At 42.9% G+C, this 144179-nt stretch overlaps 4 protein-coding genes and 6 non-coding genes across 21 annotated transcripts in view; 5 read left to right on the forward strand and 5 right to left on the reverse strand.

The window, feature by feature from the left end:
- Positions 1–37953: 37953 nt before the first annotated feature.
- Positions 37954–43016, reverse strand: LOC112260399 (G-protein coupled receptor 55). Its single transcript, XM_024435471.2, has 3 exons — positions 42671–43016; positions 41085–41817; positions 37954–39636 (listed from the first exon to the last, which is right to left on the reverse strand). Exons 1-3 carry the CDS (start codon positions 42682–42684, stop codon positions 39427–39429), a joined length of 957 nt encoding a protein of 318 aa, XP_024291239.1. The 5' UTR covers positions 42685–43016; the 3' UTR covers positions 37954–39426.
- Positions 43017–44991: 1975 nt separating this feature from the next.
- On the reverse strand, positions 44992–55253 carry snorc (secondary ossification center associated regulator of chondrocyte maturation). The gene is made up of 4 exons (XM_024435479.2): positions 55236–55253; positions 54814–54961; positions 46584–46754; positions 44992–46235 (listed from the first exon to the last, which is right to left on the reverse strand). Exons 1-4 carry the CDS (start codon positions 55236–55238, stop codon positions 46126–46128), a joined length of 432 nt encoding a protein of 143 aa, XP_024291247.2. The 5' UTR covers positions 55239–55253; the 3' UTR covers positions 44992–46125.
- A 409-nt stretch (positions 55254–55662) lies between these two features.
- gigyf2 (GRB10 interacting GYF protein 2) lies at positions 55663–93284 on the reverse strand. Of its 12 annotated transcripts, none has more exons than XM_024435462.2 (28): positions 93048–93284; positions 90224–90275; positions 89865–90018; positions 89540–89635; positions 89229–89340; positions 88697–88805; positions 88218–88288; positions 88057–88089; positions 86045–86239; positions 85481–85710; positions 82825–82972; positions 82458–82709; positions 81993–82231; positions 76138–76282; positions 75670–75836; positions 75092–75333; positions 74578–74711; positions 74307–74407; positions 73777–73938; positions 73376–73531; positions 68696–69013; positions 68286–68417; positions 67770–68015; positions 65587–65804; positions 59988–60127; positions 59601–59803; positions 56818–56968; positions 55663–56615 (listed from the first exon to the last, which is right to left on the reverse strand). In XM_024435462.2, exons 2-28 carry the CDS (start codon positions 90259–90261, stop codon positions 56548–56550), a joined length of 4260 nt encoding a protein of 1419 aa, XP_024291230.1. In that variant the 5' UTR covers positions 90262–90275; positions 93048–93284; the 3' UTR covers positions 55663–56547. The 12 variants fall into 12 exon arrangements, with proteins under 12 accessions (XP_024291230.1, XP_024291231.1, XP_024291222.1 ...); XM_024435463.2 differs by lacking the exon at positions 93048–93284 and adding an exon at positions 92854–93005 and having other exon boundaries at positions 75107–75333; positions 88218–88258; XM_024435454.2 differs by lacking the exon at positions 93048–93284 and adding an exon at positions 92854–93005 and having other exon boundaries at positions 75107–75333.
- A 7414-nt stretch (positions 93285–100698) lies between these two features.
- On the forward strand, positions 100699–100770 carry trnap-agg. Its single transcript has one exon. It is a non-coding gene; the product is annotated as a tRNA-Pro (tRNA).
- A 5594-nt stretch (positions 100771–106364) lies between these two features.
- Positions 106365–106436, reverse strand: trnaw-cca. The gene has a single exon. It is a non-coding gene; the product is annotated as a tRNA-Trp (tRNA).
- A 394-nt stretch (positions 106437–106830) lies between these two features.
- trnai-aau lies at positions 106831–106904 on the forward strand. Its single transcript has one exon. It is a non-coding gene; the product is annotated as a tRNA-Ile (tRNA).
- A 639-nt stretch (positions 106905–107543) lies between these two features.
- On the reverse strand, positions 107544–107616 carry trnav-aac. The gene has a single exon. It is a non-coding gene; the product is annotated as a tRNA-Val (tRNA).
- A 7299-nt stretch (positions 107617–114915) lies between these two features.
- Positions 114916–114988, forward strand: trnam-cau. Its single transcript has one exon. It is a non-coding gene; the product is annotated as a tRNA-Met (tRNA).
- A 439-nt stretch (positions 114989–115427) lies between these two features.
- trnag-ucc lies at positions 115428–115499 on the forward strand. Its single transcript has one exon. It is a non-coding gene; the product is annotated as a tRNA-Gly (tRNA).
- Positions 115500–119290: 3791 nt separating this feature from the next.
- The window catches only part of LOC112259590 (glypican-5-like), a 222053-nt gene continuing 197164 nt past the window's right edge, over positions 119291–144179 (forward strand). The window contains exon 1 of the mRNA XM_042328696.1: positions 119291–119804. Within this exon, the coding sequence (XP_042184630.1) occupies positions 119636–119804 (169 nt within the window). The 5' untranslated portion in view covers positions 119291–119635. The remainder of the gene's footprint in view (positions 119805–144179) is intronic.

The raw sequence follows: 144179 nt of genomic DNA on the forward strand, positions 1-144179 counted from the left end.
CTTGCTTAAACAAATGTGGTTTCTATTGACAATTGAGATGTACAAACTATAGCATTAGGGGACGACGAGCGGATAAGAGGCAATCTGTAATTTCGATCAAGACATCAATGAGTCAATATAACTATTTGTTCAGCACTTTTGAAATATACAGCGACAGGATTCAGAACATGGGTCGTTCTGATAGTATTCTCCCTGCACACTAAGTCAGAACCAGAGGATACATAAAGGGGGCATATAAGTAGATAATGAAAGCTCTTACAGTATTACATTATTATATTTCTCTAAAACAAGTTATATGCTACATGTGTACCACCAAATCAGAACAGTAGGCTAAATTACAAGGGGAAAAGGGACCAGTGTGTGGCAGAAGTCATGCTGGATTGACAACATGGCCAAATTTTGAATGGTTATAGCAAGACACAGAGAGACAGTGTCTGTTTTTCTCTGAAACAAGCTTGCCAGAAGGGTGTAAGTGTAAGTGTTATACTACTGTCACATCCTGACCTTAGTTCCTTTTTTACGTCTCTATTTTAGGTTGGTCAGGGCGTGAGCTGGGGTGGGCATTCTATGTTTTGTTCTATGTTTGTATTTCTATGTGTTTGGCCTGGTATGGTTCCCAATCAGAGGCAGATATCAATCGTTGTCTCTGATTGAGAACCATACTTAGGCAGCCTGGTTTCCCACTCTTGTTTGTGGGTGGTTATTTCCCGTTTCAGTGTTTTTCGGGACTGTTTCGGGTTTTCTTTATTCACTTGTTCGTTTGTTTCCTGTGTTCAGTGTAATAAATATGACCAACACTTACCACGCTGCATATTGGTCCGATATTTCCTACTCCTCCTCAGAAGAGGAAGACGACAACCTGAACCCCCTTCTCTGATCACCAAAATACAAGGTAAGCAGACACCTGTTATATCGAAGTCTGTAATTTAGAAGAAGTGGGTGTTCAGTGTTTCGCTGGTATGTAAAAGCACCACCTCCCTCTTTGTAATTATAAAAACAAAGGAACCTAAAATGTGCATGTATAAGTCAATGAATGTGTGGTAATTGCTGTATGTCAATGTGTGTTATCTTTTATATGTATTAAGGACAGGTGATAACAGAATGACACCTGGAAGATAGAAATAATATGTTGTCTGTCCTTATGTGTTTGGTGTGAGTGAAATGCGCAGTGGGTGAGGAGATAAACAAATCGAGAATTGGTTATTTGGTCTGAGGACTGAGAGCCGTTATAAATGGATTTTTGATAAAGAGGAGGATGAGGAACAGTATATAGATAAAGGCATTATTGGAATTATTGGAATAGTATAAGAAATTGATTTTTGGAAGTGAAGACGGCAGGATGGAGTTCTGTCATTGTATCAGAAAAGGCGGGTTTGATAAAGAAAATACCTATAATACATACAATACCCAAATATGAGTTTTTTTATTTTGTTGAGGTAATTCAACGAAAATGACCTGAAAACTGGTTTATTTTTACATTTTGTAGAGGAAATTCTGTGAGAATTACCCAGTGTTGAGTTGTTTATGAATAGTGCGTTGTAAGTTTTATTTGTTTGTTTTGTTTGTGGATTAAAGATTTTTTTATTAGGTAATGGCCCAATGGCGGAATAAAAAGTTAGGAGTAGGACAGAAGTTATTTGGTTGAACATATTTGTTACACTTTCCTACCATAGGCCAGTATAGGAGATGTACAACCTTTAATATACCAGTAAAATTATTACAAGGAAGTTGTGTTCTGTAGAGATTTTCACAGAAAATGACTTTGTGATGCTATCACCAGGGGACACTAGTGAATAACATATTACTGTTACTCTTCACCCTTAAGATATAATATTAGGAATTGAAGTCTATCATGGGGTTGTCTCTGTGAGGCCCGTATGTGAAATATATTTGAATTTAGTAGAACCATTTACTATAGCCTGGAATAAGTGAGAGTAGAATTAGGATTACAGTATCACCTACTGTTGTTTAACACACGCTGAAAGGGGATAGAGAAGAATTTATATGCACATATGCATACATATTACACCCACTTTAGGATAACCCTAATGAAATGGGAAAACACATTACATGCAGAATATCTAAATAAAAAGCTGGAGCACCATGGCACAGTGTTGGAGGAAATTATAGTTGAAATGATTAATTATGTATACATTTAAATTAGAACCATTAATTTTAATACTATTATGTTGTGGTATGAAATGTATGGGTTTTTGGTTAAACTAGGACTGAAAATGTAGGTAAAACGAATGAATTGTCTGTACCTTGCGGGTTTAAGGGAGAAGGAGGGTATATCTCTTTATTCAGATAAGAATGTTCTTTGATGTTCCATTAGTGGAGAAGAGTATATATTTTAGACAGATTGGAATGTTTGCTTTATGAGGGGAGTAGAAGACAATCTCCAGACCTGAAGACACTGCGCTATTGTGTGGATCGGAGAAAGTGTGAGAACTGATGACGTCATTTTTATCTTCTCTTTAAAATGTAATGTTCTTTGTATTTTGGGCCAGTACTCATTAAGAATAAATGCTGAACTTGTTTTTAAGACTGGTCTCTCGCTATTTCATGCAAATGATAATCCTACAAATTATTATGAAATAGATACAGTGTGAATTTGGTTTTGGCTACAAAACATATAGGAATTTAGAATTCCTCTAACACACAGTCAAACCAGAATGAGGAGATAGGAGCAATGTAGCCTGTAAAAGACTATGTTGGATAAAAGACTATGTTGGATATAGTCAAGGAGATAATTCAGACAAGAAAAATTGACAAAAAGAAGGGCATAAAGAAGAATCCCCTTGTATCAGAAACTGTGATAGGAATGATGATGCTGGAAGGGCAGATCTTCATGAACAAGGCTACCGTGACCAAACTAAACCTGGAGAGAGCAATATAATGCGGGAGGAATGGAATTAGTCAGGACAGAGGCGGAACAGGAGTACTCCCCACTGCCCTGCGGCTGTATGAAAATCAACCCAGAGGACCCCCGGGCGACTATATACAGGTCTACCCTCTCATACCACTGACAGAAGAAAATGGAGAAGCGACCACAATTATCCTCAAGGGGACTCTGATGAAGGAGGTGGACGACACAACAGCAGCAACAAGCGACGTGAGAGAACAATAGAATCGGATGGGAAAAGGAAGCACAGTTCCAAGAGGGAGGAATATTCCAAGTATGGTCCACCCAAACTCACTCCACAAGAAAGGAACAGACTGAAAGACCCTAGACATATGGCCGCCTGAAGAAAAGAAGAAGAAAAACCCCCACAAACTACTAAAGAAGCAAAAGAAAAGTACAATGTGCCACCATCCAAGAGTGACCTATTCAGAGAGAAAGAAAGGGAGGGCTAGACACTGCACTGAAGAAGGCCCAGCTTGCACAGATCGAGAAAGGAAGTGGTGGTTTTACTCACAATATGATGGCTGCTCAAAGTTGTTTCTACAGGCTCACCACAACCACAGCCTGCAGCTTCCCCACAGCTACATCAGTCACACCCATGAACCTGGTGCTTGCAGGGTATGTGATTTTCACCACTCAACCTTATGGGGATCCACAAACATGGACTGGAGGAAGAGGTGGACCCAGCCAGAGACCTGCATGACTGGAACAGCACTCAATGCTGGACCTGTGGGCAGTTGGGGCACGCGAGTTCGCAGTGTGAAAGAGCGGCAGAGGAAACTTTGGGTCTGGCTGTCACGACTTCCGCCGAAGTTGGCTCCCCTGCCTGTTCGGGTGGTGCTCGGCGGTCGTCGTCACCGTCCTACTAGCCGCTACCGATCCCTTTTTTCGTTTGTCTGTTGGTTTTGTCTTATTAGTTTCACCTGTGTGTATTTTGGTTTAATTAGCTTCCCTATATGTAGTAGTTTGACCCGCCCTTGTTTTGTGCGGGATTGTCTTTTGTTACGTGTGTACATATTAGGTCGTGGTGTATTTTGTTTTCTATACTGGACACGCTGTGGTTTTGGGTTGTCTGGTATAGTGTCCTGCGCCCTGTATTTTATTGGGCTTATCAGTTTGGTGTGCAATAGTAAAGCACTTTACTCCGTTACTCTCTCTCTCTGCGTCTGATTCCTGCACACACACCTAGTCCCGCATGACACTGGCAGAGGAAGAGGAAACTCCACAGAGCTGGAAATGCTCACCCGGGGCCACCTATGCCCTATGGACAAGGAGGACAAGTTAATGACAAAGGACAGCCATGGCCAATGGGAAATCAGAAAACCAACAGTTCTCATTTCCCCCAGAATCAACAATGAAGGAACAATAACAGGGACATCGGGAACAGCCCAGGAATGTGTACTGGACGAAGACTTGTTTGATGAACCTCTGCTTGACTCTGACATGGTGCTGTTCGTTGACGGTTCTGCTTATATAGATCAAAGCACAGGGAAGAAACATGTAGGATTTGCTGTAGTAGATGTGGAAGGTGATATTGAGGTTATACAGCCCCTACCAGAACATTTATCAGCGCAGCAGGCAGAATTATTAGTTCTGAAAACAGATTGTGAATTAGGGGCAAGAAAAGCACTTACTGTCTACTCAGACTCAGCATATGCTAGTGGGGTTTGGAGAGCAAGAGGGTTTACTAATAGGTCTGGCTTATGGCTACATCTTTTGTCTGGCATGCCCTTTTTACCATCAACCATGATCTTTAATATGTGCCGATTGGCTCATGGAGTGAGCCATTCGTCAAAGGGGGAATTTAGGAGAAGATTTAGGAGGACCAGAAGATTTAGGAGGAGAAGATTTCAGCCCAATGGTTTTGCCAAAATTTGAATCAGCAAATGAGAACTCTATTGTTGCGCGACATGTTTGTTATATAACACAGACAAGGGAAATCCACTCCAACCAGGGAAGTTCCCCACTCCAAAAGGACCTTGTCCACTTTGCTATGGATTTCATAAACATGGTAGAGCGAAAAGAAAGAAAGAGATACTGCCTGGTGATAATTGACAGGTTCACCAGGTGGGTGGAAGCACTTCCCACCACCAACTGCGATGCGCGAACAGTTGCAAAATTGCTAGTCAGGGAAATTATACTCAGGTTCGGAGTGCCTGAGGTTTTGTCTGCAGACAATGGGACACATCTCATAGAAGATGTGGTTTCCCAAGTGGCCAAAATGATGGGTGTTGACCAGAAGTTTGTGTCCATCTATCACCCGTGGAGTAACGGGATTACAGAGAGGGTTAATTAAATTATCAAAGGGGGGCTTGCAAAAGCCTGCCATTCCACAAAAATGAGTTGGGTGGAATGCTTGCCCCTTGTCCTCATGAAAATGCTCAGCAGCCTTAACAAAGGTATTGGGTGTACACCTTATGAGATGTTAATAACAAGATGACCAATGAACAACCCAGGGGTGAGACCTATGACTGACTGACAGATAGACATAACAGACAGTGTGACCATCTTGAGTAGATGAAGGAACTAACTTCTGTTGTAAGTTTTCTCCACTCTAACACTAGGAAAGCAGCAGAACTAATCACCAGGTGAGGATTCAGAAGCTCTGATCACCTGCGTATGAGACTGGGTGAAACTACGAGACCATAAGAGAAAATGGAACCAGCCAAGATGGATGGGACCCTTCCAGGTGACCATGGCAACAAAAGAGGCGGAGATCCACCGATGAGAGTGACCAGAGGAGAAACTGGGAAGACTACAGCCAGAGGGCTGAGACCAAAGGCCAGAAGAACCAACAGAGGGTTCAGCCACAGAACCTGAAGAGTCATCAGATGTCGAGGACACCATCATACACACACTCTATGGTTGTGAAACAAGAAAATTGCAACCATGGAAACACACATGCAGGGTATTTATTGCTCTCCAAATCCTACTCGTTCCTTTTGTGGACGGGGATGTGGAGAATAATAAATGGGTGAAAGCAGTGACATGCATAGGATTACAGGAGAAGAGGAACACATCTGGCACACGGGTAATGATTTTCCAGAAACCCACCTCTACAGCCTCTCTGTGGGGAACTGAAGCAGCACCAATTGGTAAGAATGATTTTGGATGTGGATTACTTCCTTTTATGCAAAGGAACAATACAAGGGTTTGACAAAGAAACAGCAATGATACTATTCTGATGTTGGTCACTAGGGGGAAGGAAGCAGCATGGGAAGGTGGATTCTCCGATAAGACAATAGGTAATAGTTCAGATACAGCTAAGGAGTATCTGACGGGTAGTAGATGTTGTGTTGGCAGGATTAAAACCCACAATAACTCCCCCTGCTTGTATCTGCAACTCAGAGAATATGGATGTAGGAAACATCACTAATTGCCTGTGTAGCCCTTACCAGGCCTAAAAATGGAAATCAGTAGTTTTGATGTACTGGATGGGCAACAATTGATAACTAGGGTAAATATTTCAAACATTGGCAAGGGCTTGGGGACAACTCCAGATCATCTCTGGATCTGTGGGGGTAAAGGCTACATTTCCCTTGGGATGGAAAGGATGTTGTTATCTGGGGAAACTGAACTGACAGCAGCAACATTACCTGCCTCTGAGCTGCTGAACAGTTCACTGCAAATTAGTATCAGATTGAATAATAGAGCTAAAAGAGCTGTGGCTCAAAATAATGAGGCTTATGGACATGCTTATGGACGTGCTGTCTCAGGTAGAGATGACAGCCATAATAATCTTTCCAGGTGCAGGAGTTGTTGTAATGGGTAAGTGGATTAACAATTTGACATACTCCATACAGGCCCTTACTAATTTGACCGTACAGGGTTTTACTCAGTTGTCACTAGATGTGCAGAATTTGAAGGCAGTAGTTACCAGACATGAAAATGGCTCTTGATTACATATTGGCAGAAGAGGGTGGTGCCTGCAGGGCCCTTGGAATAGACAATGATGATTACTGTGTCATGCTGCTCCCTGACTCCTCTGATAATATGACCAACATCATTAGTAACCTGGCTAAATTAGGAGGTACTCTGGGTAGAGCTGACAACACCATCTTTAACCAAATTGGAAACTGGTTGAATGGTGCATTTGGAAACGTCATGGGTAAGGTAATGATGTTCCTGTCTGCCATGATTGTTTCGCTCCTGGTGGGATTATTGTGTTTTGCTGACGCTTTCTGTATAATAAAGTGCTTGGCTAAAAAGACTGTTGAACATTTGCGGATCATGGTCCTGCAAACTCAGAATGTTGATTTGAGTCTCTATGTTGTAAATAATTGGAATGACCCTATCTGGAAGATGAATCTGAGGGTGAGGGATATACTTTTGTCTGAGACTCTGGGTGAGTCTCAAAGGGGGGAATGGGGGAGTCTCTAAAGACCCCCACCATCGATTGTGTTGTTATTAATTTGCTTACATGCCATTGTACTTATGCTCACTGTATAGCTGACTATTGAGGCCTCGGTCTGTGTTTAGCTCTCTGCCAAAACCCGCAGCCTCTCGTCTGTGAGAGAAGTTGAGAAAAGGGACTGAGGGTGATAGCGAGAAAGAGAGACAGCGTCGGTTTTTCTCTGAAACAAGGGCAGATTTGCATGCCACTGAGACAGGTTCTCAGAAACCTTGTGTTAAGAATAACTTGGTCTTTGAGCTGCACATACAGGGTTTGACATAGCAGATCACACCGTAAGGTGGGTATATAAGATCCTGTCCTTCTTTTGTTCGGGGCAGAACTCAGGAGAGACATCAGTTGTATGTCTGACTGTGTACAGCTGTATTCTAATGAAAATATCTTAATTTTATATATGCACTTTGAGTATTCCTTATTTAAGGAAATAACGGAGCTCAGAAAAGTTGAACCAACACTTGCTAGCTAAGATTTTGAAAGTATGATGTTGACATGATCAGTCCAATCAAAGCTACTGTAGATACAGTGGGGAGAACAAGTATGTGATAACCTGCGAAATCTGCAGTGTTTCCTACTTACAAAGCATGTGGAGGTCTGTCATTTTTTATCATAGGTACACTTCAACTGTGAGAGACGGAATCTTAAACAAATATCCAGAAAATCACACTATGATTTTTAAGTAATTAGTTTGCATTTTATTGCATGACATAAGTATTTGATACATCAGAAAAGCAGAACTTAATATTTGGTACAGAAACCTTTGTTTGCAATTAGAGATCATATGTTTCCTGTAGTTCTTGACCAGGTTTGCACACACTGCAGCAGGTATGTTGGCCCAGTCCTCCATACAGACCTTCTCCAGATCCTTCAGGTTTTGGGGCTGTCGCTGGGCAATACGGACTTTCAGCTCCCTCCAAAGATTTTCTATTGGGTTCAGGTCTGGAGACTGGCTAGGCCACTCCAGGACCTTGAGGTGCTTCTTACGGAGCCACTCTTTAGTTGCCCTGGCTGTGTGTTTCGGGTTGTTGTCATGCTGGAAGACCCAGCCACAACCCATCTTCAATGCTCTTACTGAGGGAAAGAGGTTGTTGGCACAAGATCTCGCGATACGTGGTCCCATCCATCCTCCCCTCAATACGGTGCAGTCGTCCTGTCCCCTTTGCAGAAAAGAATCCCCAAAGAATGATGTTTCCACCTCCATGCTTCACGGTTGGGATTGTGTTCTTGGGGTTGTGCTCATCCTTCTTCCTCAAAACACAGCGAGTGGAGTTTAGACCAAAAAGCTCTATTTTTGTCTCATCAGACCACATGACCTTCTCCCATTCCTCCTCTGGACCATTCAGATGGTTATTGGCAAACTTCAGACGGGCCTGGACAAGCGCTGGCTTGAGCAGGGGGACCTTGCGTGCGCTGCAGGATTTTAATCCATGACGGCATAGTGTGTTACTAATGGTTTTCTTTGAGAAAACCATTAGAGAAACCATTTGAGAAACCCAGCTCTCTTCAGGTCATTGACCAGGTCCTGCCGTGTAGTTCTGGGCTGATCCCTCATGATAATTGATGCCACACGAGGTGAGATCTTGCATGGAGCCCCAGACCGAGGGTGATTGACCGTCATCTTGAACTTCTTCCATTTCTTCTTCCATTTTCTAATAAATCCGCCAACAGTTGTTGCCTTCTCACCAAGCTACTTGCCTATTGTCCTGTAGCCCATCCCAGCCTTGTGCAGGTCTACAATTTTACCCCTGATGTCCTTACACAGCTCTCTGGTATTGGCCATTGTGGTGAGGTTGGAGTCTGTTTGATTGAGTGTGTGGACAGGTGTCTTTTATACAGGTAACGAGTTCAAACAGGTGCAGTTAATACAAGTAATGAGTGGAGAACAGGAGGGCTTCTTAAAGAAAAACTAACAGGTCTGTGAGAGCTGGAATACTTACTGGTTTGTAGGTGATCAAATACTTATGTCAGGCAATAAAATGCAAATTAATTACTTATGATTACTTTTGATTTTCTGGATTTTTGTTTTAGATTTCGTTTCTCACAGTTGAAGTGTACCTATGATAAAAAAATTACAGACCTCTACATGCTTTGTAAGTAGGAAAACCTGCAAAACGGAAGTGTATCAAATACTTGTTTTCTCCACTGTATAACGTGATTTGATGTCATTTTATCGTGGCCAATTATCTTGAGCCTTCTTGGATTGGTACTTCTAATGTAACTCTATGGCAGCACACAAGGGGATTGAATTTTTGAGCTCTACCCATAGAGTATGCGGTGACGTAGTGTCCCCATGTCTAAGGGCCGACATTGGAGACGAGAAGCAAGTACAGGGAGTAAACATTTAATGGAAAACAAACATCAAACAAAACACAGACAGCATCTGGACAGGGGGAACAAAATTACATGATGACAATAATACTGACACGGGGAGCCAACAAGATCCAGACAGATATATGTAGAGGGGCAATCAACAAACCTGAAGGAGTCCAGGTGAGTCCAATGAGTGCAGATGAGCGTAATGATGGTGACAGGTGTGTGTAATGAAGGACAGCCTGGCGCCCTGGAGCACCAGAGATGGGGGGCGGGAGCAGGCGTGACACCATAAGTGACAGAATACTGAGCCAATCACGGCGCAACGAGAGAACATTACCAACCCATACGCTCCGTATTCTCTAATGGCTGCCCCACCACCACAGAAAGCACTGAGCTAGGCTGAAACACCTGCATTTTGGAGAAAGCAAAAAAAAGAGACAGAGTTTTATTAACTCAATGATTTTAGATTTATTTTTACATTGTTTGCAAACTCATATGTGACACGTATTAGTGTCACAATACAGGCTCCATATTTATTTTTATATACACCACCGGTCAAAAGTTTTAGAAGGGATTTTCTTTATTTTTACTATTTTCTACATTGTACAATAATAGTGAAGACATCAAAACTTTGAAATAACACACATGGAATCATGTAGTCACCTAAAAAGTGTTAAATAAATCTAAATATATTTTATATCTGAGATTCTTCAAATAGCCACCCTTTGCCTTGATGACAGCTTTGCACATTCTTGGCATTCTCTCAACCAGCTTCACCTGGAATGATTTTCCAACAGTCTTGAAGGAGTTCCCACATATGCTGAGCACTTGTTGGCTGCTTTTCCTTCACTCTGCGGTCCGACTCATCCCAAAGCATCTCAGTTTGGTTGAGGTCGGGGGATTGTGGAGGCCAGGTCATCTGATGCAGCACCCCATCACTCTCCTTCCTGGTAAAATAGCCCTTACACAGCCTGGAGGTCCAGCCTGGAGGTCATTGTCCTGTTGAAAAACAAATGATATTCTCACTAAGCCCAAACCAGATGGGATGGCGTATCACTGCAGAATGCTGTGGTAGCCATGCTGGTTAAGTGTGCCAGACAGTGTCACCAGCAAAGCATCCCCACACCATAACACCTCCTTCTCCATGTTTTATGGTGGGAAATTCACATGCGGAGATTATCCGTTCACCCACACCGCATCTCACAAAGACACGGCGGTTGGAACCATAAATCTCAAATTTGGACTCCAGACCAAAGGACAAATTACCACCCGTCTAATGCCCATTGCTCGTGTTTCTTGGACCAAGCAAGTCTCTTCCTCTTATTGGTGTCCTTTAGTAGTAGTTCTTTACAGCAATTCGACAATGAAGGCATGATTCACATAGTCTCTGAACAGTTGATGTTGAGATGTGTCTGTTACTTGAGCTCTGTGAAGCATTTATTTGGGCTGCAATTTCTGAGGCTGGTAACTCTAATGAACTTATCCTCTGGAGCAGAGGTAACTCTCAGGCCTTCCATTCCCGTGGCAGTCCTCATGAGAGCCAGTTTTATCATAGCGCTTGATGGTTTTTGCGATTGCACTTGAAGAAACTTTCAAAGTTTTTTGACATTTTCCATATTGACTGACCTTCATGTCTTAAAGTAATGACTGTTTTCTGGTTTAATAATGTAAGAAATAATACATTAAAAAAACAAAGTACTGCAAAGTTTCCTAAGAGCTAGAAGCAAGGCAGCCCTCTCTGTCGGCGCCATTTTCAGCAGTATAAATCAAATCAAAATCAAATCAAATTTATTTGTCACATACACATGGTTAGCAGATGTTAATGCGAGTGTAGCGAAATGCTTGTGCTTCTAGTTCCGACAATGCAGTAATAACCAACAAGTAATCTAGCTAACAATTCCAAAACTACTGTCTTATACACACAAGTGTAAGGGGATAAAGAATATGTACATAAAGATATATGAATGAGTAATGGTAACAGAGCGGCATAGGCAAGATACAGTAGATTGTATCGAGTACAGTATATACATGAGATGAGTATGTAAACAAAGTGGCATAGTTAAAGTGGCTAGTGATACATGTATTACATAAAGATGCAGTAGATGATATAGAGTACAGTATATACGTATACATATGAGATGAATAATGTAGGGTATGTAAACATTATATTAGGTAGCATTGTTTAATGTGGCTAGTGATATATTTTACATAATTTCCCATCAATTCCCATTATTAAAGTGGCTGGAGGTGAGTCAGTGTGTTGGCAGCAGCCACTCAATGTTAGTGGTGGCTGTTTAACAGTCTGATGGCCTTGAGATAGAAGCTGTTTTTCAGTCTCTCGGTCCCAGCTTTGATGCACCTGTACTGACCTTGCCTTCTGGATGATAGCGGGGTGAACAGGCAGTGGCTCGGGTGGTTGTTGTCCTTGATGATCTTTATGGCCTTCCTGTAACATCGGGTGGTGTAGGTGTCCTGGAGGGCAGGTAGTTTGCCCCCGGTGATGCGTTGTGCAGACCTCACTACCCTCTGGAGAGCCTTACGGTTGTGGGCGGAGCAGTTGCCGTACCAGGCGGTGATACAGCCCGCCAGGATGCTCTCGATTGTGCATCTGTAGAAGTTTGTGAGTGCTTTTGGTGACAAGCCGAATTTCTTCAGCCTCCTGAGGTTGAAGAGGCGCTGCTGCGCCTTCTTCACGATGCTGTCTGTGTGGGTGGACCAATTCAGTTTGTCTGTGATGTGTATGCCGAGGAACTTAAAACTTGCTACCCTCTCCACTACTGTTCCATCGATGTGGATAGGGGGGGTGTTCCCTCTGCTGTTTCCTGAAGTCCACAATCATCTCCTTAGTTTTGTTGACGTTGAGTGTGAGGTTATTTTCCTGACACCACACTCCGAGGGCCCTCACCGCCTCCCTGTAGGCCGTCTCGTCGTTGTTGGTTATCAAGCCTACCACTGTTGTGTCATCCGCAAACTTGATGATTGAGTTGGAGGCGTGCGTGGCCACGCAGTCGTGGGTGAACAGGGAGTACAGGAGAGGGCTCAGAATGCACCCTTGTGGGGCCCCAGTGTTGAGGATCAGCGGGGTGGAGATGTTGTTGCCTACCCTCACCACCTGGGGGTGGCCCGTAACACCACTACCTTGTCACAACACAACTGATTGGCTCAAACAATCACAGAATTCCAAGTGTGTGCAAAGCTGTCATCCAGGCAAAGGGTGGCTACTATGAAGAATCTCAAATATAACATATATTTTGATATGTTTAACACTTTTTGGTTACTGCATGATTTCATATGTGTTATTTCATAGTTTTGATGTCTTCACTATTATTCTACAATGCAGAAAATAGTCAAAATAAATGAAACCCTTGAATGAGTAGGTGTGTCCAAACTTTTGACTGGTACTGTACATTTTATATGATGAAAACAAGCAGAGATTCCCCCAGGGTGAAATTCCCCATTAAAGGATTTTCCTATTGCCCTTATTTTGTGTTTTCCCAACCTGGAATCTTTGAGAATTCTGAAAATGTTCTTAGCAAAGGGAGCATTGGATTTTCCATTTTGGTCGGGTATATCAGGAGATCATCTGCAAATCATTTTAGTTTATATTCATGTTTACCAATATTGATACCTGTTATATTTGGGTCCTGTCTAAATCTTTCTGCAAGCAGTTCAATTGCCAGTGCAAACAGGGGGATGGAGAGGGGGCTTCTCTCTTCTGTTGACATGATGTCTCTTACCAAAGCTAGTGAGTAAAGCCTATGGGGAACCTGTGAGCGTGACAAACCAGCAGCTTCTAAGAGGAAGTCGTAGACCTTGGTTTGAGCATTCAGTATGAATGTGGAAGATTGTGCCAGAGCTGCTATCTCATGTGTACCCTAGCAGCAGCAACCCCCAATCCTCTCATTCTAAAATTATAATTATAATCATAATTTTGTTAAGCATATGATCATTATGACATGGTGATGTTATTTTTCTCGCCTACGAATAGCTGGAGTTAATGCTGCTTATTTCATTACCATATCATCGATGTCTATTTCTTTTATTGGGCAAGTCTCAAAGGGGCCTTACTGCTTTATTGTCTTCTATGTTTTTTATGTTATTTGTAGGTACAGACAGTATTTTCTTAGGGTCTGATTCCGACTTAGGAAATGTACACCTTTCCTATGCACGCCTTTCCCTATGCACTTCTCAGTAGTTTATATCCAGACGTATTCCTGTAGACATCGGGCCCAATTCCGACCAAACTTAAGTGAGCCGTAAATGGAACGTAATTCCCTTTTTTTTGCACTTTACTCTCTATGCTTATTCTGACCTTGAACTTAAAGCCAATTTATGCTTCATACAAAAATGTGGTCGGAGACTCCGTATGTAAGGGTCTGATGCAATTGCAGAGCCTGAGCCTCCGGAGGCACGAAGAGGCCAAATTGAGCTCCGTACCGATTCACTGTCCGCCTCTCAAATTTGGTAAAAATGCAGAGGGCTCCGTGTAGCTCCACACTGACATGATTGGTTGACGGTAGGTAGGGGCGGGAGGTCCCATATAAACACAAAGTCACTTCCTTGACAACTTTCTTCACAACTGATTTGCTCAACAGCTCTCCGTTGCTCCGCAAATCGCAATAGGTATGAATGCCCTGACTTCTGCAGAGGCTGTATCACAATAAACGCTGCATGGCAAATTCAAACAATGGATTGACCATGCAGCACCTTTTAAGCATGAGAATAGAAAGCTATTTACCCACTATTTGTTTGCGGTGGAGGTTGAATAAGGTGTGGTAGTGGTGCGTATGGACACTGGTGCGGAGTGCACTGCATGTCAATTAGTGGGGGTTGTTTGGCACTCAGGCGATTCCCACTGTTTTTGTCGGACCGGCTTGTGGTGGTCAGAACCGACAAGAAGTCAGTTCCGGCGTGCATGAATAGATGGGGAGATGCTCTGTCTCTCTCCCTCCTAACCTCGCTCGGGACAATTAGGAGGCCTGCATCTTGTGACCATAGCGTACCTGTAGGTATGTACGGCAGGACCAAATCGGAAAGATAGGTAGGAGCAAGCCCATGTAATGCTTTGTAGGTTAGCAGTAAAACTTTGAAATCAGCCCTTGCCTTAACAGGAAGCCAGTGTAGGGAGGTTAGCACTGGAGTAATATGATACATTTTGGGGGTTCTAGTCAGGATTCTAGCAGCCATATTTAGCACTAAATGAAATTTATTTAGTACTTTATCCGGGTAGCCGGAAAGTAGAGCATTGCAGTAGTCTAACCTAGAAGTAACAAAAGAGTGGATACATTTTTCTTCATCAATTTTGGACAGAAAACTTGTGATCTTTGCAATGTTACGCAGATGGAAAAAGCTGTCCTTGATACAATCTTGATATGTTCGTCAAAAGAGAGATCAGGGTCCAGAGTAATGCCGAGGTCCTTCACAGTTTTATTTGAGACGACTGTACAACCATCAAGATTAATTGTCAGATTCAACAGAAGATCTCTTTGTTTCTTGGGACCTAGAACAAGCATCTCTGTTTTCTACTTTGTGAAAGTAGAAAGTTTGCAGCCATCCTCTTCCTTTTGTCTGAAACACAGGATTCCAGCGAGGGCAATTTTGGGGCTTCACCATGTTTTATTGAAATGTACAGCTGTGTGTAATCCTTATAGCAGTGAAAGTTAACATAATGTTTTTCGAATGACATCCACAAGAGGTAAAATATATAGTGAAAACAATAGTGGTCCTAAAACGGAACCTTGAGGAACACTGAAATTTACAGTTGATTTGTCAGAGGACAAACCATTCACAGAGACAAACTGATATCTTTCCGACAGATAAGATCTAAACCAGGCCAGAACTTGTCCGTGTAGACCAATTTGGGTTTCCAATCTCTCCAAAAGAATGTGGTGATCGAGGGTATCAAAAGCAGCACTAAGGTCTAGGAGCACGAGGACAGATGCAAAACCTCGGTCTGACGCCATTAAAAGGTAATTTAGTTGCTAGTTGCTGGCAACAGCTTTTTCTAAACATTTTGAGAGGAATGGGAGATTCGATATAGGCCGATAGTTTTTTATTTTTTCTGGGTCAAGGTTTGGCTTTTTCAAGAGAGGCTTTTTTACTACCACTTTTAGTGAGTTTGATACACATCCGGTGGAGAGAGAGCTGTTTATTATGTTCAACATAGGAGGGCCAACCACAGGAAGCAGCTCTTTCAGTAGTTTAGTTGAAATAGGGTCCAGTATGCAGCTTGAAGGTTTAGAGGCCATGATTATTTTCACCATTTGTGTCAAGAGATATAGTACTAAAACACTTGAGTGTCTCCCTTGATCCTAGGTCCTGACAGAGTTGTGCAGACTCAGGACAACTGAGCTTTGGAGGAATAAGCTGATTCAAAGAGGAGTCCATAATTTGCTTTCTAATGATCATGATCTTTTCCTCAAAGAAGTTCATGAATTCTTTACAGCTGAAGGGAAAGCCATCCTCTCTTGGGGAATGCTGCTTTTTAGTTAGCTTTGCGACAATATCAAAAATAAATTTTGGTTTGTTCTTATTTTCCTCAATTAGTTTGAAAAATAGGTTGATCTTGTAGCAGTGAGGGCTCTTCGATACTGCACGGTGCTGTCTTTCCAAGCTAGTCGGAAGACTTCCAGTTTGGTGTGGTGGCATTTCCGTTCCAATTTTCTGGAAGCTTGCTTCATAGCTCGGGTATTTTCTGTATACCAGGGAGCTAGTTTCTTATGAGAAATGTTTTTAGTTTTTAGGGGTGCAACTGCATCTAGGGTATTGCGTAAGGATAAATTGAGTTCCTCAGTTAGGTGGTTAACTGATTTTTGTCCTCTGACATCCTTGGGTAGGCAGAGGGAGTCTGGAAGGGCATCAATGAATCTTTGGGATGTCTGAGAATTTATAGCACGACTTTTGATGCTCTTGGTTGGGGTCTGAGCAGATTATTTATTGCGATTGCAAATGTAATAAAATGGTGGTCCGATAGTCTAGGATTATGAGGAAAAATATTGAGATCGACAACATTTATTCCATGAGACAAAACTAGGTCCAGAGTATGACTGTGGCAGTGAGTAGGTCCGGAGACATGTTGGACAAAACCTACATAGTTGGTGATGGCTCCGAAAGCATTTTGGAGTGGGTCTGTGGACGTTTCCATGAGAGTATTAAAGTCACCAAAAATGTGAAAATTAACTGCTATGACTACAAGGTCCGATAGGAATTCAGGGAACTCAGTGAGGAACGCTGTATATGCCCCAGGAGGCCGGTAAACAGTAGCTATAAAAAGTGATTGAGTAGGCTGCATAGATTTCACAACTAGAAGCTCAAAAGACGAAAACATTTTTATTTTTTTTGTAAATTGAAATTTGATATTGTAAATGTTAGCAACACCTCCACCTTTGCGGGATGCGTGGGGGATATGGTCACTAGTGTAACCAGGAGGTGAGGCCTCAATTAACACAGTAAATTCATCGGGCTTAAGCCATGTTTCAGTCAGGCCAATCACATCAAGATTATGATCAGTGATTAGTTCATTGACTATAACTGCCTTGGAAGTGAGGGATCTAACATTAAGTAGTCCTATTTTGAGATGTGAGGTATCACGATCTCTTTCAATAACGGCAGGAATGGAGAAGGTCTTTATTCTAGTGAGATTGCTATAGTCACCGCCATGTTTAGTTTAGCCCAACCTAGGTCGAGGCACGGTCTCAATGGGGATAGCTGAGCTGACTACACTGACTGTGCTAGTGGCAGACACTGACTGTGCTAGTGGCAGGCTGGCTAACAGCCTGCTGCCTGGCCTGCACCCTATTTCATTGTGGAGCTAAGGGAGCCCTGTCTATGTTCGTAGATAAGATGAGAGCACCCCTCCAGCTAGGATGAAGTCCGTCACTCCTCAACAGGCCAGGCTTGGTCCTGTTTGTGGGTAAGTCCCAGAAAGAGGGCCAATTATCTACAAATTCTATCTTTTGGGAGGGGCAGAAAACAGTTTTCAACCAGCGATTGAGTTGTGAGACTCTGCTGTAGAGCTCATCACTCCCCCTAACTGGGAGGGGGCCAGAGACAGTTACTCGATGCCAACATATCTTTCTAGCTGATTTCCATGCTGAAGCTATGTTGCGCTTGGTGACCCCTGACTGTTTCATCCTAACATCGTTGGTGCCGACGTGGATAACAATATCCCTATACTCTCTACACTCACCAGTTTTAGCTTTAGCCAGCACCATCTTCAGAGTAGGCTTAGCATCGGTATCCCTGCCCCCTGGTAAACAGTGTATGATCGCTGGATGATTTGTTTTAAGTCTAATACTACGGGTAATGGAGTCGCCAATGACTAGGGTTTTCAATTTGTCAGAGCTAATGGTGGGAGGCTTCGGCGTTTCAGACCCCGTAACGGGAGGAGTAGAGACCAGAGAAGGCTCGGCCTCAGACTCCGACTAGCTGCTTAATGGGGAGAAAGTTTCTGTCGGCTGAATGAGCGACACCGGTTGAGCATTCCTACAGCATTTCCCTCCAGAAGCCATGAGAAAGTTGTCCAGCTGTGGGGACCGTGCCCTGGGATTTATATTACTATCTGTACTTACTGGTGGCACAGACGCTGTTTCATCCTTTCCTACACTGAAAGTACCCTTGCCTAACGATGGCGTCTGAAGCTGGGCTTGCAGCACAGCTATCCGCGCCGTAAGGCGATCGTTCTCCTGTATATTATGAGTACAGCAACTGCAATTAGAAGGCATCATGTTAATGTTACTACTTAGCTTCGGCTGTTGGAGGTCCTGACGAACCATGTCCAGATAAAGCATCATGTTAATGTTACTACTTAGCTTCGGCTGGTGGAGGTCCTGACGAACCATGTCCAGATAAAGCGTCCAGAGTGAAAAGTTAAAAGAAAAAAAGTTGAGTGAGGGAAAACTAAAAATATAAACGGTAATTAAAAAGTAAAAACTGTAAAGTTGTCAGGTAGCAAAGTAAGGTTATGAATCCAAGCCTCACGCTTATCACTAGTAGAAGGCAGGCTTCCATCGAGGCGTGGAATTCATTGGCTTTATCAGGCGTGATGGTAGATACTTCAACCAAAGTCGTGAGAGTGCGACTCCCCCATAGTATGTTGTACCTCGTTTCCTTCCTTCAGGGAACAGTGGTTATAGTCATAACATTACGTTAAGTAGACTGTGGAAAACTTTTCTGTAGCATTACTTTCTTCTTTATTACCTCTATTCTTGTAAAGATTCATGATAAACTGAACATACTGGCGGCTAGGTACACCTCTCAATATTTTTTTATAAAAATGTTTCACTAATAATAAAACAGTGACTGCATACATGCAAGCATACCAATAGACAACCACAACACAGGACAATAACTAAACAAACAAAAAGTACATAACAATTATAACAACCAAAAATATAGGTTTACGCATATCATCTCTCAAACTAGGAATGAGATGGAAAAAGTTCCGTATTTGGTCATGAGCTGACTGCTCTCCTTATTTGTGATGTTATGAAAGAGATGGCTCTCCTATAGGTGGATATTGTATTGGCTTTAGCTCTGTGGATTCTAGCGGTGGACCTCTCCAGAGTCAAGATATTAGTAGAGCATCCTGGCCATACCATGTTTCAAAATGTTCTTCTTTGCTGCAGTAAGCGCTGCCACATACAGTGCATTTGTATTTTATTCAGTCCCCTTAACTTTTTCCACATTTTGTTGTTACAGCCTTATTCTAAAGTCAATTCAAGTGTTTTTTTCCTCATCAGTCTACACACAATACCCCATAAAGATAAAGCAGAAATAGGTTTTTAGATTGTTTTGCAAATGTATAAAAAAAAAACTGAAATATCACATTGACATAAGTATTCAGATCCTTTACTTAAGTATTCAGATCCATAAATATTCAGATCCATAAGTATTCAGATCCTCAGTACTTTGTTGAAGCACCTTCGGCAGCGAGTACAGCTTCGAGACTTCTTGGGTATGACGCTACAAGCTTTGCAGACCTGCTTTTGGGGAGTTTCTCCCATTCTTTTCTGCAGATCCTCTCAAGCTCTGCCAGGTTGGATGGGGAGCGTTGCTGCACAGGTTTATTCAGGTCCCTTCAGAGATGTTTGATCAGGCTCAAGTCTGGACTCTGGCTAGGCCACTCAAGGACATTCAGAGACTCGTCCTGAAACAACTCCTGCATAGTCTTGGCTGTGTGCTTAGGGTTGTTGTCCTGTTGGAAGGTGAACCTTCGCCCCAGTCGGAGGCCCCGAGTGCTCTGGAGCAGGTTTTCATCAAGGAACTCTCTGTACTTTGTGCCGTTCATCTTTCCCTTGATCCTGACTAGTCTCCCAGTCCCTGCCTCTGAAAAACATCCCCACAGCATGCTGTCACCACCATGCTTCACCGTAGGGATATTGCCAGGTTCCTCCAGATGTGAAGCTTGGCATTCAGGCCAAAGAGTTCAACTTGATTTCATCAGACCAGAGAATCTTGAGTCCTTTAGGTGCCTTTTGGCAAACTACAAGCGGGCTGTCATGTGCCCTTTACTGAGTGGCTTCCATCTGGCCACTCTACCATAAAGGCCTGCTTAATAGAGTGCTGCAGAGATGGTTGTCCTTCTGGAAAGTTCTCCCATCTCCACAGAGGAACTCTGGAGCTCTGTCAGAGTGACCATCGGGTTCTTGGTCACCTCTCTGACGAAGGCCCTTCTTCCCCGATTGCTCCGTTTTGCCGGGTGGCCAGCTCTAGGAAGAGTCTTGGTGGTTCCAATCTTCCTCCATTCAAGAATGATGGAGGCCGCTGTGTTCTTGGGAACCTTTAATGCTGCAGAATTTTCTTTGGTACCCTTCCCCAGATCTTTAAGGGGTCCCAAGTGGCACAGTGGTCTTAGGAACTGTTTCTCTGTGCTAGAGGTGTCGCTACAGACCCTGGTTCGATTCCAGGCTGCATCACAACCGGCCTGGAATTGGGAGTCCCATAGGGCGGTGCACAATTGGCCCAGCGTTGCACGGGTTAGTATTTGGCCGGGGTAGGCAGTCATTGTAAATAAGAATTTGTTCTTAACTGACTTGCCTAGTTAAATAAAGGTTAAACAAATAAAAAATAAAGATCTGTTCATCGACGCAGTCCTGTCTCGAAGCTCTACGAACAATTATTTCGACCTCATGGCTTGGTATTTGCCCTGACATGCACTGTCAACTGTCAGACCTTATATAGACAACTTTGTGCTTTTCCAAATAATGTCAAATCAATTGAATTTATCACAGGTGGACTCCAATCAAGTTGTAGAAACATCTCAAGGATGATGAATCGAAACAGGATGCACCTGAGCTTAATTTCGAGTCTCATAGCAAAGAGTCTGAATACTTATGTAAATAAGGTATTTCAGTTTTTTTATTTTATTAATTTGCAAAATTGTCTAAAACCTGTTTTCGCTTTTTCATTGTGGGGTATTGTGTGTAGATTGATGAGGACATTTTTTTTTATTTAATCATTTTTCGAATAAGGCTGTAATGACATAAATGTTGGAAAAAGTCAAGGAATCTGAATACTTTCCAAATGCACTGTAATATAGTGACAACAATGTAGGCTGTGTAGCGGTTAACAGTTATGATATGAAGGTTTGGCTTGGACAAGTTATTTCACCTAGTCACAGGCAGCTGAGGTGTTGTGCACTGAAGTCCACAAGTGAAGGAAAAAGGTGAGAGAGGAGGACAAGCCATAGATGTTATAAGGAATTACAACAAGCAAAGTGATCATGCTGTTTGTTTGTGGCTGCTATGAAAGTGAACTGTGTTTGCGTGTGATCAGGGGTGTATTCATTCCACTGATTCTGTTGAAAAACATTTCTTAAGCAGAAGCAAACGGAACAAAACGAAACAGCGATAAACATACCTGAATTTGTCCAGTAGAAACTCTAGTTTGCAACCATTAAACTAATGAATACACCCTGGATAAGCTAGATGCAGGCAAGAGTGTGCAAAGCGGTATTGCATTTGTCACTGTCTGTCACCTTGATTACAGGACCATGTGGTGGTAACAATATCGTCATCCAGTGGCCTCAACATCTTTGGTTAGTAGTATTACAGACACACACACCAGCACACAGTCACAACCACCCACCCCCAGTCCGTTTATATTGTCTCATCTCTGCAGATCTTCCATGTCACCTGACTATCTTTATCACTGTGATGCTGGTCAGGAAACGGGTGTGGACCATAGTGTGAGAGGTTCTACACCTTTTATCTCTATCATTCTTTCTTTCATCTGTCACTATATGCTAGGAGAAATGACAAAAAAGCTATTAATTACATTATGGACTAGTCGTTAATGGGGCGAAGATTGTCCACTCCTTGTTTAAGTATGTCCAGTCTTAAGTATTTTACATCATGTTTAACTGGCAGTATTCATCTATCATTATTTTGATATTTTTCATATTCCTCTCTCTTCACCCCTTTCCCACTTCGTTCTCCCCTCTCCTCCATCTCTTGTCCTCCAGGGGGAGTAGTTGTGTTCTGACTGATGACAAGGGCCTTGTAAAGACCATCCAGACCATCTCCTTCCTCAACCTGTCCAACCTCACCTCCTGGCAGAGGGAGACCCACTTCCCTCACTCCAAAAGCAGCGAACTAACAATCATGAATCTAGAAAATCTGATTTTATTTTGGGAATTAATTATCAAGACATAATTCATAAATGACATGTGTTTAAAAAATAAAACACTTGTATTGTTTTATTGTTAAGTCTAAGTATTAGTTTATTTGCCAGTGTTGTTTATATGTGTAACAAGTTACCAAAGGTGTCAACAATTTAACCTGACCTTATGGTGAGAGTGATTATTATTTACATTCTTTAATTCAAGTTCTCTCTGTTCACATACAATGGCTTAAATAATGAAGAAAAGATCCACGGACGGGTGATCCAAAGGGGAATGTTAGTTGGTTGTATCTACATGGTGAAAAACATATCCACATTTATAAATGTGGTTTTGTATTCACACACATCTACTCCCTGCTTTTAAGCAAGAGGGTTGAGCTCATTTCATCCTCCATGGTCTTAACTTAAATGGATGAAATTCTTCCCCAAAAGAGTCTATCAACGGGATCGTATTGCCCCTTCAGGTTAGAATGTTGTTTAAAACATCATGGAGTAAAACTATGGGTTAACTGAGACAAATTCTTTGTTCATTGCATCAGGTATGAAGGTAAGACCCAGATGCAAACCACGTCAAATAAACAATAGTTTAATATCTCAACAGGGGCAGGCAATAGACAGGTTAAGGCAGACAGAGGTGGGGAAACAATACCGGATGGCAGGCAGGCTCAGGGTCAGGGGCAGGCAAAGTGCTCAGGCAGGTGGGCTCGGAGTCAGGACAGGCAAGGGTCTAAACCAAGAAGGCGAGAAACTGGAAAAGGCAGGAGCTGAGACACAAAACACTTGTTGGCTTGAACAAACAGAAATACACAGGGGATAGTGGGGAAGATGGGTGACACCTGGAGGGTGGTGGAGACAATCACAAAGACCGGTGAAACAGATCAGGGTGTGACACAACGAGGAACGGCCCTGCATGTAAGTCCATCTCTCGTGAGGTATTAGTTACACTATCTGTTGTGCAGAAATTATTCCACAATGGGTGGTACCACATACGCATGAGGACCTGTCTACCTGTCCTCTGATCATGCAGGTTACGTATGTGAATCAATCCTTTCTATGTTGTCAAGGGGGAAGGATAATGACAATAAAAAACATGTACAGAAATACAGAGATGAAAATGGCAGAAGTACATAAAAAAAGTATAAGTTAAAAAAACACTGTCCAAGCTCTGTCCCAAAATAATATCACCCAGTATTAGGGGCTACCTAGTCAGTTGCACTGAATGCATTCAATGGAAATGTGTCTTCCGCATTTAACTCACTCCCCCTGAATCAGAGATGTGCTGATGGCTGCACTAATCGACGTCATCGGCACCCAGGGAGCAGTTGTTGGGGGTTAACTGCCTTTCTCAAAGGTAGAATGGCAGATTTTTCCATCTTGATGGCTCAGGGATTCGAACCAGCGACCTTTCAATTACCAATGCTCTCAACCGCTGACTGACCCAATGCTCTTAACCGCTAGGATACCTGCCACCCTGGGTACGTATGACACCGCTCATTCAGCCTTCCTCTCCTTTCCTTTCCTCTCCTCATCCTTCACTCTCCCCAATCTAGTTCAAGTGACCTTCTCTGTTGGCATCATCGATTCCCTCTTCCCTCCTCCCCACCATTGACCTGTGTATTCTTTAGCCTCAGCCAGCAGCAGGTGACTTCTACAGGGGCTGGGTAGGGTGGTCTGGCTGGGAGCCACCTGGAGAAGCCTCGTAACGGACCACAGCTGTGGCATTAAATGCTTGCTGCAGGATCAAACACATTCCCATCAGAGACGTACAAATATATAAATTATTAATTAACCACGAATGAACTATTTTAAACCCTCTAGAAACCAGTTGTAAAGGGACCCTCACTGTAAAATACCATTGTGGACTATAAAGGTCACAAAATGTTACATGAAGTCAGAATAGTTGATAGCAGAAGAATGCAGGAAAAGTAACCCACCTGTCACGACTTCCTCCGAAGTCGGTCCCTCTCCTTGTTCACGCGACGTTCGCCGGTAGACGTCATCGGTCTTCTAGCCATCGCCGATCCACTTTTCATTTTCCATTTGTTTTGTCTTCCCACTCACCTGGTTTCAATTCCATCCTTGCATGTTGTGTATTTAACCCTCTGTTCCCTCCATGTCCATGTCCTTGTCCGGAATTGTTTATTGTAGTGCTTGTGCACGTTATGCTGGTGTGTGATGGGTTTTACCCATTGATTTATTTGTACTGTTTACGGTGGTTTTATTTATTAAACTGTGCCATTGTAAATCAGTTTTGCTCTCCTGCGCCTGACTTCTCTGCCACCAGTACCCACCCCTTACACCACCTTCCATTTGCTCTAGGTCAAGTTCTTCTTGATCTTGGCGCTGACAGATTCACGGATGTTCTTATCCAGGGCTGTGTCTCCAGCAATCCTGAGGGAGGGAGAGAGACATGAGGGCCAGGCTCTGTTGGGGTGGGGCACAAGAATAGGTGCAAGACGGTGTGTGTGTGTGCATGCACTGTACCAGGACTGCTGAAGAGCCTGGTCACCTGTGTAGCATATCCTTGGGTCCTTCTCTATCAGGTGGACGATAGAGTCTTTAGCTGGAAACACCACAGGGACACACAACATATTACCAATCAAATCAAATTTGTCACACGCACAGAATACAACAGGTGCAGCCCTGACAATGAAATAATGACTTACAAGTCCTTAGCCAACAATGCTTTAAGAAGTGTTAAGTAAAAAGTAGATCAGTTTAAAAAAAAGTTACAAATCATAAAACAGCAGCAGTGAAATAACAATAGCGAGGCTATATACAGGGTCTACTCAGACCACTCTTTTACACTGCTGCTACTCTTTGTTTATTATCAACCCATAGTCACTTTAACTCTACCTACATGTACATATTACCTCAATTACATCTACTAACTGGTGCCCCCGCACATTGACTCTGTACTGGTACCCCCTGTATATAGCCTCCACATTGACACTGTACTGGTTCCCCCTGTATATAGCCTCCACATTGACTCTGTACTGGCACCCCCTGTATATAGCCTCCACATTGACTCTGTACTGGTTCCCCCTGTATATAGCCTCCACATTGACTCTGTACTGGTTCCCCCTGTATATAGCCTCCACATTGACTCTGTACTGGTTCCCCCTGTATATAGTCTCCACATTGACTCTGTACTGGTACCCCCTGTATATAGCCTCCACATTGACTCTGTACTGGTTCCCCCTGTATATAGTCTCCACATTGACTCTGTACTGGTACCCCCTGTATATAGTCTCCACATTGACTCTGTACTGGTACCCCCTGTATATAGTCTCCACATTGACTCTGTACTGGTACCCCCTGTATATAGTCTCCACATTGACTCTGTTCTGTACTGGTACCCCCTGTATATAGTCTCCACATTGACTCTGTATCGGTACCCCCTGTATATAGTCTCGCTTCTGTTATTTTACTGCTGCGGTTTTATTATTTGTAACTCCCCCCCCTATTTCTTACTTATCTACTTATCAAGCCATGAGTCTTATGGCTTGGGGGTAGAAGCTGTTAAGAAGCCTTTTGGACCTAGACTTGGCGCTCAGGTACCGCTTGCCGTGCAGTAGCAGAGAGAACAATCTATGACTAGGGTGGCTGGAGTCTTCGTCAATTTTTAGAGCCTTCCTCTGACACTGCCTGGTATAGAGGTCCTGGATGGCAGGAAGCTTGGTCCCAGTGATGTACTGGGCCGTACGCACTACCCTCTGTAGTGCCTTGTGGTCGGAGGCCGAGCAATTGCCATACCAGGCAGTGATGCAACCAGTGCTCTCGATGGTGCAGCTGTAGAACCTTTTGAGGATCTGAGGACCAATGCCAAATATTTTCAGTCTCCTGAGGGGCAATAGGCTTTGTTGTGCCATCTTCACGACTGTCTTAGTGTGTTTGGACCCTGATCGTTTGTTGGTGATGTGGACAACAAGGAACTTGAAGCTCTCAACCTGCTCCACTGCAGCCCCATCGATGAGAATGGGGGCGTGATTGGTCCTCCTTTTCCTGTAGTCCACAATCTCCTTTGTCTTGATCAAGTTGAGGGAGAGGTTGTTGTCCTGGCACCACACAGCCAGGTCTCTGACCTCCTCCATATAGGCTCTCATTGTTGATGGTGATCAGGCCTACCACCATTGTGTCATAGGCAAACTTGATGATGGTGTTGGAGTCGTGCCTGGCCATGCAGTCATGAGTGAACAGGGAGTACAGGAGGGGACTGAGCATGCACCCCTGAGGGGCCCCCATGTTGAGGATCAGCGTGGTGAATGTGTTTTTACTTCCTTGAAACATGTTGGTATTACAGAATCAGTCAGGGAAAGGTTGAAAATGTCAGTGAAGACACTTGCCAGTTGGTCAGCGCATGCTCGGAGTACACTTCCTGGTAATCCGTTTGGCCCTGCGGCCTTGTGAATGTTGACCTGTTTAAAGGTCTTACATCGGCTACGGAGAGCGTGATCACAGTCATCCGGAACAGCTGACGCTCTCATGTATGCTTTAGTGTTACTTGCCTCGAAGCGAGCATAGAAGTAATTTAGCTCGTCTGGTAGGCTTGTGTCACTGGGCAGCTCGCGGCTGTGCTTCCCTTTGTAGTCTGTAATTGTTTGCAAGCTCTGCCACATCCGACGAGCGTCGGAGCCGGTGTAGTACGATTCAATCTTAGTCCTGTTTTGATGCTTTGCCTGTTTGATGGTTCGTCGGAGTGCATAGTGGGATTTCTTATAAGCTTCTAGATTAGAGTCCTACCCCTTGAAAGTGGCAGCTCTACCCTTTAGCTCAGTACAGATGTTGCCTGTAATCCATGGCATCTGGTTGGGGTATGTACATACGTTCACTGTGGGGACGATGTCATCGATGCACTTTTTGATGAAGCCAGTGACTGATGTGGTGTACTCCTCAATGCCATCAGAAGAATCCCAGTCTGTGCTAGCAAAACAGTCATGTAGCTTAGCATTTGCTTCATCTGACCACTTTCTTATTGACCAAGTCACTGGTGCTTCCAACTTGAGTTTTTGCTTGTAAGCAGGAATCAAGAGCATAGAATTATTGTCAGATTTGTCAAATGGAGGGAGAGGGAGAGCTTTGTACTCGTCTCTGTGTGTGGAGTAAAGGTGGTCCAGAGTTTTTGTCCCCCTCTGGTTGCACATTTAACATGCTGGTAGAAATGAGGTAAAATGGATTTGAGTTTCCCTGCATTAAAGTCCCCGGCCACTAGGAGCGCCGCCTCCTGTTTGCTTATGGCCGTACATATGATGAGATACTCTACCTCAGGCGAGCAAAGCCCTGAGACTTCCTTAGATTTCGTGCACCAGCTGTTGTTTACAAATATACATAGACCGCCACCCCTTGTCTTACCAGAGGCTGCTGTTCTTTCCTGCCGAAAAGCTTCAAACCCGTCAGCTGTATGTTATTCATGTCGTCGTTCAGCCATGACTCGGTGAAACATAAGATATCACAGTTTTTAGTGTCCCATTTGTAGGATATATTTGTGATCGTCTATTTTATTATTGATTGATTGTACTTTGGCTAATAGGACCGATGGTAGAGGTAGATTACACTCTCGGAGACGGAGCTGTACAAGGCACTTTGTCCACAATACCTCCGTCTCTTTCTCCTGCGAATGATGTGGATGAAGGCCTTGTCGGCGTCTGAAGTAAATCCTTCCCGTCTGACTCGCTGAAGAAAAATTATTCCTCCAGTACAGGGTGAGTAATCGCTGTCCTGATATCTAGTAGCTCTTTTCGGTCATAAGAGACGGTGGCAGAAGCATTATGTACAAAAAAATACAAAAAAAAGTTACAAATAATGCGAAAAAACATACACAATAGCACAATTGGTTACAGGATTGTATCTCCTTCGGCGCTATTCTTGAGCTAATCATTTTTCAAACATACAGTACAAATATAAACAGCGTTTTTTATTACAAGTTAGTAGATGACCTCATGACATATAGTTTGATAAAGCAAAAGTTAGCCAAAGGAGTGGGAAACTATTTCTTCAACCCAGGCACCAACAAGGAGCTTGACTGCAGTAAAAAACACTGTCCAGACTCCAGCATGGAATTGGCCTGACTTTGAACCAGCCCTGCATGTCTCTCTCTGCAGGTCTTATCGTGTGACAAATTTGAATTATTTTGTTTCTTTGATGTAATCACTGATCTGACATGAGTTTACTCTAAGTCATGAGGTGTCCACCTTGCTTGGACTATATCCAATTATGTCAGATCAACATTTACCTCAGCGGAAAGATGAAGGAAGGATAAATAAGGCATCATAAGAGCAGGCCGTCCTCTCAGCAGTGCCAGGAGAAACCTCGGAGCTAACATGAAAGAAGAAGTTACAGAACAATGACTCCGATGGACCATCAGTCCACTGCCTTGCTGTAGGGATTCTGAGCCAGTACATCAGGGGCTGCCAGAGACAACACTCATGTTTTCATCACTTCATTCAGCGTTACACTTCAGCTCTGACATCATAACAAACTAGATCACTGGTGGAGTGTGTTTGATCTCAAACTAAACGGAATCATGGAAGATTGATCACACTCACAGAAACATACACACGCAGTTAGGCCTCCTTCTCTTCATGCGCCATAAAACCATATCTTTTTTATGCTGAATATTTTTTTCATAACAAAGGGAATTAAATGTGGCGAACAAATAGGTTGTCCTGGTCGTACCATGCCCCTGCTGCTGTCTCCCACATACACCACCATGTTCATCTGAGGGGTCCAGATGTGGATTTACCTCTTCCAGAGGGTGAGGGGGGACAGGGGTACCACCAGCAGAAAGAACAAGTTGAAGAAGGTCTTTGCAAGGCCCTTCTCATCAGCTTTTTATTTTACTAGGCAAGTCAGTTAAGAACAAATTCTGATTTTCAATGACAGCCTAGGAACAGTGGGTTAACTGCCTGTTCAGATGCAGAACGACAGATTTGTGCCTTGTCAGCTCGGGGGTTTGAACTTGCAACCTTCTGGTTACTAGTCCAACGCCCTAACCACTAGGCTACCCTGCTGGGGAGTGATGAGACAAGATAGTAGCTATCTATAACAATTGGACACAATGAAATTGGGGAGAAAAAGGGGTAAAATTTAAAAAATATATATATAAAAAAAGAATGCTGTTCATTGCTGTTTGTGACTACAGCTCAGCCTTCAACACCATAGCACCCTCCAAGCTCATCACTAAGCTTGCGGCCCTGGGTCTGAACCCCGCCCTGTGAAACTGGGTCCCGGACTTCCTGACAGGCCGCCCAAGCTGAGAGGTCAAATATACTGTTAAGAATCTCTGCTGCCAAGTTTACACCTTCACTATTATAGTGGAACGTTTTATCCAGGTAGTTGTCTAAAAGGGATTGAATTTGTTGTTGCCTAATAGTTTTTTGGTAAGTTTCCAAACTACATTCCTTCCTTCTATAGCATTTCTTAATGTTACTCAGTTCCTTTGGCTTTGATGCCTCATGATTGAGTATTGCTCTGTTCAAGTACACTGTGATTTTGCTGTGGTCTGATAGGGGTGTCAGTGGGCTGACTGTGAATGCTCTGAGAGACTCTGGGTTGAGGTCAGTGACCTACCATAGGAGTCCCCTCAAAGCCTACCATTGACTATGTACATACCCAGCGTGCTATGTACAGTACATATCTATCTATTCCTCAGAGATCCTATAAGGTAACAAGACTTTACAATTTCATTAGGGGTGTAGTATATCCTATAGGACACCATATTTGGTCAGAGAGCGACGCCTTAATGGCACGCCGATGACGAGGGCGGCCATCTCTTGAACAACTGTATCTTTGTCAAATAAGAACCAATTGGGGTCAAACAAAGCTAGCTCAATAGCCAATGAGCTGGGCTTTACGGGAGTACCAGGAAACAATGTATATGTCGTCAAATGTAGTTTCTAACCTTGTACGACAGCATGCCTTTTCATTTTGGACGAAAATTATAAGGATATTCAGAGTTATGAAAACTGGTTATTTTGCTATTGTTGAACTTATAATATGGCTACTAATACTTGGAAAGCTAAATCAAAGTCCAAGTATACAGATTTGACGATATTCTTGCAGAAAAATGGAATATGAATGCGACTGTGTCCTTCACGATTTGACCAAATGTACATGGGGAATTCACAGTAAAAGTCTTTAGGATCTGTCATTCTCCAAGTTATCCTTTTGGAACTTTGCACATACACTGCTGCCATCTTGTGGACACTATTGAAATTACAACCAGAGTGATGGCTTTAACAGAGACCTTTCTCTTGCATTTCAAAGATGGTGGTAAAAAAAACACTGGTTGATTTTTTTCTTTGTATTTTCTTCTACCAGATCTATTGTGTCATATTCTCCTACATTCAATTCACATTTCCACACAACTTCAAAGTGTTTCCTTTCAACTGGTAGGCCCACTGCAATTTGCATACAGGCCCAATAGATCCACGGATGATGCAATCGCCATCGCGCTCCACACTGCCCTATCCTATCTGGACAAGCCGAATACCTATGTAAGAATGCTGTTCATTGCTGTTTGTGACTACAGCTCAGTCTTCAACACCATAGCACCCTCCAAGCTCATCATTAAGCTTGCGGCCCTGGGTCTGAACCCCGCCCTGGGAAACTGTGTCCTGGACTTCCTGACGGGCCGCCCACCAGGTGGTAAAGGTAGGTAACAATGCCAAGAGTGTGCAAAGCTGTCATCAAGGCATTTATTTATTTTTATAACCTTTATGTTACTAGGCAAGTCAGTTAAGAACAAATTCTTATCGCCCTACTCCGGCCAAACCCAGACGACGCTGGGTCAGTTGTGCGCCTCCCTATGGGACTCCCAATCACGGCCGGATGTGATGCAGCCTGGATGGCAAAGGGTGGCTACTTTGAAGAATCTCAAATATAAAATAGATTTTGATTTGTTTAACACTTCTTTGGTTACTACATGATTCCATGTGTTATTTCATAGTGTTGATGTCTTCATTATTATTCCACAATGTTGAAAATAGTAAAAATAAAGAAAAACCCTGGAATGAGTAGGTGTATCCAAACTTTTGACTGGTACTGTACACGCCATATATATATTTATACTCTGGACTCCGACATTGCACGTCCAAATATTGATATATTTCTCAATTGCATTATATTACTTTTAGATGTGTGTATTGTTAGATATTACTGCACTGTTGGAGCTAGGAACACAAGCATTTCACTACACCCACAATAACATCTGCTAAACATGTGTACTCGACCAATACAATTTTCATTGATTTGATTGTTGGTTTGCTTTGACAGAGAAGAAGTCAATAAAGGACAGGGTAATGTGCACAAGGCACAACACAAAAGACAACACAGTGTCACCGGGAGGTAGAAGAGTATCTCAACTGCAATATCAAATGTTTGTTGTTGTTGTTGCAACAGGTTTTGTTATAGTTTGTGCTCTAATGAGCATGACCCAGCTTCAATAAAGAACATGCTCAAATCATTAGAGGACAGCAACAACATGGTTGAGTTCAGGTGGAGGACATTGTATATGTTGAGTATTTGTGAGTGAATGAATGGACAATGGAGGAGCACCCTAAGCTGGATGCTCGGCTGGCGGGAACAGGACACACACACACACACACACACACACACACACACACACACACACACACACACACACACACACACACACACACACACACACACACACACACACACACACACACACACACACACACACACACACACACACACACACACACACACACACACACACACACACACACAGTCTCTCCATTGAGTGGATACTGTCACGTCTGCTCCCGCTCTTCCCTTCCCCTGGCGCATGAGGGCGCCAGATTACCCTGCATCACGCGCTCCTGCCATCCTTCACTCACACCTGCCTTCCCTCGTCACTCGCATCAGCGTTATTGGACTCACTTATAACCTGTTATTTCCTCCCCTATATTGGTCAGTTCCCTGCTCTGTTCCCCGCTGCTGCATTGATTGTCTTTGTCTTTCTATTTGTTTATGACGCTGTTCCTGTCTCGTCAATGTCAGTTGTTTATTAAATGTTAACTCTCCGTACCTGCTTCGTCTCTCCAGCGTCAGTCCGCGTGACAGATACAACACAAAGGAGTTAGTAAGAGCCACACAATGGACATAATCATAAATCGAAACCACGTAGCTAGTTCGTAAGACTAAGATGTGCACCATGATTACTGAAGGAGCAGGAAAGGGATGGAAAGGTGCCACCACTGTCACACTCAACTTAGTAGAGCAAATGAATAAGAACACGAAGCAGCTGCTTCCGGGACTTACGGTTTTCAATGGATAACATTAGATGGAAAGTTCAATGTAATAGCCGACCGCAAATTCTTACCTTGGAAAGCAGCACATGCATGTTGTGTGTCTGTGTTGTGTGTCAGTTGTCCTGTGTGTGTTCCTGTTGGTCAGAATTCAGGAATGGGTGGTGGTGGTTGAGATGGTCTCCCTAGCCTCTTGGGTGACGTTTCACAATTCGTGAGCTGATTTTATAAACTATGAGCACGTTTTATATCAATTCATGCACAGGTTTTAGTCATTTGTGAGCATGTTTCATCATTCGTGAGCTCGTTTTATAAATCATGAGCATGTTTATTATCAATTCATGCACGTTTTAGGAATATTGTGAGCTTGTTAAAAAAAAGATCTCAGTCAATGTCACCTCCTGGGCTCCATAGGAAACAGACAGAAAGGATTCCTTAATGATTTAGTTAAATCCCCTAATTCAAATAAACGTGCACCGAGTTATTCAAAAGCCTTCTGTTCACCTGATTTAGAATTCCTCACAATCAAATGTAGACCGCATTATCTACCAAGAGAATTCTCTTCGATTATAATCACAGCCGTATATATCCCCCCCCCAAGCAGACACATCGATGGCTCTGAACGAACTTTATTTAACTCTCTGCAAACTGGAAACGATTTATCCGGAGGCTGCATTCATTGTAGCTGGGGATTTTAACAAGGCTAATCTGAAAACAAGACTCCCTAAATTTTATCAGCATATCGATTGCGCAACCAGGGGTGGAAAGACCCTGGATCATTGTTACTCTAACTTCCGCGACGCATATAAGGCCCTGCCCCGCCCCCTTTCGGAAAAGCTGACCACGACTCCATTTTGTTGATCCCTGCCTACAGACAGAAACTAAAACAAGAAGCTCCCACGCTGAGGTCTGTCCAACGCTGGTCCGACCAAGCTGACTCCACACTCCAAGACTGCTTCCATCACGTGGACTGGGAGATGTTTCGTATTGCGTCAGACAACAACATTGACGAATACGCTGATACGGTGTGCGAGTTCATTAGAACGTGCGTTGAAGATGTCGTTCCCATAGCAACGATTAAAACATTCCCTAACCAGAAACCGTGGATTGATGGCAGCATTCGTGTGAAACTGAAGGCACGAACCACTGCTTTTAATCAGGGCAAGGTGTCTGGTAACATGGCTGAATACAAACAGTGCAGCTATTCCCTCCGCAAGGCTATCAAACAAGCTAAGCGCCAGTACAGAGACAAAGTAGAATCTCAATTCAACGGCTCAGACACAAGAGGTATGTGGCAGGGTCTACAGTCAATCACGGACTACAGGAAGAAACCCAGCCCAGTCACGGACCAGGATGTCTTGCTCCCAGGCAGACTAAATAACTTTTTTGCCCGCTTTGAGGACAATACAGTGCCACTGACACGGCCTGCAACGGAAACATGCGGTCTCTCCTTCACTGCAGCCGAAGTGAGTAAGACATTTAAACGTGTTAACCCTCGCAAGGCTGCAGGCCCAGACGGCATCCCCAGCCGCGCCCTCAGAGCATGCGCAGACCAGCTGGCCGGTGTGTTTACGGACATATTCAATCAATCCCTATACCAGTCTGCTGTTCCCACATGCTTCAAGAGGGCCACCATTGTTCCTGTTCCCAAGAAAGCTAAGGTAACTGAGCTAAACGACTACCGCCCGTAGCACTCACATCCGTCATCATGAAGTGCTTTGAGAGACTAGTCAAGGACCATATCACCTCCACCCTACCTGACACCCTTGACCCACTCCAATTTGCTTACCGCCCAAATAGGTCCACAGACGATGCAATCTCAACCACACTGCACACTGCCCTAACCCATCTGGACAAGAGGAATACCTATGTGAGAATGCTGTTCATCGACTACAGCTCGGCATTCAACACCATAGTACCCTCCAAGCTCGTCATCAAGCTCGAGACCCTGGGTCTCGACCCCGCCCTGTGCAACTGGGTACTGGACTTCCTGACGGGCCGCCCCCAGGTGGTGAGGGTAGGCAACAACATCTCCTCCCCGCTGATCCTCAACACTGGGGCCCCACAAGGGTGCGTTCTGAGCCCTCTCCTGTACTCCCTGTTCACCCACGACTGCGTGGCCATGCACGCCTCCAACTCAATCATCAAGTTTGCGGACGACACAACAGTGGTAGGCTTGATTACCAACAACGACGAGACGGCCTACAGGGAGGAGGTGAGGGCCCTCGGAGTGTGGTGTCAGGAAAATAACCTCACACTCAACGTCAACAAAACTAAGGAGATGATTGTGGACTTCAGGAAACAGCAGAGGGAACACCCCCATCCACATCGATGGAACAGTAGTGGAGAGGGTAGCAAGTTTTAAGTTCCTCGGCATACACATCACAGACAAACTGAATTGGTCCACTCACACAGACAGCATCGTGAGGAAGGCGCAGCAGCGCCTCTTCAACCTCAGGAGGCTGAAGAAATTCGGCTTGTCACCAAAAGCACTCACAAACTTCTACAGATGCACAATCGAGAGCATCCTGGCGGGCTGTATCACCGCCTGGTATGGCAACTGCACCGCCCTCAACCGTAAGGCTCTCCAGAGGGTAGTGAGGTCTGCACAACGCATCACCGGGGGCAAACTACCTGCCCTCCAGGACACCTACACCACCCGATGCTACAGGAAGGCCATAAAGATCATCAAGGACATCAACCACCCGAGCCACTGCCTGTTCACCCCGCTGCCATCCAGAAGGCGAGGTCAGTACAGGTGCATCAAAGCTGGGACCGAGAGACTGAAAAACAGCTTCTATCTCAAGGCCATCAGACTGTTAAACAGCCACCACTAACATTGAGTGGCTACTGCCAACACACTGTCAATGACACTGACTCTACTCCAGCCACTTTAATCATGGGAATTGATGGGAAATGATGTAAATATATCACTAGCCACTTTAAACAATGCTACCTTATATAATGTTACTTACCCTACATTGTTCATCTCATATGCATACGTTGATACTGTACTCTATATCATCGACTGCATCCTTATGTAATACATGTATCACTAGCCACTTTAACTATGCCACTTGGTTTACATACTTATCTCATATGTATATACTGTACTCGATATCATCTACTGTATCTTGCCTATGCTGCTCTGTACCATCACTCATTCATATATCCTTATGTACATATTCTTTATCCCCTTACACTGTGTATGACAGTAGTTTTTTTTTGTTGGAATTGTTAGTTAGATTACCTGCTCGTTATTACTGCATTGTCGGAACTAGAAGCACAAGCATTTCGCTACACTCGCATTAACATCTGCTAACCATGTGTATGTGACAAATAAAATTTGATTTGATTTGTAATGTTCATGTTCTGAACTCATGGCTTTGGTTACTTCTGCTGCAATTACAACCCCTGCCACCGGGTGCCATTGTTATACCAAGATTGAGGAACGAGAAATGCAGTATGCAAAACATCACAACTTTGAAGTGGCTTACACAACAACCATCCAAACAGTTAAATGACATTGCTCCTCATTATGGAGGTACAGTTTGCTCACAAACAACCCCTTTCAACAGCTAGATGAAAGAGGTATCCCTCTGTATAATTCCATGAATTCCTAAAGACTGTGGGTCAGATTGGCTTAGCTAAGCATTTGCAACTGCTTTGCACCTGTGTTTTCATAATGGAATTAATAAACATTAAAGGTGCACTATGCAGAAATTACTCCGCCATTTCCTGGTTGCTATAATTCTAATAGTTCGCCTAATTTCAGTTTATGTGAGCAAGTAGGCCGTCATTGTAAATAAGAATTTGTTCTTAACTGACTTGCCTAGTTAAATGAAGGTTAAATAAAATCAATAAGAACTTGTGTTGAGAATCATTGATCCAACTAAACCGCTGTGAAATATATTTTCCAGAACCACAAATGTCGTATTTTCAAGTGTGGTGTACCATTTTCAAGCTGGTGTACAAAACCGAAAGTAAAAGACGCAAAAAACAAACTTAAGAATGGGGGGCATAGAAATAGCGCTTCTTAGACTTGCTTTCAATGAGTGACAGATCTATAACTCACATTTCTACGTGGATTCGGTCTGTTCGCCCGAAAAGTTACATATTGCAGCTTTAAGGACAGAACAAAAACATAAAATAAAGCTTGAAGTTACAGTTCATTTTCTTACATTTCAGAAAAGTTAACTAAACCTTTAAACTGACTGATGTTAAAGTTTTTTTTCCCCATGATGTTACTTAGATTGATGCTTGGGTGCATCAATAGACTGTTAAGGCTTAAGAGAAAGAATACTACAGTTGCAGAAAGGTTAAGAACGTTTTAGCCTTGTTTTAGGTGTTAAATCCCTTACTGAAAAAACAGGTGCAAAGTGTGACCTGATCTGAGACCTTTTCTTCATGTTTTACATGAGATCTATAATGCGCTTTAGTAGAAGTCCCATATACTGTATGGGTCTCTCTCTCTCTCTCTCTCTCTCTCTCTCTCTCTCTCTCTCTCTCTCTCTCTCTCTCTCTCTCTATATATATATATATATATATATATATATATATATATATATATATATATATACATATATATATATATACACTATAAAATCATGACCTTGGATTAGATAACACAACGTGCCATTGGAACACAGGAGTGATGGTTGCTGATAATGGGCCTCTGTACGCCTATGTAAATATTCCATAAAAAATCTGCCGTTTCCAGCTACAGTAGTCATTTACAAATTTACAACATGAACAATGTCTACACTGTATTTCTGATCAATTTGATGTTATTTTAATGGACAAAAAAAGAAGCTTTTCTTTCAAAAACAAGGACATTTCCAAGTGACCCCAAACACTTGAACAGTAGGGTATATATATGGATATTACTGAGATTCTGATTCTGTTTAAAGTAAGTCACAAGAAAGTGAGTCATTGTAGAGGCTCATGTAGCCAACCTAGTCGGACCTCAAAGGGAAATGGATCAGGGGTTTATTCGGAAGTCTTTACCACGGTGTTCCATTTGGTTTCTCTTTTTTCACCATGAAGGTTTATACCGACTGTCCTTCAAAGCCAGACTAAATTAAGATCCTGAGAGTTCAGCCAGACAGCAGTCTACATTTCTGTTCATCCTCCTATCAGTTTCAAAACGCCAGTGAAAGGTACATGTAACGTACTGATAAGGACTGTTTTGAACAACTGTTTCTAGAAAACAGATCAAATAACAGTTTACTTAAAAAAATTAAAAAAAAGATTTCATCGAATGACCGAAGAAAACTTATTTTAGTGGTCAGTAACATAGGTTGCTGTTATATGAATAGACAGCTTTAATAATGTGTACATACTCCTGTTTGGACTGTTGTCTAACAAAGCGTTCATTCATTTACACAAGAGGGTAAATGAACGCAGCTAAAACAATAATGACCAGGATTTTCATGTAATGTAGCAGGGTTGGGGTTTAATTCCATTCCAATTCACCTAAATCACATATCCTAATCGTATCCATCCTATACACTACTATATACGTATTTTAAATAGACTACTTTTACCCTAATTACAGACATGAACAAAACTATGATCATGTAATAATGTAATACAATTATAATACACCATATTCAATACAGAACATAATATATAGTTGATGTACATATGTTTAGTCATACCTCCACAGTAACATTCAGCATACTGCATACGCAGATAAATGGGGATTTTATTCTTTATGACGGCAGTTGAAACCAGTGGCGGGCTGTCTTAGCCCACATGCAGTGGAGTCCAAAATGATTGGATCCCTTAATAAAGCTGAGCAAAAAAAAGACTGTATAAAATATAACATGTCATATGACCGGTTCAAATCTAAGTGCCAATGGCATTTAGCAAACTATGATCAGGTGACATGAAAATAGAAGTGCATGGCCACAAAATACCTAATCTCTACTGTAAAATATGGCGGTGGATCTTTGATGTTATGGGGCTACTTTGATTCCACTGGTCCTGGGGCCTTTGTTGATAAGGTCAATGGCGTCATGAACTTTACCAATTACCAGGACATTTGAGCCAAAGACCTGGTTGCCTCTGCCAGGAGGATAAAACTTGGACGGAAGTGGATCTTCCAGCAAGATAATAACCTCAAGCACACATCAAAGTCCACAAAGAAATGGTTAACGGAGCACAAAATCAACATTTTTGCCTGTGGCCACCTCAGTTTCTGGACTTGAACCCCATTGGAAACCTGTGGTTTAAATTGAAGAGGGCAGTCCATAAATGCAGACCAAGGAAATATTCTGGAAAGATTCTGTTTAGAGGAGTGGTCAAAGATCCCTCCCAATGTGTTCTCCAATCTCATAAAACATTTCAGAAAAAGGCTCAGTGTCATTATTCTTGCAAGGGGTGGGTGCTGGACTATTGAAAAATGGGGATCCATATCTTTTTGAGATTTAAAAAAAATGACTTGTTAAACAAAATCTCTTTCGCTGAGCAATTGTATTAGCATAAAATAATATGATTTTCTTTCTTTAAAATTGAGCATACAATACAGCTCAGTATTTGTATAATTTATTTTACACAGTCTTTTTTGATCATCTATATCAAGGGATCCAATTACTTTCGACCTGACTGTATGTCTTAGCCCACGTACTGTGTGACTTATAGAGCTCATGAATGCCTATTGTAAGCAAACTGACTTCTCCTTCTCATTCAACCTACAATACCTTGTTGTCCTTCAACCTACCTTGTTGTCTAGGTATTCAACAATAAACACTCCTTTTTCCGTGTCGATGTCCCTTGTCCTCCAACAGTGGCAGAATGTCTCACAAACCTAGTCAGATTACAGCCAGTAACTTCCCAGTGGGCGAAAATGGATAAAACGTCATTTCAACCAGTTTGGCTCAGTGTTTTTTCCTCCATGGGTCTCGTCAGAGCTCCGAGGTGCTGGTGGTGGCTCTCTTCTGGCTCATGGACCTCCTGAAGGTGAAGGTCTGCTTGGAGCTCCTCACCTCCGTGGTGATGAAGTAGTAACACAGAGCGTCTAGACAGCACGTGATGTTGGCCAGACTCATGGTCACCTGAATGTACAAGCTGATCCTTGTCTTGGCCAAGCAGTCCTCGATCAGGCGTTGATGCACCTGGGAGGACAAAGAGGATTAGATAGAGGTTATGCCTGTCAGGTCAGGTCACACGGCCAGGAAAAACTCTGGGTCTTAGCAATAACAGACCAGAGCGAAAGGGTGAAGATGCCCCCAGATAATCACAGTACCAGTCAAAAGTTTGGACACACCTACTCATTCAAGGGGTTTTCTTTATTTTTACTGTTTTCTACATTGCAGAATAATAGTGAAGACATCAAAACTTTGAAATAACTCATATGGAATCATGCAGTTACCAAAAAAGTGTTAAACAATTTTTTTTTTTTAGATTCTTCAAAGTAGCCACCCTTTGCCTTGATGACAGCTTTGCATACTCTTGGCATTCTCTCAACCAGCTTCACCTGGAATGCTTTTCCAACAGTCTTGAAGGAGTTCCCACATATGCTGAGCACTTGTTGGCTGCTTTTCCTTCAATCTGTGGTCCAACTCATCCCAAACCATCTCAATTGGGTTGAGGTCAGGTGATTGTGGAGGCCAGGTCATCTGATGCAACACTCCACTCTCATTGGTAAAATATCCCTTACACAGCCTGGAGGTGTGTTTTGGGTCATTGTCCTGTTGAAAAACAAATGATAGTCCCACTATGTGCAAACCAGATTGCTGCAGAATGCTGTGGTAGCCATGCTGGTTAAGTGTGCCTTGAATTCTAAATAAATCACTGACAGTGTCACCAGCAAAGCACCCACATACCATCACACCTCCTCCTCCATGCTTCACGGTGGGAACCAACATGCGGAGATCATCCGTTCACCTACTCTCCTTCTCATCAGACCAAAGGACAGATTTCCACCGGTCTAATGTTCATTGCTCGTGTTTCTTGGCCCAAGCAAGTCTTTTCTTGGAATTGGGGTCCTTTATAAGTGGCTTCTTTGCAGCAATTTGACCATGAAGGCCTGATTCACACAGTCTCCTCTGAACAGTTGATGTTCAGATGTGTCTGTTACTTGAACTCTGTGAAGCATTTATTTGGGCTGCAATCTGAGGTGCAGCTAACTCTATTGAACTTATCCTCTGCAGCAGAGGTAACTTCAGGTCTTCCTTTCCTGTGGCGGACCTCATGAGAGCCAGTTTCATCATAGCGCTTGATGGTTTTTGCGACTGCACTTGAAGAAACCTTCAAAGTTCTTGAAATGTTCCGTATTGACTGACCTTCATGTCTTAAAGTAATGATGGACTGTCATTTCTTTGTACTCAAATATAGATAGATTTTGATTTGTTTAACACTTTTTTGGATACTACATTATTCCATATGAGTTATTTCATAGTTTTGATGTCTTCACTATTATTCTACAATGAGGATAATAGTAAAAATCAAGAAAAACCCTGGAATGAGTAGGTGGGTCCAAACTTTTGACTGGTACTGTATGTGCACAAAAGATAACCTTAAGAAAGTATTTATGGCATTTCTAGCCTTATTATTAACTCACCAGGAACTGTAGCAGGATGCCCAGGTGGCTGGGTGTGAATGGGACCAGGAAGGCGCAAAGACTACTGTAGATGATCTTCACGCAGCTTCTGCTTTTAGGGCTCTCCTGGCCCGACTGCCTCAGTGTCCGGATGCTTTGGGCTGAACACACCACCAGCACCAGGGCCGGCCCCACGAACCCGAAGCTCAACAGGCAGCCGATCACCTTTGGATGCCAGCCCTCCTTTGAGAACGTGTGGAAGCAGTGGAAGGACCCTGTTTCCTCCTTGCGGAACCCGTAGATAGGGGAGATGCCCCCCAGCACCACCACCCAGACCAGGATGCAGGTCCACAGAGCAGCCCGGGGGGAACGGAGCTGCTTGGCGCGGAATGGGTGGCATATGGCCACCCAGCGGTCCACAGCAATGCAGGTGATGGTATAGATGCTGCCGTACATCCCCACAAAGTAAAGGCTCTCCAGGAGGGAGCAGAGGAAGCGGTGGTGGGCCGCCCATTGGTGGTTGGTGGCGTGCATCTTGAAGGGGAGCAGGAGGAGGAGAAGGAGGTCCATGAGGGCTAGGTTGGTCATGTAGATGGTGGACTCGCTCCACTTGCGAAGGAAGATGCAGAAGACAACCAGGGCGAGGACGTTGAGGATAAGGCCAAACACGAAGATGGGCACGTAGATGACGAGCTCCAGTGATGTCATCAGGTGGTCCACCTCGTCGAAGGAGCAGTTGGTTTCCATGGCGTCGCTGAGGGGGTCAAAGGGAGAAACTGTTTGGTGCTTTATTTAGTTAATGAAGGCATACTGCAATGTATTATTGTTATGTGATTGCTTTTGAATAAAGTACCATGTATGCAAAATGTGTATGCAAAATGTATATGGAAAATGTAGCGGAAAAGCTGTAAAAAACAAACAAGATATGTTTCCTCCAAAGCGGTGGGGTGGTGGATGGGTTAATAAAGCATAAAGAAATGTACAAAATAAAACATCTTAAAAGAAAGACTTCTAAAAGGAATTATGCTATTTTGATTGTGGATTAATTATACATAAAGGTAATAGCCGTACTATCTTTGAATTGTTTCGCTTTTTTCCTCCCAATTATCTTTCCACTACCGTGATATTTAGCAAGCTTGTACCTATATACCCCAGATACCATTTGAAAGGCAAGTGAATCACCCACACGCTCGCACACATACACACACGCGTCTTTATGCAAAACCACATTCCCTTACTTGTGCGAGCACAGTATCTGTACCCTTCTCACGTACAGAAGCAGTGCCTGCCTGATTTAATGTGAGAATCCTTAACCTCTTCACTACCCGTCTGCTCGCCAAACAGCCAGAGTATTCCAAACAAAAATGCTATTTTGGCTGGCTCTCTCTTGTAAAGAGCTCTCAATTAATGTAAACAGGTAAAAGGAAGGTTTGAAAAATGTGAACCCAATTCAGACTGTTCAATTTGAATGGGTTATGCTTTAAAGGAGTAAAATATGACTTCTGGATTTGTTTATTACATTGTTATAGATAAATGAATGAAATCAAAAATGTTGTGCCAATTCTGTTGTAATGATGAAATAGAATACAGTACAAGTGAAACCTTACCTTATAGATGCCATTCTGCTGGTGCGTCTGTCTATCAGTCTGTCTGTCTGTCTGTCCGTTCCAGACACAGTAGTTTCACAGTTCTGTTTTTTTTCTTCTTTCCATGACCACTTCCTATATGTGACATAGCCTCAGTTGTCTACAGTAGCTGGATATGGGTTCTATGCAGCAGAACATTGGGTGAAGTCTGTGACATCCTTAAGACAAAGAGATAGCAGACCACAACAAACAATGTAAACAATCACTTGAGAACATAGTATCATCCTGCTATCACATATATGAAAATATATGAATGCTGATTTTTAAAATGTGCTTATTTCTTATAGAAAAGTTCAAACTAAGTCAGTCTGTCTGCGGTAGTGTAGCCACACAAGGCTCCCGAGTGGCACAGCAGTCTAAGGCAATGCATCTCAGTGCTAGAGGCGTCACTACAGACACCCTGGTTTTAATCCAGGCTGTATCACAACCGGCAGTGATTGGGAGTCCCATATGGCGCCGCACAATTGGCCCAGCGCCGTCCAGGTGTAGGCGGTCATTGTAAATAAGACTTTGTTCTTAACGGACTTGCCTAGTTAAATAAAGGTACAAAAAATGAGGTAAGACAGCCACATTCCTTTTGAACAAAAGGTGAAAACTTTTAATGTGAAAAATGAAGATGACTTAGAAACTGAGGTGCTTTTTACAGTGTCCCTAATATTGAATTCAAACGTATAGTTTATTGTAGTGGAAAAACTCTTGGTCACACCATACTTTAAGTGGTTTCTTATGAAGGTTATGTTGAAATGAAGTCTGAGACACTTTGATGACACAACAGACATGAAAGGGCTCATGATTGCGTGACAGCAGTCTGTTCTTATGTACAGTAATTGAGGATTTCCTGGTTTCGACTGGAGGCATAGAAACCATGTTGAATCAAGGTTGTCATCTCTCTCATCAAAGGGATTGAAGAAATAATTATCATTTTATATCTTATACAAAGCTATTACTCTAATTTTTACTGATAATACTGTAAACCATACTCATTCATGAAAAGATCATTGATGGTCAAAAATTAACTATTTCATCAACAGTATTCTTCAATCATGTTGAATTTGTCTGGACAGCATTCTACTATCAATCAATCAAATGTAATTTATAAAGACCTTTTTTTTTTACATTAGCCAATGTCACAAAGTGCTATACAGAAAACCAGCCTAAACCCCCAAACAGTGAGCAATGCAGATGTAGACGCTACAGTGATATGAGCTATATAGAACATACTGCACCATATCAACTTTTTTTATGACAACTTTGAGGAAGCACCCGATTCTGATCAAGATAACTTCAATGTTTTACAGGGAAATACATTTTTTACTCCCCCTAGTGGAATGTATTTATTATGGATCCAGCAAAATTAAGTTGATACAATTTTAAAAACAGAATACATTGACAGATTTCACAACACGCTGTGTGCCCTCAGGCCCCTACTCCACCACTACCACATATCTACAGTACTACATCTGTGTACGTGTGTATAGTGCGTATACTATCGTGTGTGTGTGTGTCGGTACCTATGTTTGTGTTGCTTCACAGTCCCATAAGGTTTATTTTTTATCCGTTATTTAAATGTAATTTTACTGCTTGCATCAGTTACTTGATATGGAATAGAGTTCCATGTAGTCATGGCTCTATGTAGTACTGTGCGCCTCCCATAGTCAGTTCTGGACTTGGGGACTGTGAAGAGACCTTTGGTGGCATGTCTTGTGGGGTATGCATGGGTGTCCGAACTGTGTGGCAGTAATTCAAACAGACAGCTCGGTACATTCAACATGTCAATACTGCTCATAAATACAAGTAGTGACAAAGTCAATCTCTCCTGTTCCACTGTTCAACTATACCACTGATTGACTGTGAATGATAATCCATTACTATTTCCCTTTTGAGGAGTAACTGGTGTGCCATTCTAACCTTTGACCCTTGGTGTCCTGATCATATACAATTGATTATATTTCCATGTTCCTGATGACTTGGGTCTTTTCCAAACCAGAACCCATAGAGCCAGTTCTAATCTGGAACCATGATGGAAGTTTTACACATTTTGTGCTCCCATGACTCATTTGTTCCAGTTTCACTAAGCGTCAAACGTGCTGCTGACTAGCACATCCGGCACCTGTGAGTGAGTGACTTCCACTCGTCAGCGGGTATTTGTGTCAGTCCAACACAATAACTTATGACAACACCTGTTTGTATTGTGATTGGATGAATGAAGCCCTCTATTCTGCTTTACAGATAAACACCAATATATTACCCATATACATTTGAAATAAATGACAAGACTAATATTTGGTTGTAGGAAGTGATTTATACAATATAAAACATAGTTCAAAACAGGTGATATTACCTTAAAGAATATTTGTTTTACATAAGCATTAGTTAGTTGATTGGTAAAACGCAAGAGTAATAGAGAAAATCTAAATATTATACAACGCTTCCCATCAATCCCCCCCAAAAACACAAACACAACAGTCATTCTGCCGTTTAATAGGCAAGGTTATTTGCTTTGCAGGTAAAAAAAAAAATATTAAAAAAATACCCTGTTTATGTTTATTTATTGACGACGCCAGCATTTTCATATTAAAATATTATAGTTCTGGGTCACTATCAATATGTTTGTTCCAATGGAAAATGGCAAACGTTTCTTAAATTAAAAAAAGACTACTTGCCAATAAAAGGTAGCACATTGTGTGCATTGTGAAAACATTCTCTCATGAGAGAAGATCATTCCAAATAACATTTGGTCATACAAGTGAATTCTGTGTTGTACATTTGGTAAATCATTTCATTTTTCATTCTACTGTCAATAACACTTCACTTTTAACCAAACAGAGTAGGCACTCAGCAACGTAATGAACATGGTGGATTCATCGTCACAAAGACACACTCATCACACCCGTTCATACACAAAGACAGACAGGATACAGCAACACACAACAGAACCGTCAGAAAAAAAATGACTTCCACAAAGATCAGCAAGAACAAATCAAAGCTGGACAAAACATTTCGGCACACAGATCATTACAAGTAAAGTAAAAGGGATTTTATTAAAGCTATGACGTTACACTGGAAGAACCTGCCAGTCTCTAATGTCCTCTTAGGGGCAAATCCTAACTCCCACTTAAACCTCCAATTGAGAACGTAATAGTGGACATGGGGGCCAACAAGAACAGCATGATTATAGTAGCTAGAGGCTGAAGGTATTTCATTGTCAGTTGCTCTTCAAGGCCAAAAGGGACCTGCCACATACCATTACAGCATCCAGGGTTGTAGATGGTTTCACTTTCACAATATGTGTGTGTGTAAGGGAAACGGAGTGAATGGGAGAACATTTAGAGAATGGGGAAAATCAATAAAGATAGATGAATGGAAGTGACAAAGAAGTGAAAGAGAGAGATTGAAAGAAAGAGGAGGAAGTGGCTCTAGGAAGCAGTGAACTTCCTGAGTGTAATGACGATGAGGGCGAGGAGGACTGAAGCCCCCAGGACGACTGCGATGACGATGGCTGTGATGGCACCCGGGCCCAGAACACCTGGATACAGGGGCACACAGAGAACACACAACGAGCAAAGGTCAGAGGTTAGGCCACCAACCTGACACTCGAGTATAAAGCAGGATTGTCAAGTCAAGGTCGAATTTGATTTAAAATGCATCGTCACAGTCTCGATACACTTTACAATGGTGTGGTTTATTACCAATTCAGGGGTTGTGGTGTGGATTTACAGACACAAAAAAAAAACTCCAGCGAGCTTTGGCCAATGGCTCTTCACATGCAAATGTTTACAGAATATACTATTTTCTAAATCCTCTGGGTATAACCCAAATTCTTTATATTAATAACATTTCAATATTGTTTTACTGGTGATGGGAAATGTCTCACTTTCCTCCTCGTCCACGGCCTGTGAGTGGGTGGTGTCCTCGTATTCGAAGGTCAACACACTCTCGGTCATATCCTGGAAGGGGTCTTTGGTGGTGACTTCATACGCCCCCTCTCCGGACAGCGTGTCCTGGTTGTCCCCTTGTAAAGTGGGTGTGGGGTCTGCCGCAGTCTCTGTGAACAACAGCAGTGCAACAGTGTGTGTGTGTGTTTCCAATTTGGGCTTGTTCAAATAGTTAAAGAGTCTATAACTGTTTAAATGTAGCATCTTGTACATATTTGTAGTGCAAATGTGTGGAAAACAAGAGTCCATTGGAAAACAGACATTCTGACCTCAATGGGACTAACTGGTTAAACAAAAAACATGGAGGATAAACTCAACAAGCTCAGTCATACACACACTTTCAGTTTCAGATACATTTAGTTATATAAACAAAAAACAACCGAGGTAAAAGTGTGAACTGAAAAAATGACAAATGTTACATTACACGTAATAGTTTGTCTAAGGAGTAGCTTTGCTGGTTTGGCGGCTGCTAATGTGAGGGACAGAGCTGTGAATGTAAGCTAGAGTACTGACAGAGCTACATGTTAGCCAGTCTTTGACGCTGCAGTGGAAAGAGGGCTAAGCTAGTGGTTCATTCCACAAAATAGTGCCTATTTTTTTTGCGTCTGATATTTTAAATAAAAATTGTGCATCAATAAATTCATGATATTAAATGACGTGCCCTTCTTTATATACCAGGGAAAATTCAATACATCTGCATTTGGACAAGTCCCTCTTTAACCCTGTGACTTCGAGGAAGATTTTGACCCACTTCATCCCAAAATGTCTCCAAGTTTCACCATCATTGTAAAGCTCTAGTTATTTTGTTGCTTTGACAAAAGTCATTTCAGAAGATTGACTTAAGATGAGCTGGTTCTACCATTTCCTGGTGTTTTGTGGTGGAAAACCTAGCGGTTCAAGAATAACAACTCAACCCTGTTACCCATAGATAGACAGGCTGGAAAAATGTTTACAATGTCATTTGGTTTGTGAAGCTTGCATTCATTTTCCACTCCCTGTTGCACAGAAGCTTCCATTCCCACTGTCACAGGGGGTATTAAAATAGTCAACCCTGTTACTATATTTGGCACTTACTACAGTAATTGTATTATTTAACCTCTTGAAAAGGGAAAACACTTCTTATGAAGCTGAACATGTGTTCCATGACAGAATATTAAAATGAGGTGAAATTATTATTATTATTATTTTTACCCAAGTTACACTTCTCAAAAGGCACAGAATTAGTGGAAGAACTAATAGCTTTTCTGTGCTGCTCTGCTAGCAGCCTAAGACACAGAAAGGAAGGCTTTGTAGAGGATCAGCACTATCTGTTCACAGTTCAGGTAGCCTCCACTGTGTGCTCGCTCAACTCCTCCGCACACCTCGCTCTTCTCTCCACCCTGCATCTCCCCTCTCTCCTGCGTCTCTCACTCCTCTCACCTACATTCCACAGGTCCTAGCATTGAGGTGGTATGCGACTTTTCACACCTTCATAGTACCCATGGAATCCAGATCTCTTTAAAAAAAAGCTGTCTCTCGCGGTTCCCCAGTAGAAGGCAAGGCTCAAGAGTACTAAGAGTGGATTCTGGATACGGCCAATTAAATTGACTAAAATGCAACATAATTCTCTCCAATGATCTGAGAAACACTGTGTCCTCGGTGGCTTGTGTTAAAGGGGATTGGAAACACTAGGATTTAGAACGCCAGCTAACTAACTGTAAACCACCGTTCCCCTTCAAGCGCACAGCTGAGTGACCTTGCTTTTTTGAATCTATGGAACGGGGAAAATTCGATCCCAATCACCTAAGAAAAACAAACCGTCCACACACACGCATGTATGATGCCCACACAAGCCCACCCATTCACTCACTGACTCAACCTACCCAAGCTCACACTTCACATACCAACAAAACCATAAACATATTTACACCTAGGCTATTTACGACATATTTACCTTCCAGCTATGAAGACACCCACTCTAAACTTCATAACCTTACTTAACACTGCAAATCTCCCAACCAAACATTCCCACTCACCATAGCTAATAAGTTTTATCTTGAAAATACACAAACAAACATCACTTCAAAAGATTGAATGTGCGGGAGACAATTCCAACGATAAATACAGAATAATGTCCAAGAACCTATGTCCATTGCGGCCCATCCTTACGACTTAGAATTCCAACACCACACACAAACTGGTGATAGATAACCCTGTTGGTGATGGCCTGTGTACTCCGGTCTGTACACAATCTTTTGAACTGATACATTTGGTTGTGTATTTTCAAGATGATCAGATAAAAAAAGGTATTAGTTATGGTGAGTGGGAATGCTTGGTTAGGAGATGTTCAGAGTTCAGTGATGGCCTGTGTACTGCAGCCTTTACCCAGGCGGGGTATAGGCCGGGCAAGCGGGTGGGGTAAGTATTTCTGCTGCGTGTGTTGACTCGTGTTAGCATGTGGCTTCCTGTGCAGGGGCTGACTGCAGGTACAGAGCCCTGGGCCTCTGGCCAGCCCTGCCATCAATGAGGCCTTCAGCCCATGGCACAAAAGGCAACTTGTGCGTTCAGGGAGGGCGGCTGCAGTCGAGACAGGCTCCAACCGGTAACGGCCAGCCAGCCCCAAACCTACAGTAGCCCCAGCCCATAGAATGGCCGGGCACTGGACGTCAAACAAGGATGTTTATCAAATAGTCGGTGTGTGTGTGTGTCTGTGTGTGTGTGTGTGTGTGTGTGTAAAAAGGCTGTGCCGCCTTGGACAGCTTTGTTTAATGAAGACGGGGAGAAAAAAAGCTCTCTGATGTTTTTTTCCCGTTGGTGTTTGTTTGCCTCGTCAAGGAGGGCAGGAGAAATTTGCTTCTCCGTAATTTCCAGTAATGGCTCCCAGACTTGACCGCAGCGCTACCGTTGACCAGCTGAATCCTCTGTCTTTCATCTCCCACAGATCAACACTGAGCTGTATCTATTCTCATGACGCAGTTTCCAAAGGTGTTCTCACTACCAGTTTCAGGTAATACCAGTCTACCAAACCCTGCTACCTGGGTCTACACACAACCAATCTGTGACAAGACACTAACATGGGTATCACATCTAGTATGAGTAAGCCCATAGGCTCTCTGTCACTCACTGACAATATGTGAACATTCAAGCAGTTAAGCTAGGGCATCCCTCCATGTCTCATTCGCCCAGAGGAACAGGTCCAAACTCCACTAACCTACACAGCTGCCTCACTGAAAACCCATGATGATGGAACGTGCCATCTCAGTATTATGTGCCTCTTGTCCCCGTTAGCTACTGTAGTGTGACCTAGACATGTCAACGAACCACAGACAGAACCCACAGACATTAGGAAAAGGCTGATCTCAGACACTAAAAACAAAGACAGACGTTGGTAGCTTTGACCTCTCCAGTCCAGTCAGGATTTCACACGGCCCGGAGAGATGACAGAGCTTGCAAACGGGCGTATGTGAACGCCACACTGCCCGGGCACCTGGTCCTGCGGCTGTGCCCACCTCCAAAAGGGGCATTGCCTGTGCCCGTGTTTTCGCCTCACCTCACCTCTTTGACTGCCTCCCAGGTGGGGTTTACTCCACCTTCCTCCAAACACCTTCTGACAAACCACAGGGCGATAGCTACAAATATTCTGTTTGTGAGGTTCAGAATTTATAGCAGACCTCTCCTCACCACCTGTAGGCTGGTAAAGGCCACAAGTTGGCCAGGAAGGTGTACTACGGCCGGGTCCCATTACTGTAAAACAGCTTCCTTTTCTTGTGTACTTTACTTCAGTGATCACTGGACTATTGGACTATAAATACATTATAGTCTAAATATTGGTGTATAAATTGTGCCTTCCTGTATTATGCTGCCTTCCTGTATTATACTTCTGCTAAAAAATGTTTATTATATTCTACTGAGCCATTTACCTTGTGTTCGTATTGTTGAGAAGGAACATCAAACTAAGCATGTAATTGGACAATGTATACCATGTGTATCCTGTACAGTTGAAGTCGGAAGTTGACATACATTTAAACTCAGTTTTACAATTCCTGACATTTAATCCTCGTGAAAATTCCCTGTCAGTTAGGATCACCACTTTATTTTAAGAATGTGAAATGTCAGAATAATAGTAGAAAGAATGATTTATTTCAGCTTTTCTTTCATCACATTCCCAGTGGGTCAGAAGTTGACATACACTCAATTAGTATTTGGTAGCATTGGCCTTCATTGTTTAACATGGGAGAAACAATACGGGTAGCCTTCCACAAAGTTCCCACAATAAGTTGGGTGAATTTTGGCCCATTCCTCCTGACAGAGATGGTGTAACTGGGTCAGGTTTGTAGGCCTACTTGCTCGCACACGCTTTTTCAGTTCTGCCCACAAATGTTCTATAGGATTGAGGTCATAGCTTTGTGATGGCCACTCCAATACCTTGACTTTGTTGTCCTTAAGCCATTTTGCCACAACTTTGGAAGTATGCTTGGGGCCATTGTCCATTTGGAAGATCCATTTGTGACCAAGCTTTAACTTCCTGTCTGATGTCTTGAGATGTTGCTTCAATATATCCACAATTTTCTTCCTCAAGATGCAATCTATTTTGTGAAGCGCAGCAGTCCCTCCTGCAGCAAAGCGCCCCCACAACATGTTGCCGCCACCCCTGTGCTTCACGGTTGGGATGGTGTTCTTCGGCTTGCAAGCCTCTCCCTGTTTCCTCCAAACATAACGATGGTCATTATGGCCAAACAGTTCTATTTTTGTTTCATCAGACCAGAGGACATTTCTCCAAAAAGTACAATCTTTGTCCCCATGTGCAGTTGCAAACTGCAGTCTGACTTTTTTTTTTAAAGTGGTGGTTTTGGAGCAGTGCCTTCTTCCTTGCCGAGCGGCCTCTCAGGTTATGTCGATATAGGACTCGTTTTACTGTGGATATAGATACCTATGTACCCGTTTCCTCCAGCATCTTTACAACGTCCTTTGCTGTTGTTCTGGGATTGATTTGCAATTTTCGCACCAAAGTACGTTCATCTCTAGGAGACAGAACACGTCTCCTTCCTGACCAGTATGGCGGCTGCATGGACCTATGGTGTTTATACATGCGTACTATTGTTTGTACAATAGTGGTACCTTCAGGCATTTGGAAATTGCTCCCAAGGATGAACCAGACTTGTGGAGGTCTACAATTGTTTTTCCTGATGTCTTTGCTAGTTTCTTTTGATTTTCCCATGATGTCAAGCAAAGAGGCACTGAGTTTGAAGGTAGGCCTTGAAATACATCCACAGGTACACCTCCATTTGTCTCAAATAATGTCAATTAGCCTATCAGAAGCTTCTAAAGCCATGACATCATTTTCTGGAATTTTCCAAGCTGTTTCAAGGCAAAGTCAACTTAGTGTATGTAAACTTCTGACCCACTGGAATTGTGATACAGTGAATTATAAGTGAAATAATCTGTCTGTAAACAATTATTGGAAAAATTAGAAAGTAGATGTCCTAACCGACTTACCAAAACTATAGTTTGTTAACAAGAAATTTGCGGAGTAGTTGAAAAACGAGTTTTAATGACTCCAACCTCAGTGTACGTAAACTTCCGACTTCAACTGTACATACGACTAATACAACTTGAAACCCGGATGAGGTCTCTGGGAGGTCAGTACAGAGGCAGTGTACTATGGCCGCGTCCAAATCATTCTAAACAGCTTTCTGTCCTTATCTACATCCCTTCCGTGATCACTAAGAGATGAGGGCTTGGGTCGCGAAGGGGAGAACAGGAGAACTTTTGTTTGGGTCCAAATACTGTTACACTGTTTTTCTTTCCTCGTCTTCTTTTCTTCGTGACCCCTAAGAGAAGAACGACCTGGATAGGTCATGAGTCAGAGCAGTTATAAAATGAGAAAAAGAAGCTTTTGGTGGAAACGGTTTAGTAAGCAGCTTGTGTTCCGGCCATGACAGGAGTCATGTGGGTGCAAAATGACATCATTCACATACATCACTCATGGGTTAACTTTGAGATTTGCTGAACAGGTGAAATACAGATTGTGGTGGTGCTGATACTGAATCTTATGCTTGTGAGACCAGAGACATATCATTGGTACAGGAAATACAAAATTATCAAAAGAATAAATCTTAAAATGGTGCAGTTTAAAAAAAGAGAATGCACAAGGTTCCAAGTTGAAATGCTAAACTGAACATAATGATCATGTAAACATAGATGAAAGAAACGGTGAGCTCAGTAACACCTCAACACTCGTCTACAAAACGTCTCTTTATCAAGCCATCCAGCTCATCCTACGATGATACAGGTGTGTAACAAATCATTCTAGCGACGAACAACGCCATCCTAGCTCTACATTCTCCGGCATGACATTGATGTCAAAAGCTCAGCTTGGTCACAAAAACAGGGCGGCAGGGTAGACTAGTGGTTAGAGCGTTGGGACTAGCAACCGAAAGGTTGCAAGATCGAATCCCCGAGCTGACAAGGTACTGCCCCTGAACGAGGCAGTTAATTAACCTACTGTTCCTAGGCCGTCATTGAAAATAAGAATTTGTTCTTAACTGACTTGCCTGGTTAAATAAATAAATAAAAAATAAAAAACATTGTCCCAGGGCATGCCAAGCAACAGTGTTGTACAGGTCACCGTTTCGAGGAAGACTTCATCAAACCAACCAGCTCAACCTCAAAATCCTTTAGGTGTGTAACTATCATTCTAGCGTCAGACTCTCCGACAAGACATTGACGTCTCAAGCACACTGCTGTCAATGTTCCACTCACTGCTTACTGACAGTTCATTGTTTGGAGGAAAAAGTGGCATGTTTCTGGTGGCTTTAACCCTTGCCCTGACCCGTAGGGCCTTAGGAAAGCAGCACCAAGGCCCTCACAATCCCTGGCTTTGTGGAATCCCCTTCATTCCCATGCCTCGCCTTAGGCTTATCACTTAGGTGTGAGAGTAGGAGAAAGAGAGCAAATTGAAGGGAGAAAGAGAGAGAAGTTAACAGAGAGGAAGAGGTAAACAGAGAGAGAACTAGAAAGAAATGGGAGGGATAAAGAGACCGAGAAATGGAGGGAGAGAAAAAGAGAAAGCAAAGGGGGAGAAAGATTGAAAGAGAAACAGGGGGAAATAGAAAAACTAAACGAGAGGGTGAGACTTCCTGCTGATCAACATACAGAATCAGCAGATTGGCTGGAAGACCACACGCACAGAGAGGGTTCTCGTAAAAATACAACTCTTACACTCTTAAGAGGGACATCAAATAAATTCCAAGTACTTGCTGTCATTTTTAACCATTTAATCAGTGCAAGTAATTAAAATGTCAGCGGGGAGCTTTACTTTGATAAGCTCCTCTCACATTTAACAATTCTCTCTAGAAAAAAATGACAAAACCTTATAAAGAAGCACATAGAAACGGTTGACGACACCTGGCAGAGCAAAACCACATCCAGATTGAGCTAATATTGCGTTTCAGAAGGGTTCTAAACATGAGTTATTATATGAAAGCAAGTGAGTCACCGTGTTTGTCAAAGACTAGCTTTCAGTCTCTAAATGTCCCTTTTCTCAAACAACTGCATCATTTAAAGTGCAAGGCCTCTCGCAACAGGGCCTCTAGGTCAATAGTGGGGGAAAATGACACGTACACACACTCACCTTGAGAACAGCTAAATATGACCATACTTACCCACTCAAATGAGAAACATTCAGAAAAAAACCCTAGAATATTCTGATTCTTTGTCCACTGAAATAAAGTAGAACGTCAATTTGAATAAAATTTTAATGTCCCTGAAATTGCACATAATATTGTTGATGTGCTTGTGGGAGCAAAAGAAAAAGCAGGGAGTATATTTTTGCCTTTCAACTTTCCAACAAATTACCTTCAACAACCCCTGCATTTCTGGTGGCAAATCTTGAGTCTGTTTTTCACAAGCACACCCACTTATTTCTAATCCACATCTCTACAGATGACTAAACAACCAAACCAGTGTTCTACCCTTGTCCTCTTGCGGTGAGGTCTAAAGGCAATGTCTAAACACACTCATAACATTGTAATAAATACATTTACTGTAGCGGGAACTGTTTTTTGATGCATTCAGACTTGGGATATTCGAAACGTAAAGACCAAATAGACGTATGTATCATATATTACCCTCCTTCCCATGACTAATACAAGGAAAACCAGGAGAGACACTGTCCGGCAGGGAGCTTACCTGAGTGGAGGGTGGCTACCCAGAGGCCGAGGAGGGCCATGAGGACAAGTCTGGAAACGCTGCTGCAGTTGGCCATGTTTCCTGTCTCTGTGAGGAGGATGACTGGACTGGGAGTCTCCAGAGCTCCTGAAGCATGGGCTAGTGAGGGCTGGAGCGAAGGGAAAAGGGGAAGAGAGGTGAAAGAGGGGGAGGAGGGACTGTGTATGAAGACAGAAGTGTCTGGACAGTGCAGACTTTGTCAACACCTCTGATGAGGGTACACCCACTTCATACTCCTCAGAAAAACAAGGAAATACACCCTAGATGCTGATTAAAGGTTAGTTCAACCGTTTCCACCTGAACAGTTAGGGTTAGGACTGGGGCAGGGTACGCGGATCCTAGATCTACCACCGGGAAACTTCTACTTGGAGAAGAAGACTCACCATCCCAACACCTTCCCAGGCCTCTCAGTCCATCGTCCCATGCTTTCCAGTTGGTAGATCATCGATACAGACTCAGGTATTTTTTCACAAAAGTTCGTATTGGGGGTAGTATTATCTGAGGTACTGGTAAGAGGTTATGGGGGGTCAGGTTGCTAGTTGGAGATAGCTATAGGTTGTGAGAAGATATGAGCTTTGCGTCACCAGAGGCGGGTTAGAGTAGTATTGGAACTCAGTGACTGGGATGAGATAAATACACAACGTTGAATCTTACACAGGATAACAAATTCCCTAAAAGTGTCAATGTTTTTAAAAATCTGTCTACAGTGCATCAGCATCAGAGGGGGGTGGGAGTACAAACATTGTGCAGGCAAGAAGGAAAAATTATACACTTTCAGTATTTTGAAGTTGTTCATTCATACAAAAGACATAAGTGTGAACAGCCCACACAAGAGACTGTTTTATTTCATACCGCAATAGAAAAGTATGACTCCAGTAGTTCATCATTTTCATATATTATAATACAGATGCAGAATTGAAAGTTTATTCTTTAAACAGCCTAGTATTTTACAAGAAATGGATAACTACTTGGAACTTTCGAGCATGTCCTTAAAACAGGACATCAGCGGGCACACATCCTTAGCTCCTACAATGCAACCATCATCCACAAGCAACTGGCAGAAAACAGGAGTGAGGAGAGAAGATTTAACAAAATGGAAGGGGGATGAAAAACTTTCAATAAATTAAAAAATAAAATAAAAAAGGTCTAAATGACAATTTTTTTCATTGAAAATCCCCCCGCATCCCCACCCTTATGTCCACGCGTAAAATAATTCCATGGGGAGATGATTGCATCAGGAAATGGCCTCTCTTTTTGGGTACTTTCAGACACCAGAGACTAGGAGGGAACTGAACAGCCAACCATAGACGGGGAGAGACATCCACATCCTCCTCATCCCCTTAGCTCTGCTCTCTTCTCCGAGAGAAGTCAGATTTCAATTCATAGATTTTTTTTGGTCAGTTCGTTCAATGTTTCATTGCGTGAATGTTCCGTTTGATTGTCTGGCTGCGTCATTAGCCTTCTCCCGGTCTCCCATAGGGCAAAATACTCATTAGGGATGTTTTTGGGGTGGGGGTCCTTTGGCACTGGAAAGCATCCCCAGCTTCCAATGACAAACATTAAATTAACTTAAAGAGAACAGAAAGAGGATGCATTTTCAAAAATGAAAAGTAAAAGGATTGGGACGGGACGTGTGGGCGGGGAAAATGACAGCTGTTCAAAACGGATTGAGTCAGTGGCGGCAGAGCAGTCCCTTTAAAAGTCCTCCACCGTCTCTATCTCGCCCATATTCAACCTCTCAGACGCCGCGTTCACAGAAAAACCTGGGGAGAGAACAGGATAAGTTACGTTAGATTCAATGTCAAACAGTTAAACAATAGAGCACTTCTTATCAACGGATGCTGTGAGTTGCCAGGTAAGGCTGTATCAATTACAAGTGGTGATATAGGAATGAAGGTGATACAATAACAAATGACTGTCATACTCTTAACTCCGTAAAAAATGTATAATTGTATTTGTCCTCACCTAGCAGGCTGGGGTCTGCCCGGACCATCTTCTGCTTTTTCTTCTTCTTCCCTGAAGTGACGGTCTCGAAACGTGCCTGCTGCTGGAGGCTGGTGTGGTTCGACTGGTACCGAGACGGAGAGCCCATCCCGCTCACGCCCCACACTGAATCCTGGGAAATGGAGTCACAGGGGAAATGAGGGGTGAGATAATTACTAACTAGTGGTATATCGGTACCAAAACATCATAATGCATATGATTCCAACATTTTTTAATACTGTTACCGTTACATATAATAGTAGCCATATCTAGGAAAACCAAAGTTCCAAAGGCTGGGCCTAATATAGTGTATAAGAGGTCATACAATAAGTTTTGTAGTGATTCATATGTTGATGAGGTAAAGAATATTTGCTGGTCTGTGGTGTGTAATGAGGAGCAACCAGACGATGCGGGCGACGCATTTATGAAACTACTTATTCCAGTTACTAATAAGCACACACCCATTAAGAAAATGACTGTAAAAACTGTTAAATCTCCTTGGATTGATGAGGAATTTAAAAATTGTATGTTTGAGAGGGATGAGTGAAAAGGTATGGCAATTAAGTCTGGCAGCCCAACTGATTGGCAAAAGAACTGCAAATTAAGAAATCATGTGACTAAACTAAATAAAAAGAAATGAAACAAAGAAATTATATAAAGAATGATATTAAAAAGCTTTGGGGCACCTTAAATGACATTTTGGGAAAAAAAGCCAGCTCCTTAATTTGAATCAGATGACACTCAAGCACAGCACTTATACAAATGACCTCAACTAAATCTTGTAATAAATAATGTGGAAATTGAGCAAGTTGAGATGACTAAACTGCTTGGAGTAACACTAGATTGTAAACTGTCATGGTCAAAACATATTGATGCAGTAGTAGCTAAGATGGGGAGAAGTCTGTCTATAAGAAAGTGATGCTCTGCCTTCTTAATACTATCAACAAGGCAGGTCCTACAGGCCCTAGTTTTGTCACACCCTGACTATTGTTCAGTCGTGTGGTCAGGTGCCACAAAAAAGGACTTAGGAAAATGGCAAAATGGCTCAGAACAGGGCAGCACATCTGGCACTTGGATGTACACAGAAAGCTTATATTAATAATATGCATGTCATTCTCTCCTGGCTGAAAGTGGAGGAGAGATTGACTTCATCACTACTTTTATTTATGAGAGGTATTGACAAGTTGAATGCACAGAGCTGCCGGTCTAAACTACTGGCACACAGCTCAGACACCCATCCATACCCCACAAGACGTCTCTTCACAGACCAAATCCAGAACAGACTATGGGAGGCACACAGTACTACATAGAGCCAAGACTACATGGAACTCTATTCCACATCGGGTAACTGAAACAAGCAGTAAAATTAGATTTAAAAAACACCTTATGGAACAGCGGGGACTTTGAAGCAACACAAACATTGGCACACACACACGATAACATACGCACTATACATACACATGGATTTAGTACTGTAGATATGTGGGAGTGGTGGAGTGTTGGCCCGAGGGCACACAGAGTGTTGTGAAATATGTGAATGTATTGTGATGTTTTAAAATTGCCTTAATTTTGCTGGACCCCAGGAAGAGTAGCTGCTGCTTTGGCAATACTAGTCTATTTTACACACTGGTCCAATGACGTCCACTTGACTTCCATGCGCATATTACGTGTGGCAGCTGTAATCCGCCAGCCGCATCCCCTTCCAGCCCTCACTCACCTGCTTCCCTCTGTCCGCTCTTCATGCACATCTAATCCTCCATCAGATTATAAAATATAATTTAGCTGTGACGGCGAGGGTGGATGGAGACCCTGAGCAGTCATCTGTGATACATTGGAGCAGCGCGAACATAGTTGATACATTGTATGTCATTTCACCACCAGAGTTGTTGCCAGATAATTGAATGTTCTTTCTACCATAAGGCGCCTCGCCAATGTCGTTTTAGAGAATTTGACAGTATGTCCAACAGGCCTCAAACGCAGACTGTGTGTAATCACGCCAGCCCAGGACATCCACATCCGAGTATTTCTGCCTGTAATAAAGCCCTTTTGTAGGGGAAGAAAACTCACTGATTGGCTGGGCCTGGCGCCCCAATTGTCCGATTTCCTTATATGAACTGTAACTCCGCAAAAATGCATGTGGCATTTATATTTGTGTTCAGTTTATATTCCTTCCTCCATTCTTCAAGCCAAATCACAGGTAGGCCTTGCAAATATGAGCAAATTAGCCCTTCTTGGCAGTGTTCTATTATAAAGTGAACAGTGTAAAGTAATGTGTTGTATTGAGCAGAAGTGTGAATATCAGTGACAGGTGTTGTATAGCCCATGAGCATAACTTTAAGAAAATGTGAACAAGTGTCAGGGGACGATGTGAACAGGACGCCAGGCATATCTGAACTGTTTCCCCGGTTGTATCGCGTTACATGGCCTTCTATCGTATCGATAATAAAATGTTACCAATGTCACAACACTAGGTAGTTCAACTATTGGTGGTGGATGAGGTGAGCATCCCCCTACTATTTAAAGTGCTTTGGGTGTTTTGAAAAGCGCAATATAAGTCTAAACGATTATCATACAACTATAGACTACAACTAAACGCCAAACCAGGGGAGTATTCATTAGTGCACACCAAAGCAAAAGGTTTTGCAATGGAGAACAGATTGCAACAAAAACAAGTTTATTTTTTACAAGTTTGTGTCTCGTTTGGTTACTAAAAAGATAGCTACACCCCAGTTGCCCAATGAACTGCTGTGCCATGTTTCTCTCACCTGCTGTTGCTGTTTGAGAGTCGGCTGCTGGTTCTGTGGGGCCTGGGGCTCTTTCTGTTGGTTGGCCTTCTGCTTGGCACGGCGTTCCAGGAACTGCTTGGCAAACTCCTTAGCCTCGGACGTGTCCCCCAAGTAGGCGCGCACGTAGTCGTGCACCTCGTACGGACTGTCCACCTCCTTCAGGAAAGACGCAAATGTCGGGACTAGAGGAAGAGGGCCGGGTGAGTTTTAAAGATGGGGTCACACACAGCCAAGGTTACTTTAGGTTCAAGACACCCTTTCCCTATATAGTGCACTATTTTGGGGCAGAACCCCTAAGGAATAGGGGGTGCCATTTCAGACGCACCTAGGTTGTTGGCGGTGTGTGTGCGTATATTATATACTCACCGTCCAGGTTGTTGGCGGTGTTGAGGGTGTGCAGGGTCTGCTCACACCACTGCATGAAGCCATCCTGCTGGCTCTTATTAACCCCCTGGAACAACTTCAGCAGCTTCTCCTCCTCCTCCACCTTCTTATTGGCCCGACTGCTGCTCACACAGTTACCACACACGATTAGATACATTGGCCTCAAAACTTTTAAAGACTTCCTGTTAAACCATCATCCTATTTGTAAGTGAATCATCATATTCAGGGACTGCAAACTGGTAAGGGCTGAAAAATGTGAAACTTCCATATGAAGTGCAAGAATATGTGCTTATTTTCAGAGAATAACAAGTACATAATAGACATATTTCAAAAGAGTATCCTGTGGGGGGGGTAGGGCTCCTTGGTCTGAACTGAAAGTTTATTATGACATGCTTTGACAATCTGTCTCCCCAGACAGGAATACATCAGTATTCAATGCACCTGTATTTGACAAGTTGTTCTATAGAGGTGTATAAAGACAAGTAAAACACAAATCCGGTCTCACATCTCTAATACTGTATACTAATGCTATAACTATTTTTATGCGCTTCAGCACTCAGCAGTCCCGTTCTGTGAGCTTGTGTGACCACAATGTCTTGCTCCCAGACAAACTAAACAACTTCTTCGCTCACTTTGAGGACAATAGAGTGCCACCGACACGGTCCGCTACCAAAACCTGTGGACTCTCCTTCACCGCAGCCAACATGAGTAAAACATTTAAATGTGTTAACTCTCGCAAAGCTGCGGGCCCAGACGGCATCCCTAGCCACGGCATCCCTAGCCACGGCATCCCTAGCCGCGTCCTCAGAGCATGCCCAGACCAGCTCGCTGGTGTGTTTACAGACATATTCGGTTTCCAAAACTGCAAAGATATTATCTGTGAGTGCCACAGAACTCATGCTACAGGCGAAACCAAGATGAAACTTCAGCCAGGAAATGGGTAGAATTTTTGAAGCTCTGTTTTCCAATGTCTCCTTATATGGCTGTGAATGCACCAGGAACCTGCACTTTCTGTCGTTTCTTCAAGATGTCTGCAGCATTGTGACGTATTTGTAGGCATATCATTGGAAGACTGGCCATAAGAGACTACATTTTCCAGGGGTCCGCCCAGTGTCCTTTGTCTAAATTGGTGCGTAATCTTCAGTTGCGGGCATTTTCTCCTGGGATTCAGGACAGAAAGCACACTTCCACGAACGATGTATCATCGAAGAGATATGTGAAAAACACCTTGAGGATTGGTTCTAAACAACGTTTGCCATGTTTCAGTCGATATTATGGAGTTAATTTGGAAAACAGTTAGGCGTTTTTATGACTGGATTTTCGTTTTTTTTTTGGTAGCCAAACGTGACGCACCAAACGGAGCGATTTCTCCTAAACAAATAACCTTTCAGGAAAAACTGAACATTTGCTATCTAACAGAGTCTCCTCATTGAAAACATCTGAAGTTCTTCAAAGGTAAATGATTTTATTTGAATGCTTTTCTGGTTTTTGTGAAAATGTTGTCTGCTGAATGCTAACGCTAATGCTAACGCTAAATGCTACGCTAGCTAGCTACTGTTACACAAATGATTGTTTTCCTATGGTTGAGAAGCATATTTTGAAAATCTGAGATGACAGTGTTGTTAACAAAAGGCTAAGCTTGAGAGCTAGCATATTTATTTCATTTCATTTGCGATTTTCATGAATAGTTAACGTTGCGTTATGGTAATGAGCTTGAGGCTGTATTCACGATCCCGGATCCGGGATGGCTAAGTGCAAGAGGTTAATTAACCCAGCCCTGTGCCACTGGGTCCTGGACTTCCTGACGGGCCACCCCCAGGTGGTGAGGGTATGAAACATCTCCACCCCGCTGATCCTCAACACTGGTGCCCCACAAGGATGTGTTCTCAGCCCTCTCCTGTATTCCCTGTTCAATCATGATGACTGCGTGATGCACGCCTCCAACTCAATCATCAAGTTTGCAGACGACACTACAGTGGTAGGCTTGATTACCAACAACGACGAGACGGCCTACAGGGCGGAGGTCAGGGCCCTTGGAGTGTTGTGTCAGGAAAATAACCACTCAATGTCAACAAAACAAAGGAGATGATTGTGGACTTCAGGAAACAGCAGAGGGAGCACTCCCCTATCCACGTCGACGGGACAGTAGTGGAGAAGATGGAAAGTTTTAAGTTCCTCGGCGTACACATCACGGAAAAACTGAAATGGTCCACCTACACAGACAACGTGGTGAAGAAGGCGCAGCAGCGCCTCTTCAACCTCAGGAGGTTGAAGAAATTTGGCTTGTCACCAAAAACACACCAACCTTTACAGATGCACAATAGAGAGACTGAAAAAACAGCTTCTATCTGAAGGCCATCAGACTGTTAAACAGTCATCACTAACATTTGAGTCACTGCTGCCAACATACTGACTCAAATCTCTAGCCACTTGAATTATAAAAAATTAGATGTAATAAATGTTGTGGCGAAATCTGCTCGGAGCCTTCACCGTGCGCTGCCACTTTAAGAGCGCATGAGCAGTAAGGAAGGAGGAGATAAAGGGAGCTCGTTCAGCTCTTTGGGGAGGGGCTCTTGGGTGGCGCGACAGTTTGATTGTGTGTGCTGTGCTGCAGAAGTTTTGTTTGTTTTCAGCGTGTGTAGTTTATAGAGTATATAACTCAATCATTGGTGTAATCGCTCTAGGTCGTGGTTGTTTTCGTTTGGGACCGCGCCTGTTATGGATCGCATGGATTAGTAGCAACATTGTTGCGAAGCTTTAACATACAAACCAACAAACCATCGGACAGTCAGACAGTACACCTGCACGCCTGAAGACCACAGCTAAGATCTCTCTTATCTTTTTCTCTTTCTCTTCCCTCTCATTCCAGTGCTTTACCCTGCAACAGACTCTCTATTTTTCAAATGCACTTCCCATTGAAGTTCATTAGAGCTGGACTATTATTTCCCTGCCAGAAGTGTTTGGAGGGACATTTTAGTAGGTTGCTTGCAAGTTGTATATTATGTGAACTGTATTGAGGTGGGGTGTACTAATGACATGTGGCCGTGAAGACTGTGGACATTTTTAAGGCCTTTGTTGTGTCGATGAACACCCCCCACATTCATACCCTCTGCACTCATCCACTAGAAAATAATACAGATTATTGCAAATCCTATGTTGATGACTGGGTTCGTTCTTGTATGAAGTTGCTGTGGAATTGCTCTGCCATTATTAGTATTAGTATTATTGTATGAGGTATTCTTGTTTGGGTTACCCCTGTGTTGTGATGTGGGTTTTATATGGTGTGTATTCTCTTTTCTCTCCACTGGCTATCTGGTAAACAGGCTACACTCTAGGCAGTCTCTTCTGCTGATGTGTGTGTGTCTGGTAGTGGTACTCTCTCTATTCTACTCTTTTCCTTTCGGCATGGTTAATACCTGCCTGGCGCCCGAACAAAATCTTTCTTTACCCTCTCTAATAAATACCGCTACAATGTATCACTAGTCAATTTAAACAATGCCACTTTATATAATATTTACATACCCTACATTCCTCATCTCATATGTATATACTGTATTCTATACCATCTACTGCATCTTACCTATGCCGTTCGGCCATCACTCATCCATATATTTATATGTACATACTCTTATTAATTCCTTTACACTTGTGTGTGTATAAGGTACTTGTTGTGAAATTGTTAGATTACTTGTTAGATATGGTCGGAACTAGAAGCACAAGCATTTCGCTACACTCACATCTGCTAACCATGTGTATGGGACCAATAAAATTTGATTAGATGTGACTAATGGGAAAATAGGCTTCTCCCCTTAACCACCCTGTGCACGGAACCCGCTAGCGGGCTGAAATTCCACAACATACGGTGCTCGCTACATAAATAGTCATAATAAACATTCATGAAAATACAAGTGTCTCACATGTATCGAAAGCCTAGAATCTTGCTAATCCAACTGCGTTGTCAGATTTTAAAAAGGATTTACTGTGAAAGAATGCGATGCGATTATCTGAGCATAATCACAAACTGCATTAAAATAAATTGTTTACCTTTGATGATCTTTTGTTTGATAAAATCCGTTTTTATAGCCTAACACGAAACATTTTGTGAACCGTTTGTGTAGTGAATTCCGTCTCATTCCATTTTCGACGACACATTCCAGGTAAATAACCCACACAGAACGTGACTTTTCCAGTCATGTTTGGTTTCACTGCAATCAACTGGTTTGTTTGTAACGCAACCCATGTAGTAAGCTCCAGCGTAAAGAGAGTCATGCACTATTGAATTTTCATACCGGAAGAAGCTACGCATATTACGCCTGCATTGTTTGGTGAATGCGCAGATTCAGCTGTTTATATATCAATCATTATGGCAACTAAGTCAAGGGAAAGCTAAATCTAAGTCTAGATATATAGATGTACCAACAATTTTAGAATAAATTGATTGGGAAGGTGAGAGAGATTGTTGTAGGACGTTTCATTTAGCGATTGTGGAGGAATATTTTTTGAACGGGAGAGGACATCGTTTTGGACTGGTAAGTTCTTATCATGCTAATGCCCTTGTCTGAAATTAATAATATAAAATATTATTTGTGATTTTTTTTTATTTTAGAAGCAATATATAAACATTTAATGCCATGAAATGTGAGATGCGTGTGTCTGCCGCCCCACCCCAACCCACATGAAATAGCCAATTTGAGGCTGTTGAGGAGAGTGCAGGACCACATCAATGGCCAAAGTGAAATGGAGACAGTAGATACAGCTGGTCTGTTGTAATAATATAATATCTAGCTGAAATGTCATAATATAAGAGAGACAGTAGATCTAGCAGGTAATAATATTATAATATATTCAACCTTCAACTCTCTATATATATCTGTTTATTATACCTGTTGATACAGGGCTCATATGTGAAACTATTCCAACTGAACATTTTCTTTCACAGTGACACTGACTCCGAATGGGAGTCTTATGTTAAGTTAGAATACCATTTTGGCATTTTGTATATAGTTATTTGTTTCAAAATGTATACTTTCACCAATTTGGCCACTTGGGTACATTTGGGCTACTTGTGTGGGATACCTGGGTGACTTCATAATAAATGTCATGTAGCACACTCATTTTGGTTAGTTATCATTCTGAAACTTTGCACAAGTACTGTTGCCCTCTTATATTTTTCACTGAAATTGTCCCCATCATCCTATCGGAATGTTTGTTTTATCTTGTTCATTTTAAAGATGTTAAAACAATGAAAAAAACCATACGTTTTTTCTTTTTGTATCTAAACCAGATCTATTGTGTGTTATTCTCCTACATTCAATTCACATTTACACAAACTTCAGTGTTTTCTTTCAAATGGTACCAAGAATATGCATATCTTTGGATCTGTGCCTGAGCTACAGGCTGTTAGATTTGGGTATGTCTTCAGACGGAAATTGCACAAAGTAGGGGGGGAGCTGCAAGAGGTTATTAATACCTCAAATGTAAAAAATAGCCATGTAGTAGAGAACTGTCCTGACCACAACCTTTCGAGTCAAGCAGCCAAAATAGACACGCAGGTGTGAGCTGTTAAACTGTTAGGTTGTACCTGAGGTTGGCGTTGGCCTTGTTGTTCTTTTGAGCGTTGGGCTTCCTGGCGGGGGGTGGGGCCTGTGGCGGGGGCTGGGCCGTCTCGTCCCAGAAGCCCATGTTGGAGTTGGTGCTGTCGCCCCAGATGCTGCTGCTTTCTCCGCCCCAGTTAGGAGCTCCGCCGCCCATGCTGCTGGTGGCCACCGAGCCCCACACTGAGGAACTCAGAGCAGTGGTCTGGGGGAAAAGAGATCCAACCTGGTCAGACCAGCTATGTACAAAGCCATGTCATTGTGGAATGCTCTGCTACTAGAGGTTAGAAAAACAGATTTAAAAAAAACATCTGGCATCAGAGTGCCTATCCTCTATTGAAAGATCTAATTTAACTGTACTGTATATAAGAATATGAAGTGTGTAAATAGTATTTCGGATGTCTTTCCTATATATATATAACTTATTTTACTTTCATAATTTATTTTGAATGTACTCTCTTATGTTGTTCTTGTCTATTACTGGGTTTGTCATGTATTTGTACGTTTTATGTGGTCCTCAGGAAGAGTAGCTGCTGTATGTACAGTAGCTAATGGGGATCCTAATAAACTCAAGTAAACCAGTGTCATTACGGCAAATAATGAAGGGAAGTATTCCAACAGAGTAGTCTAATTTAGAGCAGTGTTTGCCCGACGTCTTCTCCTGGGCCCCCCAGACGTTCAATGTATTTGATTTATTCCAGACCAAGAACACCTGATTCAGCTTGTCAACTAATCATCAAAGCCCTTGATTAGCAGAATCAGGTGTGCTAATCTTTGAAACATCTGGGGGTCCACAAAGAAAGGTTTGAGAAACACCGTTTTAGATAGAGGTCGACCGATTAATTAGGGCCGATTTCAAGTTTTCATAAAAATCGGAAATCTGTATTTTTCAGTGCCGATTTGGCCGATTTTATTTTTTATTTATTTTTTATACCTTTATTTAACTAGGCAAGTCAGTTACAGTACAACTAGTTCAACGCTCTAACCACCTGCCTCTCATTGCACTCCACGAGGAGCCTGCCTGTTACGCGAATGCAGTAGAAGCCAAGGTAAGTTGCTCGCTAGCATAAAACTTCTTATAAAAAACAATCAATCAATCATAATCACTAGTTAACTACACATGGTTGATGATATTACTAGTTTATCTAGTGTCCTGCGTTGCATATAATCGATGCAACGCTGGGGGATGATTTAACAAAAGTGCATTTGCGAAAAAAGCACAATCGTTGGACAACTGTCCCTAACCATAAACACCAATGCCCTTCTTAAAATCAATACACAGAAATATACATTTTCAAACCTGCATATTTAGCTAAAAGAAATCCAGGTTAGCAGGCAATATTAACCAGGTGAAATTGTGTCATTTCTCTTGCGTTCATTGCACGCAGTCAGGGTATATGCAACAGTTTGGGCAGCCTGGCTCATTGTGAACTAATTTGCCAGAATTTTACGTAATTATGACATAACATTGAAGGTTGTGCAATTTAATAAGAATATTTAGACTTAGGGATGCCACCCGTTAGATAAAATACCGAACGGTTCGGTATTTCACTGAAATAATAAGTGTTTTGTTTTCGAAATGATAGTTTCCAGTTTTCGACCATACTAATGACCAAAGGCTCGTATTCCTGTGTGTTATTATGTTATAATTAAGTCTATGATTTGATAGAGCAGTCTGCCTACCACCGCTCAGTCAGCAGCAGGCTCGTAAGCATTCATTCAAACAGCACTTTCGTGCGTTTTGCCAGCAGCTCTTCGCAAGCACAGCGCTGTTTATGACTTCAAGCCTATCAGCCTAATAGCTGGTGTAACCGATGTGAAATGGCTAGCTAGTTAGCTGGGTGCCCGCTAATAGCGTTTCAAATGTCACCTGCTCTGAGACTTGGGAGTTATTTAAACCAAATTGAACATGTTTCATTATTTATTTTAGGCTAAATTATTGTTGTAATTGTCATTATTACAAATGCATTAAAAAAAATTAGACAGATTAATCGGTATCGGCTTTTTTGGGTCCTCCAATAATCGGTATCGGCGTTGAAAAATCATAATCGGTTGACCTCTAGTTTTAGACAACACTATCAACACAGTCAAATAAATGACATGGAAGACCTACCCAGAATGAATGCAGACAAATTAAATGAATGAAATAACAAACCAACGAGTGACTCACAGCTCTGTTCTGGGCGCGGTTCGACTGGGTGACGGTGGGGTGACTGGGCTGCTGGCTCCCACCCCCCTGCTCTTTCCTCTGCTTCACCTGCTGGGCCTCCTCCCTCTGGATCTCCAGCAGGGACTTGGTGGCGGCCGGCTGCTTGGCCACGCTGCCCCAACCAGAGAGCTTGGCCTGAGGCTGCAGGGCCTCCTGCAGGGCCTGCTGCTGCTGGAGCTTTAGGAGCTCTGCTTGCTGGCGCCGCTGCTGCATGGAGGGAGGGGATGGGAGGGGAGGGGGAGAGTGAGATCTACTGCGCTCCTTATAAACATAGCAGGAAAACAGTTTGGTGATTGACAGGTGATTAAAGTTGGGTTGAGAAGGATTTTTAACAGTGTAGAGCCTTTTTAAACAATAGTTGATATATAGTGAAATTGTATTATGGTATCCAAAATGCTGTTGTGCATTGTCCAGATCGGTAGCACTATACTGTGGTGCCTCAGTATCCCTCTACGAACTCAGCCCCTATGCTCACACCTCTTCTCGTGCTTGTCGTTCCCTCTCCTCCTCCACTTTCTGGATCTCAGAGAGCGACAAGGCGTTCTGGGACTGGGAGATGGCTGCTGACGTGACCGCTGACTGCTGGCCCCACTTAGAGGACGACGGCAGCTACGAGACAGGGAAAAGCGAAGGTAGTCTGGTAACCAGTACATTTTTTCATGCTAAATTACAGGTACCTTAAAATACAGTATTCAGTGATGTTCTGACTTCAAATTTACTTTGGTAGTTATATATGGTGTGTAGTTTATAAGGTAGTCATACCTTCACCTGGGCTAGTGTAGTGGTAAGTGTGTATAGTGTGTGCATACTAAGTATGTTACCCTTATCTGTGCTAGCTGTTGCTGCTGCTGCAGTGTATTTTGTGTTAGTGTTATAATATTAGTCACCTTCATCTGGGCTAGCTGTTGCTGCTGCTGTTGCTGCTGTAGTCGGCGGAGCGCCTCCTGCTGCTGTTGCCTCTGTCTGGCTAGCTCCTGCTGCCTCGCTAGCTCCTGCTGCCTCGCGGCCTCCTGCTCCCTCCTCTTCGCCTCTTCCTGCTGTTGCCTTGCCAACGCAATCACGGCCGCCACCGCCTCCTCCTCCAGCCGCTTCTCCTCCTCGCACCTCCTCAGGGCCTCCAGCTCCTCCTGCTTCCGGCGCTCCTCCTCCTGCTTCCGGCGCTCCTCCTCCCGGCGCTCCTCCTCCTGCTTCCGGTGCTCCTCCTCCTGGGGAGAAATGTGGTTGTTAGAACAGGGTCAACTTCAGTATTAACACTATGTAGCAATATGCCTTTTAGCATTAGCCACAGCAGCTCTGGGCCCGTATTCACAGAGCAACTAAGAATAGGAGTACTCATCTAGGATCAGGTCACCCCTGACAATATTATTTTAAAAGGGGAAAAAAAATCCCCATGACTGAAACTTAAGTCAATCTCCCCTTTCATGCTTTTAGGGACACGGATAATTTTGTACATGCATTAAACTGCAATGTAACCAATTCCAGTCCCCTTGGGAGTACAGATGCAGAAGGACTGAGAAACTCAGTTCCGGTAACCTTTAAAAATGTACATTCTACTCCAAAATGAATATCATTTTAGATGGTCAGGATATATGTTTCCCTCTCATGTTGTGAAGAGCCATAGGATGCGTCTCGAGGGGAATATTTATCTGGCACAGAACACAGGTAAATATTTTACAATGGGGTTGTCTGACTGCCATGTAATGTTAAAACAAAAACAGTAGAACTGTAAATAAAGTTACATCCTGAGTGTTAAAGTACAGGCTTTAAATTATTTTGCGAGCAGCAGCGCTGTTTAAGTTGAGCGTCGCAGTTTAATTCACTTCTTCTAAACATCGGAGTGTCAGCAACAATCATGCACGTCAGTTCAGTGCACAGCGTTAAGATGGAAAATACAACCTTTGAGAATACATTTATTTAGGAATGTATTTTGTATAACAGACATACTTCAGCATGCTTCGCAGCTGAAACGGTTCAGTAGAATTTGTACATACACCACCGTTCAGGAGTTTGGGGTCACTTAGAAAGAATTTTTATCCATTAAAATGACATCAAATTGATCAGAAATACAGTGTAGACATTGTTAAAGTTGTAAATGACTATTGTAGCTGGAAACAGCAGATTTGAGGAATATCTATATAGGCCCATTATCAGCAACCATCACTCCTGTGCTCAAATGGCATGTTGTGTTAGCTAATCCAAGTTCATCATTTTAAAAGGCTCATTGATAATTTGAAAACACATTTGCAATTATGTTAGCACAGCTGGAAACTGTGGTACTGATTAAAGAAGCAATAAAACTGGCCTTCTTTAGACTAGTTGAGTATCTGGAGCATCAGAATTTGTGGGTTTGATTACAGGCTCTAAATGGTCAGAAACAAAGAACTTTCTTCTGAAACTTGTCAGCCTATTCTTGTTCTGAGAAATTAAGGCGAGAAATTGATCTCGTACAATGCTGTGTACTACTCCCTTCACAGAACAGCGTAAACTGGCCCTAACCAGAATAGGAGTGGGAGGCCACGGTGCACAACTGAGCAAGAGGACAAGTACATTAGTGTGTCTAGTTCAAGAAACAGATGCCTCACAAGTCCTTATCTGGCAGCTTCATTAAATAGTACCCGCAAAACACCAGTCTCAACGTCAACAGTGAAGAGGCGACTCCAGGATGCTGGCCTTCTTGGTAAAGTTCCTCTGTCCAGTGTCTGTGTTCTTTTGCCCTTTTCTTTTTATTGGCCAGTCTGAGATATGGCTTTTTCTTTGCAACTCTGCCTAAAAAGGCCAGCATCCTGGAGTCGCCTCTTCACTGTTGATGTTGAGATTGGTGTTTTGCGGGTACTATTTAATGAAGCTGCCAGTTCAGGATTTGGGAGGTGTCTGTTTCTTGAACTAGACACTAATGTACTTGTCCTCTTGCTCATTTGTGCACCGGGGACTCCCACTCCTCTTTCTATTCTGGTTAGAGCCCGTTTGCGCTGTTCTGTGAAGGGAATATTACACCGTGTTGTACGAGATCTTCAGTTTCTTGGCAATTTCTCACATGGAATAGACTTCACTTCTCAGAACAAGAATAGACTGATGAGTTTCAGAAGAATGTCCTTTGTTTCTGGACATTTTGAGCCTGTAACCGAAACCACAAATGCTGATACTCAACTAGTCTAAAGAAGGCCAGTTTTATTGCTTCTTTTAATCATAATAACAGTTTCAGCTGTGCTAACAATTGCAAAAGGGTTTTCTAATGATCAGTTAGCTAATCCAAGTTTATCATTTTAAAAGGCTAACACAACGTGCCATTGGAACACAGGAGTGATGGTTGCTGATAATGGGCCTCTGTACAAGAGGTCGAAAAATTATGATTTTTCAACGCCGATATCAATTATTGGAGGACCCAAAAAAAGCCGATACCGATTAAAATTGGCCGATTTATATTTATTTATAATAATGACAATTACAACAATACTGAATGAACACTTATTTTAACTTAATATAATACATCAATAAAAATCCATTTAGCCTCAAATAAATAATGAAACATGTTCAATTTGGTTTAAATAATGCAAAAACAAAGTGTTGGAGAAGAAAGTAAAAGTGAAATATGTGCCATGTAAAAAAAGCTAACGTTTAAGTTCCTTGCTCAGAACATATGAAAGCTGGTGGTTCCTTTTAACATGAGACTTCAATATTCCAAGGTAAGAGGTTTTAGGTTGTAGTTGATATAGTATTTATAGGACTATTCCTCTCTATACCATTTGTATTCCATATACCTTTGACTATTGGATGTTCTTATAGGCACTTTAGTATTGCCAGTGTAACAGTATAGCTTCCGTCCCTCTCCTCGCCCCTACCTGGGCTCAAACCACGAACACATCGACAACAGCCACCCTCGAAGTAGCATTACCCATGCAGAGCAAGGGGAACAACTACTCCAAGTGTCAGAGCGAGTGACGTTTGAAACGCTATTAGCGGGCACCCAGCTAACTAGCTAGCCATTTCACATCGGTTACACCAGCCATTAGGCTGTAAGGCTTGAAGTCTTAAACAGCGCTGTGCTTGCGAAGAGCTGCTGGCAAAATGCACGAAAGTGCTGTTTGAATGAATGCTACGAGCCTGCTGCTGCCTACCATCGCTCAGTCAGACTGCTCTATCAAATCATAGACTTAATTATAACACACAGAAATACGAGCGTTTTGTCATTAATATGGTCGAATCCAGAAACTATCATTTCGAAAACAAAACGTTTATTATTATCGCATATACCCTGACTCTGTGTGCAAAGAACGCAAGAGAAGTGACACAATTTCACCTGGTTAATATTGCCTGCTAACCTGGATTTCTTTTAGCTAAATATGCAGGTTTAAAAATATATACTTCTGTGTATTGATTTTAAGAAAGGCATCAATGTTTATGGTTAGGTACACATTGGAGCAAAGACAGTCCGCAAATGCGCACCGCATCCATTATATGCAATGCAGGACACGCTAGATAAACTAGTAATATCAACCACCGTTAACTAGTGGTTATGATTGATTGATTGTTTTTTTATAAGTTTAATGATAGCCAGCAACTTGGCTTCTTACTGCATTCGCGTAACAGGCAGGCTACTCGTGGAGTGCAATGTAAAGCAGGTGGTTAGAGCGTTGGACTAGTTAACCGTAAGGTTGCAAGATTGAATCCCCGAGCTGACAAGGTAAATATTTGTCGTTCTGCCCCTGAACAAGGCAGTTAACCCACCGTTCCTAGGCCGTCATTGAAAATAAGAATGTGCTCTTAACTGACTTGCCTGGTTAAATAAAGGTGTAAAAAATATTTAAAAAATAGGCCAAATCGGTGTCCAAAAATAACAGATTTCCGATTGCTCCTAAAATCGGTCGACCTCCTCCTACTCTGTACGCCCATGTAGATATTCCATTAAAAATCAGTTTCCAGCTACAATAGTCATTTACAATGTCTACACTCTATTTCTGATCAATTTGATGTTATTTTAAATGGACAAAAATGTGCTTTTCTTTCAAAAACAAGGACATTTCTAAGTGACCCCAAACTTTGGACTTGTGTTTTTCCCCCCGGTTGTTAAAAGGCACAAAACATTTTTTTCTGGAGGCAAGCTTAAGTTCAGAGCCGAAGTCAACGCCCCTTCATCGGTGATTGGTCAACAGTAAGGATTCTTCAGTAAAGTCTGTCATTCAACGAGACGCGACTCCTGCTAAATACTGCACCAAACATCTTAGTTAGATGTAAAATGGCCAGACTAAGATCTCTTTGGCGAAAATGTCAAAGTTAATTACATATCTTGTTACCTTAGACTCATTCTGACTATTTTGATGAAGTGTATTCTGCCAACGGCGTCCCATAATGGACAAACAGTACTATTTCCGCTTTTTAGAAGCTACAGTCTTAAGGGAGCATGTGAGCATACTTGTTCGGTAAGCAGAGTTCGGCTAGGGACCAGCCGAACTGAAGCATGCTGACGCCTTTATAGGATAACTAATCCTAGATCAGCACTCCAGCACTCCTACTTTGAGACACTTCATGATTATGGGCCCTAATATTGTCTTTATTCTGAAGCCCAGTACCTGTTTACGGAGGAACTCTTCCCTTTGCTGCCGCTCTTCCTCCTCCCTCCTCCTTTCCTCTAGTCTGCGGAGAGCCTCCTCCTGTGCCTGCCGTTCCTCTTCCTCCTTCTGTCTGCGCTGTGCCTCCTCCTGCTCCCGCTGCCTCAACTCCTCCTCCTGTGTATAGTAAAGATCCATCAAATTAAATTGCATTAAACAGAAATCAAGGCCTCTTTCTAGGAATAGACCGGCTACTGGGTCAAACTTGCAACTCTAGGCAAACATGTATTGAACAACAACAAAGACTAGGTGTGGTGCAGCTGAAATTCTTCACATTTCATACCGACTTCTCTAAAGCGTGGTATTATGACCGTCTTATTTCAGCAGGAAACAGTCTGATGACGACGACCCCCCCCCCTAACCTGTTTATGACGTGATAGCTCCTCCTCCAGGCGTTTGCGTTCCGCCTCCTGTCGGGACCGTAACGCTTCCTCCAGTCTTTTCCTCTCCTTCTCCTCCTCTTCCCTCTTGGCCCTCAGCTCAGCCTCACGCCGCTCCATCTCCAGTAGATGAGGAGGAGAGACCTTCATAAACCAAATCACATTGTATCATTTTCATAGCATTGTTTAAAAGTTAGATTCAGCGAGGCAATAATTAAACAGCAATATAGGGCTGATTTCCACTAACTAAGAGCGTTGAAATCGCAAGTCCAAACTTCACCACTGTTTTGCTCCGGTAGTTAACACATTGTAGCCGAGGTGAGCTGATACTCTGTGTAACTGTGTGAGAGCAAAGGGTTGAATCGCACTCATCCTAGTGTCTGCGATGCTGAATCTAGTCCAGCTTTTTTTTTAAAGTGTTTAAAATGTCCCAACACGAGCCCAACCCCTGAACACTACGTCTAGATCTGAAACTAAGGATTGCATAAGTATAGACAATACGGTGCGCTTACCTTAGCAGCCTTGTTCTTCTCCAGCTGTTGCATCTGTTCTATGGTGGGGGCCTGGGCCATGGAGTCTATGGGCAGATCCCACACACTGCTGCCCTCCCACGCTACAAAAACAGACAGCCAGGCCAGATGGCCATTACAGATCATACGATTGAAGTTTCTCTTTTTGTAAGTTGGTAGTTTGAGGATCTGAACCTCAACAGCTCTATATGCTATAAAACATCAGCCAAAACAAATTCTGTGCAAGTTTGTGTGTTCTGGGTTGGAGACATACCACTTGGGACAGGTTGCTGGATGTTTGGTGCGCAAGAGACCTGAGAGGAGGGGTGCTGCATTTCCCACACAGAACCCTGGGAGTCTGGTACAGACATGGACCGCGTCACCGGAGTTAAGAGACTCTCGGATGTTCTAGACAGGGAGACCGACACAGGAACCAGTTACATTACCAACATTAACATAATCAACATTGCATTATCTATATGTGTGATGTCATCTTGAGGGCTTGAGGTATTGCTGTGTGTGTGTGTTCTACAAGATGACGTTTCACCGCACTACAGATCTAGGATCAGTTTCCTCTCCCCCAATTCTAAACTTAACCATTAGTGGGGAAAATGCTATACTGACCCAAGATTAGTGTCTAGGGGCAACTTCACCTTACTCTGTGTTAATGTGTGCCTGACATGTTCTCAGACAGTGGTATTACTGTAGGCGTGTGTGTGTATGCCCCGCTGACTTCATCTTAAGGGCCTGGTACTGCAGTAGAGGTGTGTGCGCACGGGTACGCTTACGTGTGTTCCGCTGACCTCATCTTGAGGGCCTGGTATTGCTGGAGGAGCAGGTTGATCTGCTGCTGCTGCTGCTGCTGCTGCTGGTGTGGTGCTGAGCTGAGGGCCTGGGCTTTCTGCTGGGCCAGGGCCTGGGCGTATTGCTGCCTCAACAGGTACTGGTACTGCAGCTGCTGCAGCTGGTACAGATTGAGGGCAGTCAGCTCCTGCTGCAGTTTCAGACGCTCCTGGTCCCCAGCGTCACCCTGTGAACACAGACGGCGAGTTAGACATGGGTATCGGCAAGCGGACGACCACCTTGGATGCGTTCAACATGGCACAACGTTGTGGAGCGCAATACATGTACAGCTAACACGCCTCTGACTTGTAGAATAAATAATTGCAACATTCACAACATTTTCCTTCTGAAGTGCAGGCAGCCAACACAAAATTGCTTTGTCTTGACAATGAGAAGACTAAAGTGGTTGAGGGTGAGTCCGAATAATTTTAATTGCCTATGGAATTATCAAGATTATTTGACAATATTCTAAAGGAGCGAATGCTAGAATGCTCGATGGAGCTCAGGTGTGTGTGATGGTTACCAGTAAGGGTGGCGGTGCTGGTCCAGGGGCGAAGGGGACCCTGCCCCACATTTTGATGATCTCCCCCAGGGGTTGGAAGACCTCGTCACAGCCTCTCTTCACCAGCAGGGTCATTGTGAAGTAGCCTGCCTGGAACCACTCTGTCATCTCCGGGTTACTGAACGGACCTGGAGAGGGGGAGATGATTACATTTGACAGTCACTTTTACATTTGTAAATAAAAAAGTTGTTCTGAGTTTGACTATTTGAAATTATATTCCGGGGCTGTAGAACACCCCCGAATCACAGATTAATAATTTACTTTAGACCAGGAAATACAGAGCAGACCGTGCCATTGATAATAAATAAAGAACAGTCTCTCTCCAGCAGTGGTGACTAGTTGAAATGATACGGGTTGCAGAGCACGCAGATTTTCCTTCAAAGAAGCCCACCTGCCCCCACCTCCCTTCATTCTCTCCCTCCGTCTTACCCTGCATCTCTCCCTGGGGGTCTTTATAGAACCACTTCAGAGCAGCCTCGTGTGTGAGCGGCAGGCCGGCTGGTTCGGGTGCTGAGTTCTTGGCAGCCAGCCGGTCGTCACTGTCCTGTAGATACGCCACCATCTTCTCTGCTTCCTTCACAAGTAGAGAGTGAAAACAGGAAGAGAGAGAGATGGGGGGGTGAACGTAGACACCTTTATTGTACATTCAAGGGGTACATGTAAGGCAGGGCTCGACATAATTAACACTTGTCCGGGACAAGTGAAACAAAATTGTTGGACCAGTAGAATATAGATTTTAAAAATATATATAAAATTAGTTTGATCAGAGTTGTATCAAAAGGTGTCCTCCAAATGCAATGTGCTGTGCACTGTTCTCCCAATCTCTGCAGAATGCATCGGAGTAGAACCATGTATTGTATCTACAGGCACCGCTTTGGCCAGAGAAAAAATATATTGTAATGGTGCTATTCTGTAGTCCAGGGGTATTCCACTCTTAACCTTCGAGTTCCGGGAAACTACTGGTCTTCAGTTCTACCCGATCATTAATTGCACATACACGCCACCTGGTGTCCCAGGTCTAACAATGGTGAACAATGAAAAAAATGCAGTGGAAGTGGCTTCTAAGTCCAGAGTGGAGTTTGAGGGCTGTAGTCTATGTAATAGTTTAAAAACCAGATTAGATCCCCAAGATGTTAATGAGCCATTTTGTTTATCTCATGCACATATAGCCTAGTTCGAGTGGAACGTCAACTGTCGGGAGGCAAGAGAGTGCAACTCCTCATATAGCCGATTGCATTTAGGAATGTTGCGCAGCAATATCGGGAAGAGGCCGCCTTCACTTGAAAAGATCCCAGCTTTCCAGTGCTGTATGATTTATTTCTCAACTCCAAATACTGAGCAATTGGCAGCGTTTCACAAATCAGTGTCTGGCACATCGTCCATTCGCCATACGACTGAATAAAGGGTAGGCCTATATCCACTGTAAAATTCACACAATTAGTAAATACAATTATTAAAATATTTTTTAACACAATTTTATTAGTGTCAGTGGTATTTATTTTTAAGCACATTAAAATCAAGCATCAAGTTCATATTTAGTGTTTGTTCTAGCTTAGGGGTTCCCAAACATCTTCACTTGGGGCTCCCCCTTCCAGCATGGGAAAACTCCAGCGCACCCCCCTGCACGTGGGCCCACGCACCATGTCTATTTCTATGGTCACAGGCACCGTTCATGATACAAACTGTTAACACCCCTCTTGGTGGTGGAGAGAATTTTGCAGGGTTACAGCTTATGTACTGCAATTGTACCCATTTTGTCATGGGGTGCAAAGAAAATGTTGCCGTTTTAAAGCACACTGACATTCTATACATTTTGCCATGTCTAATATGATTTCATGTGATTTGAGTGACAAAAAAACCCGAACGTTAGCCAACATGGGCTAGTTGATCTGGACATATCTGACAAGTTATAAATAGAAGTTTGTCGTCATACGCACCTTAAAAACATAGTTGCTGGGATAATTAAGAACACTAGTATAGAACAAGGCCCGCACACTGTTAAAGCTCCTAATACACCGCTTTATTGACAACGTTTCAACCCGAAACGGATCTTCGTCAGATCAAACAAACAAACTGTGCTTACATGCCGAAACACACACATTTCACCTCACATGACCATTACGCACATGACGCATGGTGGATGGAAAAACAATGTATGTCTCCAATAATTTGATATCAATGAGATGGGCACATGTAGTAGTGACAGATAATAATATACATTTACCAAATGACCAAGTAAGAGACCTGGAAGGTTATCAACAGCTCTCAAAAGGTATGCAATGACTGACATGACAAGAGGAACTGATGATGCACTACCCAATTTCCAATGTGCACCTTGTGCATTCTACTATTAGAGCTTTCGAGAGTAAGTTTAAAGCCAGACTGAGACCCCTCCTGGAGGGACGCGCCCCTCAGTTAGGGAAACAGCGATCTAGCTAATGCAGAGGAGCAACACCATGCTTAAGCCACGTAGCCACTACGATGCATCAGGATACACGTGATAGGCTAATGCTTATTGCTAAAATAGCACACCTGCCTGATAATATGGACCATGTATATAGACCCTAAATAGTTACTTTCATCAATACAGTGCATTTGGAAAGTCTTCAGACCCCTTCACTTATCCCACATTGTTATGTTAAAGGCATTTTCTAAAATGGATGAAAGAGTTCTTTCCCCCCTCATCAATCTACACACAATACCCCATAAAGCAAAAACAGGTTTCTATCTTAAATATCACAATTACATAAGTATTCAGACCATTTTTTCAGTACTTTGCTGAAGCACCTTTGGCAGCGATTACAGCCTCGAGTCTTCTTGGGTATGACGCTACAAGCTTGGCACACCACGACTCCAACACCATCATTAAATTTGCCAATGACAACAGTGGTAGGCCTGATCACTGACAACAACGAGACAGCCTACAGGGAGGAGGTCAGAGATCTGGCCATGTGGTGCCAGAACAACAACCTCTCCCTCAACATGATCAAGACAAAAGGAGATGATTGTGGACTACAGGAAAGAGGACCGAGCACGCCCCCATTCTCATCGACGGGGCTGCAGTGGTTCTACAGCTGCACCATCGAGAGCATTCTGACTGGTTGCATCAATGCTTGGCAACTGCTCAGCCTCCGACCGCAAGGCACTACAGAGGGTAATGCGAATGGCCCAGTACATCACTGGGGCCAAGCTTCCTGCCATCCAGGACCTCTATACCAGGCGGTGTCAGAGGAAGGCCCTAAAAATTGTCAAAGACTCCAGCCACCCTAGTCATAGACTGTTCTCACTGCTACCACACGGAAAGCGGTACCAGAGCGACAAGTCTAGGTCCAAGAGGCTTCTAAACAGCTTCTAGCCCCAAGCCATAAGACTCCTGAACATCCAGTCAAATGGCTACCCAGAATATTTGCATCCCCCCCTGCCCACTACCACTCACTGTTGTCATCTATGCATAGTCACTTTAATTAACTCTACCTACATGTACATACTACCTCAACTAACCGGTGCCCCCGCACATTGACTCTGTACCGGCTCCCCTTTAATTACTTGTTACTTTAATATCTTATTCGTATTTTTTGAATCTGCACTGTTGGTTAGGGGCTCGTAAGTAAGCATGTGACTAATACAATTTGGAGAGTTTTTCCCAATCTTCTCTGCAGATCCTCTCAAGCTCTGTCAGGCTGGATGGGGAGCATCGCTGCACAGCTATTTTCAGGTCTCCTTAGAGATGTCTGATCAGGTTCAGGTCCAGGCTCTGGCTGGGCACACAAGGACATTCAGATTTGTCCCAAAGTCACTCCTGCGTTGTTTTGGCTGGGTGCTTAAGGTCATTGTCCTGTTGGAAGGTGAACCTTTGCCCCAGTCTGTGGTCCTGAGTGTTGTGGAGCAGGTTTTCATCAAGGATCTCTGTACTTTGCTCTGTTCATCTTTTCTCCAGATGTGACGCTTGGCATTCAGGCCATAGAGTTCAAATCTTGGTTTCATCAGACCATAGAATCTTGTTCGTCATGGTCTGAGAGTCATTTCGGTGCCTTTCGCCAAACTCCAAAATGGGCTGTGCCTTTTACTGAAGAATGACTTCCATCTGACCACTCTACCATAAAGGCCTGACTGGTGGAGTGCTGCAGAGACAGTTGTCCTTCTGGAAAGTTCTCCCATCTCCACAGAGAACTCTGGAGCTCTGTCAGAGTGACCATCGGGTTCTTGGTCACCTCCCTGACCAAGGCCCTTCTCCCCTGATTGCTCCATTTGGCCGGGCAGCCAGCTCTAGGAAGAGTCTTGGTGGTTCCAAACTTCTTCCATTTAAGAATGATTGAGGCCACTGTGTTCTTGGGGACTGTCCATGCTGCAGACATTTAGAGTACCCTTCCCCAGATCTATGCCTCGACACAATCCTGTCTTGGAGCTCTATGGACAATTCCTTCAACCTCATGGCCCGGTTTTTGCTCTGACATGCACTGTCAACTGTGGGACCTTATGTAGACAGGTGTTTGCCTTTCCAAATCAAGTCCAATCAATTGAATTTACCACAGGTGGACTCCAAGTTGTAGAAACATCTCAAGAATGATCAATGGAAAGAGGATGCACCTGAGCTCAATTTCAAGTCTCATTGCAAAATGTCTGAATACTTATGCAAATAAGGTTTCTGATTTTTATTAATACATTTGCAAACATTTCTAAAAACCTGTATTGGGAGTATTGTGTGTAGATTGATGAGAGGGGGAAATTACATTTATTTTAGAAGAACGCTGTAATGTAACAAAATATGGAAAAGGTGAACGGGTCTAAATACTTTACAGATGCACTGTAAATATACTATTGGAACTGGTCCATATACAGTATGCTTCCTTAGTGTCCTTCATTTCCCGTAGGGTTTTTCGGAGTATTACATTGTATTTGGTTGGTAATGGTAATGTTTACATCCTCCAGGAGAGCTACTGGGTGTGCAGGCTTTTGTTCGTGTCCCACTTATTGCTACATTAAATTGTTTTTTAAAAAGCAGCAGCTCAACATGACCTTAATAAGCGGACTCTGGTGATTGAGCAGGGCTGTATCCAAAGCCTGTACACCCAGTAGCTCTCCAGATGGCTTGACCATGTGTTTTATACAGTAGCCTAACAGTGCAATTATTTTACTTGATGGGGGTAAAGCTCCTTGCTTAAGGGCACAACAGCAGGAGATTGTACATGGGATCCAAAAATGTTTGTCTAGTCCTGTAGAGAGAGCATCATGATAGTATACAGTATCACAAAACAAACACCACTAGCTCAGCTTATCCCAGAGGAATATACAAAATGGATATAAGGTGTTTTCAATTTCATTACAATTCAATGAACATCCTCTCCATATTCTTGACGTGTTTCAGAAGTGAACACACAGGCACTTTTCATATCCAAAGATGCTCCAAATTTAGTTTCACCAAAACCAGCTTGATAACTTTCACTACCCTGCTCAACACGCAGCTCTGCAACCAACTAATTCCTACTAGAAACCGGCATTAGCTAGGTTTCCATTTCCTTGTCCAGTAATTTCTTTCGTCAACATTTAGAAAGTCCGGATGGAAAGTAGATGTGACAATTGGCTGCCACAGTGAGTTTCCATTGAATTGTCATGTCGATCAAAACAGTTGGACATAATGGCACACCTAAAAATAAATACGCTAAAAAAAAATTGAATTAAAATTAAGTGGTTGAAGTGTTTCCATTATCCATATAGACAGATTGTTAATAAAGTGACAGCCTATATGCCCTGCCCACCCATCTGTTTCATGTCTCAAGTAGCCTGCAAAAGCCAGCATGGATAGAATGCAGGAATTGACTAATATATGCCATACCTTATTCTAATAATTATCCTATGCCTACTTATTATGGCCAGAGTCTGTGCCATAGTGTAACTTGCAGTCATAGTAGAGATCTCAAACTATTTGATGGTCAAACTTCAAATTGCAATTCAGACATTCATGAAAGTCATGACAATTCTGGTCTAGCAAATAAACATTATTTTAGTTTAATAAATGGATTTTGCAAGCAACAGGCTTTTATAATTACATGTGTGGTGGAGCTTTATTAAGTGATAACATCACGTGCCCCGCTTACTTTCAGAATTAATCACCAATCAATTTATTAGAAAAACACAATTTCCATCATTTGTCGCAATAAACTTAGACAAAAGAAATGACTCTTCTGCCGTGTCCATTACAAATGTCGCAATAATTTTACTTGCGGCACAGCTTTTGTCAAATAAACCTGGGTCAATAGAAACCTGCCTACTGTCTGTCTACTTACCTGTTCAAAGTGCTTCAGTCTCTCATCTTCAACCATGGTGTGGTGTGGCGGCATGACCGTGGGCCTTCCAATAGGAGCCATGAGGCCCGTGCTGGGGGCCATAATGTTGGGGGTCATGATAGACGTGCTCTGAGCCATGAGGCTGGTGCTGAAGGGCAGCGGGACAGGCATAGCCACGGGCACGTCCGGGGGCTTCTGCTGCATCTGTATGGTGGACGACGGGGCCGACACTGGAGACACTGGACAGGACAAAGGGTTAGTCTGTCACAGATGGAAGTGGAGCTTCTAGATACTATGTGCAGGTGACAACCTCAAACTACATGCAATCCTGAGTCTGTTTATTTGAAGCACAAGGTTACTGGAGGAAATACCATTGTCATTTACAATGTCTCATCAATCAGCCTTCAACGGGCACAAATGTGGCAGATTTGACTGTACTCCTCCCCTGCTCTTGTGTAAGCCTACCTGTGAGAGTGTGTGCTGCGGTGTGGGGGATGGGGAGGGAGTCCAGCATTGTGTTGGACATGGGCATCGACATGGGGACGTTCAGGGGGACTTTGTTGGCTTCTGGCCTGTGTTGCGGGGCTGGGGGTCGGTCAAGTGGCCTCTCAGGCTCCTCTGCTCTGTCGGGCTGGCTGGGGGGCAGCAGAGGGGCGGAGGGCTGGGGTTCTGGAGGCGAGGGAGCAGGCGGCGCCTCTACTACCCCTCTCCCCACATCTGGGAAAAAAAACAAGACAAGATACATTCATTGATGTTCTCTCGCCACAGTTTACTATTGGGAGAAAAAATATATACAGTATACCGGACATAGTTTCTACTCCTCTTAACTCACCCTGTTTTCTGTCGGGGTCTCTTCTTGCCTCTCTGTCTGGGTTTTTGGTCTCCCGGGGCTGTCCGTCCTCCTCAAGGCCCTCGTCACACTCCTCCAGGGGTCTGAAGTCCAGCTCTGCCTCCTCCAGGATGGGCTCCTTCGGAGCTTTCTGTGGAGGAGAAATATATACTGTATACACACAAATTGTCATGAAAGTCTCCATATGTCCTTCGCATAGCAGCCTTGCATTCACAGTGCTCCATGTGCCACAGTGCTCCATGTGCCACAGTGCTCCATGTGCCACAGTGCTCCATGTGCCACAGTGCTCCATGTGCCACAGTGCTCCATGTGCCACAGTGCTCCGATGCCATACTTTTTGTAATAGCTGCAAACAAATTTCCCATCAGTGAAAACAAATAATCATTGCATGTATACTCAATAGACCTGAGTATACTGAGCTAAACGACTACCGCCCCGTAGCACTCACTTCCGTCATCATGAAGTGCTTTGAGAGACTGGTCAAGGACCATATCACCTCCACCCTACCCGACACCCTAGACCCACTCCAATTTGCTTACCGCCCAAATAGGTCCACAGACGATGCAATCTCAACCACACTGCACACTGCCCTAACCCATCTGGACAAGAGGAATACCTATGTGAGAATGCTGTTCATCGACTACAGCTCGGCATTTAACACCATAGTGCCCTCCAAGCTCGTCATCAAGCTCGAGACCCTGGGTCTCGACCCCGCCCTGTGCAACTGGGTACTGGACTTCCTGACGGGCCGCCCCCAGGTGGTGAGGGTAGGCAACAACATCTCCACCCCGCTGATCCTCAACACTGGGGCCCCACAAGGGTGCGTTCTGAGCCCTCTCCTGTACTCCCTGTTCACCCACGACTGCGTGGCCACGCACGCCTCCAACTCAATCATCAAGTTTGTGGACGACACAACAGTGGTAGGCTTGATTACCAACAACGACGAGACGGCCTACAGGGAGGAGGTGAGGGCTCTGGGAGTGTGGTGTCAGGAAAATAACCTCACACTCAACGTCAACAAAACTAAGGAGATGATTGTGGACTTCAGGAAACAGCTGAGGGAACACCCCCCTATCCACATTGATGGAACAGTAGTGGAGAGGGTAGTAAGTTTTAAGTTCCTCGGCGTACACATCACAGACAAACTGAATTGGTCCACCCACACAGACAGCATCCTGAAGGAGGCGCAGCAGCGCCTCTTCAACCTCAGGAGGCTGAAGAAATTCGGCTTGTCACCAAAAGCACTCACAAACTTCTACAGATGCACAATCGAGAGCATCCTGTCGGGCTGTATCACCGCCTGGTACGGCAACTGCTCCGCCCACAACCGTAAGGCTCTCCAGAGGGTAGTGAGGTCTGCATAACGCATCACCGGGGGCAAACTACCTGCCCTCCAGGACACCTACACCACCCGATGTCACAGGAAGGCCACAAAGATCATCAAGGACAACAACCACCCGAGCCACTGCCTGTTCACCCCGCTATCATCCAGAAGGCGAGGTCAGTACAGGTGCATCAACGCTGGGACCGAGAGACTGAAAAACAGCTTCTATCTCAAGGCCATCAGACTGTTAAACAGCCACCACTAACATGGAGTGGCTGCTGCCAACACACTGACTCAACTCCAGCCACTTTAATAATGGGAATTGATGGGAGATGTAAAATATATCACTAGCCACTTTAAACAATGCTACCTAATATAATGTTTACATACCCTACATTATTCATCTCATATGTATACGTATATACTGTACTCTATATCATCTACTGCATCTTTACGTAATACATGTATCACTAGCCACTTTAACTATGCCACTTTGTTTACATACTCATCTCATATGTATATACTGTACTCGATACCATCTACTGTATCTTGCCTATGCCGCTCTGTACCATCACTCATTCATATATCTTTATGTACATATTCTTTATCCCCTTACACTTGTGTCTATAAGGTAGTAGTTTTGAAATTGTTAGCTAGGTTACTTGTTGGTTATTACTGCATTGTCGGAACTAGAAGCACAAGCATTTCGCTACACTCGCACTAACATCTGCTAACCATGTGTATGTGACAAATAAAATTTGATTTGACGTCAAACATGTGTGCAGGTCCTACTTAATTTTTTCAACCTTTATTTGTCCCTGCACCCATTAAAGGAATACTATGGGATTTTGGCAATGAGGCTCTTTAACGGCTTCCCAGGAGTCAGATTAACTCATGGATACCATTTATTATGTCTCTGCATGTGGTTTGAAGGAAGTTGCTAATTAGCGTTAGCGCAATAACAAAGTCTATGGGTATCTGCTAGCAGCTCCCGAGTTGCACAGCGGTCTAAAACACTGCATCTCAGCGCTAGAGGTGTCACTACAGACCCTGGTTCAAAAAACAAGTGAAATGATAATTTGTTCTTAACTTACTTGCCTAGTAAATAAAAGTTCAAATAAAATTACAATAAATAAGGTCATTGTGCTAACGAAATTACCTCTAACTTTCTTCATACTAGACACAGAAACATACAAAATGGTATTCACAAGTTAATCTGATGCTGGGGAAGTAGATAAAGGGCATCATTGCAAAAGTCCCGAAGCATCCCTTTAACAAGTGATGTTTGTTAGACTATATGGAGTTCACACTCACTCGAACCTTGAGCGAGAGGAAGGCTCCGGACGAATCGAAGGTGCCCGTCTCCTCCTCAGCGTCCTCCAAGCACCACTCTGGCAGGCTGCTCCCATCCTCCTCCAGGCTGCCACTGCCTGACCGGGGACGCCTGTAGCCACGCTCGTCCTCTCTGGCGTCGAACGGGAACCGGCGCTGCCGTGGCTGCTCCCCCGGGTGCACCTCTCGCCGCACTGCCGACCGCAGCCCGTCTGAGGAGAGAAGCGGTTTAGAGACCCTGTCACTCAGCTTCACCCCAGCCATTCTCTCACATTGAAGCCCACTACTTTAGATCAATGTGATGCTTTTTTTTGGGGGGGGGGTGTTATTGTGTGTCTGAATGGATTCCAGTACTCCCTGTTGAAAACCCATTCTCTTAGGTGTCCTAAACTGGAGACATTTGAGGTGTCCGTTGTGATTTAAGAGTTCAGAATAAGCCTGCCTTTTTAAAAAATCAACCTGAAGCGCGTTAGGCCTGCAATTAAAACCACCGCCTGCCAACGGGACAATATGGTGGCAGCAGTGTAGGATCACTACAGGGCACACCTGGACTCGGGGGGCACCACCGGTCACTGTCGCGTCGCGAGGCACCCGCCAGGCGCCAGCCCCCCTCGTCACCGTCCTCACCATTTGCTTCGTCGCGGGACGTGCGCCAGTTCTCGCTCTCCGAACGTGTAAAATCATGCTTCCTCACAGGCAGGCCTCCCACGCCGGTCCCAACATCCTCGTAGTTAGCACGGACTGGAGGGAAAACAATTGAATAACTTGAATTTAATTCATAACAAGGGGAACATCAAGTTCAACATTTATTTATTTTTACTCGATTACATATGTAGCAATACAATCTTTTAGCCTGATACGGTCTTTGATGACAAATAAGTGAGGAGATTGTTTAAACGTTTGTAGCGCTGTATTGTTGCCTGACTAAGCAATGTACAGCATTACAGTTAGGCCCTTGTAAAGTACACGTTTACCCTCAGTTTTAGCATAGAAAATATAAACTCAGAAAAAAATAGAAACGTCCCCTTTTCAGGACCCTGTCTTTCAAAGATAATTCATAAAAATCCAAATAACTTCAAAGATCTTCATTGTAAAGGGTTTAAACACCGTTTCCCATGCTTGTTCAATGAACCATAAACAATTAATGAACATTCACCAGTGGAACGGTCGTTAAGACACTAACAGCTTACAGATGGTAGGCAATTAAGGTCAGTTATGAAAACTTAGGACACTAAAAGAGGCCTTTCTACTGACTCTGAAAAACACCAAAAGAAAGATGCCCAGGGGTCCTGCTCATCTGCGTGAACATGCCTTAGGCATGCTGCAAGGAGGCACGAGGACTGCAGATGTGGCCAGGGCAATACATTGTAATGTCCGTACTGTTAGACGCCTAAGACAGCACTACAGGGAGACAGCACGGACAGCTGATCGTCCTCGCAGTGGCAGACCACGTGTAACAACACCTGCACAGGATCAGTATATGTGAACAACACACCTGCGGGACAGGTACAAGATGGCAACAACTGCCCGATTTACACAAGGAACGCACAATCCCTCCATCAGTGCTCAGACTGTCCGCAATAGGCTGAGAGAGGCTGTACTGAGGGCTTGTAGGCCTGTTGTAAGGCAGGTCCTCACCAGACATCACCGGCAACAACGTTGCCTATGGGCACAAACCCACCGTCTCTGGACCAGACAGGACTACGAAAAAATGCTTTTCACTGACGAGTCGCGGTTTTGTCTCACATGGGGTGATGGTCGCATTTATCGTTGAAGGAATGAGCATTACACCAGGGCTGGTACTCTGGAGCGGGATCGATTTGGAGATGGAGGATCCTTCATGGTCTGGGGCAATGTGTCACAGCATCATCGGGCTGAGCTTGTTGTCAATGCAGTCAATCTCAACGCTGTGCGTTACAGGGAAGACATCCTCATCCCTCATGTGGTACCCTTCCTGCAGGCTCATCCTGACATGACCCTCCAGCCATACTGCTCGTTCGGTGCGTGATTTCCTGCAAGACAGGAATGTCAGTGTTCTGCCATGGCCAGCGAAGTGCCCAGATCTCAATCTCATTGAGCACCTCTGGAACCTATTGGATCAGAGGGTGAGGGCTAGGGCCATTCCCCCCAGAAATGTCTGGGAACTTGCAGGTGCCTTGGTAAAAGAGTGGAGTAACATCTCACAGCAAGAACTGGCTAATCTTGTGCAGTCCATGAGGAGGAGATGCACTGCAGTACTTAATGCATCTGGTAGCCACACCAGATACTGACTGTTACTTTTGATTTTGACTCTTTTGACCCCTTTGTTCAGGGGCACATGATTCCATTTATGTTAGTGACATGTCTGTGGAACTTTTTCAGTTTATGTCTCATTTGTTGAATCTTGTTATGTTCATACAAATATTTACACATGTTAAGTTTGCTGAAAATAAACACAGTTGACAGTGAGAGGACGTTTCTTTTTTTGCTGAGTTTATATTCTTTGGAGAAACAGCAGCTAGTTCCCCTTGACAAGAAAGGGACGTGTATAAGTGCAAGGGCGTGGAGGGCAAACTTACTATGATTCATCGGAAAGTGGGCAGGAGCAACTTCTGCCATGTCAATGGAGACAGAGGAGCGACAAAGAAAAATAAATGATTACCTGTAAACCCTGTAACTGTCATTTAAGTACATTATTCATACTGCATTGATTACTTGACTAGAAAGTATTGACACAAACCTGACTCTTTTCGACCTGGCTTTTCAAACCTTCTGTCTCCCCTAGATGGGGAGAAAATAGACTCAGCGTGACTTTGAAAAAGGAAAAAAAAGACAAAAAGGATGACTGAGCATGCAGGTAAAAACAGACATAAAGCAACATGACAATACGTAAATCTCATAAAACAAATGGGTTTAGACCAGGGCTCTCAAACCCTGTTCCTTCAAAGCTACCTTCCTGTTGTAACTAACCTGATTGTGCATCAACCAGCTAACTATTTGAATCAGGCTAGAATAGGGTTTGAGTGAAAACCTACAGGATGGTAGATCTCCTAGAACAGGGTTGGAAAGCCATGGTCTTGACCATTCTCATTCCACTAGCCTGGAACCCAATTTAAGATACGCCCACTCAACTTTGGCATAAATCATCCATTGAAGTCAAAGGTTAATGTGTGTAAAATCCCAGTTGAACTTGTGTCTCTAGAGCGGGTAGTCCATTACCTCTCCTCCCAGCTCTGGGAGCGGTGCATCTCCCTGCCTCCGCGGCCAAAGCCTCCCTCCACGTCATCAAAACTTCTTTGGTAAAACCCTCCATCTCCTCTACCCCGTCCTGCCAGATACACATTTGAAATACTTTATTTGAATCCACAAATCATACTACACTCGAGAAGGATTCAAACACACACACTACACTTTAATGTTGGCGCTAGTTGGTGATGAATTCAACCAGCTGCGATAGCTTCTATTGACAGAGGCATAATCAAGCGTAGAAACAGAGTGATACTGTTAATTCCCTTCTGTGCAGCCAGCACAAGATTGTTAACATTCTGAAGGGTGGGTCTCAGTCAATATAATCTAAAGTGGGTTGTTATTTCAGCACTGACTGAAATAATTTAACAGTTGAACGCAACTGTATGCTTTGCCTCCTCCATACCACTTTCACCGAGACTGTTTTCAGATGAAGAAGAGACAAGCAAAGTCACGTTAGACTATTGGGATGCACACATTGACACAACAAGACACTCCACCTCACCTCTTCCCCGTGAAGTGCTTCGACCCCTCGGTGCCCCTGGCCCCACCGGGCCCCCTCCTCTTCCCATCAGCCTGAGCACCGCTGCACTGTTTACAGACATGGAGAAATTTCTCTGTGGGGAGAGATAGAGGGAAAAAGAGGGGGATGAAGAAAGAGAGAGACTGACAAGAATTTAAAAAGACATGTCTATGGCAAACAATTATACTTACTAGGTTAGCAACAAAATGGGTAAGGACACTGAGAAAGGCATAGTTGTAATTTTGCATATTCATTCTAGCATGGCCTCCTATATGAACAGTGAAAGCACCAACCTGCTCTTCCTCTGTAAAAGCTACAAGTGCCAGCGGTGGCAGGGGCTCCTCTTGTAAAATGGGCAGAAAATCCTTATCATGTAGGTCTACAGGGATCTGATAAAGAGAGGGGGAATATATGAGCCATTGCAATGTCAGGTTTTAAAACACAAATTACAGGAAAAGGCCATTATATATTAGATTTGTTTTTTAATGACTCCACAAACAAAAAGGTACAATCTAAATGTCACACTTTTTAGAACATGCCAATACAAGTCACTTTATTTGTATGTCAATCATGTGTCTCTGTATCATTTTAGAACACATCAGAATTCCTTTGCCTCACCTCCCTATCCTTGACATAAAGTGCTAGCATTTCTTCTCTCCCGTAGCGGTAGTCCGCAAGTTTATACTTTGGCAATGCAGGAGAGAGTGGTGGTGAGGTGGCAACGCTACTGCTGCTCCCACCCCCATGGCCACCCCCAGACAGGGCCCGGAGCCTGGGGAAAAGGGAGTGGGGGAGGGGAGGAATAGGAAAAGGACAGAAGGAGAAAGACAAAAGTGAAGTTGAGGACAACTGACAGGCCTCAAAATGTGAGACTCCACTGCACCATGTGTCAAACGAAAAACCAGCCTAACAACCCAGATCCCTGTTAATCAACCTGATTCAACATTTCAGCTCAACAAGAATTCATATTTACTAACCATTCTGGTCCGAAGTTGAGTGTCTGAGTTTCTGCCATTCTTTCTAGAACTTCTATGGGGAGGAAAGGGCCAACATTATTAGCCTATTACAACAAACACCAAACTTCAGGTTGAATATTTTTCTTGGAGATGTATTCAGTAATTAATCTGCCAATGCAACTGAAAATCGTATATCAATTTCGAGTAGTCAAAGATTACAGACCCAAATGATGGTTAAAAAGTGTTTTGATGGTGTAACAAATATTGCATCAGGCAATCATTTTCCCAAATGATTGTTTTAGATGTAGGCCGATTGGATCTTACAGTGAGTTTGTGGTATTCCAACTCATTCAAGAGGATAGCCCCATCCCTCCCTTATACAAGGAGTACAATTTCAATCGACTGAAGCCATTTTAGGAAGTTGCCCAGTTAGGAAAGAGGCTTCTCAGACACCAATAATTGACAACAGTGTCTCCCTTTCCCTGCCCACAGGCTTTATTCTGGAAATACTACAATAAACTTGGATGTTTGCATGCAAATGACCATAATCACAAACAAGTTATTGTATGCTGTGTACAGGCTACCTAGTTAGTTCACAGACCATTCAGATAATGACCCTAGGTTAGCGGAATAAACTCCACTCCATGGTGAAGGAAGCTTCTGATTAACTCCACCAATGGAGTGAAGCAGAGACCAGGATTTGTGGAATTCAGCTCCGACTACATCAATTTGCTCAAGGTCAACACTTCAAATTATGTTAACTATGAAACTCTTACCTCGGACCTACAGTAGGTTTTTCCTCTGTAGTTGCGATCCATACTTTTCCAATAAACATTAAAGAGATACTTCGGGATTTTGGCAAAGAGGCCCTTTATCTACTTCCCCAGATTCAATGTTAGCAGATACCCATATACCTCCAGTCATTGCACTAACGCTAGTTAGCAATTGCACTAGGGCTAGTTAGAAACTCCCTTCAAAATACACGCAGAGATATAAACATGGTATCCGTGAGTTCATCTGACTCTGGGGAAGATGATAAGGTGCCTCATTGCCAAAATCCCAAAGTATTTCTTTAATAAAATGCAACCACTGACTGTTTGCTCATTGCTGTTGCTCTAAAATGGCAACTCTGCACAAATGCGCATGTGCCAATTAAATCAACAAGGAAACAGGCGGTGGTTGTATTTGATTAACATTTATAGAAAAGGTATGGATTTCAGCAAACATAGGTACATGGTGAGCTTTCATAATAGATTTTTTTTAAATAATAAAAAAAATATTGACCTTGGTTCAGTCAATGGAGTCTGATCTGAATTCCACAAAGCCTGGTCTCTGTGCAACTCAGTTGTTGATGGAGTTGATCAGAAACTTCCTTCACTGTGGAGTTTAGTCAGCTACCTAAAGGCATGTTCAAACTGCAATCTGTCTAGCTATAGGATAAACAGGAAGCATGCATGGGATGGACTTTTCGCCTGTTGCAAGCCACGTGTGGGCTACATCCAATCAACACTCAAATTTAATTGATTATTTATAGTGACAAAGAAACTGCCAACTCCTGTAAAAAAAAAAAAAGGAAAAAAAAGAATCCTACATCAAAACACCCGTCACAAATGATTTATTATATTCCAAACAGTATGTCACTGTCAGTACTGTAGCCTGTGACTTCAGGTTGTGAATAGGAACAAATTGCGGCCAAAAAAAATGGAATTGTAAGGAAAATATTCAAGTTTCAACCTACACATTTCAAGTAGCCAATACAATTGGACTTTTAATGTTTCATGCCGACACAATGTACTAGGCTTAGATGAAGTCTAACTATTGAACTCAAATTACTTTATATGCATGTCTATGTATGATCAAGTTTGTATAACGTTGTTATAAGACAAGGAATTTTCGTAAATTAGCTACCTGGCTAACAACAAACTTTTCAAGTTACATAAAGCACCGTCATTTCATTTCAAACACATTAACTACAGTAGCTAGCTAACTTCCCATTAGGCTGACCATAATTAGCTTGCTAATCCGACTGACTCACGCACGTTCCCCATACGTAGCTCGAGCTAACTAGCGATACTGCTGTTAATTAGCTAATGTTAGACAGTGCAACTAGCCTGACAATTAACATTTCAAAAACAACTATCGGTACCTAGATGGCAGCACAGTTGCACATTGGCTAAGTTGGTTGGCAAACTAACGTATCTAAACTAGCTTAATAGGTAGTAACATGCTAGCTAGCTAAGTAACAGCATGACAGCTACTGTACAGTAGATAAAACAGTTTTCAGAATCATTGACGTTGTAGCTACTGTATTTAACCACCAATAATGATACCATGTTCAAATATTATAAGACAGTTAGCTAACTATTGGACCAGCTAGCTAACGTTATATCGATAAGGTTAGCGAGGTTAGTTTGCTAGCTATAGTAGCATAACTACTGTTAACCAGCTAGCGAACTTAGTTTTACAAAGCTTTAAGCAACAATCGATCATTGATGCTCAGTCATTTCTACAAAAATGCTAAGTGTCTCGAAAGGAAAACAATCAAAAAGGCATACTGTCACAAAATCGCACAAAAGTAATGAACTGACAAGTGAATCCTTAACCCCCAAACCTCAGTGCGGCCTCCGCCACAACCCTGAAATGCCTCCCACCTCGCTCTGATCCAATGCGGTGCTCCCACATACTTGAGTCCCAAGCCTCAAGGCCAAGCAAACATGCTGCTATAACAACCCTCATAAACGCGTTCAAATCGCTAAAACTGGGCTCTTTAGCATCGTGAATGCTTGTTTCGATAGTTTAGCTTTATTTTATAGCAAAACTGTGCAATTAATCTTCGCTGTCTTACCTCTGCTTTTACTGACAGCACAGGGTTTATATTCGAGGTGTGTGGCTCTCTCCGTTTCAACAAGATGGCTGAGAATGGGTGACGACAACACATTTCCCGATAAAGACCCGTATGCAGGCGCGTTCGTAAAGTCTGGTTTCTACTCCGATTTCAGAGCGCTCTCATCTGAGTGTGTCAGAGCGCAGAATAACTGATTCATTTACGAACGCTCAACACCAGATGAATATGGTTGTGTCGGCAAAGAAGCGTAATTAAATTGTTGCCAGCAGCACAGTTGCAGTCACCAACGCCCTGGATAACAATGAAAACAGCCTAACCAGCTCTGCTTGGACGAGTATTTGTGTAGCTAACCAATGTTAGCCAGTTAGCTTGGGAACCGTTGTTTATTTATTGTGTATTGAACCTTTACTTAACTAGGGAAGTTAGTTAAGAACAAATTCTTATTTACAATGATGGCCTAACCCGCACGACGTTGGGCCAATTGTGCGCCGCACTATGATACTCCCAATCACGGCCGGTTGTGATACAGCCTGGAATCGAACCAGGGTCTGTAGTGACGCCTCTATCACTGAGATGCAGTGCCGTAGACGCAGCGGAACGCTCGGATCAATCTTTCTCCTCGGCCAGAAGGTCCAGTGTGGCTCTGAATTTACAAATGGACAATCTGCCGACGCTCTGAATTTACGAACGCTCAGAGCGCTCTCTGGCACTCCAGATTGAATTTACGAACACGCCCTCCAAATGCCACTCATATTCGCAGACTGGCATATTTTACAAAGTACAAATCGCGCTGATGTAAGTGGAATGTTAGACTTGTATGGCAGAAGAAACATTATATTGGCCTTATTCTAACCAACAGTTGTATAAGATTAGAATTAGCAACCACCTTCAGATTTGATTACATGCATCATTGTAAAATACATACATACATACATGCATACATGCATACAAACAAACTTTTTAGATGCATTGACGCTATTAAGACACTTTATGTTGGTGTTTCCTTTATTTTGGCAGGTAGCTGTACATACCATTATCAAATACATTATGCATGACATTTACAGATTAAATACCCTATCATGATCTTCTGAACCAAAACTTAAATAAAAAGTAAAATATTTATGGACCTCTACACCAGGCAGTGTCAGAGGAAGGCCCTAAAAATTGTCAAAGACCCCTGCCACCTCAGCCATAGACTGTTCTCTCTACTACCACATGGCAAGACCGGAGGGCCAGGTCTAGGACAAAAAGGCTTCTCAACAGTTTTTACCCCCAAGCCATAAGACTCCTGAACAGGTAACCAAATGGTTACCCAGACTATTTGCATTGTGTGCCCCCCCCCCCAACACCTCTTTTATGCTGTTGCTACTCTCTGTTTATCATATAGTCACTTTGACTATACATTCATGTACATACTACCTCAATCGGGCCGACTAATCAGTGCTCCCGCACATTGGCTAACCGGGCTATCTACATTGTGTCCCACCACCCGCCAACCCCTCTTTTTACGCTGCTGCTACTCTGTGTTCATCATATGTGCATAGTCACTTTAACCATACCTACATGTACATATTACCTCAATAAGCCTGACTAACCGGTGTCTGTATATAGCCTTGCTACTGTTATTTTCAAATGTCTTTTTACTGTTTTATTTCTTTACTTACCTACACACACACATACATACCTTTTTTCCCACACACTATTGGCTAGAGCCTGTAAGTAAGCATAAGGTCTAACGTCTACACCTGTTATATTCGGCGCACGTGACAAATAAACTTTGATTTGATTTGACTTGGTGAGAAAGTTCTTTTAAGGCTATGTTCATCATTAAAACCTTTGTAGGAGCATCGTTAAGGGTGGGTTGCACCAACATGGTGTAAATTAGAGCTAATCTAGGTTTTGTAAATCTAGGTTTAAAATTAATCAGATGTGTTGCACCACTTCATTTTAAATCTGGATCAACGGTTTTAAACTATGATTAGTTGTCACGCCCTGTCCTTAGAGAGCCTTTTTATTTCTCTATTTGGTTAGGTCGGGTGTGATTAGGGTGGCCATTCTAGTTTTTCTATTTCTTTGTTGGCCAGGTATGGTTCCCAATCAGAGGCAGCTAGCTGTCTATCGTTGTCTCTGATTGGGGATCATACATAGGCAGCCTTTTTTCCCACCTTTAGTTTGTGGGATCTTGTTTGTGTGTAGTTGCTTTCTGCACTGCATGTAGCTTCACGGTCGGTTGTAGTGTATTGTTTTTTTTCGTGTTCATCAAATAAAATGATGTACGCTTAGCACGCTGCACCTTGGTCTTATTCTTCCATCAACGAACGTGACATGTTACACCAATATATGAGGTATCGTGAGTTGAAACTAAGTATCTAGGCTACTTGACAAATGAGGCCACAAAGTTGCTGTTATAAAATACAAACAATGTAACGTTAGAACTACTGCAACTCCATCGTGACAGGTTCTCATGGGTTGGCTGATGTGAATTAAAATCTGTTATTTTCCAGTACTAGGCAGAAAACTAATTTGTTAGCTAACGTTAGCTACTGTATCTAGCTAGTTTATGAACCAAGCTAGCTAGCATGCAATATTATTTATTATTGTCATTACTTAATGTTATTTAACTATGTTTTATTTGTCTGCTTGCCACCTGATCATGGCACATCAAAGAAGTTCACATTTCTCTGCTTATGGAAAAAAAAAATGTTGTCGGAGCTGACGATGGAGGAATTTAGTAACGTACTGGAGGATAAAAAGACAGACAACACGACTGTCAAAAAGAAGGAAGACACCTGGGCCATTTTATGCGACAAATGTAATGGCTTAAAGAGAAGAGGGACCCAAATCAGATGAAAGCTTGCTGGGAAAAAGATGACTGTATGAAAAGATGAATACAGCAGGCTACATACAGTTCAGCCAAGACCTCAGAAAAAAATTGTAGACCTCCACAAGACTGTTTCATCCTTGGGAGCAATTTCCAAATGCCTGAAGGTACCACGTTCATCTGTACAAACAATAGTACGCAAGTATAAACACCATGGGACCACGCAGCCGTCATACCCCTCAGGAAGGAGACGTGTTCTGTCTCCTAGATATGAACGTACTTTGGTGCGAAAAGTGCAAATCAATCCCAGAACAACAGCAAAGGAGCTTGTGAAGAGCCTGGAGGAAACAGGGACAAAAGTATCTATATCCACAGTAAAACGATTCCTATATCAACATAACCTGAAAGGCCACTCAGCAAGGAAGAAGCCACTGCTCCAAAACCGCCATTAAAAAAGCCAGACGACGGTTTGCAACTACACATGGGGACAAAGATCGTACTTTTAGGACAAATGCCCTCTGGTCTGATGAAATAAAAATAGAACTGTTTGGCTGAAATGACCATCGTTATGTTTGGAGGAAAAAGGGGGATGCTTGCAAGCCGAAGAACACCATCCCAACCATGAAGCACGGGGTGGCAGCATTATTTTGTGAGGGTGCTTTGCTGCAGGAGGGACTTCACAAAATAGATTGCATCATGAGGCAGGAAAATTATATGGATATATTGAAGCAACATCTCAAGACGTCGGTCAGGAAGTTAAAGCTTGGTCACAAATGGGTCTTCCAAACGGACAATGACCACAAGCATACTTCCAAATGTTGCAGCAAAATGGCTTAAGGACAACAAAGTCAAGTCAAATCAAATTTGATTTGTCACATACACATGGTTAGCAGATGTTAATGCGAGTGTAGCGAAATGCTTGTGCTTCTAGTTCCGACAATGCAGTAATAACCAACAAGTAATCTAACTAACAATTCCAAAACTACTGTCTTATACACAGTGTAAGGGGATAAAGAATATGTACATAAAGATATATGAATGAGTGATGGTACAGAGCAGCATAGGCAAGATACAGTAGATGGTATCGAGTACAGTATATACATATGAGATGAGTATGTAAACAAAGTGGCATAGTTAAAGTGGCTAGTGATGCATGTATTACATAAAGATGCAGTAGATGATATAGAGTACAGTATATACGTATACATATGAGATGAATAATGTAGGGTATGTAAACATTATATTAGGTAGCATTGTTTAAAGTGGCTAGTGATATATTTTACATAATTTCCCATCAATTCCCATTATTAAAGTGGCTGGAGGTGAGTCAGTGTGTTGGCAGCAGCCACTCCATGTTAGTGGTGGCTGTTTAACAGTCTGATGGCCTTGAGATAGAAGCTGTTTTTCAGTCTCTCGGTCCCAGCTTTGATGCACCTGTACTGACCTCGCCTTCTGGATGATAGCGGGGTGAACAGGCAGTGGCTCGGGTGGTTGTTGTCCTTGATGATCTTTATGGCCTTCCTGTAACATCGGGTGGTGTAGGTTTCCTGGAGGGCAGGTAGTTTGCCCCCGGTGATGCGTTGTAATACATGTATCACTAGCCACTTGCTAGTGCGCAATGATGTGTCAAGTCTTTATTTAGTGCATTATTATAGGGTAAGCATTAGAATAAGCCGCCTCAATAGTTATAGCCATATGTGATAATATCTCATAGGAGCTGATCCATCGTCAGCATTGTGGAATAATTCAAATGTTACCGTAAGATTTGAAAGGGAGAACGCTGATCTAAGAGCGGCACTGTCTTTCTTTCAGTTTTATCAGTATTCCTACCATGTTGTTGTTTTTCTACCATGCTACCATGTTGTTGTCATGTTGTGTTGCTGCATGCTATGTTGCTGTCTTAGGTCTCTCTTTCTGTCATGTTGTGTTGTCTCTTTTCGTGATGTGGGTTTTGTCCTATATTGTTATTTAATTTATTAAGGGGGCCTTTTGCCTTTTGATAGGCCGCCATTGTAAATAAGAATTTGTTCTTAACTGACTTACATAGTTAAATAAAGGTTCAATAAAAATAAATAAATAAAAGCCAACTTTGCGAACGTTCTCTCTGTATGGTGCTTTGGGAAACGCATGTTAAGAGCTTCGGACGTTATAAGAAATACATATAGTTAAAACAAACACTTGTAAACCTACAAATTCTGCAGTGGAGCAGGTTGAGAGCTTCAAGTTCCTTGCTGTCCACATCACCAACAAACTTTCATGGTCCAAGCACACCAAGACAGTCGTGAAGAGTGCACGACAAAACCTATTCCCCCTCAGGAGACTGAAAAGATTTGGCATGGGTCCTCAGATCCTCAAAAGGTTCGACAGCTACACCATCGAGAGCATCCTAACTGGTTGCATCACTGCCAGGTATGGCAACTGCTTGGCCTCCGACCGCAAGGCACTACATATGGTAGTGCGAACGGCCCAGTACATCACTGGGGCCAATCTTCCTGCCATTCAGGACCTCTATACCAGGCGGTGTCAGAGGAAGGCCCTAAAAATTGTCAAAGACTCCAGCCATCCTAGTCAAAGACTGTTCTCTCTGCTACTGCACAGCAAGCGGTACCAGAACTCCAAGTCCAGGTCCAAGAGGTTTCTAAACACCTTCTACCCCCAAGCCATAAGACTCCTGAACAGCTAATCAAATGGCTACCCCCCTGTATATTTATTTTATTTATCTCAAATCAAATTTGATTTGTCACATACACATGGTTAGCAGATGTAAATGCGAGTGTAGCGAAATGCTTGTGCTTCTAGTTCCGACAATGCAGTAATAACCAACAAGTAATCTAGCTAACAATTCCAAAACTACTACCTTATAGACACAAGTGTTAGGGGATAAAGAATATGTACATAAAGATATATGAATGAGTGATGGTACAGAGCGGCATAGGCAAGATACAGTAGATGGTATTGAGTGCAGTATATACATATGAGATGAGTATGTAAATAAAGTGGCATAGTTAAAGTGGCTAGTGATACATGTATTACATAAAGATGCAGTAGATATAGAGTACAGTATATACGTATACATATGAGATGAATAATGTAGGGTATGTAAACATTATATTAGGTAGCATTGTTTAAAGTGGCTAGTGATATATTTTACATCATTTCCCATCAATTCCCATTATTAAAGTGGCTGGAGTTGAGTCAGTGTGTTGGCAGCAGCCACTCAATGTTAGTGGTGGCTGTTTAACAGTCTGATGGCCTTGAGATAGAAGCTGTTTTTCAGTCTCTCGGTTCCAGCTTTGATGCACCTGTACTGACCTCGCCTTCTGGATGATAGCGGGGTGAACAGGCAGTGGCTCGGGTGGTTGTTGTCCTTGATGATCTTTATGGCCTTCCTGTGACATCGGGTGGTGTAGGTGTCCTGGAGGGCAGGTAGTTTGCCCCCGGTGATGCGTTGTGCAGACCTCACTACCCTCTGGAGAGCCTTACGGTTGTGGGCGGAGCAGTTGCCGTACCAGGCGGTGATACAGCCCGCCAGGATGCTCTCGATTGTGCATCTGTAGAAGTTTGTGAGTGCTTGTGTGTACGCCGAGGAACTTAACTTACTACCCTCTCCACTACTGTTCCATCGATGTGGATAGGGGGGTGTTCCCTCTGCTGTTTCCTGAAGTCCACAATCATCTCCTTAGTTTTGTTGACGTTGAGTGTGAGGTTATTTTCCTGACACCACACTCCGAGGGCCCTCACCTCCTCCCTGTAGGCCGTCTCGTCATTGTTGGTAATCAAGCCTACCACTGTTGTGTTGTCCGCAAACTTGATGATTGAGTTGGAGGCGTGCGTGGCCACGCAGTCGTGGGTGAACAGGGAGTACAGGAGAGGGCTCAGAACGCACCTTTATTTAACCAGGTAGGCAAGTTGAGAACAAGTTCTCACTTACAATTGCGACCCGGCCAAGATAAAGCAAAGCAGTTCAATACATACAACACCACAGAGTTACACATGGAGTAAAACAAACATAGTCAATAATACAGTAGAAAAATAAGTCTATATACAATGTGAGCAAATGAGGTGAGATAAGGGAGGTAAAGGCAATAAAAGGCCATGGTGGCGAAGTAAATACAATATAGCAAGTAAAACACTGGAATGGTAGATTTGCAGTGGAAAAATGTGCAAAGTAGAAATATAAATTTTGGGGTGCAAAGGAGCAAAATAAATAAATACAGTAGGGGGAGAGGTAGTTGTTTGGGCTAAATTATAAATGGGCTATGTACAGGTGCAGTAATCTGGTGACAGCTGGTGCTTCAAGCCAGTGAGGGAGATAAGTGTTTCCAGTTTCAGAGATTTTTGTAGTTCATTCCAGTCAATGGCAGCAGAGAACTGGAAGGAGAGACAGCCAAAGGAGGAATTGGTTTTGAGGGTGACCAGAGAGATATACCTGCTGGAGCACGTGCTACAGGTGTGTGCTGCTATGGTGACCAGCGGGCTGAGATAAGGGGGGACTTTACCTAGCAGGGTCTTGTAGATAACCTGGAGCCAGTGGGTTTGGCGACAAGTATGAAGCGAGGGCCAGCCAACTATTGTTATTTTACTGCTAAACTTGAATTACTTGTCACTTTTATTTCTTATTTTATCCGTATTTAACTGCATTGTTGGTTAGGGGCACCTAAGTAAGCATTTCACTGTATACACCTGTTGTATTCGGCGCATGTGACTAATAACATTTTATTTGTATTAATTTCTATTGGGAAACTAAGCCTAGATAATCAAAAATATGGAAGTCAGTACGTTATTTTTATGGCATGAAGAAAAGTACATAATTCCGGTAATGTGTATCTTGGCTCGTTGGTCTAGGGGTATGATTCTCGCTTAGGGTGCGAGAGGTCCCGGGTTCAAATCCCGGACGAGCCCTCCTTTTTCAAAGGATACATTCGTAAATATATTCTGGTTTCTACTCAGATTTCAGAGCGCTCTCGTCTGAGTGTGCCAGAGCGCAAGATAATTTATGAATGTACGAACGCTCAACACCCGTTGAAATTGACCGGTGTCAGTAAACCTCGGCAAAAAAAGGCTAATTAAATTGTTGCCAGCAGCACAGTTACAGTCACCAACGGTCTGGATAAGATGAAAACAGCCTAACCAGATCGACAGCGCGAGTAAAATGGTCAGAGTGAGGTGTTCTCTCATTTGTGTCTGGAAGTCGTTAGCCAGTTAGCTTGACTGCAGTAGTAAGGGCAGAACGCTCGGATCAACCCTACTCTATGGGGGGTGATAAGGGACATGTATAAGCCTAGGCAACCGTACCACCTGAAATGACATGACACCAAAGACTTAATAACTAACGCCTGCATCGCATGTTAATGAAAGTTATAATGTGCATAGTTTATATGAATTAAATCGCAACCATAAATGTTAGAAACCTACCATTTTGCCTGCAAGCAGACATTCTGATGTAGCCTACGGCTTGTGTATTTCCTTTTATCCCTAGGCCTAGAAAAGATTATGTCCAATCTATAGATAATCTGTCTTTCCCTCAACACCTCATGGCATGGTATGTTATCTTATCCCGCTGTATACAATACAGGTAATTTATTACAAATGTATAAAGCATATGATTTATAAATTTATGAGCACCAGCTAACAGCGTATTAGCCTGGTTTTGTTAGCTAAGGAAAATATGTGGGACATTCTAGGTATTACATTTATTCGCCACAAGAGTGTGACATTGAGACATTTCTCAGGTTAATTTGATATATTTTGATACTAAAATGGGTGATAGTTTATTCTGATGTTGTGAATATGAGATTACACATGGAAACAATATTTTTATTATAGTAAATGAGGAATTATTAGACATTTTTAAATCCACTATACTATCACAGTGACTTTAATACACATTTCAATTGTTCTTTTGTTAGTATATTATAGAGCAGATCTATGGCGTTACGCTCGTCGGTGGAAGGAAGAGTGGACCAAAGCGCAGCGTGGAAATTGTTCATGATATTTATTTACAAGAAACACTCAAACAAAGATAACAAATCCAAAAACGAAAGCGAACAGTTCCGTCAGGCAGACACTAAACAGAAAATAACACCCCACCAAAACCCAAATGGAAAATCACAACTTATATATGATCCCCAATCAGAGACAACGATAGACAGCTGCCTCTGATTGGGAACCACACTGGCAAAACAACAAAGAAATAGAAAACATAGATTTTCCCACCTGAGTCACACCCTGACCTAACCAAACATAGAGAATAAATAAGGATCTCGAAGGTCAGGGTGTGACATATGGAGAATTGCTATCCCGTTGACTACTCATCAATTATCCATACTGTGTGTTTCCCATGATTGCAGCTTTGGAAATAAATTAACTATCCATCCATTACTCCTTCTTGTGTTGACTCACTGGCTTGAGGGACGGGACCAGGAAGGTCACAGTAGCATTGTTTCGCATAGGCGCCCAGTGATAGTACAGTGAGTTTGATATATAATGTGTAGATGTATGGTGACTTGACGTTTGGATGAACAGACCAACAGGACTGCCATGGGCAAGTCCCTTGACGGATACCAGGAATGGTGGAAGGACAATCTGAAGGTAATTATCTTTACACACAACACAGCAGTGTACAGGCCTCCAGAGTATTCACTCTATCGCCTGCTATTTGGAGGGGATCCGCAGCAGTTAACTGACATAAACAATGCAATTAAATATAACATTGCATATACTGTAGTGTATTTTTTTTCGATTGACTTAGTGTTTTTCTTTTGCTGTTTTTGTATAACATACTTTGAAGTCACTGATACTCCACCTGATGTGGTGGAAGTTGTCGAACCAGATCAGAACGCCTTTGAAGACCACCTTCAGGCACCGACTGAGGAGGATGTGGAGGATTTTGACCAAAATTATAGTCAGCTGTTAATTTATTTTCTGCCCTTCCAAGAGATATATATATAAGAGATGTATTTGTAATAATATGAAATAAAATTGCATTTATTTCTACTATCAATCAAGGTGAGACTGAAAATGGACAGGGCGCATGAGAAGGAGATTCACCTGAGAAGAATCAAGGGGACAAAGAGCTTCGACATCTGGGTGAATGACTTGGCTTGGAAGAAGGATGAAAGGAAGGCGAGACCCGGGAAAGCTTGGAGCTCTTTCGCTCCTAGCTGGGGTCCACATCCGTTAAGGTGAATATAAAATCTCAGATGATAACTATTTGCATTTGCTGCCTTGTGGGCGGTATCGCCATGCTGTCAGCAGTACCAACGCTGGCCCAGGGGTTTCTCCAAATAGTCAATCTCAAGGCTAACCACTGGGTCTCGTTAAGTAACCGCCAGCCACTTCCTGGTAGGTACTGTTAAGGTGTATGACTCCATGGGCATGACATCACCCTGGAGTTTTTCTCACAACTCATCTCTATATTTTCCAGGGACCATCCCTTACCAACCTCACTGACATAAAAAATTAGACAGGTATCCTTTATTTTCTGTCTACCATTAACATTATTGCATGTCTAATCAAATATTTAAATTACTATTACTATTTACTAATAACTATTTTTACATACCTGATAATCATTTAACCTGTGTGTTTGCTTGTTTACGTCTGTCTCCTTCCCGGTTCCCTTTACTCTGCTCCTGTTCTCCAGGACCTAGGGATTCTGACACCCAGACATGAATCCACCTGATGTCCTCCATTACCAACCACCCTCCAACTTTTCATTACATCAGCTACTGTTATTGTCAAGTTTTATCATCTGCTAAGAAAGAGCAAGACAACTATCATACTGGGCACATAATGTGAGCTGCACAGATTAGCTAAAAACACTAGCACTGCAAACACTCAGAAAAAAGAGGGCAGCAGCGCCTGGACTTTGAACTTTCCCTCTTAGAGTCCACTACCTGTTGAAAAACAAGTGACAGGCAGAACCTCCCATCCACACAAGACCCCCATCCTCTCTAATCCACACACTAGAATTCTGTATTTCAGTCTAATTGCCATGTGAGTGTACAAAAAAATCTGAAAGTAAATTGACACATGTACAAAAAAAATATCAATGGTTATGTATTTAAATCTGAAATATTGCTAGATTGGTTTTCACAGCCGTTTCATAAGGTGTTCGTTATTGTCAATTGTAACTTATCCCTTGAAGGTATTTGTTAGTTCAACATTATTAATTGTATCATAAGACATACAATAGATATATATTCAACCACAATGGTGTACTAATGAGCTATGATTTTAAAAAATCATAATTGAGGACTACAATTATTTCAGTAAGGGAATGCCACTTTAAAATGAAAACATGCCAGCCGGACAAGCCAGTGTATGAATCAAATGAATTTGCATATGAATGGAGTGGAAATTAGTTCCACTCCATTGGGGGGGGGGGGCATTGAAATGATATAATATTAACCCTGATGCCTGTTTATTCATAAACAGCAGAAGATGGTAAATACCATTAATCACAATGGTTAGCCTATGCAAATTAATAGGAATACATTTAGCCTAATTGGTAATATGACGTGAGGAAAAGTTGGGATCCTAGTCAAGCTTTTGTTTGTAAATTCCAGATTAAATATAGGTCTTCATGTATATCAAATCTTTAGGCAATTATGGGCTAAATCAATGACAAACAGCTTAAATGTTCATTATGACCTGTGATCGAAACAGGCTGGGGTGTTTTCGGTTCCATTTAGTCTAAGAATATGCATAAGAATGCAACTGCACTGAAATGAATAGCCTGATTCAATTGGGATTCTCCTGAATAATAAATGTTTTTATATGTTAAGCTGTTTTGGTCTATGCATAGACCCCATACCGATTCTAACTTTTTGGTATTTTGCATTAGGCATAGCTCTACATTGCAGAGCATTTAATTAACCAACCACATTTTCCTGGGGTGTTTAGGCTGCTCAAAACCTTCGGTAGACTAGTAGACTGCGGAAATAGTCGTGGAGTTTATCATTGTTATAGCCTAGATCGCTTTATAAAATCTGTACCGTTGCTTTTCCTATGGCTAAGCAAACAAGTGGTAGCCTATGCTTTTTGTCCATCTCTATAACAAGGCCTACATCCTCACATACGCCCTCAATTCAAACCCTGCTTTTAACCATCTCCACAGAAATGTATTGAAGATAGATTGCATGGTGACAGTGATTGTCTGTTAATCCAGTAAATTGGGAAGTGGGGGGGGACGAAGTGTGGGGACATCAGTGATTTTCATGTCAGAGATGACAGAAATTCCGAGTTGGATGACTGTTCAAAACAAAAATCCTTGTCCGAGCTCATTTTTTTTGAGTTCCCAGTTGTCTTGAACGCACTGAAGTCGAAAGATCAGAATTTGCAGACTTCCGAGTTGTTTTGAATGCGCCACTAGAGACCTAGACTACCCCCAACAAAGAAAAGGAAAGGGGGATACCTAGTCAGTTGTGCAACTGAATATATTCAGCTGAAATGTATTTTCCGTATTTAACCCAACCCCTCTGAATAAGAGAGGTGCGGGGGCTGCCTAAACCGAAATCCACGTATTCATGGGTTAACTGCCTTGCCCGGGAAAAATGACAAAAAAAAGTTTATTGTCAGCTTTGGGATTCAATCTAGCAACCTTACAATTACTGGCCCACCACCCTAACTACTAGGCTGCCAAGAAGCCATTATGTTTGTATTGATGCAAGAAATAGGCATATCTACACAGTAATGGTGGCTGTGATACCAACTAGCCTAATCATTTTTGCATTGAGATGATCGTCCTATTTTAGCTAAGTCGACAAATGAAATTGATGAACTCAACAGACACTTAAACTAACACGTAATGCGTAACACATTAGTAACATCATAATAAACTTACACGCAAATGGACATGTGACGTGTCAGTGACACGTTATGCGACCTACGTGTCACGTGACATGAATGCGCTGGCAGTTTGACGCCTTAGAAACAAACTTGTCTCCATTGACAGTCAATGTTAATTAATGGCGTTATTTTATGGCGCTAGGAAGACGTTAGGTGATTTGGTGAGAGCTATCAGTAGCTTCACCAATTCTGGCATGTATCACCCCCATACCACTCCGAGAGCAGAGCGAAACGCTCTGAATTTACAAACGCCCAGAGCGCTCTCTGGTACTGCAGATTGAATTTACTAACACACCCAAAGTGTACACTCTTTCAGTTATAATTTTATCCAAAACATTTAACAATATTTCAGATTGAATTACGGTCGAAATTTGTATATTCATATTGTTATAGATCCTTTGTAAACAGAGTACATACCCATTACACACGTGCAAGCAGAGACAAGTATGAGGTTAAATATTTAAATATTGTCCTGGCAATGGCATGTTGTTTGCTTACGTTTGTCTGGGGCTTACATTTTGAATGTTAGATTAGATATTAAAACAGTTTTAACTTTAGTTCACGACATACTGACTGATTCTATAGCTTGGAGCTAGCTATGTGGCAATTAGAGTTTTTCAATTATAACAGACCATTAAAAATGTTGACCCCGACGTGATTTGAACACGCAACCTTCTGATCTGGAGTCAGACGCGCTACCGTTGCGCCACGAGGTCTGAAACCACAGGATGGCCATTCATGTATGTGACTGTGTCCAAAATACATTTTCTGTTGCTATGTCTAGTTTTTCACAGTTTGCTATCACTAAACAGAGAATGGTGGCAGATTACACACGTGAAATCGACTGTTTGCTCCAGCAAACAGTCGTGCTGGAGTGTGCTGGAGCTTGGCCAACATGTTTTTCTACAAGTCTAATATTTCCCTTTTTTTAGTAAAACAGAAAAGGAATATAAATTCGGAAATAAAAATGGAAAATGTTGCATGGTCCAAATGGTACTGTTTTGTGATATTGACCCATGCCCATTGCGTAAAACGATAAAACTAATCATAGCACTCAACTATGTCTGCTGGGAAGGTTCTAATTCATAACTTTTTTCTTGTTGTATATATGGCCGGTTAGCTCAGTTGGTTAGAGCGTCGTGCTAATAACGCGAAGGTCGCGGGTTCGATACCCGTACTGGCCACAGACTTTTCTTTTCTTGTATTACTAGTTGAATCTTTAGTGCATTTGGTACCATATGCCAATGTGTATGTCTCATTAAATGTTAAAAGCAAACGTATACAAGTGGTCCTACTAAGTGACATTGATATTTGCAATAATTTACTGTTTAAATTAGAATAGATCTCTCAAATAATTCAAATCTGGACCTTGAAGCCTTTTTTTCATTCTTCTCATCTAATCAAGGACTGATTTAGACCTGGGACACCAGGTGGGTGCAGATTGGCAGTCTAAGCAGTAATGTTATTTTTACTGCTTTTTAGGCAGCTACAACATATATTACATTAATTGATGGGGAGATACAGACATCATAAAACCAACATAGATTTACACAACTGATGTCCAGGCTATGCATTAGTCGCCTCACATCAAATCATGAATGTAAAAGGACTAATTTTGTACTTCAGTTGCACTTTTCCACACGGATGAAATACACTATATGACCAAAAGTATGTGGACACTTGCTTGTCAAACATCTCATTCCAAAATCAGACGTGTCCAGTTAGTTATTTGATAGAACAGAACACGAGCAGTACTCCAGACCTGCAGGGTAGGATTTCAAGACAACAAGGAATAGATTTGATTCCTAGGGTGATGTAAAAAGTGTTTCCGCCCGGTCTCGAACCGGGGACCTTTCGCGTGTTAGGCGAACGTGATAACCACTACACTACGGAAACTGGAAGAAATAGGTAAGAGGTAATTGTAATGTACGGTTTATAGGATAGGTACATGCGGTAAGTGGTCAAGATTATACCGTTATTAGCCTATAGGACAAGTCATTTAAAGAAATGGTCTAGGATTACTATTTGCACTCACATACATTCTTCAATCCCAATCCTTTGTATCACAAGGTTAGAGAAGGCCTGCTTAGCATTTTCATGTTGCACACTAACAATCATGGCGCCAGCTGAAGTTTTACGTGCTCCTAACCGAATGTGTTTTTTTGTTGTTTGTTTTTTTGCGTTGTTTGTAACTTTTTTTAAACATATTTAGTACATAATGTTGCTTGTTTTGCTAGAACAGACTGGAATATGTTCAGGGATTCTTCCGATGGCATTGAGGAGTACACCACATCAGTCATTGGCTTCATCAATAAGTGCATCGATGACGTCGACCCCACGGTGACCATTCGTACATACCGCAACCAGGAGCCATGGACTACAGACCATGTCCGCACTGAGCTAAAGGCTAGAGCTGCCACTTTCAAGGAGCGGGACTCTTTGAGAACAAGTTCTCATTTGCAACTGCGACCTGGCCAAGATAAAGCATAGCAGTGTGAACAGACAACACAGAGTTACACATGGAGTAAACAATTAACAACACAATAACACTCTAACCCGTAAGCTTATAAGAAATCCCGCTATGCCCTCCGACAAACCATCAAACAGGACTAAGATCGAATTGTCAGATGTGGCAGGGCTTGCCAACCATTATAGACTACAAAGGGAAGCAGAGCCAAGAGCTGCCCAGTGACACGAGCCTACCAGACGAGCCAAACTACTTGTATGCTCGCTACAAGGCAAATAATACTGAAACATGCATGAGAGCACCAGCTGTTCAGGATGACTGTGTGATCACACTCTCCACAGCCGATGTGAGTAAGACCTTTAAACAGGTCAACATTCACAAGGCCACAGGGCCAGACAGATTACCAAGACGTGTACTTCGACAGCATGCGCTGACCAACTGGCAAGTGTCTTCACTGACATTTTCAACCTCACCCTGTCCGAGTCTTTAATACCAACATGTTTTAAGCAGACCACCATAGTCCCTGTGCCCACAAACACTAAGGTAACCTGCCTAAATGACTCATGTCTGTAGAAATGAAGTGGTTTGAAAGGCTGGTCATGGCTCACATCAACACCATTATCCCAGAAACCCTACACCCACTCCAATTTGAGTACTGCCGTACAGATCCACAGACGATGCAATCTCTATTGCACTCCACACTGCCCTTTCCCACCTGGACAAAAGGAACACCTATGCGAGAATGCTATTCATTGACTACAGCTCAGCGTTCAACACCATAGTGCCCTCAAAGCTCATCAATAAGCTAAGGACCCTGGGACTAAACATCTCCCTCTGCAACTGGATCCTGGACTTCCTGACGGGCCGCCCCCAGGTGGTAAAGGTAAGTAGCAACACATCCGCCACGCTGATCCTCAACACAGGGGCCCCTCAGTGGTGCGTGCTCTGTCCCCTCCTGTACTCCTTGTTCACTAATGACTACACAGCCAGGCACGACTCCAACTCCATCATTAATTTTCCCGGTGACACAACAGTAGTAGGCCTGATCACCAACAATGACAAACAGCCTATATGGAGGAGGTCAGAGACCTGGCCATGTTGTGCCAGGACAACAACCTCTCCCTCAACTTGATCAAGACAAATGGAGATGATTGTGGACTACAGCAAAAGGAGGACTGAGCACACCCCCATTCTTATTGACGGGGCTGTAGTGGAGCAGGTTGAGAGCTTCAAGTTCCTTGGTGTCCACATCACCAACAAACTAACATGGTCCAAGCACACCAAGACAGTCATGTAGAGGGCACGACAAAACCTATTCCGCCTCAGGAGACTGAAAAGATTTGGCATGGGTCCTCAGATCTTCAAAAGGTTCGACAGCTACACCATCGAGAGCATCCTAACTGGTTGCATCACTGCCAGGTATGGCAACTGCTTGGCCTCCGACCGCAAGGCACTACAGAGGGTAGTGCGTACGGCCCAGTACATCACTGGGGCCAAGCTTCCTGCCATCCAGGACCTCTATACCAGGTGGTGTCAGAGGAAGGCCCTAAAAATGGTCAAAGACTCCAACCACCCTAGTCGTCATAGACTGTTCTCTCTGCTACCGCACGGCAAGCGGTACCGGAGCGCCAAGAGACTTCTAAACATCTTCTACCCCCAAGCCATAAAACTCCTGAACATCTAATCATAGTCTCGCTATTGTTATTTTACTGCTGCTCTTGAATTACTTGTTCCTTTTCTTTCTTATTCTTATTCGTTTTTTTAGACTGCATTGTTGGTTATTGGGCTTGTATGTAAGCATTTCACTGTAAGGTCTACAGCTGTTTTATTCGACACATGTGACTAATACAATTTGATTTGATTTGAACATGTGATGTACACTATAGGGCTGAGTCGAAAAGAGAGGTGGTGGCTCACATTTCAGGTGCATGTTACATTTGGAGAGTGTGTGTGACCAGGCAAATGTGGCTCAGCTGTCTGCCAGTTGGGAAGACCCACACGTTGAAAACTTAACAAAGGAGGGCCCTCAATTCATTGTTCGGATCAACTATTTTCAGACCTCATAATATATATAGGCTTCAGATACGGTATAATTAACTATCTAATGTCATTGTCAATTGGCTGTGTCCCTTGCTGACTTCTATTTGGAAATGTATATTCTAATGTACTGTAACAAAAAATATATATAATAATTTACATTATCAGAAACTTTATACTAAACTATAAGTGGCAAAAAATATCATTGTTTGATTATTTTGTACTGCCCAATCATATTAAGCCTAATCATATAATATAATATATAATTATATTATAATATATAATAATATGACAACATTTTCCAATCAGAAATGTTTTTTCAAAATCTGTTTCTCAGTGTCACGAGTTCCGCCGAAGTCTGTCATTCTCCTTGTTCGGGTGGCGTTCGGTGGCCGACGTCACCGGCTTTCTAGCCACCGCCGATCCACTTTTCATTTTCCATTTGTTTGTCTTTTCACACCTGGTTTCACTCAACTAATTACTTGTCTATTATTTAACCCTCTGTTCCCCATGTGGTATTTTGTGAGTGATTGTTTATTGTATTTTCGGTCTGTCAACACATCAACACGTCAACTAATCTGAAAACAAGACTCCCTAAATTTTATCAGCATATCGATTGCGCAACCAGGGGTGGAAAGACCCTGGATCATTGTTACTCTAACTTCCGCGACGCATATAAGGCCCTGCCCCGCCCCCCTTTCGGAAAAGCTGACCACGACTCCATTTTGTTGATCCCTGTCTACAGACAGAAACTAAAACAAGAAGCTCCCACGCTGAGGTCTGTCCAACGCTGGTCCGACCAAGCTGACTCCACACTCCAAGACTGCTTCCATCACGTGGACTGGGAGATGTTTCGTATTGCGTCAGACAACAACATTGACGAATACGCTGATTCGGTGTGCGAGTTCATTAGAACGTGCGTTGAAGATGTCGTTCCCATAGCAACGATTAAAACATTCCCTAACCAGAAACCGTGGATTGATGGCAGCATTCGTGTGGAACTGAAGGCGCGAACCACTGCTTTTAATCAGGGCAAGGTGTCTGGTAACATGACTGAATACAAACAGTGCAGCTATTCCCTCCGCAAGGCTATCAAACAAGCTAAGCGCCAGTACAGAGACAAAGTAGAATCTCAATTCAACGGCTCAGACACAAGAGGCATGTGGCAGGGTCTACAGTCAATCACGGACTACAGGAAGAAACCCAGCCCAGTCACGGACCAGGATGTCTTGCTCCCAGGCAGACTAAATAACTTTTTGCCCGCTTTGAGGACAATACAGTGCCACTGACACGGCCTGCAACGAAAACATGCGGTCTCTCCTTCACTGCAGCCGAAGTGAGTAAGACATTTAAACGTGTTAACCCTCGCAAGGCTGCAGGCCCAGACGGCATCCCCGGCCGCGCCCTCAGAGCATGCGCAGACCAGCTGGCCGGTGTGTTTACGGACATATTCAACCAATCCCTATACCAGTCTGCTGTTCCCACATGCTTCAAGAGGGCCACCATTGTTCCTGTTCCCAAGAAAGCTAAGGTAACTGAGCTAAACGACTACCGCCCCGTAGCACTCACATCCGTCATCATGAAGTGCTTTGAGAGACTAGTCAAGGACCATATCACCTCCACCCTACCTGACACCCTTGACCCACTCCAATTTGCTTACCGCCCAAATAGGTCCACAGACGATGCAATCTCAACCACACTGCACACTGCCCTAACCCATCTGGACAAGAGGAATACCTATGTGAGAATGCTGTTCATCGACTACAGCTCGGCATTCAACACCATAGTACCCTCCAAGCTCGTCATCAAGCTCGAGACCCTGGGTCTCGACCCCGCCCTGTGCAACTGGGTACTGGACTTCCTGACGGGCCGCCCCCAGGTGGTGAGGGTAGGCAACAACATCTCCTCCCCGCTGATCCTCAACACTGGGGCCCCACAAGGGTGCGTTCTGAGCCCTCTCCTGTACTCCCTGTTCACCCACGACTGCGTGGCCACGCACGCCTCCAACTCAATCATCAAGTTTGCGGACGACACAACAGTGGTAGGCTTGATTACCAACAACAACGAGACGGCCTACAGGGAGGAGGTGAGGGCCCTCGGAGTGTGGTGTCAGGAAAATAACCTCACACTCAACGTCAACAAAACTAAGGAGATGATTGTGGACTTCAGGAAACAGCAGAGGGAACACCCCCCCATCCACATCGATGGAACAGTAGTGGAGAGGGTAGCAAGTTTTAAGTTCCTCGGCATACACATCACAGACAAACTGAATTGGTCCACTCACACAGACAGCATCGTGAGGAAGGCGCAGCAGCGCCTCTTCAACCTCAGGAGGCTGAAGAAATTCGGCTTGTCACCAAAAGCACTCACAAACTTCTACAGATGCACAATCGAGAGCATCCTGGCGGGCTGTATCACCGCCTGGTATGGCAACTGCACCGCCCTCAACCGTAAGGCTCTCCAGAGGGTAGTGAGGTCTGCACAACGCATCACCGGGGGCAAACTACCTGCCCTCCAGGACACCTACACCACCCGATGCTACAGGAAGGCCATAAAGATCATCAAGGACATCAACCACCCGAGCCACTGCCTGTTCACCCCGCTGTCATCCAGAAGGCGAGGTCAGTACAGGTGCATCAAAGCTGGGACCGAGAGACTGAAAAACAGCTTCTATCTCAAGGCCATCAGACTGTTAAACAGCCACCACTAACATTGAGTGGCTACTGCCAACACACTGTCAATGACACTGACTATACTCCAGCCACTTTAATAATGGGAATTGATGGGAAATGATGTAAATATATCACTAGCCACTTTAAACAATGCTACCTTATATAATGTTACTTACCCTACATTATTCATCTCATATGCATACGTAGATAGTGTACTCTATATCATCGACTGCATCCTTATGTAATACATGTATCACTAGCCACTTTAACTATGCCACTTGGTTTACATACTCATCTCATATGTATATACTGTACTCGATATCATCTACTGTATCTTGCCTATGCTGCTCTGTACCATCACTCATTCATATATCCTTATGTACATATTCTTTATCCCCTTACACTGTGTATAAGACAGTAGTTTTTTGGAATTGTTAGTTAGATTACTTGTTCGTTATTACTGCATTGTCGGAACTAGAAGCACAAGCATTTCGCTACACTCGCATTAACATCTGCTAACCATGTGTATGTGACAAATAACATTTGATTTGATTTGATTAATGGTGTGCGTGTATTTGTTACTGTGTATATTTGACATTTTGAGTAAAAGTATGTTGATTACTCATATCTGCTGTCATCCGCCTGACTCTACATCAGCTACACTTAGGACCCATTACACTCAGTTTGATGCAAGCCGCCCTGGCACCCCCTGACAACCGTGGGTCGAGGACATTTCTGGTTGCGACAACCAATCATATTGCCGTCCGCAACCAGGACGTTACCAAGAATTGCACTCGCCAACCAATCCGAGATGCCAGTGCAACCAAGAAGTAATCAATTATTAACCAATGAGGATATAGCTTTGGCCGGACCTTTAAACTCGAGAAGAGGACCATGGAAAAATATATTTCCTCTCAGGTAATTTTGTTCGGGAGTTATCTTTATTTTCTGAAGTAACGTTTACTATGAGCTATGGCGGGACCTTTAAAAGCTAGAATTAGACCATGGAAAAACACATTTCCTCTCAGGTTATTTTTGCGAGATATCTTTCTTTTCTGGAGTAACGTTAGCTACAATTATTGTTGTCTGCCGTTTTCATTCATCATCATCGATCAGAATATCTAGCAGGTAAGATCAGTGTATTAGGCTGCAGTAATATGTTTGCACGGTTATCAAGAGTGACAGTGTCGCTACAGTAACGTTATCCAACGCGTTAGTGAACTGGTGTTTTGACACCAACACATGTTATCGAAGTAACGTCAGCTAGTTTAACGTCCGATGACTCTGACCAAAATAGTCTGTTAACCCAACTATTTCCATACTAAACTGGAGTTATTATTTGCTTATTACAATAGCTAGCAATCTAAACAGTGTATTTTGAAAAAAAGAGTTGTTTTTAAAACCTCTTTTCTCTTTTAATGTAGCTATTTGGACTAGACATAGCTATAGGGCAAACACTGTCTTGATATCAAATAGGCTAGGGTCATCATGTTAATTATGAATCAAAAGGTACAAGCCGTATCCTATGCTCTTGCTTATGCTGGTGTGTCTGTTTGTGGTATAAAGATAACAACACAAGTAGCTACAGTTGATATACTTCATTTTATTGTTCCATCTATTAATCCAGTCTGCTCACTGATTAAAATGTATATTATTTATGCTTATTAAATACAAACTTTCCCCTTTATTTTCACAGCAGACATGGAGCCCAGGTTCAGAAAACTGCCAAATGGAAGCCTTGTCTTAACGGACAGTAAGGATTCCAGGAGTTACAGGACAAAAACTGCTAAAAGAGCATGGAGCAGGGCTGTGTCTCCAGACAAAGTGGTGGTACAAAATAAGTTACAAACAACATTTTAAAAAATTACAAAATACAAAAATGACAAAATAGCACAGTTGGTTAGGAGCCCGTAAAACAGCAGCTATCCCCTCCGGCGCCATGGGTTAAACATGGTGTATAGGGTCCAACGAAATGTACATGACCATTCTTCCATGATGTAATTATCAGCTTTAACAGAAGCCTCCTTAGCGCAGTAGGTAGCGCGTCAGTCTCATAATCTGAAGGTCGTGAGTTCGATCCTCACAGGGGGCAGTAGTTTTACCAACAGTCTCTTTAGCCCACAGAGAGTAAAATGTTGGCAACATAATTTAGTGTTTGTCGTCTGCCGAAATTGTTTTTATATCAAATTCAAACACTTCAATTGGCTAATGGTAGGTTGTAGAGGTGCTATAATGCAAAGGGTGTGTTACAATGCAAAGATTGTTTAGCCTAACATTAAAATGAAATTGATCTGGTAATGTAAAACGTAGGCTTTCTTTCACTTACCCTTTCAAAAGCGGACAGTTACAGCTAATTTAGATACGCAGTGTTTCGCGTAGTTTTCTTCTGAGCTGTGTACTCGGGTTCGATTCCCTGCCAGTGAAATAAGATCTTTTGTGTGACTCACCCTTTCACCGCTTCATGTACCTTGTTAGAAATATATTTTATATCACTTTCAAAAACTGAACTCTCCGAAGTAAATTTCAGCTAAGCGTTGGTGGTATAGTGGTGAGCATAGCTGCCTTCCAAGCAGTTGACCCGGGTTCGATTCCCGGCCAACGCAGCTCATTTTTGTGTTAATAAGAATAAAATACTGAAGTTTTATTCTAGGTCATGTGGTTTTTACTCTCTTTTACTTTGTTCTGTTCTATCGCTTTCTTTTTATCCATCCAGCCCTGAGTTCTGTTTCATTGACATGGCATGCAGTGTATTCAAAGGGCAGGGATGGGGTGGCCTGAAACTATTCTGCCATGTGTTCTCTCAATGATTTAGGCTGCAGCATGTTTTTCTTTCAGTAAACAGCCTTTATTTTAGCCTTTATTTTGATTTGGACAAATAACAGTGTATCACTAACACACATATATTCAATATATATATTTTTTTTTACATAAAATGTTGATAGTCAAAAGCCCCTTGCAGGTATAGGATGTGTCTCGTTGCCAACGGTGAGTCCAGGAAATTTCTGGTTGCGAAAACCAATCATATCGCCGTCTGCAACCAAGAGCCCACCTGCCCAACTACTCTGCCTGTCCTGAGCCCACCTGCCTGCTGTCCTGTACCTTTGGCCCACCTCTGGATTACTGACCTATGGCGGATTTGACCCTGCCTGCCATCCTGTACCTTTGCCCCTATACTTTATCGACCCCTGCCTGCCTTGACCTGTTACCTGCCCCTGTTGCTATAATAAACATTGACAGTCTGCATCTGGGTCTTACCTTGATTCCTAATACATATTGATGATATCGGCATTATTACCATAATTATTTACCATTATGAACACTACCCATGTTTTTGACATGAAGGATATAATATGTTACTATTGCAATGAAAAATTGAAATTATTGGGAGTTTAAACAATTATTTTTTGCCAAATACTTTATACACAAACAACATTTTTTGAATTCTATACCAAAATTACAAATATTGTGGATTGAATTGAATAATCTTAAAACATTATCCCTTGTGAATAACAACAAGAATAACATCTTCCTGAATCATATTTTTTTCTGAGTGAATACAATTGCACTAGAATTGTCGTTTTTTAAAATGTTATATTTATTATAGTTATTACCTTCTTGTTTAGACCTGTGTTTTGTTTTGTTAAATGTTTGATGTAGGGATGGATGTAAATTGTTGATTTTGTATGATGAATAAATAAAAATCGGAGTACAATTATTGTAGGAATTGAAAGGCACGAGGGGTCTTTCATGACGTCGAGAGATGCGTTTTTGAGATCAGAAGGAACAGCGTTTGCACTGTGTTAATTTCTGGTGAGTTATTTGCCAAGTTATATCATATTTTTGTTCATCAATGAAAATTCTGGAAAGTTCATGGTGTGTGCGCCAGTGGACTTTTGCCAGAGGAGAGAGAGAGAGATACATTTGCGCAGCAGGTCAAATAATGATATACAGACTAGATAGCCAATTCTAGATAGCCAATTCAAATCATATTGTGTAGTTTGGCAGGGTTATTTCGATAGTTAACTATTTAGCTATTAGCATGTATTCATGTCGTGTCCGATGTCCTAAAATAACTTTTAACCGCAAATGGCCAACACGGTTGATATGGGTGACGGTTGACGAAACCAACGCTGCATACCCGGTTGTAAAACAGTCTCTCAAGCGCTCAAAATTTGCTAGGATTCTCTTCTATTCAATACTGGCCATGTAATTCTGACAAAGTCAAAAAAACATTTGATTAGAATAGCCTAATTGAGAAGTAACTCCTATGCTGTCATGATCTCCCCTGAACGCTGAATATTTTAACCTTACAAATAGATACACGTCTTAGTTCGCTACCTCGCCCACCCTAGCCATTTAATCCCTGGTTCATTGAATGAGGGAATCATTTTTTATAAAGACATAAAACCTATTTGGTTGTAATTGTAGTGTTGCAGGGTGGTCAACCATCCCGGAGAGTCCTCGGGAGCTATTGGATGTGCAGGCTTTTGTTCCAACCCAGTTGAACACACCACATTGTAAAAAATAAAAAATAAAATCAACTGCTCAGCAGGACCTTGATAAACTGACTCTGGTGTGTTTGAGCGGGGTTGGATCAAAAGCCTGCACACCCAGTAGCTCTGCAGATGGAGGATTGACGGACCACATGTGTTTTAATCAGTAGCCTGTCAGTGCAGTATTTTACTTTGTGGGGGGTTGAGTGCCTTGCTCAAGGCCACAACGCAGGAGATATATAATACATGGTATCAGAGACTAGCAGCATTCCATTGTCAATACCAGTGATAATAATTCATGTTATTTTGCGAAGTGGTACCTTGCATCATACCACACAATTTTAAGTCACCTCTTTGGCCCATGGTGTCACAGATGTTTGTTTTTGCTTTTTTGGGTGGGAGTGACTTGAGTTTTCGGACATGTAAAGAATCAGTCCTACTTACCCGAATGACAAGTCTCGAAAAAAAGTTCATGTGGAGCCCTGGTCTAAAGGGATAGTCCATGGTAGCCCGTCATTATAAATAAGAATTGGTTCTTAACTGACTCCTAGTTAAATAAAATAAATTGTGTGCTTTGCAATTTCACCAGCTGAGGGCAGTATAGTACACTAAACAGTCCTGTATTTGCTCCAGCATGGTTGTCAGAAAGTTAGTTTTTTCCATAATCTCAGGCAAAATAGTCATTTACAGCTGCGTGTTCGGGTAAGTTTTTCACTGTCACCATTCACCAAAATATTATTCAGTCACCTGGAATTTGATTCCTAAGACCATATAGGCCTATTTGCATAATAAATAATTGTTTAAAATGTTTTTATAAAAGTTGTTTTATAAAGCCTGATATGTCAGATTGTCAAACTCAAGTGACACTTTGAATTCCATTAAAGATGTATATTTTGAATGAATCAACCATGCCCTTTATTGGGTTAAATAGGATGTCATTATCTATACTGTTTTATAAACTGGGTGGTTCAAGCCCTGAATGCTGATCGGCTGAAAGCCATGGTATATCAGACTGTATACCACCGGTATGCCCCAAAATTACTTCTTACTGTTCTAATTAAGTTGGTAACCAGTGTATAAAAGCCTTAAAGGACCTCGGGGGTTTGTGGTATATGGCCAATATACCATGGCTAACGGCTGTATCCAGGCACTGTGTCGTGCATAAAATCAGCCATTGTATATTGGCCATACACCAAATATAAATATCCAACCCACTGGGCATAGACGTCAAATGAACGTTTATTCCACGTTGGTTTAACCTAATTTTATTGAAATGACGTGGAAACAATGTTGATTCAACCGGTGTGTGCCCATTCGATATTATGTACATATCAGGCTATTGAGCATACTAGGGCTGCCTACCTCTTCTGCTTGTTATTTTTTTATTTGACTATGATTATTGCTTATTGTACTTCAATGTTGAGGGAGCTAGCGCACAAGCATTTCGATGAACATTTTATACCGTGACGAATAACATTTGATTTGATTTTGGTCTCCTTCGTTGTGTTGTGGGTGTGACAGATCTAAAGTGTAGGCTATGGATTTCCCAGGTCTAATACATTGATAAAATTTCAACATGACCTAAAAGGAATCGCCAGTGACCCACCAATGAGTCTAGACTCTCGAGACTCTAGTCTAGACCATATGGGAACACTAGATATAGTTTTATGTCAATGCACAATCCATCATGAAGCCATATGTTATGTTTAGTATTACATTGTTATTGATTACTGCATTGTTGCAGTTAGAGCTTGCAAGAAAGGCATTTCACTGTGTGCACGTGCCATTAAAAACGTGACACTTGAAATATAGCCTACAGAAAATCTTTGATGAAATGAAATAGCCCAACCTGAAAATGAGATATTATTTATTCATATCTGACACCCGTTCTGATCATAGAGGGTGGGGGGAGAGTGAACGCGTGTGCATAGCTTCGGAGAGAAGCGCATGGCTTGGGGGAGAGAAGTATGCACGCAGTCGAACAGCGCCTGTTGAGTGTGGGACGTCTACCAATCTTCGTCTACTACAATACCGTCTCTCCCCTCCTCAAGACAATATCCTATAGGCTCAGTGTGGAAGGGCCTTTATGCATTAAAACCAATAATGTGAGAACCCGATGCAGACCTCGTGTCATGGACGTTTAATTGTAACAACAGCTCCATTTTATTTGTGTCGTACCTTTTCTTAACCGGCGGTGAAATCATCGATTTACACTAACCTACTGATACCTGGATTGAGATGCGGCAATGTTCCGAGCAATATGCACACGTGTAAACTTCTGCTGGATTTGGCTGGCTGTTCTGTTTCTGCTGAAAGTAGAGGATGTTGGCGCTTACAGCTGTCATGAGGTGAAGACCGCCTTCCAGGTGCGACAGATCGGTCCGCTGAAGTGGGTACCGGAGACACCTGGAACAGGTAACTGTCTGCCTTTCCCGCGGGTCAACAGTGACAGGCTAGGTTAACATTTAGTTCTGCACATTGCAGCGAGATCATGTCGACTGATAGTTTTGTACTCAAATATAAAGGCATTTCTATTGCATTGCTTTCCAGTAGTGTTAGTTCAGTGTAGCCTATTCACATCTAAACGCTGTTGCTCTTGTACGTTTAGCCTATTGAAATTACAATTCTGCAGGTACATGAGAAGTGTTACGCATTTCAGAAGGCTAACACAGCTCATTTGTCATCACTTTCGATCAAGAAAATGCACAGGTATGGAGAAGGAGTTCGTGACATTTAGATTCACAGTCGGTATTGTCATTCATCATGCTCATGTCAAGAGCGCACGTGGTTGAGAGGAGTCATATGCTGAGAGTCGGTGTAATTAAGTAGAATGATTTGATATCACAGCCAAGCATCCCTGTATCAACTTGGCAATAGTATTGAATAAATAACTAGAATCTTAAAATCTTTAAATATTTCACAGGCCCAACCAGCTGCTTACCAAGCAAACATTCTGCCTTGAGAAATGAATGAATCATTTTGCTAATTTCATTGTCAGAGCGCTCAGCAGTGAGACACGTGACTTCTGAAGCCCAAGCTTTGAGCTGGAGAAAACCAGAGGGAGGAGAGAGTTTCTCATAGACTATAGACAGCTTTTCCCAAACTCGGTCCCGGGGACCCCAAGGTGCGCACGTTTTGGTTTTTGTACCTAGCACAACACAGCTGATTCTAATAATTAACTCATCATCAAGCTTTGATTATTTGAATCAGCTGTGTAGCGCTAGGGAAAAAACTAAACGTGCACCTCTTGGGGTCCCCGGGACCGAGTTTGGGAAACACCGGACTAGAACCTCTCTAGAGACAAGGTTACTGATGTTTTCCTCAGAAGTCAGATTTCTCTTAATAATTTCATGCCTGCGTGATGTTGAGGTCTGATACTTTTGGACCTATTCAGAACAAATACGAAACAGATAATTGGAAGCGAAGTTGAGTGCAAGTTTGAGGCTGATACAGGATAGGCTTGTGGACACCATCTACCGTATGTCTTCATATCTGTATGGAACATTAGGCCGACAGTAGCAGTAGGGCCATTATCGTCTTATAGAGGTTTGGCTACACCACAGGTCCACGGTCAGCTTTCTTGGTTAGCATATAATGACTAAGATTAGGAAACCTGATCCTAGATCTGTTTTTTGAGGCATAAACTATCTGGTGCTCTTAAAGGGATACTTCGGGATTATGACAATGATGCCCATTATCTATTTCCCCATAGTCCGAGTAACACGTGGCTACTTTTTTTTTATGTCTCCGTGTCAACTATTAAGGAAGTTAGAGGTAGCTTTGTGAGCAAATGCTAACTAACTTTAGCGTAATGACTGGAAGTCTATGCAGATACCCATAGACTTCCAGCAATTGTTCTAGCGCTAGTTAGCAACTTCCTGCAAACTGCACACAGAGACATAATAATGGTATCCACAAGTTCATCTGACTCTGGCCCAAATCTCTTTAAGGAGCAAGTGGTGAAGACTGTGGTTTGGGCTTGTATCCAGCAGCTATGCTGATTTGATTCAGTCAGTCCCCGGGGAGAGCTGGTGGTTTGAACCCCAAGATCCCCAATTGGTAGCGGCTAATTGGGGATCCTGGGGGTCAAACAGGAAACAAAACACAACAAATAATATACATAACATTACATCATCTCTGTCTCACACTTCAGAAATAGCAGATGTCTTTTCACAGTCCCCGTTGTTCCGTAAGGTGTTCCTTTATCTGGTTTTTATCTGTTTTTATTGCTAGCTTGAGTTAGCTGGGATGGCAGAGAGTTCCGTTTAGTCATGACTCTATTTAACGCTGTGCATTTCCCAGCTTCTGTTCTGGACTGGGGACTGTGAAGAGACCTCTGATTGCTTGTTTTGTGTTGTACCGATGAGTGTCTGAACTGTGTGCCAACTGCTTGAACAGACAGGTCGGTGCCTACAACACATCAACAGCTCGCACAAAGACCAATAGTGATGCAGTCAATCTCTCCTCAACTTTGAGCCAGGAGAGATTGACGTGCATGTTGTTGACATCGCCCTCCGTGTACAATTTAAGTGCAGTGCCGTGCTTTTCTGTTCTGGACCAACTGCAATTGACCTATGTCCCTCTTTGCTGAACATGACCACACTACTGGGCAGTAGTCCAGGTGCGACAAAACTAGGGCCTGTAGGACCAGGCTGGTCGATTGAGATGTCAAGAAAGCAGAGCAACATCTTATCATGGACAGATCTCTTCCCATTTTAGCAACCATTGAGTCGATATGTTTTGACCATGACAGCTTGCTGTCTAGGGCTACGCCCAGCAATTTAGTCTCCTCAACTTGCTCAATCGCCACATTATTCAATAGAAGATCTAAATGAGGTTTAGCATTGAGCGAGTGATTTGTCCCATAAACAATGAGATATGTTGCACCAGCCTATTGCTAGTTTATCCATTCTGAAACTGACTGGAGCTTTATGTTAAGGGTGTCAGTGATTTATTTTACTGTCGTAGCCGACGTGTATACGGTTGTGTCGTCAGAGTACATATACCCACAGGCTTTATTCAAGGTCAGTGGAAGGTCATTAGTAAAAACAAAACAACAATTGTCTAAGCCGGCTGCCCTGCGGTAACCCGCACTCAAACCAATTTGAATTAGAGGGTTCCAGTAAAGAAAACCCTCTGTGTTCTATTCGATAGGTAACTCTCAATCCACGAATAGGCAGAGGATGCAAAATCTGTCACACTTGCGTTTTTTTTCAGCAATAGGTTGTGATCAATGATATTCAAAAGCTGAACTCTAACAAAACAGCTCCCACAATCTTCTCACGATCAATTCCTTTCAGCCAATCATCAGTCATTTGTGTCAGTGCTGAGCATGTTGAGTGCCCTTTCCTATAAGCATGCTGACAGTCTGTAGTTCATTTGTTTTCTGTAAAATAACATTGGATTTGCTCAAACACATTTTTCCCCCCAAAGTTTGCTAAGCAATGGTAACACGTTAATCTTGTCAACAAAAAATGCATTAAAGTGGTTGGCAACATCAAAGGGTTTTGTTATGAACAAGCCGTCTGCCTCAATGAAAAATGGAGCTGTTCGCTTTTTTGCATAGAATTTCATTTAAAGTACTCCAGAGCTTTTTTTTTACGATCATTCTTTATATGATTTATATTTGTTCCGTAGTACCTTTTCTTCTTCTTTATGTTTAGCGATGACTTCATTTACTGTATGTTTGCCAGTCTGCTGTGTTGTCAGACTTATTTGCTATTCTCATTGCTCTCATCCCTCTCAGACATACAGTTTTTAAATTCATCATCTATCCAAGAGGAATTGGCCGTTCTAACAGTCAGTTTCTTAATGGGCGCATGCCTATCAGTAAACCGGAAGAAGCAGTTTCACAAATTCTTCAAGTGTGACATCATTACACACCTCTTGTATGATCGCTCATACACAGTTTTAGGGCCACTCTTTGGAACTTTGGTTTTTCTAGATATGGCTATTATATTATGATCACTACATCTGCTGGGTGTGGATATTGCTTTAGAGCACATTTCTTCAGCATTAGATGTGATGCGATCAATACACATGGATGATTTAGTTCCTGATCTGTTTGTAAATACCCTGGTAGGTTGACTGATAACCTGAACCAGATTGCAGGCATCAGTTACAGCTTGAAGCTTCTTTTTGAGCGGGCAGTCAATATTTAGGTCACCCCCCCAAAAAATACCTTTCTGTTGATATCACATACATTATCAATCATTTCACACATATAGTCCAAATACTGACTTTTAGCACTCAGTGGTCTATAGAAACATCCTATGAGAATAAGCTTTAGGTGAGACAGGTGAACCTGTAGCCATATTACTTCCACATCCTCTGACATGAGATCCTTACTCAGCCTAACAGGAATATGACTCTGGACATACATGGCAACACCCCCCCATTTGCATTTCTATCTTTCCTATATATTCTATGATCATGTATAACTACTACTGCATCATCAAAGGAATTATCTAAGTGTTTCAGATATGGCCAGAATATGAATGTTTTCTGATGTTAGTACGTTGTAAATTTCATGATACTTGTTTCTCAGGCTACAAATGTTAATAATATGGGCTATTTTTAGTCCTTTTCTGGGTTGCTTGTATGTTATTAGTGCTATTCTGAGAGGCTGCTCCGAGGTAGACATTTATATTTGAGCCGAGGAACAGGAACATAGGAACATAGATTAGGTTACTTACATTGACTGCACTTCTATTTCTCTGGGATATATTACGATATCCATGTCCTCTGTTGCTTATTATGTCAGGGAGGACTAGTGTGCTACCAAACCCAGACCGTCAGTCTCTTACGCAGGCCGCTATGTTGATAATCCTGGAACCCCTGCGGTCAGGGTGAATCCCGTCTCTTTTAAAGAGAGTTGGTTGCTCCCACAGCAAGTTAAAATTGTCACAAAAGGAGACATTCCTGTCTTTGCAAAGTTTCTTCAGGAACTCATTTAGTGCAGCGGGGCGGCTGTAACGTTCCGAACCCATTCTAAAGCACAGCAGGGGGCCAGAGAAGATTATTCTCTTCCCTTTGCCAACAAGGGTGTTCAAGAGAGTGTTGTAGTCTTTCTTCAGTTCCTCAGATTGCCTAAAGCGAATGTAGTTAAAGCCAATGTGGGTGACGATGGTGCCAATACTAGAGTAGTTGGCTAGACCTGTGGGCAGGAGGGAGTTGATGTCTTGGGCACAGGCGACTGGTTGACAGTGGACCTTGGTCGGCCCTAGGGCTGTTGTGGTGACCGTATGATTAACGCCACACTGGCGGTCACCAGTTATGAAGGCAGTCAAATTCCACATGACCATTTAGTCACTGTAATTAGGCTTCTCCAAGCTCTGATGCTGCTGCTGGTCATTAGTAGCTTACCAAACTTGCTAACTGCCTGCTACTCAGCACTCTATTGTCCTTTTAATCACTCTTACATCAGTGCAAATGTAATCGAAAATCTAATCAAACACTTCATGAGAGCCCATGAGCTCATGTTGCGCAACATTTCTATAGGCTGTGTAATTGCGGGAGAAAAGAGTGACGGCCGCTAATAAAAAGAGGAGGATCCCATCAGCTTTCTATTGGCTAGGCCTACCATTTTTATCTCTCAACTTTCCTAATATTAAGCACATTGCTTATATTTACAACAGGAGTATAGCCTACCTGGCTGGCATGGAAATAAACCACGGGGAAAAGCGTCCTCCATTTGCTATTTAAGTGCATTGATGGCATTTTTCTGCTTCCCCTGTTTTGTTACAGGTGTATGATAATGGTTCATTCTAAATCAAAACAAATGTCACACATATATTATTTAGTATATGTAAAGACAAGATTAGTCAAGAATAGTCTGATGGGTGACAATACTAGCCTGTGCATTATATATTATCTCTTGTGAATGATGCCCAGCATAAGAAACAATCATTTTTTTAATGCAACTTGTTCGATTCATAGTCACACACCTCATGTAGCCTATCCCATTGGCCTATACATTTTGATAAGGTTTGTATCACAACTAAAGTGGCCAAATAACTTCTTAAAATGAAGCACATTAATCCACTTTACAAAGGGTGCAGAGTCTCACTGGAATACATAAGCAGCTTGTGAGTTTCAAGTTTGGGGAAGATAATTTCACCATAAAAATGCCCCTTTATAATAAAAGCATTACATGCAAAATCACATTTGTGGTCACTTTTGATAATGGTGTATTCCGCTAATGGAACATTGCTGCGCTTATAATGTGAAGAAATAGTCTAATAGTTTATCAACATTTTAAGCTAAACATTCTGATCAGTTGCGTCAGCCACATTGCATAAAACAAGTTTTTGTTGATGCTAGTGGTTGTATTAATTTGGGATCTATCGCATCCCACAACAGTCCCAGACTATGTTTGGAATATTTATTTCTCGCACAGATTAGAATGTCAACTTTTGTACTATGGGGGAATAGTAGATTGACATAGGCTAGTGCTTTTGCTGTTCGTTAGACCTACTCATGTTGTTGGCTGACGAAAAGTAAATGTGGACAGTTCTTCCAATATCTTCAATATGCACCTCAGAATTGGATAAGGACAGGCACAGTTGGGTCCCTGATGTGTCTGTCTTCACTTGTAGCCTGTGAGAAATACCCGATGATGTGACAGAGAGTCATGTGAGTGAGAGACGCTTCGGATTGCGCAGCACACTCAGGGAGAAGGACACAAAGCAGCACTCCGGGCCGCAAAAGGCATGTATAAAAAAAATATGAAAAAAATAAAATACTCTGTTTATTCAGTTTTACACACAAGACAACACAGAACAAAATAAATTATATACTCAACTAGAAAAAATACAATATTTTTTTTTTTGCTTTAAAGATACCGTACTTTAGACAAGTTAAGTTAAACACACCAGGCAGAAGGCTACAAAGGTTAAATTAAAGGGCAATCTGTAGTACAGTGACAGAGCAGACACCTCACCATTGTTCCTGTAAACAGATAAGGGATAGGGGTGGAGAAATGCAACCACTCACAGACAGTCATGGCCACAGACCGACCATCCACTGGACCAAAAATGAAGTTTACAATGCTTTAAATAATAATCATTTTTATTTTATGTAAGCATGAACAAAATAAAAAATACAAACAGGGCAAAACAAGCGCACATTTTAGTCTCTGACCCGGCAAGATGAACAAGGCATCCGCAGGTCACAATCAATAAGCACTTCATCAACCTTAATGCCCCTCCCCCCCAAAAAAAACCCCACAAAGAAATGCTCATCCAACCCTTAAGTCACAGGGGAGTCAAATACAGACTTATTTTAGTTTTAATTGGAATGCCATCAGAGGATGGACTGTTTAAAGTAAGACCGGAATGGAGCCCAGGCCTCATTAAACAGTTTGGGGTTCCCACGTGTATTGAATTAAAACAATTCTAGTTTCAGAGAGCACAACACATCTCCCACCCAATATTTATAAGATGGGGGAGCTGTCATCTTCCAGTTCTGTAGTATTAGCCGTCTAGCTAAAAGAGTTGTGTAAGCAACAGTGTCCGACTGGATTCTTGAAAGGGGGGTACCTATGGGCAGTACTCCAAAAAGGGCTGTAAGGGGAGACGGATCTATAACAGTGTCATATATATCAGAGAAACATTTAAATATTAATTCCCAGAAAGCTGACAGTTTGTGACAGCCCCAAAACATATGATACAGTGTGGTTGGTTCCGTTTTACATCAGACACAGGTAGGATCAAAATCAGAGAATATTCTTCCTAGTTTGGCCCCGGACCAGTGGATACGGTGAACCACCTTGAGTTGAATGAGGCTGTGTCTAGTGCTAAAAGAGGACAAATTCACCCTGTGCAGCACAGATTCCCAGGTGTCTTCCCCAAGTTCCTCCCCCAAATCCTTTTCCCATCGAGTCTTTAAAGGCACCAAAGAAGTGTTCTGTAAGTCATTAATGATTGCATATACATCTGAAATTGCGCCCCTAGGAAGCTTGTTCAGCTCCAAGATGCTCTCTATAGCTGTATTTGCAGGCCTGTGGGGAAATTCAGGTGTGTTAGCTCTGACAAAGTTCCTAGTCTGGAGATATTGCGCTGAAATTTGCAGCCCAATAGTATGTCTGAAAATTTGGTAGAGCTAAACCACCCAATGCCTTAGGCTTCTGTAAATGTTTTCTACCCAATCTGAGGTACCTTGCCATCCCAAATAAAATACATGAATGTTTGATCCAGTGAATTAAAAAATATTTTGGAATAAAAATGGGTAAACATTTAAATTAAATTGGGCAACACACTCATTTTAATGACATTAATCCTTCCAATAAGAGAAAGAGGTAGCGAATTCCAAAAAGTAGAAGATTGTTTCAAACTGTCTGCTAGAGCAACAATGTTTTCCTGAAACAAATTTGAATATTTCCTTGTCACTTTAACTCCCAAGTAGGTGAATTGATCGCGGACAATCCTAAACTGAAAACTTGTAAAGAGCACTTTAAAGCAGCCTTTATTTACAGGAAAAAGCTCACTCTTGCCTAGATTCAGCTTGTACCCTGAGATTGATCGAAACCTTTTAAGAACAAATAAGGCACGTGGCAATGAGGTATCAGGGTTGGAGATAAACAGAAGGAGGTCGTCAGCATATTTAGCCCTGGTGATGGCTAGGAGAGAAACAAGGCACTTACATATATATAGGATCTTAATTTGATGAAGGAAAGGCAGATGTTCTTCATGATTTACACACTTTAACTGAAAGCCTGCACTAACACACGGTTGGTTAAATACTGAACAAAAGTATAAACGCAACATGCAACAAATAAAAACAATGTGCTGAGTTACAGGTCATAGAAGGAAATCAGACAATTTAAATAAACTCATTAGGCAGGGGCGCAGCCATGGGTGCCAGGCCCACCCCTTGGCAGCCAGGTCCACCCACTGGGGAGTCAGGCCCAGCCAATCAGAATACATTTTTCCCCACAAAAGGGCTTTATTACAGACAGAAATACTCCTCAGCACCCCCCTCTCCACTCAGACGATCCCACAGGTGAAGAAGCCAGATGTGGTCCTGGGCTGGCTTGGTTACACTTGGTCTGTGGTTGAGAGGCCGGTTGGACGTACTGCCAAATTCTCTAAAACGATGTTGGAGACGCCTTATGGTAGAGAAATGGACATTCAATTATTTGGCAACAGCTCTGTTGGACATTCCTACAGTCAGCATGCAAATTGCACGCTCCCTCAAAACTTGAGACATCTGTGGCATTGTGTTTTGTTACAAAATGGCACATTTTATAGTGGTCTTTTATTGTCTCCAGCACAAGGTGCACCTGTGTAATGATCATGCTTTTTAATCAGCTTCTTGATATGCTACACCTGTCAGGTGGATGGATTATCTTGGCAAAGGAGAAATGCTCAATAACGGATGTAAATTTGTGCACAACATTTTGAGCGAAATAAGCTTTTTGTAAATATGGAACATTTCTGGGATCTTTTATTTCAACTCATGAAACATGGGACCAACACTTTACATGTTACATTTATAGTTTTGTTCAGTATATTAACAGTATTGCACTTTTCATGTAGCCTAATTTTGGCCAACTAATAGCCTAACCTCAGATCAAGCAACTTCATGGACTGAACGTTCAAATCATCATACATCTGTATCATCAGCAGGGCTACACTCCTGTCTCTTTTCTCTTCCCTGTGGTTCTGTTTCTCTTTGTGATATGTGTGGTAACATTTGTCTGTCGTTCCTTCTAATTCCTCTGTCCTTCTCATGCCTTGACATGTGAAAATAACACATCGGAATGTTTAGACGACAAGGTGGTTATCATCACCAAGGCCAACCGAGCCTCTCTTCTCTTTATTCTGCTCTTATTAGCTATTCCATTTTTCAAATATCTGCGGTAACGTCTTCATTTCTCTAAGGCCTTTGGAAAGTTTGGGAAACAGAAATAATGTTTCCCGTCTTGAGGGTTTCCATGCCTGGATTGAATTCTATTTCAATTTAATAAGAACATTGTGAATGTAAAAAAAAAAAAGAGTTTTGATCTCGGGCTTGCCCTCTCCTCGAAACCGTGTCCTTTGAAACGGAGCAGATGACTAGCTGCTTCCAGAGATGACTCAGATTCATGTGACATCTAATACCGATGTGGACACAAACCACAGCCACTGGCAGGCTGTGTCTCGCTCTGCGCCACATCCAGGGATAGAGGCCACTGCCACTTAATGTTGTCTGACTCGGTTTGCTGTAACAGGGAGAAGAGCAACAGATAGCCTTCCCGTCGAACATACCTAGAGGTGCATCCAAACCACTCAATATGTTTGTTTTGGTGGCGGTGGCGTCGTCCCGGGCAACGGACGGTGCATGTAATTTCCAGGCAGAGCTGTTAGCTGGTTGTAAGCCCCTTGTGAGACAACGCAGGGGGACTGGGCCTTGTGAAGATGTCACCAGTCTGAATGGAAGCATTTGAGCCGCTGCATGACAAGCGTTTACAACATGCAGTGAAATTGCAGCAGGCAGGGTATAGACAGCAGCTGACAGGCCTAGAGGATAGAGTGAGGTTTGGACTGATATGTGTGTTTGTGATTGGGGACAAAGTGAGAGCAGAGGCATAAGATTGGAATGACTGGCATGTGTTGCTGTGTTTCCATCCATACTGTACTGTACTGTAGAGAAGTCTACTGGTCTGTGTTTCCACCAAGGCCTCTAGGTCTGACTGTCCCCTTAAATTGAGTGCTCTACATTTTTCTCCTTTAGTTTTCCATCTAATTGGTCACCCTCTATTTTTCTATCTCTCTCACTCACTTCCTCCATCTCGCCCTCAACTCCACTACCCCCAGCTAATTCAACACAACCATATTTGCTCTAAAGTCTTGTTTGTTTCTTTTTATTTGGAGTGGTCCAGAAGAGATTGCTTTGGGTCAGGCCCGTTCCCTCTTCAAAGTGCTGACCAGGGGATGGGGGGGATACGAGGGTGTGTGTGTGTACAACTAAGACTCTCAGATCAAATGCCAAGCATAGCAGCGCTTGATATTTGAAGTGCCGAAACCTTCGCTTTTTTAATAATTCTGTGTTTGCTTTAGGTTTACAGTGCTGCGTTTCATTCATGTGTGGTGAACTGATTCCTCATCAAGCGCCGTAGGAGTCTGGCTGCGGGGAACATTAGAGCCAGCCAATTGGATATGGGGTAGTGATGCGAGGGCCAGCTTGTTTGTTCACCCACCCGACTATGAGTGAAAATCTGAGGCTCGCACCCGACCCTGATCCACAAAAATAGAAAATGTGTTGTACAGTCAGAGATAGCGCAGCAATTTATTTTACAGACCTTTTTAGATCGGCCTATGTTTCTGCTTATAATTTCCAACATTTTGGTAGGCTATTTGTTAGTCAACATGAATGTAATTAGGTACATGCAGCTTCTCTTCTGTCATTACTTGTTGCCCTAGAATACAAAATAATCCCTTGCTCAACAGAATAATGTCATAAATCAGCAGAATGAATGCTTCAATTTAGTTGACATTGGTAAGGCTTTTCTCTTTCATCTCTTCTTCTCTCGTGCAGCAAAGACATTTAGGGACCAAAGAGAAAATGCAATTACATTCCAAATGACATAATTTTAAAGGAAATTAAAAGCTGTGAAAACATGTTTCTGGAGAGATTTCAGTTCTGCTTGGATGCGTATTTAATGTGGTTGAAATACTATCAGCTTTTATGATGCTGATAAAGATAGAATCTTTACAGACGGTCCCTAACCGTGCATTCTTTCTCTCAAGATGCTTAAAGAAAGAAAGAATATTTCTCCACTCCTGTTCCCGAGTACAAATGTACATTTGGTGTATAATTTTACTGCAAGAAATGATTAATATATTATATTAGGCTATATGAGAGGTTACAGACCTAGTGTCAGTGTCCAGATTTCATTTAACCCATCTGAACAGTAGCCAGCAGTTCCCTTGACGTGCCATTTCGAAGTCCCCATCTTGTGACTGTTGAATTTGTTTAGCGCCTCACAATCATCACACATAACATAGCGGACACTTCACCAAATCTTTCCCAAACATTCGGCTAATGTTCTGGCCCTCCCTTCTTATTTTCAACTCTCCATTTTGAAAGATTTTCTAAAATCCGACATTGTCCTTTTTTCGTCAGTGGATTGACATGATCTTTTTCTGCCCAAGTTCCCAAAAGCAATTGGCAATTGGAGTGTGGTGCGGCGGTCTAAGGCAATGCATCTCAGTGCAAGAATCCAGGCTGTATCACATCCGGCCGTGATCGGGAGTCCCATAGGGCGGTGCACAATTGGCCCAGCATCGTCTGGGTTTGGCTGGAGTAGGATGTCATTGTAAATAAGAATTTGTTCTTAACTAACTTGCCTAGTTAAATAAAAAAACACATAAAAACTAAAACAATATTTGGCACGCTACAATAAGGCCCTAAAGCTTAGGCTTAGACTACGCACTAATGCCAGATAAAAAAATAATGAAAGGAAACCCTCAATGTAGCCTATAGATATGAATTGCACAAGAATTAGACATTTATATATTTTTTTATGCATTGTTTATTCTTTATTCAACCCGCCCGCCACCCACCCACTCTTCATACACAAAATATTTCATTACCCTAAACACGCCCGCAAAGCGCTCCATATCGACATTACGAGGGCTTGCTGATCTAGCGCTTTGGAGATATATCAATTAGAGGGCAGGCGTGGAGCCGCTCCATTCATAAGCACACACACGCTACAGTTGGCAGCTGCTTCCTTGGCCTGTTTAGATATGGCACCCCTCATCACTGTGTGGCTCAAATAATGACATTCTTGAGGTCTACCAAGGCTGCTCAGATCACAACACACAGTTGCATTTTTATTATCAGTTATGATAATGTAATATGAGAATGCAACTTACAGTCTCCTCACACATTCAGTCTATGTGGTACCATGTGGGACTTGAACCCTCCACTTTGTTGCTGCAAGCACGAGTGTTCCTATCAACCGAGCCATCGGAAGTCCTTGTGTTTAGCATCTCTCCAACACAAAGACGGGTCACGTCATGTGTTTATGGTAAGGGAATGGGATGGGAACGCAGCATGTTATCACATGTTGCCACATCTTTGCCTGGTTACAACATCAAAAGCGTCTGGCAGCGATGCAAAGCTAACGATGCTCTTTTATTGGCTGCAGTTATTTTAAGCTCGTTTACAATAGGCCTCCTCACAGATGAAGCATACACATTGTGCGCACACGTCCCCTCCACCCCCACACCCTCCTCTATACCTCCACATAAAGCCTCAGAGTCTTCGTTGGTATGTTTTTCTCCACCCCGACTTACTGACCACCTGCTCAGTAATTATCCCAGAAATGGCTCAACAGCTTTATCTTTCATAAAAGTGGCGATGTGTGGCTGTAGGAAGACGACTCAACAAAACAAGCTGCCATGAGATCGAGTTGGAGATACAGGAGCACTTCAACAGTGTTCAATGAAAGTGTCTCCAATGCCACACATGACCATCTCACATACTGCAGACACAACTTTACAGCGTAGTTTGGTCAAAGGCGATATTGTTTGTTCACTGTCTGTAGTCTTGGCAACGTACGCTTGGCATGTCCTCAGCAGGTCTGTTGCAGAAGCAAAGGTCATGTGGTTTGGTAAGAAGAATGCCTCTCCACAGGTGTGATTACTACCTCTTAGGGTTTAGAGCTTCAGGTAGTCACCTCATACAAGTACTTGGGTGTATGTCTAGGCGGTACACTGTCCTTCTCTCAGCACATATCAAAGCTGCAAGCTGAAGTTAAACCTAGACTTGGTTTCCTCTAATCGCTCTTCTTTCACCCCAGCTGCCAAACTAACCCTGATTCAGATGACCATCCTACCCATGCTAGATTACGGAGTCATAATTTATAGATCGGCAGGTAAGGGTGCTCCCGAGCGGATAGATGTTATTTACCATTCAGCCATCAGATTTGCCGCCAATGGTCCTTATAGGACATATCACTGCACTCTATACTCCTCTGTAAACTGGTCATCTCTGTATATTGCAAGACCCACTGGTTGATGCTTATTTATAAAACCCTTTTAGGCCTCACTCCCCCCTATCTGAGATATCTACTGCAGCCCTCATCCTCCACATACAACACCAATTCTGACAGTCACATTCTGTTAAAGGTCCCCAAAGCACACACATCCCTGGGTCGCTCGTCTTTTCAGTTAGCTGCAGCTAGCGACTGGAACGAGCTGTAACAAACACTCAAACTGGACAGTTTTATCTCAATCTCTTCATTCAAAGACTCAATCAGGGACACTCTAACTGACAGTTGTGGCTGCTTTGCGTGATGTATTGTTGTCTCTACCTTCTTGCCCTTTGTGCTGTTGTCTGTGCCCAATAATGTTTGTACCATGTTTTGTACTGCTACCATGTTGTGCTGCTGCCATGTTGTGTTGCTACCATGTGTAACAAATCTCGTCTGAGGAGGAGTAGGAAGGATCGGACCAATATGCAGCGTGGTAAGTGTCCATGTTAATTATTTATTCGACTGAACACACGAAACAAAATGACAAAGTGAAAGGAAGAAACGAAACAGTTCTGTCAGGTGAATACACAAAACAGAAAACAACTACCCACAAATCATAGTGGGATCACAGGCTACCTAAGTATGGTTCTCAATCAGAGACAACGATTGACAGTTGCCTCTGATTGGGAACCATACCAGGCCAAAAGCAGAAATACAAAACATAGAACAAAAACATCAAATGCCCACCCCAACTCGCGCCCCGACCAAACTAAAACAGAGACATAAAAAACGAACTAAGGTCAGGACGTGACACCATGTTAGTGTCAAGTTGTGTTGCTTGCTACCATGCTGTGTTGTCATATGTTACTGCCTTGCTATGTTGTTGTCTTAGGTCTCTTTTTATGTAGTGTTATGTTGTCTCTCTTGTTGTGATGTGTGTTTTGTCCTATATTTATATTTTATGATTTTAAATGTTTTAAATCCCAGCCCCCGTCAACCGCAGGAGGCCTTTTGCCTTTTGGTAGGCCGTCATTGTAAATAAGAATTTGACTTGCCGAATTAAATAAAGGTTAATTAAATAAAAAATAAAAATGAATAAAAGGACTGCCCTCAGCCTAATGTTCTCAGTCCAATCCCTCTCCCAACAGTGTCATCCCATTCTGAATCTGCTTAATGTGTCTTGAGTCGGGCTAGACTCAGGATCTCTTATTAGATTTCAGTCTAAGTTGGGCTGGTCTGGTGGGTGTTTATTGGATACTAGCCTCTGCTGAGTCCCCAACAACCGGGTCCTCCAGTTTGCAGGGGAAATGGAAAGAGAGCCTGTGACGTGACTTTATCTTTTGGATGTTAACAAGGCAACACTCCAATACTCCTAGTGATTGGTTAAACAGTGTAGAACAGAACCTCCCCCCAACAGTTGTTTTCTTCTTGTCAAGACCAGTATGTAGGGGATCTAGTTTCAGGCAATTCTTTTACATCTGCTACATTAGGTTTCTTGGATACCACCCAGGCCCCTACCTTATTGGGTGTCTGTTCTGAAGTGTGAACTGGCCAGTTATTTTCCTTTGTTAAACTTGTTTCGTAACATCAAACAGGCAACGACTACCATGTAGATTTGCTTTTGTGTCATTGTCATAAGCGCCTTCTCATAACCACTGTCGTAACCGCTGGATTTGATGGAAAGGCTGGGGTTGAAGTGATCTTTTGTTGCGTATGCTCCTTTGCTCCAAAGGGGCGTTATGACAGGATGAAGGTGTCAGCAGTAGAGCCTAGCAGGTCATCTGGGAGAGTAAGCCCAGTTGTAAGGCACCTCCACCTTATGAAAAAAAAATGACTGAATTACTGCACAAACACTTTAGTGCAGTAGTGACTATGTAGACTTGTAGGGATTGTTTAGTGAATGTGTAGTTTATGCACTACTCAGGATACGCAAGTAGAGTTTTGTAGTGTTCAGTAGGACAAAGTGTTTTCAGTAGTAAATAGGTAGATCTTTACTACTTGATGTTGGTAGTAAATAAGTAGTCACAAAAGACTACACTGGCTTTTCGCGACCGCAGAAGACAAATAAAGAAGTAGTTGGTTGTTGTTAGCGAGCTACTGTTTTTGTCCATCCGGAATGTAATCGTCTTCCATCCTTCATCATCCTGTCTTTCATAGCCCTTATGCTGGCACCATCTGTAAGATTAACTTTCCTTTATGTTTCATGAATACTGTCATGTCGTTGCATAGCCGGAAATCCAAGATAGCGCAGCAGTCAGGCGTATTTGTCTTCGTCTTGTCGTGTCCCAATCTTTTTATATCCTTTTTCTTCGCATATATTTTTTACAAATGTTCTTAACCTTAACTTCAACATACTCTCCTGCAACCCGCCTCACCCAATGTGGTATGAATCTGCTATTTTCTTTACTTTAGAACCAGAACCCCCAACAGAAGCTAGCCAGCTAACTAGCTACTAGCTAGTAGTCAACCTTTAGCCCGGACAACTCCTGCCAGTGTGCACAGCGCGATTCAAAGCAGAGCATATCTGACTTCTTCTTCTCCATATCTCCGGATTCCTACCGCAAGCTCTGAACCTTTTCACCTGGATCATCGCAGCTAGCTAGCTGCTATCCGAGTGGCTACTCCTGGCTAACGTCTCTGTCCCAAAGCAAGCACCAATTAGCCTGGAGCTAGCCTATGCTAGGCCCATCTCCCTGCTAGCTGAAGAGGTCCATCAGCCACTCCTTGGGATACAATACCTATTTTGCCAATTGGCCTGGACCCCTTTTACTGCCGATACGGAGCCCCACCGATTCATCACGACTGGACTACCGACGTAATCCGCCTGAGGGTTTTTTTCAACAGCCTCCTCCGTCGCGACGTCCCCTGATTGCCCATCTGCTAGCCGCGGCCCGCTAGCTGTCTAGAGCATATCGGACTGTTAGCTGAAGAGGTCCATCAGCCAAATTCTTGGGCTACTATACCTATTTTGCCAATTGGCCTGGACCCTTTTACTACATGGAGCCCTGCTGATCCATCACGACTGGCCTGCCGACGTAACCGCACGAGGGGGCTACAATAGACTTCTTCCGTCGCAACGTCCCTCTAAGGCCCTTGGGCTAGCCCCAGCCCGCTAGCGGTGTGAAAAGCTGTGTCTGCAGCCCGTCTAGCTATTCACTGGACCCTATGGTCACTCAGCTACGCATGCCTCTCCCTAATGACAATATGCCTTGTCCATTGCGGTTTTCGTTAGTGATTATTGTCTTATTTGACTGTAGAGCCTCCAGCCCTGCTCAATATGTCTTAGCTAACCTGTTTGTTCCACCTCCCACACATGCAGTGACCTCACCTGGTTTAAATGGTGTCTTTAGAGACAATACCTCTCTCATCGTCACTCAATGCCTAGGTTTATCTCCACTGTATTCACATCCTACCACACCTTTGTCTGTACATTATGCCTTGAATCTATTCTGCCGCACCTAGAAACCTGCTCCTCTTACTCTCTGTTCACGAATGTACTACACGACCAGTCCTTATAGCCTTTAGCCGTACCCTTATACTACTCCTCCTCTGTTCCTCTGGTGATGTAGAGGTTAATCCAGGCCCTGCAGTGCCTAGCTCCACTCCCATTCCCCAGGTGCTCTCATTTGTTGACTTCTGTAACCGTGAAAGCCTTGGTTTCATGCATGTCAACATTAGAAGCCTCCTCACTCCTCCCTTTGTTTAATTCACTGCTTTAGCACACTCTGCCAATCCGGATGTCCTGGCTTAGGAAGGCCACCAAAAACCCTGAAATTTCCATCACTAACTATAACATTTTCCGACATGATAGAACTGCCAAAGGGGGCAGAGTTGCAATCTACTGCAGAGATAGCCTGCAGAGTTCTGTCTTATACTATCCAGGTCTGTGTCCAAACAATTTGAGCTTCTACTTTTAAAAATCCACCTTTCCAGAAACAAGTCTCTCACCGTTGCCGCGTGCTACAGACCACCTTCTGACCCCAGCTAAGCCCTGGACACCATATGTGAATTGATTGCTCCCCATCTATCTTCAGAGCTCGTGCTGTTAGGTGACCTAAACTGGGACATGCTTAACACCCAGGCCATCCTACAATCTAAGCTTGATGACCTCAATCTCACGCAAATTATCAATGTACCTACCAGGTACAACCCCAAATCCGTAAACACGGGCACCCTCATAGATAACATCCTAACCAACCTGTCCTCCAAATACACCTCTGCTGTCTTCAACCAGGATCTCAGCGATCACTGCCTCATTGCCTGCGTCCGTAATGGGTCTGCGGTCAAACGTCCATCCCTCATCACTGTCAAACGCTCCCTAAAACACTTCAGCAAGCAGGCCTTTCTAATCGACCTGACCCAGGTATCCTGGAAGGATATTGACCTCATTTTGTCAGTAGAGGATGCCTGGTTATTCTTTAAAAGTGCTTTCCTCACCATCTTAAATAAGCATGCCCCATTCAAAAAATGTAGAACCAGGAACAGATATAGCCCTTGGTTCACTCCAGACCTGACTGCCCTTGACCAGCACAAAAACATCCTGTGGCGTACTGCATTAGCATCGAATAGCCCCCGCGATATGCAACTTTTCAGGGAAGTTAGGAACCAATATACACAGGCAGTTAGGAAAACAAAGGCTAACTTTTCAAACATACATTTGCATCCTGTAGCTCAAACTCCAAAAGGTTCTGGGACACTGTAAAGTCCATGGAGAATATGAGCACCCCCTCCCAGCTTCCTACTGCACAATGGGGCTAGGAAACACTGTCAACACCGATAAATCCACAATAATTGAGAATTTCAATAAGCATTATTCTACGGCTGGCCATGCTTTCCACCTGGCTACCCCTACCCCGGTCAACAGCCCTGCACCCCCCACAGCAACTTGCCCAAGCTTCCCCATTTCTCCTTCATCCAAATCCAGATAGCAGATGTTCTGAAAGAACTGCAAAATCTGGACCCCTACAAATCAGCCGGGCTAGACAATCTGGACCCTCTCTTTCTAAAATTATCAACCGGAATTGTTGCAACCCCTATTACTAGCCTATTCAACCTCTCTTTTGTATCATCTGAGATCCCCAAAGATTGGAAAGCTGTCGCGGTCATCCCCCTCTTCAAAGGGGGAGACACTCTAGACCCAAACTGCTACAGACCTATATCTATCCTACCCTGCCTTTCTAAGATCTTCGAAAGCCAAGTTATCAAACAGATCCCGACCATTTCGAATCCCACCGTACCTTCTCCGCTATGCAATCTGGTTTCCGAGCTGGTCATGGGTGCACCTCAGCCACGCTCAAGGTCCTAAACGATATCATAACAGCCATTGATAAGAGACAATACTGTGCAGCTGTATTCATCGACCTGGCTAAGGCTTTCGACTCTGTCAATCACCACATTCTTATCGGCAGACTCAACAGCCTTGGTTTCTCAAGTGACTGCCTCGCCTGGTTCACCAACTACTTCTCAGACAGAGTTCAGTGTGTCAAATTGGAGGGCCTGTTGTCCGGACCTCTGGCAGTCTCTATGGGGGTGCCACAGGGTTCTATTCTCGGGCCGACTCTTTTCTCTGTATACATCAAAGATGTCGCTCTTGACGCTCTTCTTTGGACACTGTGTTAACTAACCTCCAGACAAGCTTCAATGCCATACAACTCTCCTTCCATGACCTCCAACTGCTCTTAAATGCAAGTAAAACTAAATGCATGCTCTTCAACCGATTGCTGCCCGCACCTGCCCGCCTGTCCAGCATCACTACTCTGGACGGTTCTGACTTAGAATATGTGGACAACTACAAATACCTAGGTGTCTGGTTAGACTGTAAACTCTCCTTCCAGACTCACATTAAGCATCTCCAATCCAAAATTAAATCTAGAATCGGCTTCCTATTTCGCAACAAAGCATCCTTCACTCATGCTGCCAAACATACCCTTGTAAAACCGACTATCCTGCCAATCCTTGACTTCGGCGATGTCATTTACAAAATAGGCTCCAACACTCTACTCAGCAAATTGGATGCAGTCTATCACAGTGCTATCCGTTTTGTCACCAAAGCCCCATATACGACACACCGCTGTGACCTGTATGCTCTCGTTGGCTGGCCCTCGCTTCATATTCGCCGCCAAACCTACTGGCTCCAGATTATCAATAAGTCTTTGCTAGGTAAAGCCCCGCTTTATCTCAGCTCACTGGTCACCATAGCAGCACCCACCCATAGCACGCGCTCCAGCAGGTATATTTCACTGGTCACCCCAAAAGCCAATTCCCCCTTTGGCCGCCTTTCCTTCCAGTTCTCTGCTACAATGACTGGAATGAATTGCAAAAATCACTGAAGCTGGAGACTCATATCTCCCTCACTAACTTTAAGCACCAGCTGTCAGAGCTGCTCACAGATTACTGCACCTGTACATAGCCCATCTGTAAATAGCCCATACAACTACCTCATCCCTCATCCGCAGTATCTCTACTTGCACATTCATCTTCTGCACATCTATCACTCCAGTGTTTAATTGCTAAATTGTAATTATTTCACCACTATCGCCCATTTATTGCCTTACATCCCTTATCTTACCTCATTTGCACACACTGTATATAGACTTTTTCTATTGTGTTATTGACTGTATGTTTGTTTATTCCATGTGTAACTCTGTGTTGTTTTATGTCACACTGCTTTGCTTTATCTTGGCCAGGTCGCAGTTGTAAATGAGAACTTCTTTTCAACTAGCCTACCTGGTTAAGTGAAGGTTAAATAAAAAATAATTAAAAAAATATATAACTTTTTTACCACATCAAAAAGGTTGCTAGCCAAAATGGTCTTGTGTTTAGGAGCTAGCCCCATTGAAATGTAACTATGTAACCTCTGTTCTTGTCATGCTAGCGGTCTTGTGTGTTTGTATGCAAATGTACAGTATGTTCATATTAGTATACTTACCCATTCTACTTACCTCTTTTCACCTGTTGCCAAGGAGGCCCTCGACATAAGACTGGAGGTTTTTTCTGTGTTGTCTTACGCGATTTCTGTTAGCAGATGATTGACAATGGCTTATAATTGGTTGTCTCTTGTGCTTGTCTTTATTTTCTAAAAGATTAAAAGGTGGAGAAATGTGGCTGAAACAAAAGAGGAACTGAAGATAGTCAAGTCAAAGCTGAATGAAGACAAGTCCTCAAAGGGATTAACAAAAAAGTACAAATATGTCATTTATTATGTAATTATTTTAATAATAATAAAAAATAATAAAAAACAATAATCTTTATTTAATAACATTTGCAATAATGGAGAGGTTAATAAATCAGATGGAGTGTTAAGAGCCCAACGAATGGCGTTAAGTATTCTAATGGAACGATGTAACATGTGATTATAGCTTACCATAGCCTCACATCTCTCAAGCAGTTTGTAACGGTTGCTATGTGTGTGTGTCAAAAGAAGATTAGGGTTATGACGAGGTGGCCTTTGCTGACTGTAACGAGTGCGCTGAGAGTCGGGAAACAAGTTCAGGGAGTGAGTGTTTCAATAAATAAACACAACTAAATACAAAACAAGAGACACGAACAACGCACGGCCATGACACAGAAACAATGACGCCTGGGGAAGGAACCAAAGGGAGTGACATATATAGGGAAGGTAATCAGGGATGTGATGGAGTCCAGGCGAGTTTGATGACGCGCAGGTGCGCGTAACGATGGTGACAGGTGTGCGCCATAATGAGCAGCCTGGTGACCTAGAGGCCGGAGAGGGAGCACACGTGACAGTACCCCCTCCCCGACGCGTGGCTCCGGCCGCAGGACGCCGACCAAAATGACGATCCCGGGGATTAGGAGCGGACCGGTAACCTCTGCAGAGACGCAGGTTACCTGTCAGTCCGGCTGAAACGCGGGAGCCTCGCGAACTAGAGTGCCGGAGAGAGTATACGTGACAGTTCCCCATCCCAGGGGCATGTTCGGCTCCATCCGCAGGATGCCAACCAAAGAGACGATCTCGGTGGTCAGGGGCAGAACCGGTCACCCCTGCTGATGTGCGGGAACTTGACAGACTGGCTGAGGCAGGGGAGCCTGGTGATCCGGCTGAGGCATGAGAGCCTGACGAGCCAGCTGTAGCAGGGGAGCCTGGTGATCCGGTGAAGGCATGAGAGCCTGACGAGCCAGCTGTAGCAGGGGAGCCTGACGATCCACCTGTAGTGGCTCCCGGACCCGACGTCATTCCCACTGAAACAAAAAACAAAAAACACTCCCCGATGCTTCCCTTGGTTAGGCGTCATTCTGAAACGAGTGCGCTGAGAGTTGGGAAGCAAGTTCAGGGAGTGAGTGTTTTAATAAATAAACGCAAATAAATACAAAACAATAAACACGAACAACGCACAGACCTGACTCAGAAACAGAAACAATAACGCTTGGGGAAGGAACCAAAGGAGTGACATATATAGGGAAGGTAATCAGGGAAGTGATGGAGTCCAGGTGACGCGTAGGTGCGTGTAACTATGGTGACGGGTGTGCGCCATAATGAGCAGCCTGGTGACCTGGAGGCCGGAGAGGGAGCACACGTGAAACTGACATTGTATTCAGATAATAGTATGAGATCAAACCCAATTCTCAGTTCTCATTTTCTAAAGAACATCTTGTTCTTGTTTCTTCGAAAATGGGAAGCTACATATGGATAAGATTGTAGCTTGTGACAGCTGGCCTAGACCTTTCACGTGACAACACCCCCACAGCAACAGCCACTTAGAACAACATTAAAGAGGTTGTTCTACACTACACTTCTACACTCGATTTTCACAAGCTTAAAGAAGTTTAACGAGATTTTTCCCTCACAGTTTGTATAAACGTATTATTTATTGTTTGATGATATAACTACAGTTAGAAACTTTAGGAATTAACATGTGCAATAGTCTAGTAGTGAAACAAGAAGATTTTGAAGAGGCAAACAGTAGTAAATATGTGAGTTTCAATAGTAATTCTGTGGAAATAGTAATTATGTAGGAAATGAAAATGATCAGGAGCAATTCAGTAGTGATCAGTAGTGACATAACACTACACAGACACAGTAGTAATTGAGTAGGCATACAGCAGTAACATGTTGGCATTATATAGTAATTCAATAGTGAACATGTAGGAATTGTGTACGTATGTGTAGGTTTTAAGTAGTAGATAGCCAAAAGCTCAGTAGTTACACACTAGTCATTAAGGGAGACTTATGTAGTGATTTGTTCACCAGTAGTGAAACGTCCCAATTTATCACTCATTACTACTTTCAAAAAATGACATAAATCACTACTGGTTAACTACACATCTCAGTAGCAATCAAGTAGTAAAACCAGTAGGTTTTGTGTAGATCTTGTGTAGTAGTGATGAGTAGTAATTCAGTAGTACTTTTTCATGAGGCCATGGGTCAGTCAAACAGCTGTTTGGGCAGACAGTCAGAGTGCTGTAGATAGGCAAGGCCTGTGGCTGAAGCTAAACCCTCTAACTGTTTTAAAGCACCCTCTTCGCAAACCTCTCAGCCTCCACATCCAACAACCCAGTCCCCTATCCCCTATTACCCCTCAACCCTCAACTCCTTTGACCCACATCCAACATTCCCTAGTTCCCTCCGACTCTGTCCTCAAACCCTCTACCCCCACATCCACAATTCCACCAGTCCACTAAGCCTCAAGTGGCCCCTCTACTTGAGCCCCTCTGCCCCTCCTCCTCAATCCTCTAACCCACATCCAACTGCACCCAGTGCCCCATAACCCTGCCCTCAACCTCTTGCCCCCAAATCCAACAATCCACTAGACCTCTAGCGCCCCCACATCCAACAACCCAACAGTCTACCAAGCCCCAGGTGCCCCTTGGCCCCAACCCGTCTGAACCACATCCAAGCCTGCCCGGCCCACTGGCCCTGGCCCTGGCTCTGGACCCCTGCGCCAGTCACTGTGGGCACTGCCAGCTCGAATGCCTGAAAAAGCCTGACATTCCAGGCGCGATTCAGGGCCGTCCAAAAATGCAGGTATGCGGCAAAGCCCCTTTTTTTGTTTCCTTTAAACACAGTCCCGCCCAAGCACAGCAAATCAATACAGTGTAAATATCCTGTAGGTTCACTGGATGGGACGACTTCAAAAGGACAGCGCTTCCTGAGGTGGAAGAGTCTAGTAGAGAGAGAGAGAGAGAGAGGCAGCAATATGTAGAGGACTCAACTCCTGCATTAATGACCTGCTTTCCCACAAAGTTATTCCTGCTCTCTGGAAAACATATCCAAACGGCAGCGCCAGGAATTCGCCGGCCTCCCCGCCAGTAACCTATCCAAATCAAAACAACATTTCCACTCAAAACGAAATGTCCACGCCTTATTGACTAGATGTGTGATGCAAGCAAATTGTGCCTGTGATGTCTTTTAAGGAAGTCTGGCTGCAAAACCAAGGGCGCTTTTCTATCATCAAGACTTTCTCCCATTTTTACCCACAGGGTACCCAAGGGCACTGAGACGTGGCGGAAGTAATTATGGCCAACAAGTTGAGACTTTGTGAATGAGCAGTGGCTTAATACGCCCAATTAGTCTGGAGGTATTTGTCACCTGAGGCCAATTAGGGAATTAAAGGGCTAGGTTGACATTCTGACTCGGCACTCTGAGCTGTGTGTGAATGTCTGGCCAGGCAGAACGAGCGGAGTGGCGCACACACTAATCGCTAATTTACCACCAGGACTTGTGGAGTTGGGCCTTGCCCCACCAACTCTTTTGGGTCTGTATCAAATTACATTAGTGCTAAGGGACTGTAGGGATACCCTGCAAGAGACTAAAGCATTGTTGTATAAAGGCCAGGAGTTTTGCACTATAAGGGACGTAAGCCACATCG

The sequence above is a fragment of the Oncorhynchus tshawytscha genome, linkage group LG10 (assembly GCF_018296145.1).
Source record: "Oncorhynchus tshawytscha isolate Ot180627B linkage group LG10, Otsh_v2.0, whole genome shotgun sequence".
NCBI classification, from domain to species: Eukaryota; Metazoa; Chordata; class Actinopteri; order Salmoniformes; family Salmonidae; genus Oncorhynchus; species Oncorhynchus tshawytscha.

Coding starts and splice junctions, on each gene's coding strand:
- LOC112260399 (XM_024435471.2), bottom strand. Junction 39,637..41,084: donor GCATCCTGCTACAGTTCCTG/GTGAGTTAATAA, acceptor TTGTCCTCCCAG/GTGCATCAACGCCTGATCGA.
- snorc (XM_024435479.2), bottom strand. Junction 46,755..54,813: donor GGTAGCCACCCTCCACTCAG/GTAAGCTCCCTG, acceptor TGTTGTTCACAG/AGACTGCGGCAGACCCCACA. Junction 46,236..46,583: donor GGCCGTGGACGAGGAGGAAA/GTGAGACATTTC, acceptor CCCTGTATCCAG/GTGTTCTGGGCCCGGGTGCC.
- gigyf2 (XM_024435452.2), bottom strand. CDS start 92,938: ATGAGGGTTGTTATAGCAGCATGTTTGCTTGGCCTTGAGGCTTGGGAC. Junction 89,341..89,539: donor CTTTTACAGAGGAAGAGCAG/GTTGGTGCTTTC, acceptor CTCTCCCCACAG/AGAAATTTCTCCATGTCTGT. Junction 73,532..73,776: donor AGCTATCACGTCATAAACAG/GTTAGGGGGGGG, acceptor TACTATACACAG/GAGGAGGAGTTGAGGCAGCG.